Raw genomic sequence first — 127,085 nt, forward strand, 5'->3', positions numbered from 1 at the left:
CCCTTGCTCGTGGCCGGTCAATCGTCCAGGCAAGGCCGACGGCCGATCGGGTGAGGCTAGCCCCCGCCGGATCGGGTGCGGCCGATGGCTATTGAGGGCAACCTCCTCAATGGTCGCCTGGGCAAGGTGAGCCCTCGCCCAATTTGGCGAAGAATGTGAAATTGCTTGGCTAGCCAAATGGACAAAGAATGTGAAATTGTTGAAATGCATAACACTTTTAACATTCGCAAATTCGAGACTAATTTGTACAAAAAGACATGTTGTGCTCTCTTGTCGACTTGACCCAAATCGTCCATCAATAATTCAACCCAACCGTCGGCTCCCATTTTTTCGGGTCTATCTAGAATTTCCAGCTAGCAATAACGACCCAAGAAACATTATTTTCGCCCCTCTGAAATTTCTAAAATGCGACTATGTGGATAAATTTTTTACAGAAAAAGTAACAAAAAAAAAAGAGAGGAATTTCGCCAGTCGAAATTCGTTGTTTTCATTTGGGAGAGGAAAAAAAGAAGAAGGAAAAGTCAAAAACAGACATATGTCGGTGAAGAGGATTTTCCTAAATTGAGTACTTTATAGCTGACGACCGGAAATAATAATTTAATGCGAGACGAAGACGTGCGTGTTGTTTTCCCACTACTGCTCCTACGTGCGGCCGCCTCTCCGGTTTGATTCGATAAAAAATACTAAATAGTATCTCGTTCGTCACCGGTCAATTAATGACGTCATATCTCCATATGCTTTGCCTACTATTATAAAGCTTGTTAGCGACGGATCATAATTTGTTTTATTGAGAAAACCCGCGAATATTGGGTAAGGTATAAGTCGATAGATGTCATTCTCATGAATTCGCAATTCATTGGATTAATAACTCTTTTTAAATCGATTAGGAGGTCATTAAGTGCTACCACATTTAATGAGGAAAGTTGTCCTAAAAATCATAAATTCTATTGCGCTTTTATCAATTCAATCGTAAACTTTTTAATTGTGCTAATTGAGTCCTAAGTAATTTCATGCTTTACCAATTGAGCCAATCCGGCCAAATTTGGTCAGATATCACCGACATGAACACCGGCTGTTTTACATGGCACGACCGACACTAATGTAAATAATTTTTTAATAATTTGTTTCAATTTTCAATTTATTTAGTTTATATATATTTTTAATCTTTTATCTTTCTTTTTCTTTTTTCTTTTTTTTGTTTTTTTACGTGGCCGACAAAGGCAGCAAAGCTCTCACCCCGATCCCAAATTTGGTAAAGGCGATAGCGGGCGAGACCATGGCGAGGTTGAGAAATAATACGCAATCCCTTTGTCGGTGGGATTCTTTGGTCATTGCTTTCCTTTCACCTCATGCACTATCCATCATCAATTCATGTTCGATCCTAGGAAATAATAGCTTGCATCAACCGGTGAGTATGAGATTTCAACATAAAAATCAAAAGGAGCTCTTAGTCCATAACAACAAACAAGGGCTATAGCGAGGCCGGTGGGTAAGGAGAACAGCCATAATTAATGTCACATTATGAAGACTACTCTTTGGATACTCGTTAAGCAACCAGATAAAATAAAGTTTTACTATATGGAGTAGACTATTCCTGTCATGCCACGTGTAATTAATGATTCAAAACATTTCACGCTCAGTATCCTAAACAACTACCAACTTAACAGCTTAAATCATTAAGAGAGGATATCTACCGTACCCACATAAAATAAAATCAAACCATGAGTCATTTGAAATGTGATAATTAAGCTTCACAAGTTCACAGCTCCGGGTAAGACGCCAATATAAAGCATACACATTTAGGCTTCGCTTGTTTCACGAAAAATGAATAATCTAAAAAAGTAATTTACAAAAAATGATTGCTTTAATTAATTAGTTAATGGTAATTATTTTCATTATCGGGAAAAAATAATTATATTTTTTGAAATCAACGGACTTTCACGCCTAACTATTCTTTCTTTGCACACACCTAAAAGATAAGAAGAGGATTTCAACCCCTTAAACAAAAATATGTAAAGGAAAAAGGAATGACTTTTTGGCTCTGTATATTTCGAATGAACGATTTGAGGAATATTTTCTTAATAATGATCATTTGCATCGCATAAAAAATTGAACAAGCGAAAAAGATAAAATTTATCGTCTAAGAATATATTGAGACATTAATTATTTTCCATGATAAAAATATTTTTCGGTGACTAATTATTTCAATCGAATACGAGATATCATTTTGAAAAAAAAATATATTTTAAATTGTTTTATGTTCCACGAAATAAAAAATTCAAAGAAACCCTCAAAATTGGAGATTGACCCTCCAGTTTGTCAACAGGAAAAAAGAATTCATCCTCTTACGTGGCGCCAGGAGATTGGCTGGGGAGAGACAAAGGTCAAACACAAACCGGTGTCGGCGGTGGAATTGATGGGTCAGATCTCGGATTTCTAGAGAAGAAAACCAAGGGAAGGGAAGAAACTTACCACACCCCTCTTGCAGAGGGACAGCTAAGCAAAGACACCTGCGCGGTGGAGTTTATTTAAGCTTTCAGCTATGGTCGACGACTGAGAGAGAGATCGATCTCAGTTCCATTCCATTGCATGTTCATGCACGTCCTTCGTCTTTCTTAGCCTTCTCCTTCTCCTTCTCCTTCTCCTTCTTCTCTCTCTCTCTATCTCTTTCCCCTTCTGTTGCGAGATCTTGAAAATTTACAGGCCGAGAGGTGAAGAGGATTCGGAGGGAGGTGCGGTTTCATTCTCTCTCTCTCTCTCTCCCCATCTGACTGTTCTGTTCTGTTCTGTTCTGCTGTCTCTTTTTCCGCCGTACTTCCTGCGTCGTGCCTGACATCTGCGGTTACGTGATTTCCGTTTATGTCCTTCTCATCGTCACTTCATCGATTCCCGCGTCCCTCGCGGTCACATTCGCTGGTGGGTTAACTGTCAGATCTGATCATCGATGAACGAGCAGAATCGAGAGATTGCCCAACGAGTTAGAACGTAGTTTAACATAGTCAGAACGCATTGTTCCGGCAAAGTTTAGCGACTGGGGAGACATTGTCGAATTCGTGAATAGCCAGGATTAGCTTGTCGTACAGCAGCATTGGATCGCATCGCATTTGGTTTCTCCAATTGGATTGCATTTCTGTCTTTTTTCGGTATTGTTTTCCTTTGCTTTTCTTTCCTTTTATGTTCATTTGTAGTTGTCTCCGCTAATTTCTCACCTTCCTGCTAAAGCTTTGTTGAATTCCGGGTGTGTTTGATGGGGATGGCTTGGAACTATGTGCCCTTTTTTATTTTACTGCTTTTTTTTGCCTTGATTGATGGGCTTCAATGAGGTCATTTACCCACTGATGTTCAGGGAGATAATGAACTATTTAGTCGACAAGGACCATTTGGAGTTGCGTGATGGCATCAAACTTTTCTCGAGTTTCAAGCAATGATTGAATTGGACAGCGAATTTCCGTATTCATTTCTCTTTCGCTTTTCATTATTAGTGTGGGAACAAGGACAAAAGGAAAAGGGTTGATAGGAACATAAATAACGGTACTGAAATGGAAAGTAACATCTCTTGTTAGGTGCTCTCTCAGACTTTGTAAGCACAGTCTTTTCTACTTCTTTCTTTTTGCAGTGTGTTGAGTGATCGATGATGTTACTTGTAAGATCTGCCGTGAAACGCGCGTTTTCTCTGGTTTCTTGATGTCCTTTTCTCTGGCTGGATGCTGCACACTTGAAATTTTTGCACATCAGATAACGATTGGATAGTGTCTGGAATCTATGCTGGCAAAATTGCGGCTTCGAATCCTGCACTGCTATTTTAGAAACTTGAACTAGTTCCAGTTGTTTAATGTCTAGTTTACGAATGATCTGTTACTGATAGTCGAATTTATGTCAGCTGCATCCAGTTTCAAACAGTAACATTCAGAGAAGAAGCTGAATCTCTTTTGGCTGGAAGCCTGTACCGAACTAAGACCGAGATTATATAGAAGAAAGTGCTCAGCTTGTCTCATAAAGGGTGCATTTAGTATAGAGTAGGATAAAGCATGTGAATTGAGATTCTATTTGAATCATACAAGTAATGTTGCAATTGTGCAGGTAATTTTTAGAAATTTGTGGCCATGAAGTACAAGGATAAGGATGGGAAACCATGGATGCAATCTGATAAGAAGGCTAGGGTTGTTCCCTTGACGATTTTGCTCGTCATGCTATGTGGTTTTTCCTTTTATTTAGGGGGAATTTTCTGTTCCGGGAAGGACAGATTTGAGTCCGTTGACGTGAAAGATGTTGCGAAATCAGTCTCAGATCCCGAGGAATCAATGAGTTCCCCTCTGCAGATTAAATCTGTTTCATTCCCTGAATGCAGCAGTGACTACCAAGATTATACTCCGTGCACCGATCCAAGGGTATCAATTAGTCTTTGCATCATGGTGATATTTTTTCGAATTGTTTCCTCGTCACATCGATAGCTTATGATATATATTCTGCAGAGGTGGAAGAAGTACGGCACTCATCGCCTTACTTTCATGGAACGCCACTGCCCTCCAATTTTTGAAAGGAAGGAGTGTTTGGTTCCACCACCAGATGGTTACAAGCCACCCATCAGATGGCCGAAGAGCAGGGATCAGTGTTGGTACAGGTACTGCGATTTTCCACTCTGCGCTTTGGGTAGGAAATTATTGGTTGAAATGTGAACCTGGATTGTCTAATTTTTCTCTTTGGATATTCCTGAAGAAATGTACCATACGACTGGATCAACAAGCAAAAATCCAACCAGAACTGGCTGAGGAAACAAGGGGACAAGTTCTTATTTCCTGGAGGTGGAACTATGTTCCCGAGGGGTGTCAGTGCATATGTTGACTTGATGCAAGATCTGATCCCCGAAATGACAGACGGGACCATCCGCACTGCCATAGATACTGGGTGTGGGGTAAGCCTGCACTGTTTTTCTTGTTTCAATGTGGAATAAGTTGGTAATTGGTGGATCATCCTTATTGACTATTCGAGTACAAGAATCTTTCAGTTCTGTACCATAAGAGAAATTATTTCCTAAATTGTGGTTCCTCAGAGATTGTGTCCTTGATTATACATATGGTAGACTGCTATTCTGGTTCTGTTTAGCTTAATATATATGGTTGTCATTTCTAGGTTGCAAGCTGGGGAGGCGATCTGTTAGATCGTGGTATTCTTACCATTTCTCTTGCGCCAAGAGATAATCATGAAGCTCAAGTCCAGTTCGCATTGGAACGTGGAATTCCAGCTATACTCGGCATCATATCTACTCAACGTCTTCCTTTCCCTTCAAACTCATTTGATATGGCTCATTGCTCAAGATGCCTTATTCCATGGACAGAATTCGGTATACTCCATATCTTAGATTGCATTTCGGAATGTATAGCTTGAGAGTACTTCCCCTTTTGTTGAGCCTCAGCCATAGAATCAGTGAATTGTTAGGAAGCGTGATTGCTAGCTTACACCACTAAACCCAACTTTGGACTGCAAGCTTAAAAACTTCATATCCAGATGCCAAGCATCCTTTAACTCAATGTGTTAATTGTTGCTGCATTTCTGACCATCATGAGAACTCAGGTGGAATTTACCTCCTAGAAGTGCACCGAATACTACGTCCAGGAGGATTCTGGGTCCTGTCCGGTCCACCTGTCAACTATGAACACAGATGGAGAGGATGGAACACGACAGTGGAAGAGCAGAAATCAGATTATGATAAATTGCAGGATTTGCTGTCTTCGATGTGCTTCAAATTGTACAGCAAAAAGGACGACATTGCTGTGTGGCAGAAATCTTCCGACAACACTTGTTACAATAAGCTTGCCAATCCTGATGCATACCCTCCAAAATGCGATGATAGCCTTGAGCCAGATGCAGCTTGGTACACTCCACTTCGAACTTGTGCCGTGGTCCCAAACCCAAAGCTAAAGAAGTCAGATCTGGAATCGTTACCTAAATGGCCTGACAGGTTGCGGGTTGCACCGGAACGGGTTTCAGACGTTCATGGCCTGAGCAGTAGCAATAATTTTAAGCATGATGATAGTAAATGGAAGGTGCGGGTGAAGCATTACAAGAAGTTGCTTCCGTCTATTGGCACCGACAAGATAAGAAATGTCATGGACATGAATGCTGCCAATGGAGGTTTTGCGGCGGCTCTGATTGATTATCCGTTGTGGGTCATGAATGTGGTCTCATCATATTCAGCAAACACGCTTGCTGTGGTTTATGATCGAGGGCTTATTGGAACTTACCATGACTGGTATGTTCTGAAGCTGAGACGTTCTTTGCAACCCATACATAAAATGCATATTAATTATCTAGCATTAACCGGTTTTGTGTTTTATTTGACAGGTGTGAATCCTTTTCAACATACCCTCGAACCTATGATCTTCTTCACCTTGATGGTCTTTTTACTGCAGAAAGCCACAGGTATGCCTTCCTTGGAGATTTTTTCTTTTGGAAATCAATAAATTCCGTTGTTCATCGCTTAACCAGGCTAATCGGCCATAATCACAACAGTTTAACCTATCAGCATTTAATATGGTCTGCATAATATGATGAACAAGTGATCTGTAGGGTCTTGTCATTGCACAGTCTTGAGAGTCTGTCAAACGTTGCGACATTTAACTCGAGATGACATATCTCTTGCTGCCGAAGCTATGTAGAGAACTGATGAGCACCGTTTCTATTTTATGCGCTTACACTGCATACTTCTGCAGATGTGAGATGAAGTATGTGCTTCTGGAGATGGATCGGATCCTGCGTCCAGACGGTTATGCGATCATCCGGGAATCCAGCTACTTTGTGGACGGTATTGCGACACTAGCGAAGGGAATGAGATGGATTTGCCGCGAAGAAGACACTGAATATGGAGTCGAGAAAGAGAAACTACTAATATGCCATAAGAAACTCTGGTATTCATCTGACTCCAATTCAAGGTAAAAGAACAACAAAAAAAAGAAGGCATTATGAAGTTTGATTTGAAGCAAATTGGCAATACTTCAAAGGAGGGCCTGAGAGTTCTCTCAAGGTTAAAAGTGTTGAGGATTTGATTCAATGCCACACACAGTACACAGCATACAGAGATTTAGATTATTCTTCTCACCAGTGAAGAACCCTTAACAAGTCAAATTTTAAAGTCCAATAATAGTCAACAAATCAATATTGTGATTTTGTTAATCTGTAGTTGGCCCTTTAATATGGGAAATATGTTTAAGAGGAATTTCGGCTTGTATTCTTCGTCTTCTCTTTTTGTCCTACTAATTTTGCTCCCTTTCTATTTTGCCGTCCTTTGGTTTGCCGGCAGACAAATTACCGTCCGAAATCGGAGGATGTTGTGTAAAAGGTTGAGAAAATTCAACCTAATATAGCTTGTATTGTTCCAGTTCCAACCAGTCATTAATTGATATTTATATTCTTTCATGACTATGCTTATGTTCAGTGCTGCATGTCCATTTTGTTCATGTCTAAAGGCAGGTTCTAGTGTCTAGGGTCATACAACCATGTACTTTGTGGAACTATACCGTGTACCCTAATCTAATATTTATTCACGACCCTCTTTTTTTTATGAATGTATCACATTTAGATGCGGGAAAAATTTAAATAATTGGCAATTTCCAACCTTTTTAGAAGATGCGTGAAAACTTTAAATGATTGGCAATTTCCATCCTTATTAGAAAAATCAATTCTTAGCGGGCTCGGATATGTTCCACGTAAACCAATGATGTGTTGTCTTGAATGCTTAACGTGTTAATAACTTGGATTGGGACAATTTTAATTTGATTAAATTTTTTTGAAAAATATACAGGGTACCTGAAACTTGTGAAACTGATAAATGTCAAGTCTCAAGCGAGCATCCAATTTCCAAGAGCCTGTAGATTAGGTCTAGGTTTTAGAAACCTAGAACCAATAGGATACATGCCATGTTCCAATAATTAGAACGGATAGGGTTGGTTCCAAGATAGGCAATATGGATATTTTCCATAGATAGATTCCAGAGAAGGGGAGCGAGCTCCCTCAAGTCTATCATTCAATGGTAAATCCATCAAACGGGTGGGTCTAATCGGATCGAAAATGATATAACCCAAATTGATCCATTTTCACACAATATATATCTAGCGACTCATACCCGATCATATTACTTAAAAACTTTCAAATTTAACTTATTTTAGGAAAAATTATTTATTATAATTTCTTAAAAAATTATATTGCTGAAATACTATGAACAATTTTTTGTAATTAAAAAAAATGATTTTTTATATGTTATCATATTTTCTTTTTTTTCTTCTAAGTCCGACAAAGGTCGCTTGCCGACCTTGTTCGTCACGTAAGTGTCTCGGCCCTCGCTGGATTTTGTATAGAAAGAATTTCATAGAGACTCCCTGATTACGTGAGAAGAGAGAGGCTAACAACCGTCGGATCAAGTCATGAGACTCGATCTCCGCTACTGGATAGTGAGAATCTCTCTACTGTAAGATTGTTAGGCGAGAGTGGGTCTCCACCGTTAGATTAGTATGTAACAATAAAACTCTACCGTTAAATGAGAGGGGAGATCAACGGTGCAGTTAGAGTGATTCTTACTAAATAGGGATGCCATGTCCCTCATTTGTATTGGACTATATTTGAGCAAAAAAATCATCTCTCTCCAAGAACTCTCTGTAAACACTCTTCAATTTTGATTAGGTTTACCCTTTTTCTCGATTGATAAGATGAAATAGAGCGCAAGTGGCCCATTGCTCGTGATTTTTTAAGCTTACTGTGTGAAGTACCCATTCTCACTACCAACCAGCAAAGCCAAAATCTCGAAGCAACAAACTCAATGTTTCTAACAGCAGTGCGGATAAGGTAACAAATATCAGGTTCACAATTGTTCTGTCTTTATAGTCAACCGAAAAGTGATGGCGCTGCAGTGAACCAACAAGCTGTGCACTCCTACTAACCCCGCAGCCTACGACATCACATGAAACCATCTCTGTGATAAAAGCGAAACTGAAGAGATGCCACACGAAACCAATACAGTGATCAATGAAATTGAACGATGGCCAACTCCGGTCGAGCCATGTCCATCTCGGCTCTTTCAAAATATAATTCGGGAGGGTCATCAACTTTGTTAATGTCGCCGTCAGGTATTCAATTCATATTTTAATCAAGAAACGAAAAATGGTTTGACTTGATTTACGATTGAATAGAAGCAGAAATCTGGGGCATTTTACTTTCTTGGCTGCTGGTGACACCATTAGTGATGAGCTAAGCAGTTTACTACTCTAGGTGCACTAAAGCAGCTTAAGTTTTGTATAATATAGATTTGAGGTTGACCGGTATATGCCCCTAGTGAAACCGATAACCTCTATCACCACACACTTCGTTGTAAGAAAGCTAATGGCAAATCGACAATAAGCTCTGGCAGTTAAGATACACGTCCAGGAGAGAGAACACGCCAAAATAAAGCGAGCACAGTCGATTCACATATTTATATAACCAAAGAAGCATTTGGTCAAATCATCAAACTCACGGTGTAAAGCTATCGAAACATTTTAGTTATTTGGACACCATCTACTTGAACATCATAAAGAGAGCTAACCATCTTATCCTGTGACTTTCCGCGAAAAGGCACGGCCAGGTGGAATCTTGTTTGGCTTACTTCGAAACATGTCGCCAGGCTCACCACGCCATCCTCCGGCCTTCATAGGGTGCGGCACTCGCGGTATGGCAGAATCCTTTCGGGAACTTAGTGACATGTTTGCCATCTTCTGTGCTGCGCCAGCAACAGCACTCGCTGTTCCACCCTTATTTATAGAGGCTGGCAATTCATACAGCAGCCAAAGTCAAGACTCAAGAAACACCGGTTTATGACAAGGCAACCTCACATCCATGTCATCATATTGGACATACAACACCATGCATTTATTAGATTAACGATGAATATTGGAGATACAACACAGCATTCTCAGTAGCATGTGCGCCTGAATTGACAAAGCTTATGCGCACTCCTTAATGGACTCGCAAATGAAATAAAACAAGCAAGAGAAACCAAGCTTGCTTCTGAAAAATGCATGATAAGTGGAAGACACACAGAAGGAAAGGGCACCAAGAAAAATACTTACATGGGCTGTTCTTCCCTGGTGGGCGATATTTCTGTTGTTTGATGAAGGTACTTGATGACTTGTTATGATTTGCATCCTTCTAAAAAAAGAAAGTAAAAGATGCTCAGATCCAAGTACAAATGAATCCGATTGGCCAATAATCTTAGGACAACGTATTTTTTAATATCCTAATTTTATACATGTATCCTGTGTGTGTGCGCAAGCGGGCAGAGAGAGAGAGAGAGAGAGAGCATGGTTCAAAATTTACTTAAATGCAATGAATGAACAAGTGGCGCTACTTCTCTATAATTTCAGTTATCAGGCCTAGCTAATTGAAGCAAGTCTGAATGGTCTCTTGAAGGGTACTTGTACACGTGTAAACTGGAAGGACATGCAGGACCGATGAACAAATCCCACACATGAAACTTCAAAAGAGACTCAAAGCATTTTATCATCTCTTTAAGACTGCCTTTCCATTTAAAGCCACCCCACTATGAGCAACTCCTGTCTTAAACCTGATTCTACATAAAAATCAAAACACAGGTAAGAGACTCGTACCTCACTGCCCATGTTTAGCTTCCTTTCTACACCTGCAATAACAAAGGGAATGAAGTTAAATATGTTTTGTATCAAATCTAACTTAAAACAGATGTGCATATTCATCTGCATCCATAATTGTCAATTTATTAGGAGCAACTATTCACAGAACATGCCTCCATGCCTCCAGGTAATCAACTTTAGATCTGTCCTTTATAGTTAAATATTAAACAATTACCTGGATGGAAAGGAAAAATAGATGACATGCCAGCAGGTAAAAAGAGTTGTACGTGACTCGAACAAGAGTCTTACATCATCATGGCAGGTGCTTGAATTAACAAGGATACTATCAGGTCCTACCACTCGAACATTCGCTAACAATGCCAAGCATCAAGCTAAGCATTTACAGCTATGAGATTTTAGGTAATATGCCAAATACACATGAACCTCTTGAGGCACTACTACCTAGTGGAACAACTATACGGAAGGCGAATTGCAGCTTTAAATTTGTTTCAAGTTCGTCTTGTGTCAATAAATCCCATAATTCAGTAACTACCTCACAAAACTTCATTTCAACTCCCGAAAATACGAAAAGTTTCCCTTTACAACTTGAAATCATTTCTTGTATAAGTTCTAGTTTTTACCCTAATCTCCCGCATAAACACTTATCATAGGGCCGTGAATCCAGAAAACCACAAAGATCGGCAAAGAACCAATGATGATCTAGGTGGGAGAATGCAATTTCTTTAAAGCTTCATATATTTCAAAATCATAGCATTAACATACTGTTATCTCCTGAGCCTGAATCAACACATAATATCATATACAGGTTAACTGAAGTTGCTATACTCTATCTCATTGTCACATTTTTGTCAAGAGGGCTAAGAATGATTGACAATATTACGCAACCTTTGTTGACAGGCTGCTGTTTTGGCGATGAAAGGTTGCCTGAGAGCTTTGAACTGGCTACAGCAGCTGTTCTTCTAGTATTTTGCAACTGCAAAGGTGCTCTAGCGCCAACTGTGCCCATACAAGTGAATAACTCATGTATGATGACAAAAGAAATCCAAGGAGATTTTTCTTCTCATGTCCAGTAAAAGGATATTAAGACTAATAAAGAGAACCTGAAGGAGGGGTTCTTGGAGCAGTTGCTTTCACACGAAGAGACGGTGGAACATAAAAGCAACTCTGGCACAGACACGAGTACAGTACACGTTACAAAGAAGCCACAAGTCCAAAGATTGAAAGTAATAAAACTTTTCTGAAACTTTCTGAAGGAAAGAAAGGGGACAATATAGTCACCTGAAAGAAAGGAAGCTGCAATGCTTCAGCTGCCGTCGGCCTCTTGCAGGGATCCCATGAACAAAGTGACTGTCAATGAAACGAAAGCACATTAAAGTAAATAGCAAACTAGATCAGTGAGCAGTAAGGCTGCAAACTGGGTTCTCCCCATAAAATGCAAGCTGAAGCATCAACCATCGAACTTCAGCTATAAAAGGCCATAATGCATTTCCGTAGTTTACAATTCACTTACCTTTATAAGACTAATAGCATGTTCACTTGCAGATGGTATCGCCACAGAAAGATCAACACCAGAAAACTGCATCACAAAACTAATTCCATCTTGTAAACGCACACTAGAGAATATAAGTATAGAAGGAAGCAGTAATCTAAAAAACTTATTACCTGGGGGAACTGATAATTAATGGCCTTTGCAAGATGAAGGCCTTCTGCCCAAGAGTCTGGGGCAGGACTACCTAATACACTGCATATTTTGTATATCTCATCTGCTTCACTGAATGCATCACAGGTGAAGTGTTAATTACTTGTGCACTCAATACCAACCAGCGAGCAACATCTAAGAGAAAGCAGTCGAGAAAGCTACAAAGCATACTAAAAAACAATTAAGTTACGAGCTCCACATAAACTGTAACGAGGCAAGCAGAAAATTTTCAGAGCAGAATAAATTCAATTGCGCAGTTTTAAGAGGAAAGACCTACACCAGGACATATACCTGCTGCCTGGAAAAAGTGGACGCAGGTTGAACATTTCAGCCATTATAGCACCCATAGCCCACATATCTACATGAGCAAAGCAAAAAGAAAAGTTTGTTGCTGATTATAAATCATGTCTTTAAATAATCCAAGTAGACAGTTACACTGTCATGACAACTCACCAACTTTAGGACCATACGTAAATGACTGAAGCAAGACTTCCGGCGCTCGATACCTGTAATTCATTTCATTGTTTTTTGTGTCAAGACAACACAGCAGATAACAAAAAGAATACTGATGATTGCTGAAATAATTTGAATTCTAATACGAGAGTACATTTCACCCACCAGCGTGTTGAGACGTATTCAGTGTATGGTGGCCGCGAATTTATTTCACGAGCAAGGCCAAAATCAGCTATTTTAATCGTTTCTTTCGTAACCAGCAAATTTTCTGAGAGAGAGAGAGAGAGAGAGAGAGAGAGAGATTCAAACCTAAAAGCATAGGGAAACTGAAAGATAAGAAAAGAGGAGAAATTATGCTATGGGCCAGACATGTGCAATTTCATATAAAAACCCATTGCAGGTCATGATGATAGATGCACCAGACTTGTATGTGCACTGGAAATACAACAGAACACACAAAGGTAATTCAGCAAGCATCTCCCACAGAAGGGGTGGAAGAGAGGGGGAGGGGGTACATTTTAGATGTAAGCCCAAATCCCAAAAAATTGTATAATAGACTCAGTAGACAACGTAGTGAAGCAACTCTTACTGAGATGCAACTAATAGCTACAAAAAATTATCCTAAAAAATTAGGCAAAGAACTATACAAGAAAGAAAAGCAAAAAGGAGAACTATTTATGAAAGAAAAGCAGATGATTCCAAACTCGATTGTAAAGGTAACTCCCTATGTACTGGCGAGTGGTAAAGAGGGATTCAACAACTAAAAGAAAGATTGATTCTTTGGGATCCTTCCTTTCTTCAAACGGAACGTTCTCATGGTTCGGCAATCTAGCTCTGGAGCTGATGTGGAATGTTTAGGGTTGGTAAAAGGTGTATTACTTTATGTTAAATAATACAAACATAAGAAAACCTCTTTTGACATAATGGTTGAGCCCGCAAGATTATGCTGGTCTATATGTGTTTAGCTTTCCTCAGTGTGATTTACTGCCTATGTCCTGAATCCTTGCGAGTTACATATGAGCTATTGCCGCCAATAATCCCACATTAATGAGTTTTTCCCTACAAAAGAAAAAAGAATAACGTGCCTAGCTACTGAGCGATAGCACAGAATCATCAAGCTAACAATTCTACAGAACATCTAGAGAGCGTCTCCTGAAGTCAGAACACATGGCAAATCCTGAATATATGCTGATGAGAAGGCGACTAACATCTATCGACAGCACTAAAATACCAGGTACTCAAGTCGATTCTACTCAAAGAAAGGTACAAATAGAATAACAACTAGAAAGGGAGAGGTTCAGGGAACCAGTAATTAAATATCTAAAACTAGACTAATTTAATTTCTCCAAGAAGAATAGCCACCATCCTTCGTTTGGTCATAAACTATGTGCTTTTTTCTAATCATTACGAAGCCGATACTGAATCAAACATTAAATTATGCCCTAAACTCAAGGTTTGTTACCTGGTTTAAGGTCACGGTGGAAGTACCCGCGCTGATGCATGTATGTAAGACCTTGAAATACTTGAAAGCACCAATTTCTGATTTCTGCTTCAGAAAATAATTTTTCTCTGTCTTTCATGAGCTGGTACAAGTTGAACTCCTGAAGCAGGCACAAATAGTGAGCAATTATCTCGCAATTATACCCAAAGTAGGACAAGCACTCGCTCGATGAGAAGAAACACAAAAGTGTACCATGTACTCAAACACGAAATACAAGATATCATTTTCCCGGATGACTTCCTTAAGCTTCACGATGTTTGGATGGTTTAACTTCCTCAATGACTGACATAAAAAAGAAACTTCAATAAATAACGGCATAGAAACACTGGATGATTAGGTTAAAAGACAAATACTATGCTGTAACACCTTCACTTCTCTCAAATTTATGCACTCCTCCCACGAGTAATATTTCTTCTTCATTTTCTTAACTGCAACCTGCATAAAGAATGGTGTGCTATACTGATTAGATAGCAGATCTCCAAACTACAACTGCTATCAAAACGTACACTGCAAACACACTTACAACTTCACCAGACAGCTTATTTATAGCTCGCCAAACACTTCCAAATGTTCCATCACCAACTTCTTTTATTAATTTGTACCTACAGCAACAGAAAACCAATCAGACAATCCACATATACAAGCATGCAAAGAATGAACTGCATGGAGTTGAAATTACCTCTCCATTCTTTCAGAAGCAAAGCAACCGAAATAGATTGAGGCTCTTTCTTTATTCCAGAAGACCAAAATAAAACTAATGTCCCAGGAAGTATAACAATTACAAGCAGATGACTCTTAGTTAACTGTATATACTACGAATAAATGCCGTTGCTCATCTAGCTGAATCTACCGCTCATATTGGAAGGCACAAGCTGCGATTGTGCCACCTGACGTATTCTGTCAGACAGATTTCCCAGCTTTATTAATTATTGAACTGAAGGCGTGATACCCGTGACAATGCAAAGGCAGAAAAGGACAGACACCTTCGAACATGCTGAACCGATTACACCCAACTAAAAGGATTGCCTCTCAATTCAGGGATACTGCATCTGGAAGTAGTATCCAAGATTCAACTACAGCAAGAGCTATCTCATCCACACGACTCCTTTGCAGATGTCCAACGATGAGTATCTGGTCAACCAAACCATCCTGCACTATATAAGGACTATCTTCTGTTCTAATGCAACAACTTCCAGTAAAGTTGCCCACAAGCAGATATTGATTGTTAGGTGCCGCATTCAGCCCTGTAAAGAAGAAATGGTGTTACAAATGAAAAATGAGCACAGAATCCTACGAGGATATCAAATTAATATTTAGAATACAGAAGTGTCATGACATTCACCTTCCACGACTTCTCTCAGAAATTTTCACATGAAGCTGAAATGGAAAAGCACCGTCCAATTTAAAGTTAGTTAGAGAATCTTTTCAGTCAGCACAACGGAAAAACAAGAAGAGCCGCTTACCTGGTACAATGCACTGATGATTCGCCTCCTATGCTATAAAAACCTCGCATTATTCCTCTTCCACTATTCATCCAAAAAGCTGACAACTATGTGCAATTCACAAAGGAAACCTGAAGAAAATCTCCAAGCACAAAAAACCGCCAATCAAGCATTTCCTGGAAAGAGAGTATCCAACACTTTGGGCGATTCAACCAAAACCGCAGCTGCTCCATATCTTATGAAACAAACACTGTTTCCAATCCTAATTGACTGTAACCTGACAAATAGATTACAATGTCAGACCTTGAACCAAAGAAGTGAGACACATATTGTTCAATCAAGCAAGGTTGCGTGATCTGTGGCAATAACACAATAGGCAAACAAGTACAAGCATAGAGAAGCTGATTCTCATGAAAGGAAAATCTAAAACAAGCTGATGCTCCTGCAAATTTTCAATTATGTACCTAAATATTGACCCAAAACTGATGAAACAAGATCCTCTTTTCCTAAGCATATTGACAACTTGTGGATACGTCCCATTATGTTAAACAAGGACAAAAAAAGAAACAGCGATCATAAACCATACTAGAAATTGGCATCCTATAGATTGCCTAGTCCCATGATTTGTTAAACAAGTCACCATCCAATTCTGAAGCAAAAGATACATGATGATAATGACAACAAAAAGATGTGCACAAAAACCCGATGAAATTTCAAATGCTACCAACCAGTTCCAAATATCACGGGTTAAAGAAACTATTCTGGATTATTTCACAACAAAAAAGCTACTCTATAACAACAAAAAGATGTACAAAAACCCAATCCAATTCCAAATGCCACCAATCATTTCCAAATATCACAGGTTAAAGAAGCTGTTCTGGATCATTTCACAACAAAAAAACTCCTCTACTAGTTCTCTTTGATTGTTAAAAAGAAAGGTATTATCAGCATATACAAAGCCATTAGGAACTAACGACATGTTAGAAGACTATATTGAGTTGGAACGAAAAATGAGGGAGTTGAACTTGAGGAGAATGAATTGAAGATAGAGAAAGCTGCCTTTTCTTTTGTTGCCTGGGAGAGACTAAATTTGGAAATGAAGAAAATGTGAGAGGAGTGCTCAAATTGTTTGGAATACAAAGCAAATGGACCAAATGAAGTTTTGTTAGATGAAATAAGAATTGAGGACAACTACTTATGGGAAAAAGAGTGTAGCGTAAACTTGTAGGTTCAATTTAGTATTCTCAAAAGCAATCTTCCCAAGTTTGGAATACTGAGATTTGTGGGTCGAAAAAATGAATTAGGTGGGTCCCCAATGCAAATAATCCATCCTCATTTTCCTCCCTCCACTGTTCTCTGTTCCTGAACAAGGTAAAATGTAATTATCACTATTTTCGTGTAAGATCTCTTTCAACTTTCCCAAACATAGCCTCAAAGTATCATGACCAGTAATATCATACAGAAACCCGAGTAGTAATACCATATGGAAACCTGAAGTATGAAATTTACTCTTTTAACAAAGAAGAAAGAAGTATACAAACACAGAGGCAAAACATGAGAACAGAACATGGAATTGTCACATTAAATAAATTTGAATCCAAGTTCTGTTTAGCACAAGGAATTCTCTGCCTGCTAATTAATCAGCCTCCGTCTAGTAAGAACCTCAAACGCATCAAAAAAGACTGCTCTGATAGAATTTTTCTCTCATATTTTTCTACCTCATGAATTCCCAGAAAGGTTTCCCATTTTTGCGAGATAGTGCATGATGATCTAAAAGCTTCCCATGTAGGCATGGGCTGAACTTCACGGGCTACAAGATTGGCAACTGCATCTTATCTTAAGCAGCAAGAACATAAAAATTCTCAAGCACTGAAACTCTCGGTAGAAAGGATGAATAGTAATTGCACCTCTTACTAAAAAAATTCTACTCTCCATCAAACACAAAAGATTCCTTCTTGGAGCCAATCAAGTTAAGGAACGCAATCGAACCAACCAACTCGACAGAATTTGACTTGTGGAACTTGACTCCGACAGTACCCAGCTGGAGGCCAATCAAGCTTGAGTTTTCAAGCCAAGCTCGATGAGGTAAAGCACGGGAGACTCCCCAGCTTGGCTCGATGATCCGAAATTAGATCTTCTAAACAAATCTAGTAGATTTCTTTATTTTTACAACAAAGAGTACATTTAACATAGTATGATCCAACAATAAGTTAAAATTGTCTCTCAAATTCTATTCCCTTGCGAAGCACGGAGAGTCATAACTTGTTAGCGTATGCAGTCTTGTGTTGGATTGGACTCAACTGAAACTCCAGCTCAAGCTCTCAAGGTGCAGTCAACTACTTAATCATGCTCGCAAATCACTCAAAGCAATATAAAGTTGCTCGAGTATTCAGCAAGTCGAGCTCTACTTTCAATTGATTTTTCCCCTTAATAATCACTTAAAAGGGAGGAAAAGCACAAAAAGGAGAAACATACAAACAGATAGAAACCAAAAGCAAATGCAGCTGATTAAAATTACGGAGTACAAGCCCACAAAATACGGTGACGGCACCACACTAAAGAGATCGGACAGAGCATTTAACGATTGGCCCAAATCCAAAAGCCAAAGAAGATAAACCGATTTCACTTCACATCAAAACCATCAGGAATAGAAAATTTCGAGGGCATTATAGCAAAGCCATTGATCTCAACCGCCAAATTCCTCATAAACGACTAGCAAGCCACCAAAGCAGACCTCGACCCAATAGCTCGACATTAGCGAAAATCTCGTCATACGAATCGCCATAAACCGAACCCTAGACAACAGTAGGTCCTTTCCAACACCAACCCGCACGAACGAAACGACATCCGGATCCGATCCAATCCGAACCGATCTCGCCGGATCTAACAAGAAATGCGCTCAATCATCCAAAAACCAGACCTCAAAAGCACGGAGATCCAGCGATCCATCACAACACGCACATTTCCACAAGGTGCGATCGCATGGACAGAGAGAGACAGAGAGACAGAGAGAGAGAGAGACCTGAGAGCCAAACGGCATGAATGAGCGTCGCCGAGGACGGGAAGATAGAGAGAGAAAAAGAGAGAGAGAGAGGGCTTCCTTCTCCGCCACTCGAGGAATTTTTCGGGGAGGTATTCCGCCGTCTGGTCTTCCTCTCCGATCTTGGCCTGCGTCCGGGAACACGAGGCCCCGCTTCGTTGGTGGGCGTGCGTTTATATAGCCCACGTTGTTTTTTTTTTTTTTTTGAAGTTTTTTCGGGTACTGATTGGGACCGGTGGAGGAGCGGAACCATGATGCCCTTAATCATTTTGGCATTTATTCGGTACCCGTGCCGGTGCCTAAAGTAAAAAGCAAGATATCGAACCTTGATTCCAGGCCGATATCGCTGGATCAAAAAGAAAGGAATAATTTAATTACTGCATAAGATCCAACGGTCAACAATTTTTCACATATGCATTTAAAGGATTCCGTCCGTCGAGGAGTAGCCTTTAAAGGCTTGTTAAAAAGACCGTTTAAGGTAAGATTGCAAAACTACTTTAATTGGTGGTATGTATAATCAACACTTGGAAAGGATATCTTTTTGTTAGAATCGAGCTGGTATTTCGACATATTAGGATATGTACAGTAAGTGCTTCGAGAAGATCATGGAAACAAGAACGGTTTTTTTTTATTTTTAATTATTATGTCACTGTCGATGATGGTGGCAGAAAATTCTAGGTAAATCACTTTTCCTATTAAGTTTTGATAGGTCTATTGTTTTATTAAATTTATGAACTATTTAATGGATGTTAATGACGATTATTTTTCTAAAGGGAGTGATAGCCAGATAAGAGAAGGAGATATTTCCATAATTTCTTATAGAGAGAAGATGAGTGAGTTGATTGCGACATGTTATGGGAATCGTTCTTGATTTATCTTTGTGAATTAATTGCACCCTTTTAGTTCTCGAACCACATGCCATTTGTATTACGAGGTGATTTCGAAATTCACAATGTAAAACCATTTGAAAATGCCATTTGTATTACGAGGTGGGTAGCTTTTTTTGTAAGTCTTTGTGTAGACTTATCTTACTTGGTACCCTTCTTTTCTACTCTTGAGTACAATGTGTCTTATCTTACTTGGTAGAGATCGTCGGTTGCGATTTACCATGCCACATAATAAATCAGTTTTATTGATTTGTATTAACATTCGAACGGGGTAAAATGAAATTCAGTGGTCGACTGATCAATGGTTGAACGGTGATGATCAGAGGTGGGTCATCCATCGCGTGGCTACTTGGCAGCTTGTTAGGAGCCCCTGACCTAATTTGTCATGTTTTGCTTTGGTACCAAATCCGGACCACTCGTCATGGATTCTTCGTAGGCTTTCATGATGGTTGAGCCCAAAATCATTGACCCCCAATAATACCAACAATCCCACTTTAAGTTTTTGCTTTTTTTGGATCAAATGCCACTCTTGTTAGTATGTTGTTTATTGAGATAACACTTTCTTTTGGATATTTATTCTGCTAGAAATGCGTTTTAAAGTTGATAAAGTCACTTATCGAGTTTAATTTGGACAGGTGATGACATTTGAAAATGTACGGTATTGTCTTTTAAACTCGAATCCCGAGACAAAATGTAAGAATAGATAAATAAATATATCTATGTAGGGAGACATGTAATGGGATTTTTATTTTCGAAATGCCTTTCTCAACTATAGTGTTTCCTGGCATCCAACCAAATAATTGCTAGAAAGGGCAAATTCCAATTGTTGTTGTGTCACCATCTTAATGATGTTATGCATCCTTTGAACTTAAGGATTGTGCAGGCTGTGGGTTACCACCCCCGCAGTAATTAGCCAACTTATAGATCGATCCTAGATATTTATCGCACTTAAGTTGATGTGGGATCGATCTTGATTTCAATTTAATGCTACTCCTTTAGTAGGGCCTTCAAATGAGTCGAATCGAGTTGAAAATTATCAGACTCAAATTGGCCCATTTAACCAATTTTGGCCCAATTATATACAATATACATTTAATTACTCATGCCCAACCTAATTTATCCTTGTGTAAAAACTTAAAAAAATTGTGAGCATTTCACGCGAGCTTGACGCGGTACTAACTGCATCGTTACCTTGCAAGGCCTATCTAAGAATTTATTTGCACAGGGTACAAGTGTTGATGACAAAACACGGCGACCGCAGCAGAGTCCCGAGGATTTTTTAGACACTGCGACGTAGGACTTGGACAACGGCCGCGAGGTCGAATTCCAACAAAAAGAGCGAGAGCGAGTGGGATAGAGCGGGAGGCGAAGTTAAGGTGAGAATGAAGCGAAATGGTCACAGATGCCATGAAGGAGAGAAGGAGTGGTGCAGAAGACGGAAGCTGAGGCCACTGCAACGGTAGCTCGGCCGTCGCTCTCCGGAAATTCTGTCGACGGGGGAGAAGAGACTAGCCATAGCAAGTTAAAATGGGCTAGGCGTGTTTGCTTTTAAACTTTACTCTTTTGATTACATGGGCTGAAAGTTGGGTTTTGAGCAAATCCATTTATTCTGAAATTTTGTTTTCATAACCTGTTATGGTCCACTAGCAAATCTGAGTTGGCCCATTTGTCACATACATTTATAATGTATTAAAACATGGGTTAGTGACCCATTTTAACAGATCTTTTCCTTAGTGATCGCATTAGCATCTACTTATGGGGAGCTTCAGCAAAATACCTGCGATGTCATTTTTGAAATCCCTCGAATTTTCGATTAATGTGAGAAGACGAAGTCATTTTTATGCAAGAAATGCAGATCCGTTCTCAATTTCGAATAATCATTTTTGTGCTCCCTCGAAAGGTATTTTCATGCTCACTACGGACTTCATCGCGTTTCAATATATGTCCAACATTAACATTCCGGAGATAACACAGCATATACAGATGCATCCCCAGGGCCTATCATTGCTAGGACTGTCAAAATGGGCAGAGACTCATTTCTTAACCCCTATTCATGTAATAAGTTGTTATATGGATTTAGATTGATAGAGCATGAAATAATATAGGTATTAAATTGGTTCACAATTGGTGCTTGCTCGCTCCGTACTCTCGTCTTAGTTTAGGTATGAGTTTTTCTAAATATGGTTAAATATCAAAGTGTTTTATCAATATGAGTCGGGTCATGTATGGATCACTAGATTTGTATTGAATGAAAATTGGTCATATTTTCGATCCGACTTACCTATCTTATTGGTATAATTCATTGCACGATGCCTCGTGATATATGAAGTAAAACGAGTCCCTTCCCTTCTATTTCGCGTACTTCGAACTTGATGTGATCTCTTGGTGAATATACAGTTGTGCAGATCATTGAGTTGTGCTGGAATATTTCGTGAGAAGGTAATGTCATGTTTGCCACTTATTGTGAAATCTAGTTAATACATGTCATGTCATGCGTTTCTCACCGGGGGCATACTTATTGGCTGCGCTTATGCATTTTGCACGTGTACGTCGTTATTGTCATTTACTTATATGTGGCCTGAAATTGGCCAGTATTATAGTCTAAGATATGGGGATAAAAATACTAAAAAGTGTCAAAAATTTTATAAGGCGCTCACTTCGGTATTAAAATTTTCACAATGTTAGACGACGACGGCGTCGTTGTTGCTTTTGCCATAGCGTTGTTTCTCCTCCTATGCTTCTTCTTCTTCTTTGCCATTTTTCTTCCGTCTCGGCGGCATCGACGCTTACCTGGGTAAAAGGAGTCGGATCAAATTACTCTAGAAAATCGAAACCGATGAAAAAAAAATCGTAAATTGAGGTGAGCTGAAATGAACGAGGCTTGCATCTTTAATTCGGAGAGGATCTCGGACTTGAGGAAATTGGCCACTCTCATCTTCGTTTTCCAAAGTCGACATGGAGGAGGGTCTTCCGATTTGGGAGCGATCGGGCCGCAATTTTACCACGCCGGCAGTTAGTCCGATCGATTGAAGTCCCCACCGAGATTCGGTGCTAGCGGATTCCCGCGGTTTTGGAGGGGAAGAGTACGGTATTGGGGGAAAATCCGAAATAGGGTTTCGAATTTGGGAAAATCACATTAAGATTTCAAAATTGGACAAAAAATTGTAGATGGCGTCGTTTAGGGGTACATATGCTGATTGGACAAGCTGTCAAGCCACGTTGACCGGAGAAACTCATAAAATATGGCCATGTCGGATTTTCGGCGATTCAAATCAGAGTTGACACCGAAGTGATTATTTTTTTAAGTGGCACTTAAACAATTGGGAAAAAAAAATTGGAACTAAAGTGCACCGTACGAAATATTTAGCACTTTTAGTGTCCTTAGATGCAAGTTTTGTCCTTTAAGGCTCCGTTTATGTAGCGAAAAAATTGACATTTCTAAAAGTGTTTTTTAAAAGCTCATTTAAAAAAAAAACAATATTACGAGATGTTTGGACAAAATATGAAAATGAATTGAAAATTATTTTCCGTCACTTGAAAAAAAAATTATTTCCCTAAATAGACATGCACTATTTTTTTGGCGTTAGTGACTTAGACACAACAACCGGGGAAGTGAGTCCACATAAGTCAAGCTCCAAACGTAAGGGCAGGTGCTCAAACTTGGGACCTCAATGCCTAGGCCCGATTCATGGAGGCTGGGCTTGAGTCCGCATATGCCGAGCCCAAGACTCTAGTGCTCATGCCCAAGCCTAAGTCCATCGAGGCGGGGCCTAGGTGCGAGGCCCAAGACCCCAATGCTCGGGCTCGAATGGACCATGTGTTCGAGTTCGGGTACTAGACCAAGCCTCTGTGAACCCGAGCCTAAGCGCTTGGGAGTCGAGCATGGGCATCGGTGTTAGGGACTCGGGCCTAAGCGCATGGGAGTTGAGCATGGGCACCAGTGTCGATGGATTCTAGCCGAGCATTGTCGTTTTGTGCCCAACCTTCGTGGACCTTAGGCCTAGGTGCTAGGCGCAGTTACTAGGGTCTCAAGCCCGATCTCTATGGACTCGAGCATGGGCACCAAGATCTTGGCCATAACCTCTGTGGATTTGGGCCTAAGCGTCGAGGAACTAAGCACGAGCACCGAGGTCCCGAGCCTTGTCTCTTCATACCTATGCCTAGCCTCGATGGACACAACCCCGGCCTTTAGACCCAAGCCCGTTGCCAAGGTTTCGGGAATGGGAGTTGGAGATCTCAAGCATAGAGTCTCCGATCAAAGTAACAATGTTTCGTCATATTTCGAAATTTTTAAAAGAGGAAATCATTTTTCCAAACTTAAGTACAGGTGAAAATGGTGTAAATCGGTTAATACATCATAGTTGGCTCATGAAAATTATTTGAAGAGAAAAGTGCATAAATGTGAAGCCAAAAATAGCTTACCTTCACCTTACCAAAAAAAAAAATAAAAAAATAGCTTACCTTCAAAAGATAGTATAGATAGTATAAGGGTATGACAAAAAAAAAAAACAATAATAACATAAGGGCAACTTGGGAAAGTTTAAAGTTGAGTCAAAAGGACTCTTTGGCTAAAATATAAAAATAGATAGACGAAAAGAGAATTCCAAAAAATGAAAGAGATAATCAGTTAAATTACGCACTTCACCATGCAAAGAAAGGCGGAACCTCTAATGCTTTCAGAATACTCTTAAATTCACCGGCACGAGTCACATCAAATTTAGATCCTGTTTGGTTCAGCATTTGGTCAAGGGACTTTGAGAAAATGCAAATACCTTTGGGCTAAAGGCCTTTTTCAAAATGCAAGTAGTGTTTGGTAAAATGTATTTTAAAAATACATTTGGAAAGTAACTTTGACGTAAATGTTGTTTGGTGAAAAATAAACTTTGTAAAATATTTTTTCTTTTTGAAAAAAGGCAGCTGCGGCGGCAATCGGCGGCTACCGGGGGAGGCTAATGGGCGGCGGTGGCAAGCGAAGGTGACAAAATTAAAATAAAAAAAATTAATTGCATTTCGTTAAAGTCTTTTAGCCCAAAGTACCTAGATGTACTTTGAGCTAAAGGACTTTGGAGAGCATTTGAGATGCAATTGCATCTCCCCAAAGTGAGCCAAAAAATGAATTAAATATCATTTGCATTTGGCCAATGGACTTTAGAGCCATGATGCTCATTTGTAATGCTGAATCAAATAGGGCCTTAATCTCCCCATCACTTTCCATTGCTCTTGTTAGAGCAGCCATTAAATGGCATAAAGACATATCAAGTGCTAATATTTATGTACGACTCTCACTTTGATACTAATATTTTTTTTAGATCACTTAAGCATTAAATCTAGTGCCAACGGCGAGAAATTCCGACGACTTCACCGGAAATGACACTTAAATAATCATTTTTTAAAAAATTGGCACGTAAACAATCCAAAAAACTATCACTTTAGTACAAAATCGGAGAAATTAGAGCCCCGATGCTCATTTGTAATCTTGAATCAAACATGGCCTTAATCTCCCCATCACTTTCCATTGCTCTTGTTAGAGCAGCCATTAAATGGCATAAAGACATATCAAGTGCTAATATTTATGTACGGCTCTCACTTTAATACTAATATTTTTTTTAGATCACTTAAGCATTAAATCTAGTGCCAACGGCGAGAAATTCCAACGACTTCACCGGAAATGACACTTAAATAATCATTTTTTAAAAAATTGGCACGTAAACAATCCAAAAAACTATCACTTTAGTACAAAATCGGAGAAAAGAGATTACTATAATGCCAATAAAGAGAAATTCCGGCGACCTCACCGGAGTTGATACTTAAATAATCGTTTTTCAAAAAAATTAGCACTTAAGTTATTGAAAAAAAAAAATGGCACTAAAGTGAGCGTCGTATACAAATATTGACACTTAATATGTCCTTTTGCGGACATTAAACGTACCGGTTCTATATGGTCAATACAAACTAACTTGTAGATCCTCTTCATCTTTCCATTGTGACCGTCCGAATTTTCAATTGGATTAACGCAAAAAATGACCCAAAATTTTGGCGTCGCTCAATTGAGAACTTAGCATATTATTTTGGCCAATTGAGGATTTTAAAATCTCCCTTAATCCAGTTCGAGCTCACTACCCCGTTTGGATTCGGGTGTTCAACATCCGGGGCGCCTCATGTGAAATATTTAGCCATTTGCCATGTGTCATTTCTGATACTTGATTCCACCAACGTCGAGCTCGAAATGTGATGATGACTTCACTTAAGACCTTAAATCTCCGATTAATCACAGTAAATCTTAACTTCTCAATTGACCATCGATGTACATCGAAAAACCTTTTTTGAGTCTTGCGCGCCGTCCGAAATGCCGAAATCTCAAGGACTCGAGATTATCTCAATTTTTGTAGTTTTTGAAGGCATCATCTTCCATCACCAGGTCCCTATTTTTTAGGGGTGAGCATGATTCAGTAGTAGAACCGAGAACCCGGAATCGAAACATGTAGGATTCGATCTGGTTCCGGGTTCATGGTAGGCTCCATGTTTCAAAAATTGAGAAATCCATTCCAACGGGTAGGTTTTAGGTTCCACTACCTAGAACCCGAAACCCGGACCTTAAATCTTGAAATAAATTTTTATATTTTTCTTGGTATATATTTTTGCATGATCCTATAATTTCTATGGCATCTAATGATGAGTGTATAATCTGGAACCAAACAAAATTTTAGGTTTCGGGTTTCAAAAAATGATAAACGTGTTCAAATGGATTGGTTTCAAGTTCTAAATGTAATCTCTACTGAAACTAAAACCACTCACCTTTAATTTCTCTTAGATATTATAGCGTTTACTCTTATTTTGCTTAACTAAAAATGAAAAAATAAAATAAAATAAAATAAAATAAATTGATAGGTTCTCGAGTATTCTGGAACCGACCCTAGAACTTGTAACAAGGTAGGTTCAGGGTTCCAAGGTATGACAAGTAGGTTTCATGTTCTAAAAAATGAGGAACTTGTTCTGACGGGTAGGTTTCAAGTTCAAGGTAGAATCCGTAAGGAATCCGGAATCGCTCACATGTACTATTTTTCAATCAATTTGTTGAAAAAAGGAATTTAAGAGAAAAGAAAGAATTTAATATCGAAGTGAAAACATAAACCTAGAAATCTTCACACAATCAACAAATTTGATTGGTGTCGACGCTCGAAGAAGTCGGCGGTGGTCAAGAGTTAGGAATGCGAAACAAATGATTCTGGCCACTGCGCTCTGCTAAAACCCAGCAGCCGCGGCCAGATCCGACGCTCTCCTTCTCCAGTCTGATCACCATATCTCCAAATGAGAGGAGCCATTGGAAGAAGGCTCCCTAACTCCTTCACCCCCTCCTCCTCCCGACACTCCCTCCTTCCCTTCTCCACCTCCTCCCCCTTCGGCGGCGGCGGAGGAAGAGGACGTGGCCGTGGAAGTGGCGCCGACGGCGGCCCATCGCGCTTCGACTCCACTCCCGGGACACCCGCTTCTGGCGAGGCACCCGAAGCCGCCGAGCCCCCGTCGCCTCAGCCCCAGCACCATCCTCCTTCGTCTGGGCTCGGCCGCGGCCGGGGCAAGCCGCTCCCTTCGTCTCCGATCCTCCCCTCGTTCAACGCCGTCGTGTCGTCCATCGGCCGCGGCCGAGCCTCGTCGGCTTCGCCCCCTCCGCCGCCGGATTCGGCCGTTCCCGGGAAGCCCATCTTCTTCCGGAAGGAAGATGGTCCTCCCCAGTGGGACCCCCCAAAACCTAGGTCACCTTCTGAGTTTGCTGGGGCGGCAGGCGGCGGACGTGGTGCCAGCGATCTCCCTTCCAGTATAAGGTCGGTTCTACAGGGTGCCGGCCGCGGGAAGCCTGTGCCGAAGCCGGGCCCTCAATCCCCACCAGTGCAGGAAGAGAACCGGCACGTCCGCGCACGACCGCCCTCGCCCCCACCCCCGCGGATGGGTCGGGAGGAGGCTGAGAGGAGGGCTTCAGGTGTCACAATTATGTCGTCCTCATGATTTGGTGATGACAAAACCTGTAGTTGTTAATTGGTTGCTAACTTGTGTTTGGCAACTTCAGGCAGAGGAGACCGTGGTGGTCGCAGTGGAGGCAGAGCCGGCCGAGGCAGAGGGAGAGGGTTCCGGGCCGGCCGAGGCAGGGGCAGCTTCGGTGGAAGGGGATTTTTGGGGGACCGAGCAGAGAGAGGGCAGTTCCAGAGGGACTCCGACGAGGGCCATGGAGCTGGGCTTTATCTCGGGGACAATGCGGATGGAGAGAATCTGGCCAAGAGAATTGGGGCTGAGAACATGAACAAGTTGGTCGAGGCCTTTGAAGAAATGAGCGAGAGAGTGCTGCCTTCCCCAGCTCATGACATCTATTTGGATGCTTTGCATACCAATCTGTTGGTCTGTCACTTCTCCTTGCCCTATAGTTTCTCTGTTCTTGAATGCATTTTCTAATGCAGAACACATATAACAATCCAGCTACATGTGCGCGTGGAAATTTATTGTTATTAGAATGTTTGTGGCGGAAGTCTGCTATATGTGTTCACAAGAATTACGAGCAATTTGTAGGGAACTGTAACTGAACTTGACATTATTCATAAGTCCTACCCTTCTTTTTCTGGATTTCAGATTGAGTGTGAGCCAGAATACTTAATGCATGAATTCAGTACGAACCCGGATATTGATGAGAAGCCGCCTATTCCTCTTAGAGATGCTCTCGAGAAGATGAAGCCATTCTTGATGTTATATGAGGGAATTCAGAGTCAAGAAGAGTGGGAGGTAATGCTGTTCTCCTTGTAATAGATATTTCTAAGTTGTGTTGTCCATTATTGATGTTTGGGGCTGTTAGAGATTGGGACGGGGATATAGGCTTGTGCTTTTGGTGATAAAGTTAGCTGTAAGATGCTTCAAGATGTGGGATCTGCTTGTAACAAGTATGATAACAATGTATTGGAATGCATGGTCAGATTGTCTTCGTTATGTTTTATTCAAACTGGTAATTGCATGCAGAGACTAAGGATTGACTTGATACGTTGTTTCAAAACCCTGCATTATATTATCTACCTGCTGTCTGCATCCTTCTCTTCCTCATCGGTACCTATTTGCACAGCTCTCAATGCTCTGAGAAAGGAAATGACTTAGAAATTCATTGGCATCCTCATTTTCTTTTTCTCTTACTTGTTTGTAGGAAGTCATGAAGGAATTAATGGAAAGAGTTCCATTGATAAAGGAGATCGTCGATTACTACAGTGGACCTGACAGGGTAACGGCCAAGCAACAGCAAGAAGAGTTAGAAAGAGTGGCCAAAACTCTTCCCCAGAGTGCTCCTAGTTCTGTGAAACGGTTTACTGATCGGGCTGTTCGCTCTCTCCAGGTCAGTGCTTTGCCATTGATCATAATTCTATTTATGTTGCTGTACTGTGGTGATTACCTTCTTGAATGAGTAGCCTTTTTCCATTTTGTCAAGAATATTTTGCTTGTTAGCAAGGGAAATCATAGAGATGTTTTGTAAATCTCCTGAGCTTTGGGGTTATTGCCGATGTGTCCCTGAATTTCCGACCGTTTCACATTACCCCGTGAACTTTCATTTTGTGCAGCATTTAACCCCTGTCAATTTTTCTGCTTTTTCCAAAGATATAAATGTACTTTTCTAACGCTGTGTGCGATGGTCTTACATGATAGATTGAGTCAAGAATAAGAATAGAAGAAAATTAGATGAGAACAGAAGAGTTCATAGAGTAGAGTTGAGAAGAGAATTAGCTTGTAGCTATTTCATTCATCAGGTTGCGGAAAACAGAAAGCCAAAGACAAGTATATAGGTTCATTGAGCATAGATCCCGAACTCCTCTATTCTTACATCAAAGTTGTCCTGAAATGAAAATGTGAGTAATGGACCGAGAGAACTGCCAATGGACTGTAATAACAACAATAAGTGAAGATAGTATGTGTTGGGCTATCTTTCCTTAAGCAATAAGTGACCCAAGTCAAACTAGTCCCGTTATAGTCCCATCCTCTTCTATGCAACCTCGAGGCTCAATCTGTCTTTAGTCTTCTTATGCTTTTCTTTGCACGTGACAATAACACAAATGGTCAATAAACTTTAGCTAAATGAGAAATGTGATCCTTGAAACTTTTAATTTGTTCAATGTGGTCCGTGAAACTTTTAATTTGTTTGATGCGGTCCATGAACTTTTGGTACATGTTCAATTCAGTCACTGGACTATATGAAAATATTTAATGTTATTCCTGAACTTGAATTGGTGGAAGACTAACATTGGATTTTTTCACATAGTCTAGGAACTAGATTGGGACCACATTGAACAAATTAAAAGTTCAAGTATCACATTGCACATTATGATAAAATTCGGGAATCATATTGCACATTTGGCCAAAGTTTATGGACCATTTGTAATTATCTCTTCCTTGCACAGCACATTAAGACCTCTACACTGTGTCAAGAGTCCAAAACTAGTTCAATGTGCCTTCTAAAGTGATTCGACTTGGTGCTTTCTGCTATTAAGAATTTGTTTGACATATTTTGGTTGCATATTGGAACAGTTGGAACTTTGATAGTTGTTTCAACTTGTATGCCCGTGCATTGTGCTAGGCAATGTCAGCACTGATGACAAAGAAAAATGTTTTTGATAGATGCGACGTTCGCCAACAAAATGCATGAAATCGAAACAACTCTGCATGATGTGCAACCAAAGAGATTCGTTGTTCCTGACCTTGCTTTAGGTGTCATGGAGAATTGTTATTCTCCCAATTACTATTTTTCTTCTGGAAGAGAACTTCTGAAATGTGCGAAAAAAGCATATTTTCAGAAACTGAGTTAGGTGAAAAGTTGATCGCAATGGAGATAGCTATTAAAGAGACCATATATTGGATGAATTGAAAATGGATTTCTTGGTTTCTGTCTCCAGTCTTCATGTATGAGACACTAGTTCTTCAAAGATGTCAGACGTCTCTGTATTTCCTTCGGACTTTCTTTAATTTTTTACTTTGTTTAGATGGGCTCTTAATTGGTCTAGATTTTCTTTTTCCCGTTTTGCTGGTGCTCTCGAACCTTTAGACCCGTAGAACTAACCCCCACCCCACCAATTACCACCAGGCCCACTCTCGTAAGGTCTTGATTGTGATCTAATTGAAGACTGCAAGTTCCTCACTAGTCTTTTCTTCATATGTGTGAAAATCAATTTGACAAAGATGATGATGTATAGACATCAGATGGTGCACCTTCATGACGATAGACTCCTACAAAGGTCCTTCATGATCTCTAAAGAAGAAAGTGTTACGAGCTATATTTGTAAAGGACATGTATCCCGGCACACTTGGCTTATGAGGAGATATGGAGGAATGCTTAATGAGTTTTCAATCAATAGACTTTAGCCAAAATACAGTGTTGTGATGTGCCTCTATGACCTGGTGATGGATGAACTCACTCGGCAGTGAATATTGTTCCTTTTGTTCTTCTTTGGGATGATGTTGTCTTTGGATAAGACTGAAATAAATAGAAGATTAAGTCGCGTTAGGAATTTGAAATTATTAATTCCTCTACTCAAGATGAAAGTTGAGAAACTAGATGCCACCAGAAATAGGCAAGAATAAAGTAACTGTGAAATTGGGGTAAGACACTAGTATTTCAGCAGTCTAGTATCCCTAGTTCATCAACAGATAGAGATGGAAGGTAATGGTTAGCTTGGGTTAGATATTAAGTTGAGGGACAGATAATGGAGACATGCCAATAATTATGATTTTCTCATAAGACTAATGGAAAGTGTATCAAAATTTAAAAGGGACAATATGATTACATCTTTTTTTCGTCTTCTGAGGGCAAGTAAAATGTTCAGGGTTTTCTCACTGAGGCCAAAATCTTATGAGTTCCGAGTTCTAATTGGAATTTGCGGAACCCCACACTCAATAAAAAGTCTTTCTTGGATTTCCCAATGCCTTGAACTCCAAAAGGCCCTATTGGAGACATAGCGTACAGGGAAGGAGAGCACACTAGCTCGGCACTGCTGGATGCTTTTTGGTCAAAGAGAAAGTAAGAATACGGGGAGCATCCTCTGAAGAATAATGAGTGATTGGGAAAATTTGCCGTCACTACATTTTCAATGATTTGAGGGGAGCGTTTTGAATTTTTTGGGCATGTAAACAATGACCGGCAGGATTTTCTGGTAAGGATGCGACTGTCTGGTGGAGATCCAAATGAAAAGAAGAAGAAATTCTAAATGCATACATTGAAATACTAATCTTACGGAGCATGTGGTTCTTTAAGGTGTAAATTGGTGCTTATGCAGTGCAGTCTGTAGTGTTGTATCTGTCCATCCGACGCATTGTTCTACTCACATTGGCACTGCTCCTGAAACTGGCTAACTGGTCCTACCAAGAACCAAGCATTGGGCCATTTCAGTTTTTTCACCATCTGAGCAGTCTCTTGGTTGAAAATGGATTGACAGTTTTGACTACTATTAGCTCTAATGGTATCATAACGGAAGGACTTCAATGATATTCAATCCTAAATACAACCTGAAATGTGGGCCTGGATCTGAATGTCACTGAGACTATCGTTTGGATCTTATGCATTTTACGAATTAAGATTTTTTAGGTTGGCTGCGCGATTGTCGGGATCTAGAATGTACACTAAATGTACATTTTCATAATGTACAGTGCATAGTCACGGATGCCCCTATTTGACTGTGTGGTTCATGATTCTCGAAATAGAAGTTGCTTGCTGTTTTAGGTGAAAGGAAAGCACCGTTGAGTAGGGGAATGATTGAGGCAGTCCGAAGCTTGTATGAAGAGTTAGCATTTGGTTCCTCCTATGTTATTTTCATGTGTCAACTGTAATCATGTGTGCTGTATGTTGGCAAGTCAAAAAAGTTCTATTACACTGGAAACATTATCTGAATGTCCGTGCACACGCATTTTCACTTGAAGGTTTTAAAATGTTACATGCAACGGTCTTTTTCTTTTGATGATGATCGTCCGAAATGCAGAGTAATCCTGGGTGGGGATTCGACAAGAAATGCCAGTTCATGGATAAGCTGGTGGGGGAGGTTTCTCAGCAGTACAAGTGAGACTCAAGAATATACTGAGGCTTTTTCGCTGTGCTTGATTTCTGTCACCGAGTTGCACCAGTGCGAGTTCTTAGTCAAAGTCGGGCTAAAAGCTAGATTTCATAGTGAGGATTTCTTTAATTTTGGATTTGTTATATGGGTTAACTTTATTTCACTGTTTTCAAGTTTAGACCAAGGTTTAGGTTAATAATAGCTGCAGTGTGGCCTTTTGAAGTGAACTCCTTGTGATTTCTGGAAATGAACCGTGTTATGTTGCAAGGCGCGAAAAATCATGCTCGCAGTCCCATTTTGTAGGGTCGGCGCTGTACCAAGTCTTTGATGGCAATTATGGACCCATGAGATGGCTTTCCCGCACCGCTAGCACAGGGGCTCTTCCAATGTATGCGTGGATAAAGGAGTCGAGGTATTTACCAAAGGGGATTCAATATCCGGTCGATGCAATTCAGAGGAGAAACCGGCTTTCGCAAGTACTGAGAAATTGCAAATGGCCAGGGTATTATTTTGTACGCTGCACGGCATGGCACGGCAGGATACGACAGTCCGGTCCAAGTGGAGCAAGACATCATTTTACATGTCAATTTGTCAAAGATTGTAGCATTCGGATAAATGCCAATCTGCTCGAGTCTGCAGCATTCAAATGATCAAAGAAGATGGCACGTACAAAGGCCGTAAGACGAAACAAAATTCATGGAAAAGAACAAAAGAATCAGAACTTCCGATGCTGGCAACAAATATGAATACCAATATCACTAATTCTGTAGCATCCCGAGTTACATTCATCCGCTGAAAACCCGCCCCCGGCAAGAGAGAAAATGGCGGTCCGACTCTACAACCGTCGTCCCTGGATCGATGAAGAAGGCAGAACCATGATCATAACTCTCAAGAAATATACCGAATGAAAGAATTTTAAATTTTTGTGAGACTACTTCCGATCTGATCCGCTCCGCCTGTATTTCATCTTCGACTGCAACTAACTATAGAAACTGTGTAGAAGGGGAAAAAAAAGGTTACTGGATTTCATAGGTATTGAGCTTGTATTCTTTCTCTGTTTTCTTCCCACCACGTCTTCGCACGAACTTCCCCGAACTGTTCGCGGCTGCATAGGGCGTAAAGCGAGACATCAACTATTGTTACCACCACCGAATAATCGCAAACAAGAATAGGATGAAGCTATGCCGTTTAGCCATTTCGATGGCACTAACAGTCCGGGACATGAAATTAGTTAAGATTGCAGTAAAAGAGAAAATCAGCGCTGTCATGAATTTCTTGTTACCTGAATCGTACCCGCCGCAGTTCCCTAGTTCCGTCCACAAGCTGCCTAATGGTAATGTACACACCGGGCTCGTCCTCCTCGATCCACTCGGTCTCCACTTCGCTAGCATTGCTGTAGGAAACCGATGCCTCGTCCCTGGATGAGGTCGTGGTGCGAGACGCCTCCATGTAGGCCATCTCACCCTTCCCGCCAGCTGCTGCCGACCCGTGAGCGCTGGACCCCGCGTGGTAGTGGCGACCACCTAGATCGGATGGCTCGGATGGCGGGAAGTACCCTTTACTGCCCGTGGGTTTCTGGTGACTCCTCGGCGTCCACTCTCGGGTTGCAGTCGGAAGCATCGGGCTTTCCCTCGCAGATCCTATCCTCGAGTATGATGAATCTCTCTGAAACTGAGAAAATTGATCTCTTAGAGATGAAGGACAAATATTTTCAATGTAGAAGCGAATTGAGTAGGAGTCGCAACTCTTCTTCATGCTAGTACCTCGTCCTCAGATCGCGCCGGAGTGTTAAGAGCTTGCCGGTTGAATCTCTGGACGTTGTAGAGCTCCATGATCCGGTCATAGTTCTCCGCCCACCATCGCTGCGCTTGCCACTTGTCGAACATGTCACGACTAGAAAAATTTTGAAATCCATGACAACGTTAGTCTCCATTTTCAGCAAAGATCACCAGTAGTTTTCGTACTCGATAAAACAAATTTGAAGACCGTGTTCTGAGAGAATGAGTCCCAATTCTAACCCAAGCAAAACATCAACAACTGAAGCTTAAGAATTGCCCTGCCCATCCATACCTGAAGCGGATTCGCTTTAGATCGTTCCCGCCATTAGGCAGCGACTCGAACGTTATGTGTACACCGGGCTCGACCTGCGCCATCCATTCCTTGGACTCCTCTTCCTCCAACACCACGTCAATAGACTGCGCCGAGACGGATGCTCCTCCTGGAGTGCGGTCTCCACCGAATCCCACAGGGATTCTCGAGTCCATCCTCGAGGTGGGATGGCGGCCGGGACCTGTGAAATCCCAAGCGGGCGTCGAGCTGGAGCTCCCGGCTCCCATGAACGGATACGGGACACCCTCCGAGACCGTGTCGAAGTCTGAAAAACGCCGATCGCCCTTCTTGTAGCTGGGCGAGCCCGTGCAAGGCTTGCACTGACGATAAGCCCCGGAGAACTTCAACGCCATATCCTTAATCTGCAGAACGCCGACCACATCAGAGGGACGTACGCTGCGAAATTTAGCCATTTGATCCGACATGAACATGACCCTCGATTGTTGTTTGGTCGACTAATTTGACTGTCAAATAGTGACATGGAAGTGAATCTCGTTCTTGCTTCATTTTGGCGTTTATATGGACAAGAATTCTGATGTGGGTCACAAGAAAGAATAATGGGGAATTGTACAAAATCCGTCACCGCTTTTGTCGGGCCAAGTGCAGTCCATGCTTTGACCAACATGTTTGAATACACAATCATAATCAAAATGGTTTTTTTATTATCACCCACGATAAATTTTCTGGAAAAGAGTTAGTGGGTGAATGGAATCATTACAAGATTCTGTTCCGGCAATTCAGGATTCGATTTGCACTAAGAAAAAATTGAAAGCGTCGGAGACAGACAGCATCGAATAAGAAAAGGAGATTCCGCAAAGTGACATATGCTTCTCGGATCGTCATCGAATCATAATTTAGTACTCCAGATTTCGTTAACAGCGCGACTATTGCAGAGCTGAGGTTGAGTTGTCTTCTTCCTTTTTTCAAATTTTAGTTTTGACAACGAAATCCACAAAGCAGTATTTCTAGATTAACGTCTACTCAGACTCGATTTACGGCATTCACAAAGACATTGAGAGACTCATCACAAGACCATAGAAACACAATGAATTGGAATGAAAGCTTGACACATGAAGGATCGAATATGATGTTTGCCTAACATCAAAATGTTGCGGAAAGAAAGACTTCTCCATCATCCTTTTTCTCCAATCGAAATATTTTCATTAGAGACTATAATCTTACGATGTGGCTCAATCCCATGATACAAGTACATGGTATGAAGAAAAGGGAACAAAAGGACTAGCGGAATTCAAATTAAAACTGAAGTCGAACGGCGCAGGCAAAAGGGCTAGTTGGTACGTGACTATAGTACTAAATTATCAACACACACCAAAAAAAAAAAAAAAAAAAAGACTGTGGACGTGACGATAATAACATGTCAGCTGTACAAAAAGGAATTGGACAGTGTACCACACTCCTACAAGATCTACCAACGACCTAAATTGAATGCAATTTCACCAGCTTTGACATTTGCACGTGTGAGGTAACAACAAAACACCAAATAATGCACTAAGTCAGAGTATACACGTAGCCATGCAAGATGCCAAACAGCGGGCCCCACATGCACCAGCCCCTTTAATGAGGCCAAAAAAAGAAAAAAGAAAATTCATCAAGTGTACCAAAATGTGACACAGTCTCCGTAGCGAAATAAATTTATATTAGATACCGACGTTCGTATCGATGCGTAATGTGGTTTAAATGATTTTTCGTAATACGATCGCGAGAAAGGTAAATTATTGTTTTTTTTACGGGGATTAGAAAACGGCCTATTTTTTTAAATGGACATGATACTAATTATATTTTCATGAAAGAGGACAAAAAAGGAAAAAAAAAGGGAAAACAAGTATAAAATCTGCATTGAATACAGAGGGAGAGGGAAGAAAGAAACCTGCGTGGTCAGGCTTTTGACGGCTTCTTTGGAATTCGGGGTGCCGCTCCCACGCGCCGCCGCCCCTCCGCCCTCTTCGCCGCCGTCGTCCGCCTTCGTGCAGGCTATGCACGTGAACATCCTCGCTCGCTTTCGCACAATCAATGACCTCCTGCATGTTTTTTCATTTATTTCGATCAGCTCTCCTTTTTCTTTTGCTCCCCCCCGCTTAAAAAGAAGAGAGCTTTTTTCTCTCTTTTCGCAGTAGCCAAGGCATGGGATTGGTGAGGAGATTTAATGGGTCGCCAAAAGCAGCAAGGAACTGTAATTAGAGCGTACGAAAACTTGCTCTGTTCGAGGAATTTGATGGTACTTTAAAGGAAAAAAGATCGCAGCTGAGCTATGTACGATAATGCCCCTTTCAAGTTCATAGTGAACATCAAAGTCTTGTCTTATGCGCGCTCTTTTTGACGAGACTCGTGAGAACATTCTCATTATCAGATCGATAAACAGAGGCAAAACCCAATCCACCAAGTTTGAACAGGAAAGTATAATTTAAAACTCGAATGAAAAGTAAAAATGAAATTGACAAAAGGGGGTAATCTGAAAAGGTAAACTAATCAATTTGTTTGAATCTATCATATTTCGCGACAATCTCCCGGTTAAATTGACCAGATTGCAAAGAGAATGAACTGGGGGGGGGACAAAATGAGAAATTGAGAAGAAAATTGGGGGGGTGGATCAAAGGGGAACTGTGGAATTCAAAGGGCTGGTATGATCAAGGGGAACAGATGGGCAATGGACAAAGTGTAAAGGGGGAGGAGAGGGAACAAAAGGAAAGATTCAAAGGGGGGGGACAAAATGAGAAATTGAGAAGAAAATTGGGGGGTGGATCAAAGGGGAACTGTGGAATTCAAAGGGCTGGTATGATCAAGGGGAACAGATGGGCAATGGACAAAGTGTAAAGGGGGAGGAGAGGGAACAAAAAGGAAAAGATTACTCGGGATCAGAGAAGGGGACTACGAAAATGTTCTTTTTTTATTTATTTATAAAGAAACAGAATTAGCTGGTCAATAATTGAATGAGAAAAGGCCAAAAAAATAAAAAAATAAAAAAAGTGACTCATTAAGAGAGAGAGAGAGAGAGAGAGAGAGAGAGAGGTGCGTGCGTGCTTTTGTTTTAATTGAAGAGACACCCCAATGAAAAAGAACCGAGCAGATGGAGAGAGAGGCTGTGTTAGGAGAGCCGAAGTTTCTGACAAAGCCAATGAAAGAATAAGGAAAAAGCGAGATTTTTATTAATAAAGATTTGATTTTGATTCTTTTATTGAATCGGCCGCTTCTTTATTTTTCTGCTTCCCCTCTTTCCACAAATGAACACAAATCTCAGCCCTCCAAGGAATTGCAAAAGCGACAGATAAGACAGAGAGAGAGAGAGAAAGAGGGACATGAAAACAGGGGAAGAAGAGAGAGACGGAGAGAAGAGACGATAGAATCTCTTTTTCGTGTGGGGGGCGTGGGGGGGTTTATGGATGGACCAGCGAAAAGAAAATTAGAATTTTAAAGAAATAGAACAAAAAAAAGAAGGGAAAAATATTTGTATGGGGCGCAACAGAGAACTCAATGCGTGGGCTTGGTGTGTCGAGGACCGAAAGCAACCCATGAATACAGAGGAAAGACACGGTGAGGGAAGGAAATGTCCGAATCGTTATCATTTGTAAGATGAAATGCAACACACAACGTGGGCAAAAAAACAGCGTGAGCAACATCCCAGTTTCATATTGTCTGGTTTATACATTTTTATTTTATTTTATTTTATTTTGTAGATAGCAGAAAAGAAAGGGATTGCATCATTCACTGTTCGAAAATGACTCACCGAAGCTAACGGCAGCTGTTCCTGTCCTTTTCTGAGTCTCTCGCTTCTTTTCTCCTTTCTTCCTCTTCTTTTTCCCTTTTCCGCTCTCTCTCTCTCTCTCTCTCTCTCTCTCGCCCGCTCGCTTCAATGGATCCGAATTTTGGAAGCTGAAAACAGAACCGAAGCATGAAGGTTGAAGTATTCCACAATCAGTAAACAAGCTCTCTCTCTCTCTCTCTCTCTCTCTCTCTCTCTCTCTCTCTCGCACGCTCGTCCAACAGCCGAAAAGAAACACAAAAGCAAATCGCAAGTGAAGTAAAATCGTACTCTCTTTCGAATCGGGGACATGTGAAAATGAATACTGAAGCAGTTCAAATCACGAAATGGGTCTGAATCAAAATCGACAAAAGACACAAAAGAGCACATTATGGTAAACCCCCGTTTTGGAGTGCCAAAACAGAGCAAGCGACTCATTACCTTCAGCAGCACACTTGGGAGCCCTTCTTCTTTGTCTTCTTCGTCTTCTTAGTCTCCTCTCAAATGAAAGATTCAAAAACAACTTCAAAGTCCGAGCGGGATCACCGCAAAGAAAACCCCCCCTCCCCGTGGCCACACACGTAGTGGGCAATCGAAATCACCTCCGACACTCTCAGTCTTCCACAAGCACCCAAGAAACAGACCAACCCAACTTCGGAGTCCGAACGAACCAAAATCGCGCCCGATGGAATAACGAAGTCAAAATAAGACAAATATCCCAGAGCGAGATGCGGGACGTTTGTTTTTTCTGGATTTCGAACGAGCGAAAAAGGAAATAAATTTCCCTCGTTTTTGTTTTTGGAAGCTCTGGATTTCTCGAGAAGAGAATCCTTTTAAAAAACGAAAAAAGAAGAAGAAATCATCGCAGACTGAGAGTCTGAGACGCAGAGAGAGAGAGAGGGAGAGAATGAGAACAAATCGGGGAGGATAGAATTTATACAATCCAGGGGACGGGGGCCCGACGGCGTCGTATCAATCGCCGTCCAATCCGACGGAAAAGCTCACGCCAGTGGGGAAGTGCTGAGACGGAATGGGGACGGCACAGTCATCGGTCTTGGACGAGGCGGACAGGGAGGGTCCACATGTCGAGGCGATGTTTTGGTGAAAGGCGATCTCTTACGTGTGCGGGAAGTAGATGACATGGCGCTCTCCGATTGCGTCCTGCGTGACCTGGCGGAGGAAACGGACGGCTGTGATTGGCTCCCGGAGTTTGATGGTTCGTGGGTTTGACCCGACCAGGAACAATCCCATCAAGTTTTTTTTTTTTTTTCGCAGGACACGGATTTATTTGCTCTGGTAGGTGAAGCTTTTTAAAGGGGGAATGTTGGGATATGTTTGCAATTGTATACTCAGAAAGTTGGAATTAAATGTGTACTCGCATCAAGTGCAGTTGAAGAAATTTGAACTTTAACTTTAATCAATATTTATAGGGTCACCTTCACGAACGAGCCCATAATTCCTTTCTCATAAAGGGGGGCAAACTTAAATTTTTAGGTTGAATTCGTAACAAATACAATATGAGAAAGCGATTTTGTGAACTTCTCGATTACTCTAGCCATTCCGAAAATTGAACGCGCCCTAGATAATATATGTAGTTTAAGCTCTTGCAGAACAATACACCCCATAAAAAGGCTTGTTTGACAGAATTATACCCTTCAAATAGGTAGGTCTAGTCGAAAATGATCTAACTCAAATGGACTTATTTAATATGTTCCGATTAGGGCGTGACCCGACCAAATCGAGAATTGGTTGAACTTGGTTTGGTTTTCGGGGCTCCGGTCCTGTTTTTGGTTCGATAAAGTTAGAACAGATTTCAATCGGTTTGGTTCTTGGTTTCAGGGGGACCGAACCGCCCGGACTAGATCGAATAATATTTAATCATAAATTTAAATCTAAAATGTTTAGGATGCTTAGTATGAATTTCGGGTTTTGTGATGACGCGATGCAATTAATAATAGGTGGTTTGATGTATTTGTCGTTAACAAAAAAAATCTAATGACAAATCACAAAAAAAAAAAAAAAAACGACCGGTCCGATTCCCAGTCCTTGAAATCGGGAACCGATCATCCCGGCTCCAAGGTGAGACTCGATTGGAACATATCACCCTTAGTTCTAACCTATTTTTATGCAAATGCAAATCCAATGATCCATTCCCATACTCAACCCACACCTAGCCCAACTCATATTCCTAGACACTTCTATATTTAACCCAATTTAAGAAAACTCATACCCCAAAAATGAGGTGAGAGTATGAGCGTGGCATCGAGTGAGGGCGAGAGAGAATGATGAGATAGTCATTAAAGTGAGTTGGGTCTATAAAAGTACCACATTCACGACCCATTTATGATCCACTTACCTTCCTTATTATATTTAACCCAATTTATGTCCCATTTGTTGGATATAGCTAATCCATATAACAAACCAATCCATTAAACATGGATTTATGATTCGTTTTGATATGTATGGATAGAGTTAACACAAAACTATCTATCAAGAGAAGAAAAAGAATGAAATCAAGTAAATATGAAATCCGGAGTACATGGCTGGCAAATGGGCATCTACATGCTATGTAATGTGTGGCAGAATGTGGTGGCCAACCCATTTCAATTCCTTCTTGGCAGAGAGAAACACACTGGCAGAATTTAAGGAACATCATTGGGGCCACCCACCTTTTTTAGCCATTACTATCACATGATATATTTGTCGAATATCTATTTATTTTTTGTTCTCGTTTGGCGGAATATCTCATGGATGGAACTCCACAGATTCTCCTAGCAGCAGAATATATCTTGCTTTCTAGACGAAGCCCTAGACCAGAAGATTTCGTTTACTTGACATGCAACACAAGGAAGGAACTTATATCGTATCTCGAGGCTAGTCTGGTGCTTACTTAGTCAGGTAATCTTCATTATTCAAAACAAATTAAAAAAAAAAAGAAAAAACAATGGAGAGATTTGGAATGTGGTATGTTATGTATATAATGATGAGAATTCATAGATCGAAAGCGAAAAATTAAACATATGTTCATTGTTGAAGGACTAGATGGGAAAGCGATTTAATCATTTATTAGAAAGTGATAGTGTTCTTATAACCCGTGAGGAGAAAAATAATATCTAAGCTCTTTCTCTCTTTTTTCTCGTTGTTTCTTTGCCAAACTATCATGTAAACTTGGAAAGATAAGGAAATGATCACCCCCATTAGACGATTGTTGCAGGGATACTTCTTTAACTTTTCTTTAGCCTTGAAAGAATCGGAGAGAATTTATCACAAGTGGATGGAAAATTCAATGTCTACATTGTTGAGTATATCTTAGAATTCTTTTTTGGGTATTCGACTCACATTGAGCTGACACCCCAAGCCCCGTATGGAGCAGTGCAAATATTGTTTTGCTCAAGTTATTAGATTTTAAGAAGAAGAGGCAGAAATAATCTTAAGATTTTATGAGCCATATTTTGTAATCCTTGAATTTTCATAGTGGGCTTTTCCATGATATTAAGTTTCTGCATAGACCATTACATACATAAAAACACCTTAATAGCCTCGATTTTGATGATTGCGATTCTCTTGTCCGCATAATTGGCGGTTGGCGTGACTTTGTGGCATTTAGAGAGATGACCAATACAAAACCAGTACAAAATGCAATAGAATGATGGACTACCTAACATGATTGGGGATTCGTATTAGTCGAATTGGTTCCATTCGTTGATCAGTTTTCTTCCCCCTCTCATCAAATATAGATCTCAATCAACCAAATAGACTTGCTTGCGAAAATGGGTCTATCCAGAAATAACCCTAAGATTGGTGGGTCGATGATCAACTTATATTAAACTAACGAAGAAAAAGATGCCATGGCTCGTGGCCCGTAAGTACGTAGCAATTAAGGAACTGAATTTTTGCATGCATGTGGCATTACGTGGTAAAGCTAACCCTAGCTAGCTAAGCTACAAATCCTCTCTCTCTTTTTTTTTCCAGCCTAAATCGATAAGGCCATGCAAATGAAGGATCGTTAATCTCTGTGCAACTTTTTAGCTGTCCTTTTGCTTACTCTTTTGATTAGAGTTGTTTTCCAACATGCTTTTGCTTTGGGACAAAATCTTTGGTAGGTTCTCCCAACTACGATACTCCCATCTCTTCTCTCTCTCCTAACAAATCATTTCATCGCTCGCATGGCAAAACACGTCGATGTTCAAAATGCGAGCAAAAAAGAAAAATAGGAATGTTATCGAATGTTCAGAAAACGTTTAGTGATACATATATTTCGTTTGAACTTTACGTATTCAATATAAATTAAGCTCGTCCTATCCATATCGATCATGAGCCTTACGCTTAATTTTCGCCGATTTCCACCCGAATTCACTAATGTATTTCTCAACTCTCATGTGATTCATCTTCTTTTTCACGAAAAAGAAAGCTTGCAGACTCTCCTTTATGGTCAAGAGCACAGAAACTCCGAAAGCAAAGAGGAACACATAGAAACTCTCCATGATGCCTGGCAAAGTACTGCTTTCTGCCAACCCCAGAATGTAAACTTGCATTACTTCAGCAGACAATGATCATGTCCCAAGTGCATACCGAAATTCAAATGCAAAACTATCCACAACGGAAGAAACGCTTACACAGCACACTGAGTAACCAAGACCATGTTCCGCACCCGACCAGTCTCCTTCCCAAAAAAAAAAAGAAAATTTTCTCCTGTCATGTTTTATTTTCCTTAGTTCTGACGTCAATAATGTGAGAAGCACATGGAATGGTCCAATACAAGGATAAAGAGAGCGAGATTATTAGGGAATATAGAAGGCGGAAGAAGAGGAAAAGTTTGACACGAGCCTCTGAGGAGAAGGACCACCGCTCCTTTAAAGAATTATACCAGATTTGATGTCCAAGAATTCGTGCATGCAACATGGTTGGTAAGACTGACTGAATGGTCCAATCCGACTGCACGGGTGACCACCAACTATCCCCTACCCCCACAGGCGAGCGTGATGGAATGGAATCAACAAGACAAAGCCGATCTGTCACAAATCCCATTTGGATTGGATTTTGTACCCCCCAGATTCCCAAATCTCATCAATCAAAAAAACATTAATTTGCCACACACACAGTGGAGAGAGAGAGAGAGAGAGAGAGAGATTTTATTGTTATTTATAATCTTGAAAAGCTATTGTCCAATCCATTTTGGTTTTTAATGTTGAGTTTAGAATTGTTGGTAAAACTAAAATCACAGGCTTAAGAAATAGAAATGATGTGTGTATACAGAGGCTCAAGACATGCCAAAAGAGGAGGTCTGAACGACCTCACATTCCTAGGACCTGGCTTACATATCCAAGCAATGCAGGGCTAGTCCCTGTCTAAATGTCTCCTTTTTCTTTCACAAGTTTCTAAATTATGCCAAAAATTTAATGTTAACAGTGATGTTAAACTTACGGGCTTAGGGGACCGTCCCATTACACATCAGTCAAACCATCAAAAGGAATACTGGTGTGCAACTACCACCTGCTGGCTCTTTAATTATGGTTTGTACTTATAAATCACTTCACAAAAGTCTCTCGTCCAATATAGATTTTGAGGTATCATGAATAAAATTGAATAATGCAATCTACTATCATATCACTAGGTCCGCCCGATACAAGAAAAACGGTCGAAAGTTAGAAAAACAAGTCCAGTTCGGCTTTGATTTGCATAGCAAATGCACACTTGACATGTACACACTCGATCATAAAATAGATTTTCAAAAGCATGATCAATTTTGTGAATTGGGCCATGAGAATAATCGATGAATGTCGGGTAAATCAATATTGATTTATCTCTCTTTTCTGAGTAATGTAGGGCAAAATAAGTTCTTGCGCCAACGGTTGGTCGTATGAGCTCAATGTTCCCACTTTTGTCTTCTATTCCAAGAAAAACAACTCCATGCGCTTAAATTTTACCTTTTCTCTCCCCACTTTTTTCCCTCCATTGGCGCGACGCTCTCACCAGACTAAGAAGAAAGAGAGGCAACCCCCAGACAGTGGGTATGGCATTGGTCAGAGAGCTCAGAGATAACATTAGTACGGTAACCAGACAGATTAGCCCGTTACTACCGGCTATGACCGGTGACTAAACGAGGGGGGTCGGCCTTGGGCAGTGCGGAGTTCCTCAGAGAGATGTTGCAGGTTGTTGTGGGTTGTCAGTGAACCAAGCGATACCCAAATCGGCTTTGGCCAAAGAGATATCATCGTGGGCAAGCCAAGCCCTTCCCCCTTGGTCGTGCTTGTGTACTGCTTTTAGTAACTTTAAACCACGCACACACCCTGCTTGCTTTATTCCTGGGGCTAACCTGGCTTTAAGCAAAGAATGGTTGGGCAAAACAATTCAAGTTCCCCCACTCCCTTTCTCTCTCTAGAATCGCCATGTGTGAGGGGGATGGGGGAAGCAGAGCTTTAGCAAAAAGAGGGTTTTGTCATATAAGATCTTCTTAACCAAGAAAAGCACAGTCAAGGTCCAAAGCAATTCCCAACCCCCCTCCTCCACTCTGTTCTCCCCTGATTTCTGTTCCTTTTTGTATTTTTATTGGGTTGCCCCTCTTTTTGGTTGATGAGATGATTCACGGGCATAACACCCAATAATTCAAACGCAGACTTCTTTTTTTTACTGCATTTGTAACACCTCTTTAGGCGATGTGGCAAAGAGCAAAAGAACCATTTCCGAAAGAGCTCTTTTGTCATAATTTATGACACATTATGAGCTGTAAGATATGCAGTGCCATAATGCTGTCTTTGGGTCGATTTCTTTCTCTCTTTTTTGGCTTATTGGGATGAAAAGAAAAGGGTCATTTATAATTTATTGTCTAGAGCAGTTGTTTGTTATTTAAGGGAGAACAGATCATGATTGCATCTTAGCATCAACGGGGATAGTTTGGTACTTAATGGCCAGACAAAGCATTTAACCTTAGTGCAGTACTTGGTTTTGATTGTTTGTCAATCATAGTCCTGAAGAAGATGACAAAAGTTGTTTTGGAGGGAGGTTGGTTTTTGTCTGTTGGGGGGGCCTCAGGTCCAAGTTAGAGAAACCACACACACTCTCTAAAATTTGGGATTTTGGTTGCCTGTTGGCCAAGAAGCATTTAAACAAGTCTAATCCACCAAATGGTGGATTAGACTTGTTTAAACGTTGGGAATGTTCTGTTCTGTCATAAAATAATGACGGGCGACTTTAAAAAAGTGATTAAAAAGTCATTCAGCAGCAATCAACCCTCTCCGAAGGTTGGCCCCCACTCCCCAGGACCAAAAAATAAATAAATAAATAAATAAAAATAAAAGAGAAAATAAAAGGAATCCTCTTCAAAGGAAAGGAGATCTAATCTCAATCCCCAAGTCCTTCAACCTTTCCCCATTTCCAAGGTTGGATTGCCCACCTTTTCTTCATTACACTTGCTTCTTTTGATTTCTTGTTCCAGATTTTGTCTTAAGGTGGATTAAAAAAAAAAAAAAAAAACAGGACACCCAGTTCTTACCCGTGTTAAAAGAAGAGACCAGGTGTGTTCTTGCATGCAATCCAAGCTTCTTCCTTTTTTTTCCCCCAACAACACAGCCGTACCACATCTTTATACGTTTGGATGGAATCAAGCTGCTGCCATACGTGAAAACATCACTCATTGTTTTCTTCTCCTTCTTGTTGTTCAAATTAAAGGACTTTTTGTCAACATCTTATTCGTGCAAGAGTGCTTTAAAGCATTACCTAAGTGGATCCCTGTCGGCCGTAACACAAACACAAATAAATACAAATTGGAAAGGATGGCAATGATCACAAACCATGAATTTTAAATCTTTTCTTTTTCTTTCTTTTTTTTAATGAATTCGTCGTAACTCATAAGTTTAGCAACTAACAACAGCAAAAAACGTCTATAAGCAACAGGAATTAGAGAAAACAAAAGGGGCAGTCAAACTCAAAACCTCAAAACTTTTGTCTGCCAAATTCCGAACGTCTCTAATTGTGGATCAATGGAGCGAATCATACATGTAATGGGTTGAAGTGTGTTTTCAAAACAAACAATAGAGTGCTTTTATTTCATCCGCATAGGATGGAGAGGAAAGTGTGAAATGCTTTATTAGTTAGAAGGCTTTTTTATAGTCTTTTGTGTTAAATATGTCTTGAATTTTATATACCCGGTCCGGTTTATCACTTGACCCGACATATTTTTTGTGCGGCCCAAAAAGTGGAGGAAAATTTGAGATTTGGTTCGTGACTCGAACGGATTTGCATGGGGGTTTGGGGGCAACGCCCGAGAAAAAATTTTGGGCCCTATTTTGTACTATGGCTAGGGTTTCTTTGCTATTGGGTATTGAGGATTTTCCTTATGTGAAAGACTAGTGAGCCGTGTGCTTTTATTCGGTCGACAAGACCGACTTCCGTAATCTGTACTCTCTTTGATCATAGTGGAATTTCGTTTTGCCTCACCCGTGGACGTAGATCACCTTGATCGAACCACGTAAATCATTGTGTTCTGTGTTCGCTTTCGCATTTTGTTTCAACATTTCAAATAGGGAAATAGACAAATGGGTTAAACTCTACTAGGCTTGCTTGCAAGTGCGCGATTATTAGGTGCACTTATCACTAATAAGCAATTATATATTTTTATTTTTCAAAATTATAATAATTTAATTGTAATGTACTAGCGAAGCAGTGCGATTGTTCATCAAGGAGTTGTGGCTATTTTTATTAATATAATTTCAAATTTTTATTTTTGCTTAATGGTCATTCGGCATTCTCACAAACTTTGCAAGGTTGCATTTTTTTCAGACATGACTATTTTCGGACATGAAGTGTATGCTTTTGAAATTGATAGTTTTTAGATACGGGAGGTTGTATTCTTTTCGGACCTGAAAAGTTGTGATATTTTCGGAATAATATGTCTATTCACAAAAGCTTTCCCTAGCGAGAATAGCGGATATCAATTCTGATATTTCTCCATTATCTCTCAAGGGAAATAATTAGAGAAGTATGCTGTATTTCTTTAAGAAAAACAAAAAATGAAAGTTGTAGTAGTTAACAATGAGCAAAATCGCTATATATTTCTATTCTCGCTAGAGACGTTATTGTACCTTGGAGGATATTTGCCAAAAATCATTAGTAACGTTGTGGGTCAATTAAATCATTGAAAAGAGTGTTATCACGCCTCAAAGTCTAATTCCTTTTTATCCCATTCTTGATGGTGTTTTCTAACATAATTTACATAGGCATTATGTAAAATAAATTCCATAAGCTAGGAGGATCCATGTAATATCACATGTGTTTCAATTAAACTTAAACATTGATCACTCGACCCAGTTTGGTGCAGTGGGTATTGTTTGAGCAATTTACATGACCCAAATCATTTTTGGTCCCTTATCTGCTTCTGGATCAACGCACCTGAGTACAACCAATAGAGTACATGTGACTTGTGTTTGAGAAATTCCACGTCGGAGCATTTCCTATGGTGTATAACAGTAATTGACCCATAATTTGTTAGTTTAAACTTTTAAGTGAAGATGTGTCCAACTAAATATGTTGACGAGCTCGAACTTAAGCTCCCTCTTTCCGATCTCCTCGGGTGACGGTAGTATGCTTCTGCTACAAGCTCCCTACCAAATTGGTATTAGTACTCAAATCTGTTCCCCTCACATGTGAGTGAAAAATTACTAAAATAAACGTGTGAGTTGTATTAAAAAAATCTCACATCAACGACTTAGTGTGCAATTAATATATATCTTAGTTGGTTCATAATTGGGGGTCTAACTGGATATGTTGATTGGATCAAACTTGAGCTCACTCTTGGTGATCTCCTTAGGTAAATATCGGGCTTCTACTACACATTTCAACTTAACTGGTTGGGTCCACGACTTCATTTGCTCTCCCGATTCCTCCCATACCTTTAGCGACTCAACAATATTCACCTGCCGTGAGTGGTAGCCCATTTGAAGAGCTTGTAAGTAAGCTCTCACAATGAGCACTCTATTCCATTAACTTGACAATCACATGAAACTATTGTAGCGGCAAACCACAATAAGGTTTATCAAACTTATATAGCATCAAATCTTAGCATTGCACGCATGGCAACACTTCTGCTTCTAAGCAGAAGTTGATTTTTTCACTTTTGCTCCATAAGTTAATTTAAGATCGGAGAAATGCATTTGATAACATGAAAAAATTTCTATTTCTGGAATAGAAATTCGTTTGGTAACGGTTAAAATTTCTACTTTTGAAATATTATTAATACAAAATCTTATGTGGAAAATTATTGATCTTAATCTAAAATGCATGTTATTCGAGAAAAGTGAAATGTAAATACTGATGGATATATGTATAATTTGTCATTTAATTATTTTATGCAAATGGGGATCAATTTTATGGGAAAAATTCTATTAATAAAAATGATAGCCGATCTGATATATCCGGGCTAAAAGCACGGGTAGTTCCAGTGCTTTCTGACCAATGCCTCTCGCGTGATTTATGTCGCAATGGGCATAGTATATAAAATTTCTTCGTATCTAAACCGTATCCAGTTCAAAGGTGTATCATGATACATTTAGTAAACTATACCATTGGATGAATTGGTTTATGACAATCAACAATGCTTTCGAACAATTGGTTTGGTACGTGTTGAGAACTTAAAGAGAAATTTACAAGCGAGTGTATATGAAAATAACATCCACATACCCTGCATAGTGCTTTGAAGGATGTGAAGAACATCGACAAAGAGAAAAATACACCCATTTTGCCTTCTCAACATCAAATTTCCTTACTTTCAAGAGACTGAGAAACATGATAGATAACTTGAGAAATTCAAAGACGACAACAACAATAGTATAATTGTCTTTGTGGGATTGCTCAGTTCTTTTAAAATATTTACGGGATGCCATTTAACCAACTTGAGTAAATTCCCAATCCACTTTGCCATGATTGTGTTTTTGCGGAATGTTATTTAACCAAATCATGAAACATTTATTTCTTATAATTCATTAAAAAAAGGATACTGCTAAAATACTTTCATGCAATATGAAAATCTAGTGAAAATTTATTATAATTTTTTCATATTTTAAAACATATATTTTTTGAAAAATTTATTTTTTATTTTAAAAATAATAATTTTTTATTTAATGGCCGGAGGAGACCGCCGAGTGCGGACAGCGATCATTGGCGACAGTAGACGATGGTCACCAACGGTGGATTATCTATTTCTGATTTTAACTTATGGAGAGAGGTAACTTTTTTTTTACTTGAAAGTTGCGTAACTAAACGGATTTTTACTTCAAAAGTTGCGTTATCAAACTGATTTATGCTCCAAAAGCATTCTTAGAGCATAAATTTTGGTTCAGAAATATTACCATGCGTGCCCTATACTTGCATTTTTACTAGAGAAGGAAGAGAGCTTCGGCAGAGATATGACAAGTAAATTTTTTTGTACCTCTTTATCTGGTCAACCATAGTCCATGGATTTGATCAAGAGGACACCGAAGCTATAAATATCGCTCTTCTCATTCCGCATTCCACAAGGCAGACAAGACAAGATCTAGACATACCGAATATTCCCATCAGTGGGATTGTAATGTGACTTTCTCGTGATCCCAACAACTTAGCCACCAAAGTAAGACACCTTGGAATTGAATTCATCACCCATCAAAATGTTGCATAAATTCCGAGGCCACACAATTATGCCACTAAATTATATAAGCCACCGATCAAAGCCGAAATGAGTGGTTTAAATATAGAATTACTTACCTTTTACAATATGAGATCGAATCAGTGTTATTTTTAATCCACCAACGCAAGTCTTTTATTATTGTAACTTTTTTTTTCGGCACTCATTGAATTTCTTCTTTGTAAACCCATGACTGTGTATATCAACTTTTGTTGCATTGTACAATTTTGTTTTTCCAAGTTGCTCCTTTGGGATCTAATCATGAATCTAATCTCTACTTTTAAAGTATCACACACGATGGAATGAAATTCACCACATTATAAAATTTGAATTTAATTGTCACTCTAGTCCTCTCTTGCAACCACAGCAGGCATCCAATAACATTATTCAAGAAACTGAATTACTGACAGACCTTACACGAAAAGAAAGAAAGAAAGAAAGAAAAGTAACACATCATGAGCTAACACACCTAGAGTCTAAAGGGCTCGGAAGAGGGTTGGGAAGTTGGTATGACTGCCCGGCCGACCTAAATCCAACATCAATCAGTGTTTGGCACATTGTTCGGAGAGTTTGCTTGCTAGCGATCATAAAGAGCTCAACCGTTTGAGGTAGCCGCGATCGCGCGGCAACGTGTAAAGGATCTCATCTACTCTAGAGTATGGAGAATGAACATTTGCATTACTTGGATTAATGGAACTATCTCGTTCAAAGCCATTTCAGCAGTATCATGCATTACCGTAGCATCTTCCAGTTCGTTCCACCTGAAAACGAAGAAGATAGATTTGTAAATAAAGAAGATAAACATGAGAGCAAAAAAAGAAAAGAAAAGAATATTTTGGACTATAGATTTGTACATACTCACTTGTGTTGCTATTTTCTTACGGTAGCCTGATGTTCATTGCCCGCTGCCTAGAATGCGTTGTTGGCCTCTTGAAGGCATGCATCCAAAGACATGGCTAATGGTGCTTTTTGTTTTCGTGGTTGAAGAGATGGGTGGAGTGTATAGGTTGTCAGAATGAGTGATAAATTATTTAAATAGAGACTTTTGTTTTCAGTTTTGAAGAGCGCGGCAACCTCCTCATGGTTGCTGGCATCTAGGCCGGTAAAAGAAACCAAAGTGTTGGCGCTGTAGAGAATCACCACATTCCCACGTTCATTGTCCAATGTGTAGGAAGTTCATAAACATATTTTTAATTTAACTTTATTTAATTGGTATTTTTTTAATATACATATATACATACATACATACTTACATACATACATACAAATGATAATTTCTGTTTATTTGCTTGTGGGAGGTGGTGACAGGTGAGAAATTCAACAAAAAAAAAATCTATAAAGAGTAGAGAAAAAGGATGAATTTGGGTTTGTATCAATTTGGGGGACTAAATACAAACATAAAAATGAGGGAGAGAGCTCCCCTATTTATATAAGAAGTCTCTCAATGACTCATGTTGATCAACTCTACATCTAATGGTTGAGGTTGCGTATCCCCATCCAACAACTACCGGCATTAAATGGAGAATTCTAGAATACGGTACATTTACCATATCGTCCACCCCTAAGAATATCCTAAAGGATTCAAGAAAATCATAGAGTCCAAGACACTTCAAGTCTTGTGGTTCACCCGAGCCATGTGGTCAATCGGCTGGCTCATGAGACTCCGACTCGTGACACCAGTGGACGTGAGCCTCTTTATTTTTGTAATGATTTGTTCATTGAGGTTAAATCTAGAAACTCTATGAGAAGAACTAAGGCGCCTAGCTAGGTACATTAGCACAAGCCGGACTAAATCGCTTGTTGGGAAATTATTAGAATGAGATTTCATAATAGATGCTACGATTCTTCGTGACCCCGACTAAGCCCTTCGAATTCGTCAACAGTTTGCGTAACTTACTACAGGTTCACTAGCCAAGGATGTACGGTGAAGAAGCGAGTCGAGAGATGGTTCCAAGACCCCTCGATCAAGGTCACAATATACGAAGGCCAACATAATCATCACAGCCCGGCAACTCTTCATGCTTTGTAATTGTATTTATTTATGACATATTGTTGTGCTTATATTTTTTAGTGGGAAAATTGCCTAAAAAATCCTAAATCTATTACATTTTTATCAATTCAATCATAAACTTTTTAATTTTGTTAATTGAGTCTAGACCTTTTCACGTTTTGCCAATTGAGTCCATTTTACCAATTTTGACAAGAATTCGCTGATGTAGATGCCGGCCGTCCCACGTGGCATGGCCGGCGCTGATGTGGGATTTATTTATTATTTTCCTTTTTCTTTTCTTTCTTTTCTTTTCCTTTTTGGTTCAAAGAGCTGGTGAGGTCATTGACCACTGGCTGAGGGCCAGCGACCTCCACCAATCCCTAGGCAAGGGCTACGGCCCCTCGCCGATCTACCTTAGACATGCATATATTTGTTGCATGCTCTTACCATGAAAATGCATTGTTTTTCCGAGTATTATGTCATATGAGAGAATGATTATTCCATCTTTGATCCAACTCATACGAAATGTTTGTTCACTTGATTACGCAAACAAATCATTCGGAAGTTGCATGCGCAACGATGAGGTAATAATAATCTTCACCGTAGTCGCACAAAAGTTTATTCGACCACGGCGTAAGCTCGTGTTATGCATGCATACTTATAAATGGCAGCTCGATTTCAAAATTTATGGTATGAATAACTTTAGCCCCGGCTAAAAAAATGCATTTGAGACACCTTGAGACCGAGTAATTACGGGCGATCCGGGCCAACAAACAAACGCACTTTCCTCACCTCATGATCCCACTCGGATCATCGCCCGGTGATGGTCAATCCCGCGTCGACAACACACGACCTAACAGCCGCAATTATGAGTCCTCTGTATACCCAAAATAATGCACCTAAGAATTTCTCCATACATAGCAATAAGCGACAGCAAAAGAGAACGGGGACCACGTATCCGGATGTCTAATAAGAGAGAGGGTAAGGAAGCAGTAGCAGTAAAAGACGTAGCAAGCGTGCAACTTTCAGCAGCTTTTCGTATAATGAAGCAGTAATGCATCGCTTTTGATTCGCTACTCAGTTTCCATCCTAGTATCTACTCTGCGGAAAAAGCACAGTGGAAACCAAAAGATTTCCAAGAGAAGAACACAATGGGCCAAAAAGCAAAAAATGTGAAAGAGACTAGAAACTTAGATCAGGATAGTTACTTGGTGACGCTAACATTACACACAAAAAAAAGAGGAGCAAAGCAAAAGACCTTAGCCTCCAGGCAAAACTACCTCTTTAACTCCCTACTTTTTCCCAGACCTACCTCCCCAGAGAGACTGCCAAAACACGGGCCAATTCTTCTGGGCCTCATTCCATCCCAAGAGAGAGCCTTCCCTGAGAGGGTCCCAACTGGAGGACACAATGCCATAGCTCACGCCCAGAAGAGCTGACCCAAAGAAGAAGAAGGATACAATGAAAGGCACCCAAGTGGGCACATCAATCTTGAGCCCCACCTTGAGGTAGTAGAAGAATGGAAAGAACAAGAGCCCGATGAAGAGCGGGGCTCCGACTGAGATCGCCATCCGGTTCATCATCCTGTTGGTCACTACTTCGGGTATTACACCTTGGTCTCTCGCGTCCTCTTGATCATTATCTTCATCGTCCTCATCCTCGTCCTCGTCACTATCGTATTCTCTGTTTGGTTTCTTCGTCTTTTTGGTTTTCTTCGGAGAGGGTCCGAAGCCCTTTGGGCTCCTCAAGGCGGCGTGTAAACGTGGTGCGTGGGAGTGATTTCCTCTTGAGGACAGCTTTTCGAAGGAACCTGGGAATTGACATGTTTGTTTGTCCATCTTTAGTCCTTCGTCCCAGCGGTTGGTTATTAGGAGAGTGCAAGGTTTCTGAATCGCATTGAATTGTTCACGGCAACCATCAATCTGCAACAGCAAATAGCCATAGCCAAGCGTTTGCCGGACCATGTAGAGTTCAATCATGGATTCGTCGGTATCAATCAATCAAAACAGTTAGCATTCAGGGTTTGAACCATGTTTCTAAATGACCAGATTGATACTCCACATGACAAACTAGGAAGCACTGACATAATTGAAAGACCGTGGCAGAGTTCTAAGGCAGAACGTGGAAGTGATTTTCATCAGTATGAACACTAGTTTTTTCAATGAAAAGTTTCACAACATGACCCATAGTCCCTGGAGATAAAATGTTAACAATGGGCCCGATGCAGAGGAACTAAGTCTCAATTACGGGCGTGTTTATTTCGGAGGAAACTTCACTGCAAAAGGAAAATGCTTTCCATGGAAATTATTTTTAAGGAAAATATTTTCCCTAAATGTTTTTCCGATTTATTCATTTTGTTTATTTTAAGCATTAATAATTTCCATTGATCGTAAATGATTTTCCATTAACTAATCATTTTCAGCAAAGCAAACCAAACATGCAAAAGCTTAGAAAACTAATTCGCGAAAAATTCTTTCATTCAAACAAGCACATTCTAAAGCATGACGGATGTCACGAGTCGCGGGTGTTGTATATGTGAATGTTTGACAACTCACACCTGGTGTATGGAAATGTATGCAATATGTTCCCACTGATTCGATGTTTAAATACAGTTATTCTCTCGTGTGATTGATCTACTACATCAAAGAAGAAACCGAGAAAAAAATGAAGTGAAATATCCCCATAGACAGTTACTGGCAGATTAAAAATAATTACCCTTAGCTAGCAGTGCCAAACCACACGTTGGAGGATGATAGGGTACAAAGCGAACCATAAAGAGGGACTGGTGTTGATCATTAAGAAAGTCAGTTGAACTTGAATACTAAGAAAGTCAGGCTCTAAGAGAGAGTCAGGGAGGGGGAGTTTGAGAACAACAACCAAGACCGCGATCCCAAATATGGAGACTCGAACGATTTCTTTCAGTTCCTTTGCTCGACACATCCAGTTAACACCTGCAATAGCTGTGTGGGGATTCTCGGGGCAAGTAGATAAAATCTCTTTTGGTCTCTCTCTCTCTCTCTCTCTTTTTACCTTCGAAATTGAAGAGTTTCGCTGGAAGTTAAGAGAGAGAGAGAGAGAGAGAGAGAAAGAGAAAGAGAGAGAGGCTTTTGAGTACCTTCGCTGCCCAGCAAATAGAAGTGGAAGCCATTTGACGTGCTTCTTGGATTCTCTTCCTGATGAGAATTCTTCACCAATCCTCCGATTGCTCCTTGAGAGAGAGAGAGAGAGAGAGAGAGGAAGATAAGGTAAGAGATTTTCAGCTGCTTTCGACATGGGCCTGGAAGCTTCTGTGCTTAATTGTGTACCCAAACCCAATCTGGCCCAATCGACACTCATATATTGTGTTACTATATGATAAAGCAATCCTCTTTTTTCAGTTAAGAGATTATTTTTCTTTCTTTTTCTCCTGGAACGTCTTAAGAAAGCCACCTTTGATTTTTCAGGAGTCGAAGTTCCTTCCTCGGCCCAAAAAAGGCCAAAAAAATAAAAAAATGTAATCTTAATCGCCTTGGGTTTCCATGTATTCCTTCCTAGGGTCAAAACTGAAGTCAGCATCGAAGAGACCAACTCTCATGGATTTACAGTCCCCCCCTAACATCAAGTCCGCGCCTGGTCAATCTATATCCCACAAAAAAACCGGCACTGGTTCGGTTGCTCAACAATCTAGGACGCGTGAGAAATCTCAATGGGCGAAGTTTGCTCTCGGTATTTGTATCTACCAAATACCAGCCAAATCACCCCTCGTTAACCAACGAGGAGGATTCCATTCCAGTGCTGCAATTCGCTCCATGCGTCCTGTCCTGCATTTGTCTCTAGAAGCAATGCACAGAGATCGGGTTTCGCTCGTTATGACACGAGTGCATCGACAGAGATGCTAAATATGTCAAATCAAGAAATGGGCCCTGTTTAAGAAGATTCAACATGTGGATTGCTGGTGAGTCGAAAGCAGGTACAAGCTCCAGCTTTGCTATGTATGCTAATGCTGTGCAATAGAGTTGTTCAAAGCAATTCACTCAAGAAGGCGTCAGTGAGTGGGTAGAGGATGGACTTCACCAAAGCGAATGGCGTTGATGAGTATCAACTAACTGGTGGAAACTCCAAGATGGTTGCGGAGGACATCAATGGCTTTATCAAAGGACTGCGAAAGCTCCGGGATGGATGTTTTGCACACTGAAAGCAGAGAAAATGTTAGTTCCTCCCTTAAATTGTATAATGCACTCCACAATGGCCACATAAATATAACTAGCAAATCTATCATCAGTGTTGAATCTATTCCTGTACATTATATGTCATTACAAATTGGACTAGAAGCCTCACATATGCAGGAAAAACATGTTACCATGCGTTGAACAGGTAACCGAGCCATACAAGCTCTACAGAAAACCAAAACCATGAATACAGCTTGAATCCTCTTGAGTATTTTGCAAACTACACAATGGGGGGACTGAGCTATGAATTTCAATGTTTGAGCCTCGAGGGATCATTCTTAACGGATTCAGATGATGACACAAACTAAGTCTTTTCTGCATGAGCATATCAGATCTTGCTTTAGATAAGCAACATAAGGATGGTTTTCCAAAGTAAAAGGAAATCTAAGAGACAGGTCCCGGGATGATCATACCGTGAGATGTGCTGGTTTGAGCATCTTCCATGACTTCCGCGAACGTCACCTGAAGAGAACCATTTGTTTGCACATTTAGTTATGAAACGATATCAAGAAACTTCTGGATAAGATTGGATTGGAGTTGCTGTAGCATTATCAGTACCTTCATAGCTTTTCGACTTTCATACATCTGCCCACATATCTTCTTATACTCCTTGTCCACTTCATCCGTGACTTGTTGAATTGCCTGGGCATGCATCTGTCGCATTCAATATGTAACACAATATAAAGTGGCAAAATCAATCAATTAGCTTTCTGGCATAGTTCAGTACGACAAGAAGACAGAAGAATTTATGGAATTACGGTCTCGAAGAGCGTCCTTCCAACTGATAGAAAGATAAACCAAGCAGGTAACACAACTCTTTCAGGATCATTAACACATCAACATTTGATCTTTTTTCAATTTTTATGTGTGATAAAATTAACATTGGTCACTACTGAACTTCATAAACACAACTGAAAGTAATTCGTAAATTCATGGTTGAGACCACTAAGCCAAAGCAGCCGAATAAGCCAACAACTGGATCCATTTGCCTAAAGGAAGTAAATGATACGATCAGTTGACGCATTTCCTCGATTCATGATAGTCAAATTGTACAAGAGAAATGCTGGACTGCCTCAAAGAGTTTGCCTACAATGCATCCATAACAGATTTGACGACAGTTCACTCAAAAGATTTGCATCCGAATGAAAATCATGCTCGGACATAATCAGATCTTATTTCTTAGGAACATACTCACTATGACTACAAAAGTTAGGCCAATATTGACGACTGTGATAGGAAGTAGAAATAGACAACAACAGACCTAAGGATGAATCACGAGTTACTAAAAGAGGTCCTAATTCGCATCATCCAATAGAAAATCCCTAATCACAGCTAAATGTATGCCTGGTTTGCATAATACATCTGATTTGCTCCATTGATGCATCATGTCGAGGATTTTCAACTTACTCTTAACCAGAGCTCATCAAGCATCAAGCAACTGCTATTTACTAAACTTAATTCCTGCACTAAAATAATCGGAACCGCAGAAAGGAAATAACCTTGGAGCGCTTGTGGAGGTGGGAGTGAGAGGCTTCGACTTCCTTGGAGATCCCGGAATGCGAGCGATTGAGGCGGCGCTTGAGATCGTCGAGCTGAGAGGAAGCAAAGTCCTTGAGATCGCCGATCGAGGTCAGGCTCTTGCTCGCCGGAGACGGAGTCGGGCCGGAGGCGTTGTCGCCGTTGATTCTGCTGTGGTGGCGGCCTCTGGTTTTGGACTTCCGCAACGATCCGGTGGCGATGATGTTGAAGATGGATTGCAGAGAGTCGCGAGGTAGCGGCAGCAAAGGCATCGGTGACGGCGACGCTTTCTGCTTGCGGGACGATGATCGCTTCCTCATCGCGACTGATCGACGGATCGCCGTCTCTCTCTGTCCCGTCCCACCGAGGAGTGGGGCTGTTTACTGGCGGGCTTTTCAAAAACATCGAGAAAGATGTTTTATACTCGGATTTATAATTCCATCTTTATTTCGGTTTGAAATCCGGAGTTTACAGTTGCACTCGTATAGAAATATTTATAGTTTCATTATAATTTCCATTGGTCATTCATAGTCTACACACGTATGATCACATTTTTTTCTTTTCTTTTTCCAATTATTATTTAATGACTCGAGTAAATATACGCCTTGGCCTTTTATTCTCAATAATCTTGAGTAAATATACGCCTTTTTCGATTATTAATTCATGCCCTTTTCCCAAATGACTTTACTAATATAACAGTTTTTTGGTGATTTTGAGAATAGCAACATGTTACGGGTCACAAATTCTTAAAAAAATGGACCCCACAATATTTATTAATTATTTTTTATTTAATTTTTGAGGCTCACAAATTCTGTTAATTTCAGTAGATAAAAAATTGTCAGAAAATTGTCAGCATATTTCTTTCTCAAATTGTGGCAATAAATAAAAAAATATACTCATTCTAGCATTTCTAATGGCTATGAAAAGTCAAATAATGATATCACTATTGTTCTAAATTTCTCAACTTTTACCTTTTTAAATCTCTATTTGAATCCTCAACATAGGCTCCATTAATTACTTTTATCTTTTTAAACAATATTTTAATGATAGACTTCATATATTTTTTCATTTTTTTAACCATTGTTTCAACTTTTTTTTTCCTTGAGTGAATATAAGTGACCGTGACAGAAAGCTTTGAAGGATCCGAATTCATTGATCGAACAAGAATAACAAAAAAGCAACAAATTACTGAATTTAATCCAAGTTAAGTATGCAAGTGTGCGTTATTCATAACCAAAAAATGGGCTCTACTTAACATGAGATTAGCGATACTGGACCCTAGCTCGACTTGATATCGAAACCTTTATGTTGTCCCAATTCTTAACCACCTCTTCTCGTGATTGTAAATATTATGCACATGGCACATTACTTAAACCTCGCCTCATGTAAGGCGATCTGCTATGATGCAAGAGAAGATGTAGAGGCAATTATGTCGATAAGTTAACAAGAACACATGAAGAGGGAGTGCGGGAATTTGAACTGGCGACCGATTTGCCTTGACTCCAAAATTCTAAATCATTAGGAAACCAGCTAAGTAATATATACGAGGTATATGTGCATATGAATGTTTATTACTCAACACCAATCAAGCCTCTTTGAAGAGTTCCAATCAACAATTAAAGTTTGAATATGGAACTTTTTTTTTTTACATGAACCTAAATATATGATTAGTTTAGCATGAGTATTTCATGATAATTTGACTCTCATCATATGAAAAAAAAAAAAACTCCATATCTATGCTAAATTAAGTAAAGCACTTATTAAGAGCAGACAAAAGGTAAATTTCATTCATCATTCGAAATTACGATTACTCAATTTAAAGTTTAAAATATCAGCATTAGCACAAAATTGTGTTGTAAGCATTTTTTATTCAAGCAAACATGGAGCATATTTCCTTTGCTTTTTGTCCATCTTGAAAAAGAAAGATTTGGGGCCGCATCGGGCGATGGGTTGAATTGAAGGGACTATAGTAGCGTGCGGCACTGCACGCGACCGTCCAGCGCGTAGCGTACATACACGGATACACCATCGCTTCATCTTCAGCACCTATCATTGCCTGTGGCAGCGCCAAAGTTGCTTGAAAGTAACTCCAAAATCCAACCAAACGAAGGAAAGTCTCGTCGATGGTGGGAAGACGGAGCATTCAAAAACGACGCACCGTCTAGACCGCCCAATCCCTCTCCATCGCGCATTCCCATCGTCATTAACTCCTTCGACTGCAGAAACCAATGACACGCGACCCATCCGCTTTATATACAACGCAACCAGGACCACGCTCGTCGTCTCCTCTCGCATGCATTCATTCCGCTTCAGAAAAGCCTAAACGAAACGCAGAGAGAGAGAGAGAGACAGAGAGAGACAGAGCACTCTGACGACGATGGAGAGGGTGGTTCAGGCGCTCGTGGAAGGCGTCGTTAGTACGATGAGGAAGGTGGTCTCGGGTATGACGACGTTCTGCCGGAGCGAGAGCGTTCTTTCCTTGGCGGAGGAAATCGCCAAACGGCTGGTCGTCCTTGGACGTGAGGTTCTTCTCTTCGGAGCTTTGAAACGTTTCCTTGGTATGCCTTTTTTGCCTTGTTTTTTTCTTCTTTCTCCCCTTGCTGTTTTTAGGGTTTATTCATCATGCATGGCATTTTCGCAACCCACTGATTTTTCATGCGTTTGTTTTTGGTAGGTGGAAGTGAAGCGATAGCTTCCGTCGCCATTATTGTTCTTGAGATTATCTTCAGCTTAAGACCCTGGAAAAAGGACTAAGGGGAAGAGATGATGGTACTGCTTGACGGGAGGGAACTGCTAAATTTTCTTTTTCTTTTTAACTTTTTTTTTTGGGGTGACTTTGTTTCAGGCTTTATTGTTTTTATCCCGTGGGGTTCGTACTGAATGTTTTTGTTATATTGTCTTTACCAATGTAAGATAGCTTTGCCCTACTTAATGACATGTTCACCATCGAAACATAGAAAGATCGAACCAAAAAAAAACAAAAGAAGGGAAGAAGTTAAAGCCCATCCTAGGAAGGAGTGGATGATTTATTTGCATCTCTAATTATTCAAAAGGTATAACCAAACGCATCTATTTCATTCTCGAAACCCATCTAAACAAATCAAATGTGTGATATGATTTCCCACCGCACTCTTCAAACTAGATTCGGAAGCCTGATCTATCGTGGATCATCTATGACTTCAAACGAGCTTTCATCGACTTTAATTAGAACAAGATCATTGATACGAATTCAAACTCGATAGTTTCGTAACTCATTCAAGTGGCGCCCTCATTTTTAGGAATAACGTTCAAATCAAATTTTCATTTCACGCAAAATTCACGTCCCACTAACGCTTTTTAATTTTCCTTTTATCAGCAAATGACCAAACGGAGGTACCTGATTATTAGGCGGGACTCGATATGAACCGATACATCACTTGATCATCTCTATGCCCTTGTGCTGTGGGCCCATGTACGTGGATAAGGTCTGGGCCCAACCACGATAAAGCCCAGGCCCATGTAGGATTAATTCGAATATGACATTAATTGCGGAAAATCATATTTTATACGATCATGGAATATTTTATCCATTTCCTGTGAGCAGTGGCCATTCCAGACTTTCAACTCCGTTCCTTCGCGTGCATCGGGCGGCAGTACTTCACTGAAGCGCTTCCAAGAAGACACGCCCTCGACGGTAATCGCGATGTGTTTACGGATTAATGTTCTGTAATGTGGCGCTCAGTAAGTAAGTCTCTGATTCCGGTTCACGTCTATCTTTTAAGCGCATCATGTTCGTGTCGTCCACATTTGATTCTTTCTCGTTCGACTTCGCTTCCCTGATGCTTGAATTCGAATCAATGGTGCTTCGGGCGCGGTTCAGTTTCGCCATGGATGGCCTTTTGTGGGTTCCTGTCGATGAATAATAAGGATTCAGTTGGTTTCTCAGCTGCATGTTTGAACTGATTGGTAATATCTTAGCGCATTTTGCATCGAGAGGGGTGGTGAAAGGGTGAGGACGATGATGATTCTAAAATCTGGGAGGAGGATCGACGTTCAGTTCAAGGATGGTGGGTTCCATTGTCATAGGGAGTTTTTGTGAATGAAAGAGCTTGTCCGGCCTCATAACTTGTTGGTTATCACAGAATCTGTCTTAAGCATTTTTGCCGTTCATTAGTTTCGAAGGGTTCTTTTTGAATCCAGTCCTACTAGAAGTTCTTTCTTTTAAAAGCATTGAGCGGGACATCTTTCTTTGTGGAAAAGTTCGGTTGAGGACATAGTTCAGCATTTGCGAGCTGAAGATAGGTGCTTTTGGACTTTGGAGCATATTTACAATGTCTGCAAAAACTGCCTCAGTCTTGCTCGTCAAGTTTGCTTAGTATAAGAGAAATACAGGAGTCCAATTGCAGTTCGGCGAATATTTTTTATCGACCTTTCTTATCCTTTGTGCTTAGCATCCAGTGGAAAGAAAGACCCTATGGAAATATGAGACCTGACATTTGCTGTCTCAATATGTAACACAAAGTTGTTCAACCTGTCAAGCAATTGCCATCTCACCTTAATGCTGTTTTGGTAGCGAGTTCTCACGAAAGTAAATCATTTTTACTCGCAGGTAGGAATGATCATTAAAGGGTTGTTGAGAAGATATGAAAGATGGAACCCTGTGCATCCAACTTTTGGAGCCTTTTCGGGCATGGGATTTGGTTTAGGATGTGGTGTTGGATGGGGTCCTGGTTTTGGCCCTGAGGTGATTGGCTATGTCGGAGCTGGCTGTGGTGTTGGGTTTAGCGTGGGCTTCACTGTGGCTGGCTTTGGCATCGGTCTTCCTGCCAATTACCTCTTTGAAGTTCCGCACAATGGTACAGTTTTTTCAAATTGGAAATGCTATCGTGCGCATTGGTTAACCTCTAATATTCGGGTTATGTGACTAAAGTGGTGGCTGTGGCGTGAATGTTAAATGTTGAAGCGTTTCGCTTGTCTTGAACTTCTGATTTTTAATGCTTAATTCAGTGTCAAGGAAATGTCCAGAAAATGGTGGTTTTCTCACTTCGGTATCTGATACTTTGTTATTGCTCCATTTGTACAGTAGTTACGGCAGTTAGAAGTACTGCTTCAGAGTTCGGCCAATTTGGTGGTCTCATTTCAAGGAAAAGCATTGCCGGGGGTGGCTGGAATATTGCACCACACATCTCGGTCTTCCATACAGAAGCTGACAGAAAGCTGTCTAGCTTTAGGAGAAAACATTTTCTTCAACCAACATCCAACTTGTTTGACCTGAATTTTCCGTTACAATCTGGGGATGTCTGGAAATGTCTCGGAGCATTTGGCAGTCGACTCGTTCATCCTCGTAAGGGTATGTATAAAAGATGGCATTCTTGTAGCTTATCAAGATCGAGGCGTGTGCTCCTTAACTACTTCAATATCTCGCAGTGTCGCACCTTGGCAAATTATTTGTCAACTATCTGCCGTTCTATTGCTTTCCTTGGCTTGCAGTTCTATATTTCTCATTCATTTCCTACTTTTCCTATGGCAAGTCTAACTGTGGCAAGTTGTACACAAGAAGTGCTTTTGGTTAAATCATCGATCGCACTCATAAACAGCAGTTTCCTAGCTGTTTTGTTGAATTGAACTGCATTCGGGTATGAATGTGCAGCTGATGTCGGAAAACAGGGTTGACAGTTCACCAGTCGACAAAAAGGAATTTGATCTAACTGGCTGCCTTGCATTACGGGAGGCGGGTGGATACGTAAGCAAAATGTAAAGAAACTGATTCCAATGCAAGGAATAACTGCTTGGGTTTTTGACATTACGAGACTTGCTAAGTGTTAACTAAAACTACTATGCTGTGGACAGATCTGACTTGCTAAGTGTTAACTACAACTACTATGCTGTGGACAGATCTAACATTAAACAACTTGACCTTTATCATCCTTTTCACAATTTTTGAGGTGGTTAGAAGATTACATAGTGATTCGTGTATGTCACCTGCAGGTTCGAAGGATTGATATCCTAGAGATCTCCCAGCAGAAAATCATACATACCGTGGAAATGGTTAGCATCTAAAGTGCAAGTGACTTCTCTCATTTTGCGTTACAGATTAATGGATCAACTTCTTTTCCCTTTTTATCAGATGGTCCAAACAACGATCTACTTTTGCCACCTTGTTTTCGAATTTCTTAGAAAATCAGTATTATTTGATTGGTATAGTCAAAACAAGTATGAGACAGGCTAAATCGAGTAGCACCCGTTTTCCTTTAAGGATCTAATTGTTCCTGTTGCAGCATAAGTTATTTCAATGGCTGAGATGCATAAACATAATCCTGGTTGATGATGGATGGGAAAAAAAGAGATTAATTATCGTCTTCTACTCTATTGTAGGCTCACGGTCACAGACAATTCATTTTAGTATACTCTGAAGTACATGTTAGTGGGTGACAACTGAAGCGAAGAGCAGCAGCAAGATTGTATGTGTTAGCTAGTGGAATTGCAGAAAATTTGGAAGGCAAAGCTTTGGTCGAGCTTTCTAGTATGCACATCCTTGAGATTAAATGGATCGATGGGAGACAAGAAACGGTAGAAGAGGAACGGCGATACTAATTGGTAGTCGTCGATAAATTTGAAAGGATGAGACACCTTGACCTTTGTTGCAGGTGCTATATTAAAGCCATTTATCCAAACCACCTCTTTTGAGGCAGGATAGTAGCTCCATGAAGTAAAGCCAGCCTTATTGAGTAATGAACTTTGTGAATCTCTCTCTGCCAATTGAACTCGGTAAGGATTGGGTGAAATCAAAGTATTTAGGTTGATTCCACAATTTTTCTTGTTGTCGGCTTCTTCTTGGAAGGGTTATTAACTCTAAACAAGTTGCCATCGACTAAGACATGAAGATCGATAATGAGATTGAGCTGAGAATAGTCCGTGTAGCCAGCCTGCATTGTGAAACTGTGATATACCGCATGGAAGACGGTAAGCAATTGTTGATTGAGGGTGGCATGTCGGGAAAAACACCTTGGATCTAAATACCTGAATTGTTGAGGATTGATTTTCATGCGAATCATTGAACCGTTTCCACATAATTCTTGAGGATTAGGATGATTCTTCATACGTTCAGCTTCCCCCCTCCTCCGTCGCCTCCGTCGCCTAGAGCCTTGAATTGCGCGACCGAGGCGACATCTTCCTACTCCCTCGAATTGAGCAAAACCAATGGGAGTAGATTTCCAAACTCCCAACACTAGAGAGTGCGCCGTTATTGCACGGATATTAAGATTCGAAATCCATCTATGCCCTTGTGAAGGCAGTCGCATTCGACCATCCAGCTCTAATAATCCGACCAATTCGAAAGATGTGTTAGTGGACATAGTCAAATTCTCAAAGACAACTCGAAGTAGCGACTTAGAACCAGCAGGAGACTACCAAACAGCTAACTTCTCGAAAAGCCTAAGTGACCTTCCCATCATGAATAGTGATATCTGTACGCAAAATGTCCACGATATCGTGATTTAACTCTCCATCCATAAACCACAAATGGCGCAAAATTGCACATTCGAAATACCATTCATTTATCAATACGTTTGTCAATACGTTACCCATCAGCATAGAACAAAGTCGCCTGTGGCACAAAATCTCCGTTCTCACACAAGGTCTAGACAACTTCTCATGTTTTCATTACTGGAAGTTCTAAAACATTTCCAGACACATACACGCAGCATGCATGCAGGTTTATTATCCTTCTATGAGCAAAGGACATTAACGCCGGATTTCCCAAGTGCACAAACTAACAGAGAAAGTCCTCATAACCCCATACCTTTTGCTATTATAAGGTCCAGGCGGAATGGTGCTTCGTACGACGCCATTACGGTCATTAGACAAAGAAACCAAATATGTCAAGATAAGCTACATGTTCATTCATAATACAACAGCACCATCAAAGTGCAACATCGTTAATATCAAAGATTCCCAAATTTATCAGCTCTTGTTGTACTGGAAGTATGAAATCTCCAGTCTGCGCAAGACACATGGTTTATTCCAGGGACGCTACTTGAGCGCGAAATTAACTTCTAAAAGATCGGTACAACATTGTTGATGAGACATCATTGTCAGAGCTGAACAACATTAAAATACACATCTTATCTGAACCAAGCAGGAGTTGCTGAGATACCATTCCAACATTTTGAGGGCGGCACATAGTTGCAGAAAAAGGATCTGGACAGAATGTGAATTCGGTTATAATTATTCTTCTCTACCTTGAACTGCTCATCGAATAGTTAAGAAAAAGTAGATGAAGAGATGGCCAGAAAAAGATATTAAGTAACAAATGAAAGTGGACTTACAAATAGGCAATTATGCATCCCTTCTCGACAAATCTGAGAGATTGCTGCCTGAGTACCCTGATGGATGCGACTGAGCAGAGGAGAAAGAAACCATGTCAGACCTTTGACCATCAAAGAAGAACCTCCTCTCTCTGGTCTCTGACCAGTCATCAAAGAAGAGCTGAACCGGTTGCTGCTCTTGCTTCACTGGACCAGGTGAGCTGAAATCCATGCCAAAGAAATGATGTTGTTTCTGTTGCTTTGATGTCGCATCAGAAGGCAAGCGGCCGAATTCTTGCAGAGGAGAGCTGTTCCCTGTTTCTGATAAGAGGTCGGCAGGTGCTTGAGATGCTGCATGATGGGTGTCTAAAAGAGAGTTCATCTTTATAGTCCCAGGCGCTCCCATCATGGATTTGCGTGCATCTCCTCCAGGCTTGAGTTCACTTTCAATGTGAAAAAAAAAGTACATGATTAGTGGCTTTTAGAAGCAACAGATTGGCATAGAAAGATTAACTGACATTTGAAGGGGCTCGCTATGTGTTCTGTACGCATAGACTTAAAGAAATACATGCAAAGAAATGAACAGAAGAGCAATAGTGACTGCATCCGTGACAAAAACAGAATAATGATCAGGGGAAATAATGAAGAACAATGAAACACGAAAGAAATTTACACCTAAAATAGGAAGAAATAACGAAGAGATCTCATCTAAAATTTGGTCCTTGTCACTTTCTAAGGTGGTAGATAGAAGAACCGCTCAATATTGATCCACAATTATATGCAGAAAAAAGGCACACGATAATCTCTGTGGATTGTGTCATGTTTGTGCCACAGACAGCAGGCTCCACAATCGTGTTATGTTTGAATGTCATATCACTTGATTGGTCTTGTATTCCAATCATGGTAATCATGTAGCCATAAATGTTAATTACTACAAGAGATTTTCTTAGATATATTAACGCAAACAAATGGAAGTACATCTTCACCAAAAAAAAAAAAAAACAAATGGAAGTACAATAACCCACCAAACCACCTCCATTCTTTGGAGGCTTTGATAGAGAGAAGGCTATCATCAGGAGGTGCTATTCTTAAAACAGTAAAGTAGAACCATACTCTTGTTTCATAGCCATTTATTATCTAGATATGGTACTTGGCTAAATATTTGGTATCCATTTTGTAACAATGATTTTCTTTTTTTAACTTATTCAAAAGATAATCCATTTCAGATCCGCTGGGTAATGGCATGCTTCGTGGAAAGAAACATAGTAACTCCACTCCTGATACACCCTGATTTAGGATAAGCAAGGAGTGAACTGCTGCCGTAATTCCACTTTCTTTGATCTACTAAGAAGAATGCCAAGTTTAACTATTAGTTATCAAGGGATCTAAAAGTTGAGAATCCGAGCACCTGAATGAAGCGATGTTCCCCCTAGCAAACCGGAACCCCAAATAGGAATGCCGTGTAGAAAAATTACATGGAATTGCCATGACATTCAAGTCCATGCTTAACTATACAGAGAAAGCTTCCAAAGACATTTACACAAATCATTCGTCCTGAGACCAGATTATCCCTCCTGCTCTCAATAAAACCCGAGGAAGCTCAAAAGAGCTCAAAAGGTCACCCTAAATTACTTTGTTTTGAACATGGAACAGCGTACCTGTACTTGTTCAAATTCCCATATGGTGAAGTCTCCACCTGCAACTGCGAGAGGCCACTTCCAAAGCACAAGTTCACAGGATTACAAAGGGACTGTGAAGGCAGATTCTGGAAGCTTCTGCCACCACTAGAGCTCCCGGTAGCAACGTCTAATGTGGCGGTTGACAGAGTCTGAGAGACAGTTTGTGATTCCACAGGCTTTCTTGAACGGTAGCGGCCACGGTTCATGTGCCGCTCACAGTACTTAGAGTCAGGGTGTGCATCTTTAGAGCACCTCCACTTCTTACCATCTGTCCTTCGACATCTACCTGGTTCAGGGTCTATTTTCTTCCCATAGAAGGAGTAATAACCAACTGCAACATCGACAATTGTAAATAGCATGGCAATCGACCAGAAAAACAGTCCCAGAAAAGAGTGAGCAGGTCATTCAAGCAAAGTCACGTGATGGTGCGAGCTGGAAATGACTGCCTTCACAGTTACTGTCTTCTAAACTCTGATTACTTCACTATATGCCCCAAGGTAAAATATATATACACCATCTAACTATTAATCACACATCCAGCATGATGGACGTAACAGGAAAATCTTGTTAATAATTTAGGCGAGATAGGGAAAAACTGAAAAGGAAAGTTCTGACCCCCAAAAGGGGCAATCCCCTACACAAAGTTGTCGTCAAAACTTAACTTCAAGAGTTGATGGGCTTTTGCTATAAAGCTTAGAACTTTGCGTGTTATACCATCTGCCACAACAGTCATATTAACTCATAAACCAATTGAAAGACGTGAAGCTGATTACCGAAAAAGCAAAGTCATGTAAGGAAAACACATCAGATATGAGTTCCTCCTTGCAAATACAAAGGATGAAAACCCATTTGGAATTAAATCCCGAAGCATGATGGAAACTGGAAAGAAATTCTTCCGGTAATTTGTTGCCGGATGATCGTGTACCCAACTAAAGCACGAAAATCAGCATCAAAATTTGCGTTTCACATTCCCACCATCATTTTGGATATATATGAGCAAACATCAGAACTCACGTATAAAGGTTTAAACATACTCAGCCAACATACCACATAAACAGACTAGAAAAACAAAAATGTCCAAAAAAAATGTCAAGGAAAGGTTAAAATTAGCTTACAGCTGGGGTAATGAAGTAACCTAGCAGACATGGACTCCAAGCTTCGGTGGATGGGGGCGAGAAGATCAGGAGGCACAGTACGTCCCGCCTTCAGGTACTTGAAGATGAGGGCTTGGTGCTCCAGCTCCTGCCACTGGGCCGCCGTGAACGGCGGCCATCCCCCTCCTCCTCCTCCTCCTCCTACTCCGCCGCCGCCTCCGCCGACAGACGCGTCGCCGCTCATGTCACCACCGTTCAACGCCCCTTTCAGCCTTTCGACTTAGATCTTCCGACTCAGCTCAGCCCTCTTCAAGATTTCAAAAGGCCCCTTCTTCTTCCTTCGCTTCCTCCTCTGGGTCTCCTCAAGTCACTGTTCAAATCCAAAAGGAAGAAAAGAAAAGGAGCAAACTTTAGTGGCGAGAGTGTGACCCATTTAGCGTCTATTTATGCTGGGTATGAGCGAGAGCTAGAGAGATAGAGGCGAAGGGTTGCTTGCTGTTGCTATGCTTACCTTGGAGGTGGAGAGAGAGGAAGGAGGGTTCGGTGGCCATGTTTGGGAATTTAGGAGGACAGTGCGGTTCCATCGTCTCGAGTTTCTTGTCTTCCTCTTCCTATTTTCTTTTTCCCCTTTTTTATTTGTCATTACAATTGAATTTGTCTTTCACCAGGTGATAAAAACAAAAGAAATGGGGCTTTTAATGGGCTTTGCCTGCCTGCCTCCCTCCTCCTCCTGCTCAACGATGAGCTGTACGTTGAGTCAATTTATATTTCAAATTAATATTCCAAGGGAATTTATTTTTCCTTGCAATTTTTGTTTTACTTTAATTTTTTTTTACTTTAAATTAATCGATTTACGAAAAATATCTTTGATGGATTGAAAATAATTAGATTAGTGAAAAATGACTTCTGCTTCTAGGAAAAAGATAACCACTTTCTTTAAACAACCCAACAAATGTATTCTTAGACTCCATTTGTTTCGCATATTTGAAATTTTTTTTTGCTAAAGGTAATTGCTTGAACTAATTAGTTAATAAAAATATTTTCATTATCAACGATGATTAATATCTAAATATTTTTCGTACGCGATAAATATATTTTTCGCTCATTTTTTAAAGAGATACAAGCAATATTTTTTAAAAAACTATTTTTCAAATCGTTCATTGTTTTCAAAAAAAAAAAAAAATTTGCACCCTCAATTTGTTTGAAGAATTTCTCTCAAGATAATTGGACAAACATTTCTCGCGAATAAATTGAGCTTGTAAAATCAAGTCCTTAAATATCACACATCACGGGCGTCTTCCGAAACTATATAAACAAGCAGAGTCTCGTGAGGCATTCGCATAGAACAGCAAGATCTTATGCCTCGAAAGGGTGGGATCCCACCTCACGTTGAATCCTACTCAACGGTGGTAAGTACAGATTTTTTTTTGCCATTTACTAAATTGGTCTTCTTATTTTTACTTTATTGCAACCAAGTCCGCTATTTTTTCTGAATTTACGCGCTTTGGTCCTCTAAGTTTTATGTTATGCAATAAAATCCTTTCACTTTCTTGATTTATGCAATCACGTGTGCTTGGTGCCAATGAGCATCATATATCATATTCTGTTACACAAGTAATGCCGTGTTTTGACCAAAAAAAAAAAAAAGAGGTAATGCCGTGTCATTTCTTAAATTGACATTCAGTTAAAGTGGTTGATCGAATGATTTGGTTGAACTAGTCATCGAAGTTAGAGAATTTAATTGCATCAAAAAATATTTAGAGGTTCAATTCGTATGAATCTGGAAAGCTAAAGATCTCGATTAAATAAAATAAAAGTCGGGAGATCGAATTGCACATACGTCGAAACTCGATATTAAATCCGTGCTTAACTTTTAACGATAATATGATTTAACAAAATGGAAAGCTTATAGCAAAGAAGGAGAATCCGTGTGAAATCCCCACCCCAGTCAAACTCCCAAGTCATGCAGATTATCAGACAATTTTACCAGACCGGCCTTGCAGGCCTGTTTACAGCAAAAAAAAAAAAAAATGTTTTTCTTAGGAACATCCCAAAGAAAAGGAATAAATAAATTAATTAAGACAAGCAATAATACAATAGAAATTAAAAAAAAAAAAGAAAAGAAAAAGAGAAATAGAGAGGGGGAACAGAACAAACAATCATGAGAAGCTCCAAAAGTCAAAATCCTTATTCAGTCTCGTAATTACGCCAGTAAGTGGCCACCTGAAGGGCAAAAGACACAACTCTCTCTCTCTCTCTCTCTCTCTCTTCCCTTTGAGCACACGCAGAGAGGGAAGCCATGAGCCTCTTCGGGCTGGGAAGGTCAGTGACCTGTCATCTCGGGATTTTGATCTCAATTTCGTGCCTTGCTCAAGGCTTTCCGCGAATTCCTTACTTTGCTGCGATTCACGAATTGGAAAGATTGCGTCCGTTCTGATCGGATCCGTTCCGCTTTCCGCTTACCGAGCGCTAGTCCCCGAACAGATGGAATCGGGTGTTTCGTTGGTCGTTTTGGCCGTAATCGCGGAATCTAGGTTCTTGATTCGCGAGAGTACGTAGCTTTCGCCATGTCCGGTCAGCCCCCCGCGTCGCGAACGGGATCGAACTGGGTCGAGCTGTGCAGGTGCGCATGCGTATGTGTAGTGTTTGGAGGTAGTTTTGTTGTTGCCAGTTGGTTGAGTTGGGGTGCTCGCGGCTTGAGGATGTTACGACTGTGCAGTGAATGATGAGATAAGTGGGTTATCTCAGTTGGATCAGTCCATTTTAGTGAACGTGTATGGTCAATGGGCTGGCGAGGGTAGATTGTTTTGTTGATAGCTCTGTCTTTTTCTGTAGATCATTCATCATCGTATAATCTAGAAAGAATTTTCTTCAGTGGCTGCATGGCATTGTTCTCAATTCTGAAAAGCGGTGGCATCTTGTCCCTCCATTTAGCAACGTCCCCATTGCGAAGGAGCGGGTGTAATGCTAATGAGCATTCATTCTTGATTCACCCTTTTTTTCAGTGAATTTAGTGAACTTCTTTTGGTTTGGATGGAGTAAGAGTCTTGCCTTCTAGGTAGTGTCCAGTATGACTAAGCATTCCTTCTTAATATGATCGTTCGAGGGATATGTTTTCGCGAGTAGTGTCTTGCTTCTTGTTTGTTATGCGAATTCCTTATCTTCTCTGCCTGGTTTCCACTCCTTCTAGTACTATTTGCCTGACCAACAAATTCTTTCCTTGCAAAATGGCTCACGTCTTAGATACCTTTTGGAGGTCCTTTGTTTTCCACTTTAAAGTACTAAATGGAGCAAGTTTACTAAGCATTCCTTCTCATATGATCATTTCAGCTAGATGTTTTCCGGGGTATTGTGTTGTTTCTTGTTTGTTATGTGAATTCCTTATCTTCTCTTGTCATTATTTTCTCCTTCTAGTACTATTGACCTGGCAATTGTTTACATGCAAACGGCGCAAACTTTGGATGCCTTTTGGACGTCCTGTATTTTCAGCTTTGCAAACATAAAGTACCAAATGGTGTTCAGCTTGCTTGAGTTATTAGGACCTGCTGGAATTGAAAAGCATCAAGTTGTTGTCAATAGGAAATTGTTAAAACCACACAATAAGAGTACTTGAACCCTTGTGATTTGTATGTACACGGTATTATGGCAAGCATTTATCACATTACTACTTTTTACGAGATTATTAAGACTGGACGTGATTTTCAGGCTATTGGAGGATTTCAAAAGTTGCGATGTTGATGATCTAGCCAATAAGTTCGATATGATTGTACAATCTCAATATATACTTGTCCTCTAGCGATATCTTTTAGATTATAGCTAAGTGTAATCTCTTGTTACCTTCCAAATAAATTGTCAACAATTTCCTACCTTATAAGCTTGAAGAATTTCCATTAGGAAGAGCAGCTTTCTTTCTCTACATTTAAGTCAGTTCACTTTTACTTAATCTCTGTCTAACGTGAGCTTGATCTTGCAGTTGATCTTTTTTTCTTTACAGTTTGTATATTGATTGATCAGGATCTCAATAATCAACAAATAAAAATGGAGAAGTTCATGGAAAAAAAAAACCGTCTTATCATTGGTTCTCTTTGTTTGCACATGCTGGACTCATCCTAGAGGAAGTAATTTACAAGTTGAACTTTTCATTGAATAATGTTTTTGAGATTTATATTTGACAACGACAAAAGAATAAAGATTAATCATAAACAGGTGGAAGATTTTTCAAGTCCCGTACGTCAACTTTACCATAGTGCACAGTAATTATGATACCGCCAATTGATTAAACAATACCACCACTTTTGCACGGTACTCTACATCTTGAGGAGGCCTTTGTAGGCAATGGAGAATGGAAACTTTGGATGGCTAGGAAATTCTCAAAATCTTTTCTATGTTAGCTCCTGTCAAATAGTTCAGATGCATGATTGTGTTTACAATTTCTTCTATGTCTATTCACTCGGAGTTGACCGGCCATCAAATTCTGGAGAGGATGTTAACATTACCCATTAATGCATGCTTTTATCTTTGCATCCTCTTTCTAGATTATAGTCCACACAGCGCCGGACATAGATAAGACTTGTCAATATTGGTGTCCATGTGGAGCTTGAATACTTTTAATAAGTAGGTTTTGATAGTTCTTAAGGAACCAAAGGCAAACCACCACTTTATTTGTGGTAAAGTAGTCAGTTCGAATCAGTCTTGCCTGTTGGAATTTTAGATGCTATTGTATTACTTTACTCTGGGAAATGAAATTTATCTTGCTTCCACTAGTGTACTTTATTAAGCTGCTCTTTTTCTTGTGGAACCGGTGTTCTTGATATTTTGGTGAGAAGATGTAGTTGGTGATATTGGCTCATGTCAAATTTGGTAGGATTGTAAGAGGACATGTAATATGCACACCTTAGATATTTGAATTATGCATGACTCATGTTCATGTGGGTCTTCCTTATAAATTGACAGTATTGATAGACTGAGGGATTAATAGTTGTTGAGTTTTGGAGAAAGAAAATTTTCTTGTTTCCCTTATGCTATGATTTGGAGATGAGAGAAAGGGGCAAATGAAACTTAAGTGGAAAATTTTGATAATTTTAAAATTTTTACCTGAAGGAAAATGACGGAAAATATAAATTTTAGGCATTTGCCATCCTGATTTTCATCTCCTCCCTTTCCCAAACATAGCATTAGTATTTACAGTAGATAAGTACTTATTTTGTTTGGAAGCATTAAGATGGTTGAAAGCATATGTGATTTGATTGAATCTGCCCACGTTATAGTGGGTTCAGGAATTGGTACAACAAGAGATGGAATATATGAATCCCCATAAAGCATGAGAAATGATGAAATGGAATATAGTCCATGACTCCATTTGGTGACTCTAGTGTGTGCGATAATGCTTAGTTGAGGATATTGTGGCAAGTTAGCTTTTTATTAGTGGTGTTAGGGCTCTAATAAAAATTCTGGACTCAAAAAGATAAGAATCCTTAGATTATTTTAGTATCATAGTTGTGTCTGAAACATTCTGAATCCATCAGAGTTCGACAATCGATAAATCTTTGGGGGTCTTTCTAACTTAACACATCTGAACCTCAAACGTGCCGGTGTAGTCCTTTCTGAAACAACTGTAGGATGTTTGGCCATGTTTTGCTGTTTGTTTTGGATCATTGTTTTACACTTAAATTGTGGTTCTTTGGATATTTGCTCTAATAGGCCTTATCAAATTATCAAGTGTCTTGTAACTGCTGACATAGTGAAATAATTGTTTGAAGGACATGTTATTATATATTTTTATGAAATTGGACTTTGAAAAGAGTTTTCTTATGTAAGGCTTTGATAGAGATAAGGTTTTCCATGTGTCCAACATTAAATGTGTTAACCTTAGCAGAGGAAGGGAAATTATTAATAGGAGACTGTCAGGAAAAGGATTATCTTTTTCTCCATGAATGATTCTAGTGCTTGGATTAGATAAACTCTGGTGCCTCTAAGTGGTTCGTGGAATGTTTTGAAAGTAAATTTACTAGGGTATTAAGGTCAAGCGTTAGAAAGATGGGCCAAGTGTCAAGTTTGTGCGATATGCGTGATTAGTTTCTGTATACTACTTTTTTCGTTACCCCTAATTTGGCATCAGTTTTACATGTCATTTCTGTACTGTAGAAATCATTGTTTATATGTTTTCTTTTTCTTGTTTTCCCTTCAAATACTTCCTCTATACCTAGAATACTTTGTACTTTAAAATCGATTTGTGCCTTGCTAACGTAAGGCTTCACAGAAATCAAAGAACATTCCGGCCTAAAAAGAGTGCGCCCTCAGGGAGTAAGGTTGGTTCCATTTGTTTACGCATCCTTCTGGTCATTTCTTAGCTGATAACTGCCCCTCTTTTCCCTATTTCTTTGCGACTCTTATAATTTCTGTCTTCACTTTGAGGAGCATCTACAAAAATTTTAAAAGCATATTTTTGCATATTACTCCATTTATGTGCTTGTGACAAGGTCACTATTCTTGTTTCTCTATGGTTTTTCGAGTGACATGGATGAAGATGAACAGAGGAGTAGGCTTTGCATGTTATGACCTTAAGATTATTTCAGTTAGTAAGAATGTTGCTGAAAATTATCATCAGGTAATTTTTAGTGCAAGTCTAGCAGCTAAGGCGGGCTGGGGCGACCACCAGCCCCCTGGGTTGTCGGACCTGATCATCACCACATAATGATATAACATCCAAAATTTGGAGCATTGTCCTTTGCATTTTAGTAATCAAAATGTCATCACCTCATAATAAGCTATATTGAATCGAGGATTTATGGACATTTTTACATTTTAATAACATTGTTGTTGATGGTCAATGCTCCTTTCCGGAGATGAACTACTACATGTTGGACTGCATGTCAGCTTCTACTATAGGAACTTCTACTCATTATCCAGGAATGGGAAAGACAGAAAATCAACATGAATTTAGCAGAAAAGGAACTGGATTTTCGAGTAGTAGGGAAGTATGAATTATGTATAACTTGACAGGGTGGAAAGTGGAAGACCATAATTTTTTTTAGTTATTAACCTAATAATTTTGCACATAACCCACTTGTCAAGTATGTATCTGGTCCTTGTTAGATGAGGTGCCAAACATCTAGTAAATGGATGTATTTAATATCAACTAAGAAGGATACATGACTAGCACATGCATTGTAAATGTGCAACTCATTTAGTACCGCTGGACTTTCTCTTTTGGACTATTTGTGAATTTTTTCTTGTAGTTTCAAATGGTGCTCTTTGATTGTTTTTGTAGTTAAAAATGGTTTTTCTTGCTGCAATTGATGGTCTTACCTACAAACCTGTGGCTTAACATTTTTAAGCCCCAGAGATCGTTTTTAAAATGTGCTAAAAGTGATTTTTTAGCATGGAAATAAGTTGAGGGATGTGTGAATCCTTACACTCAAAAGGACTGAAAAGTAGGGCGTGTCTGTTTCAGGGAAAGGTGTTCTCTCCGAATTAGTTGTCCAGATTTTCACCCGTTTGGTTCCCCGGAAAATGACTAGTTCATGAACAAAATTAGGAAAATGAATTCCCTAATCTGAAGAGGTAAAAATATTTTTTGGAATTGCTCCTATTTAAGTTTTTTAATACTTTAATATCTTAATATTACATTTTAATATTACTTTCTTTTCTTTTTCTTTTTTTTCCTTTCCTCCCTCACTGCTACTGCAGGCAGTGGCCACCAGCGAGCCGTGGGCTCGTTGGTGGCTGCCGCAGCTGGTGGCTGTGGAAGAAGAAAGGAGAAGAAAAGGAAAAAAAATAAAAAAAATAGTAAATCGAAAATAAAAAAATAATCTAAAAATTCGAATTTTTTTTTGCCTTAGATAAAGTTATGAGATTGAAATCATTTTTCAAATGAAACCCTAACATCGGAAAATGTTTTCAGTAACATATCACCAAATAAAGAAAAACAAATCGTTTTCCGAGAAAATGATTTCTCGAAAATCATTTTCCGGAAAATGAATTCCTGGAAAACGTTTTCAGTGAACAAGCACACCCGTGGAGGAGATAAGGATGTATGAATGCTTTTGTTGAAGCTTTCAGAGAAATGATTGCTAATATGGTATTTCAGGAGTTTCTTGTTCATCACAACTTAGATTGTGGAAAATGAATTATAGCAGCTTATCTGTTTTCCAACGAAGAAGGTCAATTGTCGTTTTCCTAGTTTAGCTTTAAGAGAAATGATTGCTAATAGGGTATTTCATGAGTTTCTCGGTCATCACAACTTAGAATATGAAAAATGAATTGTAGCAGCTTATCTGTTTTCCAATGAAGGTGGTCTGGTTTCCTAGTTTAGTTAATGGACCAGAATAGACGTGTAACACTTATAATACAGAGTGACCATTGATACCTTCTCTTTCTGGTTTCTCTGGTGTTTGTATATAAACAGCTGTGGTTGCTCTGCAATCTCTCATCTGATTTTTTTTTTTTTGGCACAATGCAGGGGGCGCAACTTAGGAAGCATATTGATGCCACTCTTGGGAGTGGAAACCTGAGGGAAGCAGTGAGACTTCCTCCTGGAGAAGATCTGAATGAATGGCTTGCTGTCAACAGTGTGTTTCTTTTCTAACCTAATTTTGCTCTCTCTTCACATGCGCACGTGCCTATGTCCGTGTGGGGGCACACATATGTGTGCACTTGCACTAGGATTATTATGTTCATGCAGCTAAACTTCTCAGCAATTAATTTTCTCTTAAGGATCTAAGCTAAATGAGCTGGTTGTGTGTTTCAATTTCAGCTGTGGATTTCTTCAACCAGGTGAATCTGCTCTATGGTACCCTGACAGAGTTTTGTACTCCTGAAAACTGTCCTACTATGACTGCAGGACCCAAGTAAGTTACCGTAAATGGTCTTTTCTTGCTTTATCTGCATTTGTTCAGCTGTGAAAAACATAACAAGGCTAGCAGCTCTGGGTGTGCCTCAGCAAGTCATGATTCTTAACCATATTCTGACAAATTCGGAAAATCCTTGTTTCGTATTTCTCATTATCTGTCTATTGTGTGGATGTGTTAAGAGTTTGAGCATCATGTGTTAGTGCTTTTAGGGGACTCAGGAAAAAGAAACTTCCTTTGCATGTAGTGTTATTGATTGGATATTTCACAATTCTCTGATATTAGATAACCCTAATGGACATTGTAAACATTATGCGACTTCCATGTTATGGGCAGATACTGATTGATGTTGCTAGTGGTGATGTGGCTTTTATTTTGCCGTTATTTTTAGTTTAAGACTTTGCAGATGAAGCCAGGCATATATTGATAAGCATTTTCACAGGTACGAGTATAGGTGGGCTGATGGTGTACAAATCAAGAAGCCAATCGAGGTTTCAGCTCCAAAATATGTTGAATATCTGATGGATTGGATTGAAGCACAGCTAGATGATGAATCCATTTTTCCTCAGAAGCTTGGTAATTCTTATCCTCACAGTTTCCCCTCAGTTTTAATTGGTTCTTACAGAAGTTGGAAATGTTGCAGTTTAAAGGAAAAGAACTTTGTTGATGTCTCTCGCATATTATTCACTTTGCTTTCTTCTTCATAATTCTTCACAGGTGCCCCATTTCCTCCTAACTTCAAGGAGGTGGTGAAGACAATTTTCAAGCGGCTGTTCCGTGTGTATGCCCATATATATCATTCGCATTTTCAGAAAATTGTTAGCCTTAAGGAGGAGGCCCACCTTAACACTTGCTTCAAACATTTTATCTTGTTCACCTGTGTAAGTTCCTTTCACATATAGAATACTGCTCACTTCTGTGGCGTCATAAAGAATTTGGTTTGGATGTCTCTGCATGGTGTCCATATACTCCATAGCCCAGTCAAATCTGATTCGCATCTCTGATTGTGGGACTTTGCATTTTAGGATAAAATAACTTGTTGAAATGGGGAAGGTACAGTTTAGGTACGCTGGGAGCATAAGGAAAGTACTACCAGCATAGGACAAAGGAGTAAGGAAACGAAAAAACTAAATAAAGAACGAGACAGCACTAGGCACTGGATAACTTTGGAACTGATCGCTCGATGACAGCATTGAGCATCCAGCTTGGGTTTGCAGGGATTTAGGCATTAGCTGATACATCCTTTCTTTATATGATGGCAACTATCTTTTAGAAGTTAGTTTCCATTGTAGAATGTCTACTTTAATGGGCCCTCTGTTCTCCTCATTGCATGCTAATGCCACATTGAATTTGTAAACAAAATCTAATCTCTCTAAGGACAAGAAAAGTTTTGAGAAAATGGCTTAATAAGGGAACATTGTTGAAAATTTTGGTAGTAGATTAGTTTCATTCATGAAAATCTAGCGTTTCCATATGTGGAGCCATGCTGTATTGTGGACTTCAAGGTCCTTACAATGTTTGGTTCGAAGACATAGAAGTGGTAAATATGTGGTTTAGAGAATTAGGTTTACGTGATCTAGTATCGCTCTCTCTTCTCCTAAGGAGTGACAAGTTCAATTGACTGCAGTGAGTTATTCTTTTACAGCTTACTATATATGTGATACATTAGGAATAGCTTGTAATTGATAGTTGCATGTTAGTCTAACACCTCATCTAATGTTTGTGGTCTAATTGACACAATGGAGGAGAAGAGTAATATATTGAAGTTACAATTGTGATTTTGTTGATCCTGGGGGTCTACATAACTAGGAAATTGGGTCCATAGGAAACAGTACTTATTAAGCCAGTGAAACGGTTAGCTGTGATCCTATTCAACATGAGAGATTCCATATAGATTCCATATGAACTTTTTGGTGCTCTATATTTTGCTTGTTTATCTGTTTGCTTTTTACTATTTCGGCTTATGCAAAATCTGCACAGTTTGCCCCTAGCCCTCTATTTGCCTTTTTCATAACCCTTGGAGGATCATATTAGGTGAGCATTGCTATTACTATATTTTGGGAAATGGACCTGCCATTTTCTTTGCATCTGATCTTGGAGACTTGTGAGCTAGGGTTTCCATGTGCCTGCATGGACTATGAGACGGGGTTTCATGATTGTTTGACTGCTTGAATACTGAATAATAAATATGGCCTTCTGTGATGGTGCTTCCTTGAGGAAGTGAAACTCATTTGGCTCTCAATTTAGCGTGAAAATAAGTCTATAGTTCGGCTGCACAGCATCCTGTCGAATAGTTAACGTGTATTGTGATGCAAAACAGCGGAAAGTATCCTGAAGATAATGGTACTGTTACTTGTGCAGGAATTTGGGCTGATTGACAAGAAGGAGCTGGCTCCACTTCAAGAGCTGATAGACTCCATAATTGTTCCATATTGAATACACTCTGCCGCCCAATGACAAAGTAGAACTAGGCTTTAGATGAATAAGAACAAACTGCTGCTTGGCTCTTGATCTTTACCGCAAGTGCTGTATTTTGTGTTATTATTTAATTACCGTCATGGGTTGTCTGCTGTAAGTTGTGCCCAGTTAAAATTGTGGAACTACAGTGACTTTTAATCTTTAACAGAGCATCACATTCTGATGTAGATATCTGAGAACAATCTAGACGTGGAGCTCTTAAGGGAACCAACAAAGCAAATGGAAATGTGGTGATGCTCTGTATTTAGTATTGATCCTGAACTGCCTAAAAGAAGTGTTGTTACTGAACTCCTTATTTGTAATTTATTGATCATGTCGGACGTCTGCCGTGTCAAATGTTGTAATTCTATGGTAAGATTGTGCGGGCAGGAGACAGGTGCATAAGTTGCATTTCTCAGAGTTGCTTCCGGCAATGCTCTAGTCTCAAGGAAACAGCAAATCCTGCAACCAACACTTAGCTCTATTAGAAAAGTTCAGGTTTAGCTATAGATCAGAACTTGGTATAATGACATAGTACAACTCCGAATTTCTCTCACCAAATTGTCAGTTCTTCAAACATGAGTTTTTCTAGAGTTTGCGTATTAATATATGACTAATTGATTAATGCTTAAGCTCAATTCTTCATTCAGCTCTTGTAAAGGGCGCTACTTAAGAAAGGGCTTATTGTGGTGGCATGCCCGGACATGAATCGTGAGGATTGGGTGGAGGTTTTTTGTGCCCAGATCTTAGACAACAGGCTCGGAATGCTAGAGTTCTTGACTTTCTCGAGTTTGAGGGTCGGTTAAAAAAGAAAAAAAAAGAAAGAAAAAGAATGGAAAGAAAAAACAAACTAATAAATATAAAATCAAAAGAATACTCAATTCATATTAAAAATTATCCATTTCAACATTGGTTACGTCATGTAGGACGGTCGGTGTCCATGTTAGCGATTTTTGATCAATATTGGCTGGATGTATTGAATTGGTACAAATATAAAAGATTTAAGACTCATTCGACCAAAAAAAAAAAAAAAGTTTAAGACCGAACTGATATAATTACAATAGGTTTAGAATTTTTTTGGTAATTTTCTCAAAATAGAGTGCGATACGTCGAGGGAGAGTGTTCACACTTGCGGTATAAGTTTCAAGCTTAACATGTGAATCAACAAATTGGCAGTTGTATTACTATTTCTGCTGTTTATCCTTCTAACCCATTCCATTTTTGTCCCCTCAATCCGCCAGTAATACATGGATGTGGGCATATGGCAATGCCGTCCGGATGATAAGCACGACACCTTCAGAATTACTACGCAATTCTGAAAGGCTCCCTGTTAACAATGAGGCCTCCTTCGAATACGTTCCGTGACATAGATGGATAGTTAGAGGAAATAATTCGAAGAAAATTTACCAACTTCAACAAAACAATCTGCCGAGCAGATAGATCTTTGGAGGTCTTCCGAGAGCTTCGATAAAAAAAATTCTACTATTCTCTTGTAGTTTGTCTATATGGACGCGCAATTTCGATCAATATACACTACAAAATCTGCAGGAGCCATCCAAATGCCCCCTTATTCCTCTGACGCACTACAAATGAATAAACTACAAAAAGTCAAAAAAGGCTACGGAATTTGCACTTTGTGTGCTCTGTCTAGTCCTCTTGGGATACATGCAAGCTCCTAGGCTCGGAATGCCCAAACTGTCTAGCTGCAAAGCCGTAACAACCAACCACCAGAGCCAGCACGCCGAGGACGAGGCTGAAAAGCTGGAAGTTGGCAAGATACTCACCACGAGCCTCGCTTTCCACCGAGTTGCACACAATGTTGCTGCCCTTGAGCTGGCAACCATTGGGCATCGAGGGTCCGTATAGGGTGAAGGCTGTCTGGTAGAACCAGAGTCCTTGCAATGTTATAGCTATGCCGCTGCAGAGATCGACTGGGAAACTGGTCGGTAGGAGGGCCCCGGCAATGGTGGAAGCGACGCAAAGTCCTATAAGCAGGACAAGGAGGAGGTGATAATAACCCTCCAGGCCCTTGTGCGTCGTGGAGTGGAAGTAGAATAGGAGGTACTCCGCGCAGAATGCCGTGGTGGCAATCAAGCACAGCGCTCCTTCTGGTAAAGGAAGGAAGCTGCAATTGCAGAAAGATTGGCAACAGCAAAAGTCAAAAATTCTGGATTGCTCAGCAAAAAAATGTGGGAGGTAAAGCATCCAAAACTCAAGAGTCTGTTAACTATAACACTCAAAGCAGAGGAACAGTTGGTCACGTGTATGTATGCTGATGCAATAGTATTACTAGCGATGCTTCTGAAGTTTCTGCAGCACCACAATACAGCAAACTCACTGGTAAGCTTCAGGAGTAATCCTTTAGCAATTGACAACTAACCAGCTAAAGGCATCTGAAGATTTACTATAAGTTACAACTCCACATCGAGTAAACAACAAGCCATGAACTCGCCATGCACTAATAGTACTCATAGGTAATCCCAACACAAAAAGTTTAGATTTTTTTCTTAAAAATAAATTCTTAAGATGTAGAATCATATGATTACTGCAACCTGAGATTTTCCTTAACCCTACCAAAGGAAAAATTTACTAAGGATACTCAAAGTAGACCCTGTCCCTAAATGGATAGGTCAAGTGGCATTAGAGCACCAATATCAAGTTTCTAAAATGGTCAAGCTGTGTTAGACAGAAAATGCTGCAAAGCTGGATTATTTCGGCATAAAAGAGTGAAACATAAACCTCTTATCTTGTCAAATTCATGCAGACGCTTGCTCTAAATATTCTATTGTCAACGGGTAGTAACAATCTGATGATTCCCAAGTGAAAGAGGATTTGTCATAAAACTAGTCCATGAAGAAAGTGTAAAAGATACTTCCAGCATTTTCACAGCAATCTGGATTGTGCAATGTTGACAGTTTTCAGCCAAAGCCTACCCAGAAAAAAAAAAAAAAACCAAAATAAGTAGGAAAAAAATAAGAAACTTTGTTGTGAAGCCTCATTTTAGAAGCCAAGCAATTCCCTAATCTCAAGATGATGGTGAATTGCAACTACAATTCAATATCATCCCTGATGAGCACTTGCCATTCATTGGTTATTAGGAGCATCCCAGAAATGTCAGAGGGCTTGAAGCTTGGAACTTGGAATTACAATGTTGAGTGAAAGAAACCTACAGTGAATAATCTCAAGGAGGTAGTGTTATCTTTCTTCTTCATAAGCTACAGGTGAGAAGGGAAAAAAGGATCACCCCAGCCAAGTGGACCAACTCTTGGCCTGAACAATGAAACAATGTTCATAAAGGACTAAGGGTCATCAGCTACATTAGGAGTAGTTTGTAAATGTTGAAGGTTCATTCTAATAGACCATTAATTCTCATAGAGACACTGATTAATGTCCTAAAGCTAAAAACACTAACCTCTCGGCTCAGACTGAGAGCAAGAGCATTAAAAGGCTTTGGTTTTTGCCTACTCAAATCAAACAGATTATCATTCGATCAGAACTATTCTCTCTACTCTAATCTTCCTTACTCCTGAACTAAGACTTTAAAACAAAATAGAGGAAAAGGCCAGATCCCGTCTGGTTAATGGAAACATATGGACTCACTCTGTGAATTACAGTAATGCATCTCTTAAATACCATATATAAATTTGTCAAGGCAATGCCGTGAACTTTATGAGCTTATTCCTTTATGCAAATGAAAGTTCTTAAGTCATCATACAACCCGAAAGGGAGATTAACACAATCTATCCAAAGTTTAAGAAAAATAAGAGAACACACTCTATCCACAGTAGTGATACAAAAGTACCCAAAGATGGCAAAACTCTAAAGCGACCAGCGCGCAGAAAGCATAAAGACGAAAAGAGTATATCATGCATATGATGGAAATAAAAAATCACTATGCCTTAAAATTCCTGCTTCAACTGATTCAATTTTCCAATTGATACTCTACACCATATTGAGAACATCAAGAGACTTGAGTTTTATTATTCAGACGATGAAATATTCATCAAGAATTAGGTTCCTTCTTCTCCCTAGGGTCCTCTAAGTAGAGTAATAAATGACACTAAAAAATCAAATTGTGTATTTCAGGGAACCACACATCTGTTATTTAGATGTTCCTCCAGGACAGATGCTGAGCATTGTACCGCATTATTGACCAAAACTGGCTCTAAACTGTTACCCAGTTACAAATTGTGTGGGCTCAGCAGCGCTTACATTTGTTCAGCATTAAGGCATCAACAGAAACCACTTGATAGCTCCATATCAGAAAGGCTTCTAAAAAGTTCTACCGTGCATATGACACCACCACCCAGAACAAACATAAAGAGAAAAAGAAAGCATAAAAGACCTGTTGAGAGTAATGGGCCAGGAACCAACCTGGTTTTCTCTGAGAGCAGAGCTACGAGCCCAAAGATGAAGAACATGAGGAGCATTCCCGAATGCTCAAAATCATTCATGTGTGCTGGGTTCAAGACTCCATTAACAAACAACTTGAGGTGGGGAGAATAGAGAAGCTCAATACACAAATCAATGAAAGCACCGACTGTAATGACATATAGCTCCAAGTGTTTCAGCCTCCCCTCGAATCCAGGCACCGGGTTCCACACCCGGACCCGGAAGGCCTTTGGGTTTGACACTTGCCTAAACACACAACTCCACACATGCCACAAACCGACCACAAGGAAGAGAGTCCCCGGAAGAGCATGACCCTTGAAAGAACCCATAACTTGCTGTTATCTACAAACACAAACTATCCACCTTCCTGTTTATCTGAATTGAATCTGTGATGAGCAATCAAGCAAGCCGCCTTTAAAGTTGACAGCCCTCCAAATGGATGACACTACGCTGAAGGATAGAAGCAGTTTCTTCAAATTCTTTCCTGCTGAATCAACTGGAGGCTTCTGGGTCAAAAGTAAGATATTCAGAGAAAACGTGTTAAACTCCTGTAGCAGTTGTCAATGGTTTTGACTTTTTTGGCTTCTTTGTCAAAATGAAGCTAATCCAATCGGCAAAACAAGAAAATTACTCTATTTCAAGCAATTATTGCATCAAGATGGACCTTATTCTTCACTCGACAAACAAAATAGAACTATTTCTAACTATAATCAGCTGGAGTTCTTCAATCGTCCGACTACAATAACTACCACTAGTGCTAACACTGGAAATCAACGAAGATCCAAACTGCTAATTGCAACTCTGAATCTCTGTCTCTGTATTGATATTTCCCAAAAAAAAAAAAAAAAAGAGAGGCAAGAACCCCAAAGAGAAAACAATGGGCTGTTACAAAGTCAAATTGCTCAAACACGACCAGAACTTTTAGTAAAAGAAAAACGGGTACTTTCCAACCCGCACCTTTAAGTCAATTCGTTCTTTTTTCTTTATCGCTCTTCTTCGTTTAAAAGCTGAAACTTGCACCTATAACCTCCGACCCGGAGAGATTAGCAGGACTCAAGTTACTGATCCATACCCATTTAATTTTCTTCTTCGATGAATCTGAGCGAAGAATAACAAGAAGACGACATTATCTTATCTTTCTTGCTTTTTTTCTGAGAGAGCGGTGAGCACAAAGCAGAGTGCGAGTCAACGACGCATATGTTCCCGAGATATCTCGGCGTTGACGGGGTATTGTATAGAGCAGAGAGTTGAAAAAAAAACAAAGAAAGGAAGAGAGGAAGCGAAAAGAGATTATACATGGACAATGAGAAGGAACGTACTTGCAGTATCAGAGACGTGATTGGAGTAGTTGCAGTTCTCGAAGCGCCGTTCGTTTTCCTCCTCAAAAAAGCCTTCGATCGTCTTATGATTACGACCCGAAAAGCCCCGCCATCATCACCTCCGAATCACAAGAGCCGGCAAAAACGAATCACAGAGAACAAAAAGAGAAAAAGAAGAAGTTTCAGAGAGAGAGAGAGAGTATAATAATGGCGGCACTGGTGGTGGTGGGGATCTGGTCCTTGTTCGGAACGAGGAAAAGGAAGCAAAAGAAATATGGACATGGGTTTTTGCTTATTTTTCCATGTGTTGCTTAGTGTTTTTCTTTTTCTTGTAAAAAAAAAAAAAGTTAATATCACGAAAAATTCTAAATTGATATACCTGTGACAAATTTATCCAAAATTATTCTTTTGATCATAAAAAATTTCAAACTTATACATTTGTGATAAATTTACCCCAAACCGATATACCTTTATCACCCTCCATTAATTTTCGTTAAATTTAACTATCAAATTCTTGAGTTAGATGTCACATAACGGTTTGTGGATGTACCAATTTAGCGATTTTACCCTCTGTTGGTCACATATATATTAATTTGAGATTTTTTTTTATGGCCACAAGTGTGTCGGTTGGGGTTTTTCATGGTTAAAAAAAATTAGTTTAGGGTAAATTTGTTATAGGTGTATCAATATATGATTTTTGATGGTAAAAAATATAGGTTGGGATAAATTTGCCATATCTATATTAGTTTGGGATTTTTCGTGATTAAAATAATGATTTAGAGTAAATTTATCACAAATTTACCAGTTTGAGATTTTTCGTGGTATTAATAAAAAAAAATCATTTGACTTACAAATAATATAGGCTAAGCCCATTTGATTTATATAATTAATGATTGATAAGTATGAGGCTTTGTAGGATCGCTATTAATTATTTTTAAAAGCCTGTTAGATAAATGGATCGTTCATTATTTAAATGTTTTGATGATACCTTAGAAATAATATTTCTTTGGAAATGATTTTTTTTTTTTTTGGGCCAAATTTTGGAAATGATTGAAAAAATTGGAAATGAGAAGAAACCGAATAATAATGAGAAAATGAGAGGATCTCTAGAAGTTTGACTTGATTGGAGATGTTGTTTAATGTCACAGATGGTGGGCCCCGTCGTTGGTGATGCCCGTCGGATTAGTCGGTTTTTGGCCTCTTTCTTTATTGTTGTAGGTAAGCGGACTGCTCCGCGTTTAGGTCGAAAATGACATGCGGTAAGGACCAACACAGTCGCGGGGTTTTGTCCTCCTCTCGGAGACCTCCACAAAACATAATATTCAATGACCCAATTAGTTAGTTGAATTTTAGCATAATATATAATTTGGCCTAGAAAGCGTCGACACTCTTCGATAATCTTGGATATGCGATCGACACGTGATCAACGATTCATAACTCTAGTAACTCACAAGTCCAGCATCTCGACACGCTATTTTGACACGCACGAGATCAATTTTAATCATTTTCAATAAATTATAGGTCAAAATATAAATTTATATGTACTTAAGCCATACACGTGGCGTGTCGTGTCGCCTGTTGGTGCTATTTAAAATGTGATATTTGAACTTTAGCTCAACATACAATATGATCCCTAAGCTTTTAATTTATTCAATGCGATTCCTAAACTTTTGGTTCATGTTTAATCTAGTTTCCAAACTACTTGAAAATGTTTATTGTTGTCCACGAACTTGAATTATTAAAAGGATAATACTGAATATTTGCATATAATTTAGGGACTAAAATAAACATGTACTAAAAATTTAGTGACTATATGAAAAAATTTAAAATGTAAAGACGACATTATATATTGGGCTGAAGTTCAAAAGCCATCACATATTGCTTCCTTAATCGAGTCTCTAGTTGGCGGATCATGGGCGGCGGACATCATTCACGTGCGTACTTAACTAACGTGGATTATAGCTTGTACGTACAGCACACTAACAAAAAACAAAGTCGATTGTATGAAGCTTTCTTCCATAAAAGACAGGAGGAAAACACCGCTAGAGTATGGAATGGAATGGAATTTAGCTACGAGACAGCAAGAGATCTGTCGCGAGGCAAATTGTCTGCTTACACGTCGTCGTATTGGGCGGGTGTTGTCGTGTTCCCTGGTTAGGTGACACGTGGCGAGGCATGGATGCTAAGCATCGTCCAGCCTCTCGTTCTAAGGTGGAGGAAGTAGTGTGATCTGTAGGGATCATGAACTCAATCAATCCAATAATAAGAATCTGAGGCGCATGTGATTCGAGTAGATAGGGAACATGGATTGTGATTATTCCCAGTGAAGTAATTATGCACTGATTTGAGTCTCTGAAAGAGCATCTTTTCACGTGTTGATATGGTTCTTAATCTTCAACATATCGAACAGAACTGGCCACAATAATAGTTATTGCCAGGAGAACAACACATTAAAAGGTTAAAGCGCGTACTTTATAAATTATTTCTTGAACCATGTTAGAAATCGACGCGAGGCACTTCTTGTGAATTGTCTTCTGTCACAATCCAGAGGTTAAAGAGCAGAACGGTGGGCTGCAGTCTCTCATCCCTTCTTTAGTTCCACTGTTGGCTGTTGATTTTGTCCAATTAGCACTTTAACTATTTCCCACACCCTTGAATCAGTCCCTCCTGCCTCTTGAGTGGCTTTTCCTTTAAGTTGTTCCTCCAATCTCCTGGTCTCGTAATACCAATATGTTCCCAATGCTAGTTGTTAATTACAACCTGAAAAGTCACGAATAAGTATATATTCTGAAGAATAGAATTGCCTGGCTGATCCTCACGCAGAAAACCGACACAGTTAACATAACATTTTGGGGAGGCCTCAATAGAATCTCTCACGTGTTTTCACATCAACCAAAGTGGTAGAAACAAGTCTTCAACTAACAGTTATTCACTGAACCTACCCAAAAACAATGAGATGGATAGTCACATGACTTAAGATGGGAGGCTACAGCACAAAATCTTTGATCTTGGGAGCTTATATTTAGTTATTCTTTGTTAATCCTTAGCAAGGTCTAATGACATCCAATATACTTATCCAACAATTTTTTTTTGGCTAAACATTCATCCTACGTCTGAACAGCCTAGACAACAATTCTGCAAGTGAACATATTTGCTTCTTAACAAATATATGCACCCATTTATGCACACATGAATCGTGCGGGACATGAAATAGGTATTAGATTCAAACAGCTCAATTTGACTATGTCCATTAACAAGTTTTGAAAGCCCAAAACTTCAGCACAATAACAACACTGCTCCAAGGTCAACCTCAAACATCACAACTATAGATCCACTCTCTTCAATTTGACGAAGAACTACATTCATCAAGCATCAAGTGTCAACATGATAGCAACATCCAATCAGACAATCTAGTTTACAAAGTCCATCCCAGTTACTAATCAATCCAAGACTATCTTCAACATCAACTTTACACTGATAATAACCCCAAAACCTATATTCAAACTATTATATTTCTTGGCAAAAAGATCAACAGAGATAAAGAAAAGATGCAGATCATTTCTCAAAGCCCAAGCAATTCATCCACCATTGGATCCTGTTTTGAGTACTCCTCCCCACGATCCTTGTCGGACGCATGCTATACTACAAAACAAATGTCTTCCACTTTGGACTAACCTAAAGAACCATAACAAGATAGCTGTCCTATAACCAAACCATCTCCATATCTGGGCCTCCTTCCTTTTGGTACATGGAGAAAAAGTGATAAGTCGAGGTTAACAGTGATCTCTTCATTTTTAGATGTTATACTTCCTCTGCTTGAATAGCAGCTTTTGTTATTTATCTCTTCCCATATCTCTTTAGCCAAGTCTATACGTACAGCTGACAAAACTATGTACTGATGCCTCACTTCTGGCATCATTCTGTAAGTTTCATCCATGTATAGCTTCAAGAAACATACCATATCCAGATACCTCGGACATACTGTCGAAACGTGCCATTCTACGAGGTCAGATTCCTACAGCAAGCCACAAACTCTAATTTCAAGGGCACTAGCAATTCATAAGGTTCCAAGGATTGTCATTTCTTCTTGAACTTGCCAAGTATACTCTAAGAGATGCATTCTTCAAGAAACGTCGATTAGAATTATGTTCAAGAAATTCACGAGAACTAAGGTCGACAGCTCCTATGACGACAGAATAGGACAACAGAACAACAAAAAAGGTCATCAACAAGGGAAAAGATATAGGTCTCATATGCTAATGCATGGCTACATCTTAAAAAGCAAAAAATAGATTGAAGCACTACTAGCATTCAGTATCAAACAGAGAAAATTATGTAAGAAATTAGAGAATCACTAACTTTGATGTGAAGGAATGTGGACAATGGTCTATTTCCAGAAGCTCTCACCAGCAAGTATCAAACCAAAGCAGCATCCATTGCAGTAACAAGCCCAGCATGTATTCCTTCACAGGCTGCAGATTGCAGCAGAGGATCGACCTGATACTACTGATCAAGTACTAGTCACTCGGACACTCACTTTTCCGGCATTCGTGCCGAACCACACCATGACCATATCAGCCTGCAGCTGGTTTGCTCTAATACATCAACACCTGAGTCATTGGCTTCGCTATCAGGTTTAGCCTCCCCAGCATCTCTCCATTGCCATCGTATGGCTTGGAAATCATCTAGGATGATAACCTGAATTTAAGCTTGATGACAACGAAAATCTGCACCATAGAACATGTTTCGTACATGTAATGACCATGAAATCGACATGTTTACTTGTTGACTAGATTACCAAATCTCCAACATGTAGGACTCTCATTATCTAATTAGCCTCAACCCAGCTGCAAGCGGTGTCTTTAGATATCCCTCTTGCCTTCATTAACTCCCTCAGTTGAGTTACACTGTCCCATTTTCCTGCATGTGCCAATGTATTAGACAAAGCGACATATGCCCCGGGCCGACCCTTGGCATTCAACTTAAATAGTTCGTTGGCAGCTACACTTGCCATCTCAATATCAGCATGCAACCTACATGAACTAAGCAAAGCGGCCCAAACATCAGAGTTGGGCTTTTCAGGCATTTTCATCACAAACTCCCATGCCCAGTTCAAACTCCCTGCACGTCCTAAGAGATCAACCATGCAGGCATAATGCTCCATACCCGGTTTCAGTGTGTAATCTCTCTCCATGCTCAAGAAAATCTCATGGCCCTTAGCTACTAAGCCAGCATGGGCACAAGCAGAGAGTGCACTGAGGAATGTCACGGAATTGGGCTCAATTCGCTGTTCACGCATTGCACCGAAAAGATCAAGAGCTTTATGGGGGTCTCCGTTCTTTCCATATCCATCTATCATGGAAGACCATGTAAAGACATTCCGGTTAGGCATACATTCAAATAATGTGCATGCATCCTCAAGTTTCCCGCATTTGGAATACATGTCTATAAGAGCACTGCCCATTTTTACATCCAGGACATGACCAGTTTTTACTAGTTGACTTTGGATTTGTTGACCGACTTCATATGCTGCCATTATGGAACAGGACCCGATTACACTGGCAAAAGTAGATAGATTAGGCCGAAATTCCAACCTTTGCATCTCAATGTAAATCTCAAGAGATCTCTTTGCAAATTCACTCGACTTGCTGTAACCTTCAATCATGGCATTGAAAACCACGACATCTTTCTCAATCGTCTTCCTGAATATCTCTTCTGCATCCTCAAAAGACCCTTGATTCATATATCCAGTAATCATTGAGGTTGAACATATGACATTCTGTTCCAGCATCATATCGAACACAGCCCTAGCATAATCAACCCTTTCATGCTTAACATATGAGTCAACCAGCGCCGTATAAAGAACATCATCCGGTTCAGTGTCTAGTCTCAATATCTGGGCATGAACGACCCCGGTTATTTTACAAGGCAAGTCCACATCCTGGGCCTGAGTAGACGCCTTCAAGATCATGGAAAAAGTATACCCATCAGGCCTCTCGCCAACAGAAACCATTCTGCGTATCAATTCGAAAGACTCTCCAACTTTCCGTTGTCTGACGCACCCGCCAATCATGTAATTAAACGCGGAAAGAGTTCGCTGCGGCATTTCATCGAACACCGCGCGAGCATAACTGAGGCAGCCGCTTTTCAGATGCAGTATGAGAAGCTTGATGGAGATGTTAGTGTTGGGATTCAATCCGGTTTTGAGGATGTAGGCATGGATCTTTTGGCCGGGAGAAGGATTGTCGGAGTTGATATAGTGTTGCAGGGCCGAGGGCAGAGAGTCCGGAGACGTATGGGAGAGCAGTTCTCGTGTTGGCGGGAAAAATTTGGTCTTTTCAGCCAAGGAGCGAGAGTAAGATCTTGATGAGAAAACCAGCAACCTGAGAGAGGACGATCCGCCATTTCTCATGATACCATTTGAGAGCGGGCAATACAGTGTCAGCCGGAGTATCAGAAATGACGCAGCAAAGCAACGGAAGCGTTCGAATTTTTGGCGATTGGAGCGACGTCACTGTGATTCTCGCTCAAGCAAAATCAAAGATTTGCAAAATATTTTTTTTAAATAATTATTTGTATAGCTTAAAATATTAATTATTATGATTAATAATTTATATATAAATATTTTTATTTCTAATGAAAATATTTTTCGTTTATTTATTTTTATACGAGATATAAATGATCATTATAAAAATAATTACAAATTTTTTATTTTTTTACGAAACAAGCCGAGCCTAAAAAGTGTTGCCGTTGTTCGCAAGTTGTTCTTAACGATTATGTGAAAATTATATGCAATCATTTATCCATAAAAATTCTTCAACCAAGAAGCAATTTATTTTATTTGTTGTTTTTTTGGCTCCTATGCATTGGCATTCTATTAACTCATCAATTAAAATATCAGAGGAAGAAAAGTTCACAAGGGGAAAGTACATTTGTCCTCATTAACAAGGCCTAATTTCATGAATTTTGCTGATGTGATATACTTGTTAAGCACTTTAATAAGGAGGACTTACAATTCCTATGTGATGCTCTTTCTTGTGTTGTATGTGACTTATATGGGCACATTTCACTGAGCAATGCCTTTTACATGATTGTTAATATCACATGTTTGGTATTCCGAATTGGCCTATGTCTCGGCGTAACTACATTTACAACGTGCTTTTAATTTGAAAATGAGTGAAAATGTGTTGATTTTGAATTGAAATCATGTTGTGTCGACTTCAAAATTTTTTCGGTAAATTACTCACATATTGTCGGAGGTTACCCGAAGAGACAAGCTCATTAAGAGACTTGAGGAGCTCGAGCCAATCCATGATTAATTGCATTTTCTTAATTAACAACTTCACGAAAGGGTAAATTCGCTAACGTTCAATTAAAGTTAATTACCAAGAAAAAAACAAAAACTAGAAGTTGTTACGTGTTCAATCGAATGATTGGACCGATTAGCTCGCCCACCCAATCCTATTTTCAGCACAATCCTGATTAATAGTGCATTTGGGCACGACAAGCTTTGCTAATCCTTCTTTTCAGGCGGGTGAGTTTGTCGAAGCAATATCGCCCTTCAACTTAACATATAATTCTACGATTTTTGAATAGATCTGGGGAGTGAGGCAATAAACTTGTTAAGCTTCATCATAAAAAGTTTTGTATATTTCATAGCACTGATTTTTTTTTTTTTCCAATTATGGACGATCGACATACATGTATATGTGCGTGTGTTGAATCGTGTGCATCTTTTGTCGCGTGAATTGAGATCTATATAAAAATCTATCTTATTGAGATCGCTATCACTTTTGAAGAGAACCAAGAAGTCGAAAGGGGTTTCTAGGTCTCCATCTTCAATTTTCGATTTCTCCAGGAAGTTGGAGAGAGAGAGAGAGAGAGAGAGGAGTGCTCGAGATACTGAAAAAAATGAAAAGAGTTTGAGAGATCTACGACTGCCCTTCTGTAACTCCATTGAGTTTTCCCTTTCTGCAGCTCCATTGGAGAGAGAGAGAGACGGGTTGAAAAAGGCTTTTAGGGTCGTCCATAAGGAAGATTGCTCAGTGGCCATGAAGAGGATGCCCAGAAATTGGGTGGCCGGGGCTATATCGGTGTCCTCCTGCAGGAGTCTCTATAAGGCAAAAATACTTCTTTTGTGGCATAGCAACAAAGACTCTCCCATCTCTCTCTCTCTCTCTCTCTCTCTCTCTCTCTCTCTCTCTCTCTCTCTCTCTCTCTCTCTCTCTCTCCCTTTGACAGCATTAAGAAAGCACCATCAATACACTTTCATGTCTCTCCCTTCCCCACCTCCCCCAATAAAGACTCTACACATGAGTAACGAAGGCAATGGAACTTTGACCGAGAGAGGAGGGAGATGGACAACCAACTATCGCACGAAGCAAAGAAAGCAAACCTCCAATAGGATCCATCGAGCGAGGGTTTGTGTGTATGTTAATGCCCCGATTCTGCTCTTATTTCAAACAAAGGCTTGAAATGTCCTTCTTTTCTTAAATAAAAGTTTGAAGTGACTATATTAGTCTCAAATAAGGCCCCTTTTACTATTTTTGATTTTTTTCCCTTTTTCTTCCTTTTCTTTCTTTGTTTTCTTGTTCTTTTTCATCGGTGGTTGGCGTGTGCCGGATACCGACCACCGGATACTGGCCACCGACGACCCTCCCCCTAGGCGAGGCAACGATGAGGGCGGAACTCATCGACCACGAGCGACGTTCGGCCCTTGTCGGATATGGGAAAGCGTCGCCTCACCCGGGCATAGCCGAGCCCTTGCCGGCCCTTGCCAATGGCTCCTTCAAAAGAAAAATAAAAAAAGAAAATGAGAAGAAAATTAAAAAAAAAAAATTAAAAGTTAAAAATGGTTGGGAGGCTCTTATTGAAAATGGTCACTTCTGACCCTTATTGGAAATAAAATTTATATCGGGCCTTATTTGAGAAAATCCCCCGATGTGCCAAGCCGAAACTTGGATCATCGACGAGATCGCACCCCTCATTTTCGATATGCTTCAATTGGTACCGTTAAACTCCTTTACTTCTTGCGATTTCGATCTCACGGTGTTGCTTTTTCATCTGCAGTCTCTCTCATTTCGATTAGTGAGGATTTTGTTCCCCCTCCCATATGCCCCGATTTTTTTGACAATTCATGTGCACACTATAGTCTTATGGGTATTGTTCTTTCAAGGGTTAATACCATGGAAAATCTTAAATTGGTATACTAGTGACAAATTTATTCCAAACTATTTTTTTGATTACGAAAAATCCCAAACCGGTATACTAGTGACAAATTTATCCCAAACTATTTTTTTGATCACGAAAAATCTCAAACTGGTACACTTGTGACAAATTTACCACAAACTATAGTCTTATGTTTTTTCCTTCATTGTATTGAGGTCACACGTAACAATTCTTTCATAGATTTTCGAATTTTCTCGATTAAATAAGTTATAAGAATTATAATGCAATAGCCACCTGACTGGACCTTGAACATAAAGCAGGGGACCATTTGCTGTCCTCTAGCCCGAGACAGAGACATTCGATAAAATCACAAGAAATGCCACAACCGCACATGGCATGAGATGGAAATAATCGTCGAGGAGCGAGCAAGTTGCTGTGGAAATCCAAAAAAATGTGGCGTTATGTAAGGGATTGTAGCATCACTCCTTGCATGATCATGCCGATATGACACAACATTACAAAATTATGAGGTACAAGAAGTGTCAAGTGTTTTAAAATGGTTGGTTCCTTAACCAACTGCTTTAATAAGGAGACACGACCCAGTCGCTTACAAGTAATGTGGAAGAGTTCCAAACTGGACCAACTGATTATAAAATAGTTTGGGGTAAATTTATCATAAGTGTACCAGTTTGGAGTTTTTCGTGATTAAAAAAATAGTTTGAGGTAAATTTGTCATAGATGTACCGGTTTGAAATTTTTCGTGGTATTAACCCTTCTTTCAATGACTAGTTGTTTTTAGCAATTTCTTAGCAATTTGCATTCCTTATCAGGTTTCATAGAAGTGGTTAAGCCACAATTTCCTGGCATCTTCAAATACTGCTAAGAGGTTAGCACCGTCTTTGTAAAGAATGATTTAGAATATGGGAGTTTGAAATCCAGATAATGAGATAATGTCGTTTTTTTTATAACGAATCTTTATTTTGTTTTGCCTTTGATCATATTATCATATTGGATCGAATAAGATTGCGTAATGTAAAAGAAGATTGAGTAATCTAATAAAAACTTTCGTGGGCGAATATTTAATCTTTCAATATCTATTTTAGTTGTAGGGTTAGCTCATGAATTCTCAGAATAAATGAATTGGATACAAATTTTGTCCTAATCAACCGACTTTATCGAGAAAGATTACTTTTTTTAAGGCCAATAAGTTGAGAGCGAGATTTCGAATCAACTTATTGGTCTTATGGTATATCTCACTATAGAGAATGATAATAGCGGAGCTAATAGTTACTTTCTCTTCAGGTTACTGCAAGAATTTGTTGAAAGACATGGAGACGGATCGGAAGTAGTATACTCTTTATCTGGATGGTTAAAGGACAATCCATCAAGTTTCCATGTCAAACTTGTTTCTTGGCCTGAACTTGCTGGTCAGATTTTACTTTGCGTTGCTTATTGCCTAGCACTTCTATTATTCTTTTTTTCCTTAAATAACCAAATGGAGTTTCTCTGATTGTTCTTTTTTTTTTTTTTTATGTCTCAAGGAGCTAAAATGTGCAATTACGGATTCTTATTTTGAACAATTCTAACTAAAAAACTTCCTTTCAGATTTTTTTGAAGAAAGAGAGTTTGTTTGCAGTTTTTTTTTTTCCCACGACATGGATCAGTGCTGGTAGGTTTGGAGAGACCACTAGATATGTAGGTTTTAATAATTCTTTAGGGGCTACAAGCATTAGGAAATGAGTTTCTCCATATGAGATTATCCATTATGTCATGTCAAAATAATGTTGCTGATGAGGACGCTTGAGTTCAACCATTTATTAGGATATTGCCATGCAGACAGATTGCTGCCTTGAATTGAGATTTGAACAGTCCCACTCGCAACGTGGATGCATGCAACTTGGTTTATGGATAGAACTTTCAAATTGAATGGGGATCTTGTTGATACATTCCCTCCCCTGCTACATATTCAATATCTATTCTTAGATTATTTCATGGTTTGATTAAACAAAACACAAGCATAAGGTATATTTACTTTGCTTGATGTGTGCAGAAGCCAGGGAAGAATTTGATGGTAAATGCTCAGTTCATGTCTATAGTGTGCAAACTTGCATCCCCAAGGATCAGGCGGCTCTTTCGAATGCTGAATATGTGCAGGCAGAAGAGTTTTTTAGCCAGAGTGCAAACACTGAGAATTGTCTGAGAGGTAACAGGTACGTTGCCTTGGTTCAGCTTTCTGAGTATCTATGTGCATGCAGGTGTCATTGAACATAGAATTTTGACGAGGACTAACCATGATGACTTCTCTACATGATTTTTCAGGTTGTGTACGGTAGCAAATCCCTTTATTACGAAGTGCAGAGAGTGAATTATTTGATTTGGGAGCTCCCAAGCTGAATGGCGCCAGGGCCTCAGGACCATCAAATACTGTCCATCAAAAGTTACCCCCAGCACAACAGAGAAAGAATGAACAGACAAGCCAAAACAAGTTGGAACAATCAGTTGATGTGTTTAATGATGCATAAAACGAAGGTAATGGTGCAGGAGTTCATGATCAACCCACCAAACTGCCTGCGGACAAAGAAAAAGTTGCTAACTTGCCTGTGAGTAAAAAGTTGGGCCAGAATGGTAAGAACTCTTCCACAGCTGGGGGTTCTCTGGCAAATCTATGGGGTCGTGCTTCACCCACAACAAAATCAAGTGGTGGCGTAGCAGAAATTAGCAGCACCGCTCCAAGTTCCACCGGTTGTTTCTATAACCACCAGTCTCTTTCGAAAGTTGGCTTCAATCCTGTGAAGTCTTGTAAAACTATTCTTTATAAGGAATATTACAGAGTTCCCTCTGTTAATGAAAAATATCTCTTCATCAGTTAGTGCAGAAGCCCAAATTTGTGCACATGAGGAAGCAGAATTGGACAGCGATGATGAGGGTCTGGATGTCAATCTTAAGAGACGCACCAAGCCTGAAGGCAGTAGAAAAAGAAGAGTTGTATTTGATTTCTCAGATGAACATGACGAAAATGAAGATGGAGTCAATTCGGCATCACCTGATTTTCCAAAAGCCCTGTCTATCCTAGCTTCAAAAGAGAGAAGTGTTGGATACTAAATCCTATCAATCTAAAATCAAATTTGCAGAAACATGCCCAATTCATCAGTTGTATCACTGATCAGAACGAGTATATCACAAGGACATACCATAATTGCCACAAACTAGATGCCCCTTTGCGATCTCGAGAGTTCCTTCATACGGGTAATCGTCTCTATTTACTGTGTGATGAATAGAGATGATGCAATTTTAAGTTTATTATTTAAGTGATAATTGAGAGATCAAGCTTAAAATACTTATGCTGCCTTAACAGAATGTTAAGATGATGACTTATTATTTATAATGTCCGGAAGTGAAATAACCCGGATATTTCACTTTATACGTCTTTTTACCGGATGAGAGTTATGATGGAAATTTTTTGCTGGAGTTCTTACGTGAACTGAAGTTAGACATTGAGTGTGTCTAACCTATCACTTGTACGGTATTAAATAGAAAGACATACGCTCCATGTGGAAGGAGAAAATACCGTAATACGTATTTCATATTACGTATGCATAAACCGACCAATGAGAGTAGGTAAAAGTTCAGATATTAACTTTTCTAAGTCGTGTGAGACTCTCGAGGATAAGAATTCCTCAATTGGTGCCCTCACGACTCTTCATTATTTTCGAGATTTCTATTTAGTGTTCGTTATCTTAAAGTATTGCTTGTAGTCATGAAATTAATTCTATCTACGGAGACACTTCTAGAAAAGTGAGCTGAACCGAGATTAAGAGGTCTAATGGAGGAGGAAGATCGATTTAGAGTTTTAAGTCACATTATAGATTATATTCACAAACCGGTCAGTTATGATTATTTAGTATGATCATAATTGTGAATATAACGTATCATACTTAAATGAGATATATATGTGTGTGTGTGAGTGATCGATCTATAGCACAGCATAAAAAAAATTCACCATTGATTATCTTCGCGAAGGGCTAATACCACGAAAAAACCCCAAACTGGTACATTTGTAACAAATTTACCTCAAACTATTTTTTTAATCACGAAAAACTCCAAGCTGGTATACTTGTGACAAATTTACCCCAAACCGGTACACTTATGATAAATTTACCCCAAACTATTTTATAATCAGTCGGTCCGGTTTGGAACTCTTCCACATTACTTGTAAGCGATCGGGTCGTGTCTCCTTATTAAAGCAGTTGGTTAAGGAGCCAACCATTTTAAAATACCCGACACTTCTTGTACCTCATAATTTTGTAATGTTGTGTCGTATCGGCATGATCATGCAAGGAGTGATGCTACAATCCCTTACATAACGCCACATTTTTTTGGATTTCCACAGCAACTTGCTCGCTCCTCGACGATTATTTCCATCTCATGCCATGTGCGGTTGTGGCATTTCTTGTGATTTTATCGAATGTCTCCGTCTCGGGCTAGAGGACAGCAAATGGTCCCCTGCTTTATGTTCAAGGTCCAGTCAGGTGGCTATTGCATTATAATTCTTATCACTTATTTAATCGAGAAAATTCGAAAATCTATGAAAGAATTGTTACGTGTGACCTCAGTACAATGAAGGAAAAAACATAAGACTATAGTTTTGGGTAAATTTGTCACAAGTGTACCAATTTGGGATTTTTCGTGATCAAAAAAATAGTTTGGGATAAATTTGTCACTAGTGTACCGGTTTAGGATTTTCCATGGTATTAACCTTTGAAAGAACAATACCCATAAGACTATAGTGTGCACATGAATTGTCAAAAAAATCAAGGCATATTGGAGGGGGAACAAAATCCTTACTAATCGAAATGAGAGAGACTGCAGACGAAAAAGCAACACTATGAGATCGAAATTGAAAGAAGGAAAGGAGTTTAACGATACCAATTGAAGCATATCGAAAACGAGGGGTGCGATCTTGTCGATGATCCAAGTTTCGGCTTGGCACATCGGGGGATTTTCTCAAATAAGGCTCGATATAAATTTTATTTCCAATAAGGGTTGGAAGTGACTGTTTTTAGTAAGAGCCTCCCACCCATTTTTAACTTTTAATTAATTAATTATTTTTTTAATTTTCTTCTCATTTTATTTTATTTTATTTTTTTCTTTGAAGGAGCCATTGGCAAGGGTCGGTAAGGGCTCGGCCGCGCATGGGTGAGGCGATGCTTTCCCATATCCAACAAGGGCCGAACCTCACTCATGGTTAGTGAGTTCAGCCCTCATCGTTGCCTCGCCTAGGGGGAGGGTCGTCGGTGGCCAGTATCCGGTGGTCGGTATTTGGCACACGCCAGCCACCGGTGAAAAAGAACAAGAAAACAAAGAAAGAAAATGGAAGAAAAAGGGAAAAAAATCAAAATAGTAAAAGGGGCCTTATTTGAGACTAATATAGTCACTTCAAACTTTTATTTAAGAAAAGAAGGATATTTCAAGCCTTTGTTTGAAATAAGAGCAGAATCGGGGCATTAACATACACACAAACTCTCGCTCGATGGATCCTATTGGAGGTTTGCTTTCTTTGCTTCGTGCGATACGGTTGGTTGTCCATCTCCCTCCTCTCTCGGTCAAAGTTCCATTGCTTTCGTCAAACACACGGCGAAACGTGTATGGATCGCTTCCATCATTTCTTTCGCGGTGCGGTCAATTGGCAGACTACTCTTTAAATGTTCTTGTATGGATTGCTTCATTGATAACAAGCAGATCCTGTTGCTCTTTCCCCAAGTGGCAAAACGTGTCATCTCAATTGCTGTACTGGTCTCAATGAGATTAGCTGGCTTATCTTCATAAAGAGCCACATGAACATCCGCCAGCTCCATAGCAAACAGAAAATCCTCTTTCCATTTCTTAAAATTTGAACCATGAAGAACCTCAATCGTAATGGAGTTGCCGTTCACGGAGAAGGTAACTGGAAAAACAAGCAATGTAAATAATCAGCATCAAGTGAGTACTTTGTAACTTAAAAAACCTTATAAGTACACAACTAGAGAGTTACATGTACCATCATACAATCACCTTTGGGTAGATTGTATAACGTGTAGTTGTAAACTCTCCACATGTCAACGGTCATCGGAATATATTCCAATCTTCGTGCAATATAATCTATAATGTGACTTAAAACTCTAAATCGATCTTCCTCTTCCTCCTCCATTCACAGTTTCTAGAAGTGTCTCTTTAGATAGAATTAATTTCATGACTATAAGCAATACTCTAAGATAACGAACATTAAATAGAAATCTCGAGAATAATGAAGAGTCGTGAGGGCACCAATTGAGGAATTCTTATCCTTGAGAGTTTCACACGGCTTAAAAAAGTTAATATCTGAACTTTTGCCTACTCTCATTGGTCGGTTTATGCATACGTAATATGAAATACGTATTACGGTATTTTAGAATAATTTAATAAAAAGGTGAAAGACTTCGGGGGGCGGGGGAATACGTTCTAAAAAAAATAGTGAAAAAAAAAAAAAAAAAAAAAAAATTAAAAAAAATGAAAAAATAAAAGGAAAAGGAAAAAAGAAAAAATTTCTCCTTCCACATATGGAGCGTATGTCTTTCTATTTAATACCGTATAGGTGATAGGTTAGACACACTCATTGTCTAACTTCAGTTCACATAACAACTCCGGCAAAAAATTTCCATCAAAACTCTCATTTGGTAATAAAGACGGATAAAGTGAAATATGTGGGTTATTTCACTTCCGGACATTATAAATAATAAGTCATCATCTTAACATTCTGTTAAGGCAGCATAAATATTTTAAGCTTGATCTCTCAATTATCACTTAAATAATAAGCTTAAAATTGCATCATCTCTATTCATCACACGGTAAATAGAGACGATTACCCGTGTGAGTGGGCTAATTTTTCATTTGTCCGACATACCTTCTCAATATAATGTACCAAGCATTAACATGCATAAATATCAAATATACTTATAGACATCCATATTAATAAAGAACATCATCAACTGTGAACATTTAGGGGAAAATACAAATATTCAATATATCAACCTCTACGAGTCCTAGAGTCTTTACATGACTTAAGAAAACATCTCTAGGAATTGGCTTTGTCATAGGATTTGTTAACATTCTGTGCATAGATATATATTGTAGGTTCACATCCTTTCGTGCTACCATGTCCTTAACATAGTTATACTTAATGTCTATATGTTTGGTCTTGCATTAGAATTTAGGATCCTTAGTGCAAGCCATTGCTGCTTGACTATCACAATAAACCATTACAAGATTTGCATCATCTCTAGTAACACCTAAATGATATAAAAATCTTTTAAGCCAAATACCTTCATGTGCTGTCATTGATAATGCTACGAACTCTGCTCCATGGTAGACAAGGTTATACACTATTGTTTCTTACTACTCCACGATATGGTGCCATTGTTCGGTAAGAATACATTTCCAGAAGTGGATTTCTTCTCATCCAAATCTCCTCCCCGGTCAGCATCGGTATAGCCCTTAAGGTGCATATCACTTCCTTGATATATCAACGAGTAACCAGTAGTTGCTTTCGGATACCTCGGGGTTCTTTTAACGACAGTCCAATGTGCTTGACTTGGATTGGATTGGTATCTACTCACAAATCAATTGCATAACAAATATCAGGTCTTGTATACATCATAGCATACATTAAGCTTTCAATGGCACTTGGCATAAGGAATGTTTTTCATTTGTTTTTGCTCTTGCGGAGTCTTAGGACACATTCTACAACTCAAATCTTCACCTTTTGCAATAAGAGTATCAATGGTTTTGCTATCTTGCATATGAAATCGTTCGAGGACTTTATTAATATATGTCTCTTGCGAAAGAGATAACAACTTTTTTGAATGATCTCTCGAAATCTTAACTTCGAAAATGTATGCAGCTTCACCCATATCTTTCATTTCAAATTTGAAGATAACCAACTTTTTATTGTCTTGACAAACCCCATATTGCTTCTGGCAATCAATATATCATCAACATGTAATGATAAAATTACAAAATAACCTTTGGACCTTTTGATATGCACGCAATTATCTTCATTAATCATGTCTAAGTCATATACCACTATGACATTATGAAAGTATATATATCATTTCCTTGAAGACTACTTAAGGCCATATATCGATCTCAGAAGTCGACATACTTTATATTCTTGGCCTTTATTAACACCTAACGGGTTGTTCCATGTAGATCTCTTCTTCTAATTCTCCATTGAGAAAAGCAATTTTTACATCCATATGATGTAATTCAAGATCCAAGCTAGCCACTATTGCTAGAATAAGGCGAATTGAGGTGAATCTTATTACGGGAGAAAAAGTATCTTCATAGTCAATTCTTTCCCGTTGGTTATACCCCTTTGCTACAAAGCGAGCCTTATAACTATCAATCGAGCCATCAGCCTTACGCTTTATTTTGAGAACCCATTCGTTCCCAATAGCTCTACCCCCGGAAGATCGACCGGTTCCCAAACTTGGTTTGATTTCATTGACTCTATCTCTTCTTCCATTGCTTTCATCCACTTTTCCTTATCATGGTAAGATAGAGCCTCATTTATATTCCTTGGTTCATCCTCTTCCAATGGAGCGATCATGAAAGTTTTCCCTTCAATTTCAAAGCGTCGACGGGGAATGCTTTTGCGACCTGCTCGCCATAGAGAAGATTGTACCAAGGGTACTTCGTTCTCCATTAATCTCCCACTCGAATCAAATAATGGTATCGTTTCATCAAGTGGTTGCAATTGAGACTCGTTCATACTCAACTCCTCACTTCTCATATTGCTCCCACTTGGATCATTATATCCAACTGTCCCATTATCCCGATCTAAGGTCTCAAATAGGGAGTAATCTTAACCTATTTTGCCCTTTTTCGAAATTCATTCTCTAAGAATGTGACATCTCAAGATTCAAATTCGATCACACTTCCACTTTCTTGCTCTCCTATGAACACATACCCTTTTGAGCGTTTTGAGTGTTTTATGAAGACTCTTTTTCTCTCTTGGTCCCAATTTTCCATATTTATGAGTGGACTTATAAGTATAGGCAGCACAACCCCAGGATTTAAGAAAGTTCAAATCAAGTTTTCAACTTGTCCACAACTCATATGGGGTGGAAGGGACTGATTTTGAAGGCACACGATTAAGTACATAGACGGCGGTTAACAAAGCATCACCCCAAAAGGTGAAAGACAAATTGGCTTGTGCCATGATAAACCTAACCATGTCCATTAGGGTTCTATTTCTTCTCGCTACAACATCATTTTGATGCGGAGTATATGGAATAGACAATTGTCTTTCTATTCCCTTTTCCTTACACAAATTTCTGAACTCATCGGATAAGTATTCACTAGACGTGGCCGGTTCTCGGTTTAGGAACCGGCGGTTCCGGTTCCTACAAAAGGTGGAATCGGAGGTTCCGAACCGGTTCCGGTTCCATTTTTTAAATTTAATTTTAAAATAATAAATAATGAAATAAACATAATAAGTTATAAATTATAATCAAATTGTACATTGTAATAAAATTTGGGGAAAAAAGAGAGAGAGGAGGAATGGGCTTGAACTTAATGAATTATCATTAAGCGCTTACATATCTTCTTGAGGATAGAAGAATCAAAGCCCATGTAGTTCTTTTACATTTGATAACCCCAACTTACCTCATCGTCAATCGTCGATACCCATTGTGGTACCCGTGCCGGTGGTATCTCCACAATCATCACTAAAGAATTCGTGTTCTCGATCCAGCTCTTGGTGTCGAAATCTAGCCTTTGTCCAATCGTCGACACAAGCTTGAGCTTCCACAAACTCCGGACTTAATCTTGAACGGCGAGAGTCCAAAACTAATCCTCTAGTGTTAAATGCTTGTTCAAATGCAACTGTTGAAGAAGGGGTTGCTAATATCTAGCGAGCGATGAGGGCAAGAACTGGGTAATCGATTGAGTGACTCTTCCACCACTTTAGGATTTGGAAATTTGTACTGTGTTCGGCATCATGAAACTCAAATTGAGTGGTTAAATATTTTTCTAATTTAGAAATACTACTTGTTGTAACTTTTTATTTTTTTGTCTACTCTTGAGCATATTGTACCCTCTACTAAGTGAACCACTAGCTTCGCTTTGTGAGGCAATATATTGTAAAGATTTACAATCACTTAAACTATATCTACTACAAAATTCTCCATATAATACTACTATAGATTCTTTAACCTCTTCTTGTATATTTGAAATATCTATTGCATCTTCCAAATGTAAACAATCATAATAATAAAAATTCAGATAATCTAGTAAACTATCTAATTTAATACGTTGATAAAAAAATACCAACTAAATAGACAAGAGGAATTTTGAAATAATAATGCAACCATTTTTTTCGCATTACTAAAATAGTCCGAGCTAATTCAGTATCTTTTTTATATTCACTAAAAATATCACCAATATTAACACAATCTATTAAAAATAAATATGTAATAGGACAATAAATACCAGATAAAGTATTAGTAGCATCATTACAAATTTTCAAAAATTCTATTTTTTTTTTACAAACATCCCAATGTTGCGGAAGTAAAGTAATTTCTAGAATATTTTGGGAAAAAAACATACATAATAATCAAAAATTTGACGAAACAACTCGTAGGTAGAATTCCAAAGAGTCGGAATATCTTTTGGAAACCTTTTTGCCCTTCTCCCATGTTGTTTAGAAAATTTTCCCCATGCTTTCGTAAAATGGACACGACTCCATAAAAATTTAATTGCACCCTTTATTGGGGCGAGAAAAGTCTTAAGAGTTCGTAAACCATCTTGTACACATAAATTTAAAATATGGCAAATACATCTAATGTGAAAAAATTGTTCGCCAAAAGAGAGTTTACAAATATTTTTAAATCGGGAATGGAAGCGGTATTTGCGGCGACATTATCAAAACCAATTGAAAATACTTTATTTATCAAATTATATTCTTCTAAAACTTACCTAATTATTCTATAAATATTATGAGCTGAATGCTTTTAATAAAAAACTCAAAATGCAATAAGTCTTTTTTGAATGGTCAAGTCGTCACATATCCAATGACATGTGACACCCATATAAGAATGAATTTGCCAATGATCATTCCAAATACCGCTACCTAAATGCACACGTCCATTGAATTCCGTAAAAAATTTTGCCAAAGATTTTTTTTTGTATTTTATAAAGATGCAAAACTTCGCATTTAAGAGTAGTTTTGGAATAGTTGGTGCTTGCGGAACCAACCAGTATTTATCAAATATTTCAAATTAAAATTTTCACCAGCGTTAAACGGAGCATGATCAAGGGCAATATATTCAGCTAATGTTTGTTTATAAAGTACATCGGTGTAACGGAATAAAGGCTGAGTATTAAGATTAGCGTACTCGAAAATTTGTTGTTGCCTAGTGTCGATCCTCGCTTACGTTGGATGTTTCTTCGTCAGATGCCGACGGAATGTTCCGTAGTCGTCTCTTTTGGTAAATTTGTATGTTTGCAAACAATATCTACAATTTATATTATACTTACCTTCGCTTTCATCATAAACCTTGTCGAAGTGCAGCCACAAATCGGATATACTCTCTTGGCCCTTTCGTTCCGGCTCATTTGCCTTCGATGTTTCTTCGATACCGGTAGGAGGATGAATACTTTCTTGTATTGTGACGTGTTTGACGTTCGGAATGGGAACCACATTGATATTATCATCGTCGTTTTCCCAATATGTATATTCACGAGGATCATATCTAGGAATAGGATACTCAGAATCTCCCATCGCCATCTTGGCTTTTCTAGTATTTCTGCTTCCACTTGCCATTTTTGAGAAAATTGATCGGAAATCCGATTGAGAGAATTGAGCAGATTGAGAGAATTGGAGAGAATTGAGAGGATTGTTGAGAGGATTTGTGAGAAAAATGAAAGAGGGAAGATAGGTATTTATAGAAAAGGAGAGGGTTATTTAACTTAAAAAAAAATTGGGGGGCTTAAATTTGGCCGTTGCAATTTGCAATGGCTTGAGGAGCCGTTGGGGGGGGGAAGGGGAAGAGCCCCCCCTTTTATTTATTATTTTCTTAGGGGTCGGAACCTGCGGTTTCGAGCCAATTTCGACAATTGTGAAACCGGAACCGGCCCTTGAAGGGCCAATTCCGGTTCCGGGTTGGAACCGTGGGCTCGGTCAACGGGCCGGTTCCGAGCCAGTCAATGAGCCGGTTCCGGGCCCTCGGTTTCGAATGGCCACGTCTAGTATTCACGACCTCGATCAAATCTCAATGCTTTTGTTTTCTTATCTAATTGATTTTCCATTAAGGTCATATATTTCTCAAAGCAACTTAATGCTTCGGATTTATGAGAAATCAAATAAACATATTTGAATCGAGTGTAATCAAATATGAAAGTGATAAAGTATACAACCCCATGCCTTGCCCTTACATTCATTGGGCCATAGATGTCAGCATGAAGTAATTGCAATGGAAATCCATCTCTTGTTTCTTTGCCAAATGGTTTTCGAGTTATTTTTACCACTAGGCAATGCTTATAAGTGGGCAATTCAACTTTCTCAATATTGCCCATTAATCCCTCTTTGGCTAATTTGTTAATACATTGTTGGCTAATATGACCAAGCCTAGCATGCCACACGTTCACATCATTATCACTAGAATGGGAAGATGTAAACAGCTAATAACAAACATTCACATTAGTGTTTTTAACATCCAACACAATAAAGCTATCAACAAAATAACTTGAACCATAGAAAGTTGTACCCAATAACAAATCCACACCATTGTCATGAAAATTCATACAGAAATTGAGTTTGATTAAAACCAACACAGAGACAAGATTCCGACGAATCTCTGGAGCATATAGGACATCGTGCGGGAACAAAGTACGACCACCGCGCATGATAAGTTAACATGTGTCAATTCCTTTAACTTCCACTCTAGAGTTATTCTCCACATAGATCCACTTTGCTCTACGTGAAATTCGTCGAAATTCCACAAAAGTATTTCTATTTCTTGCTACATGGTCTATGGCGCTTGAGTCTATAGTCCACAAAGAATGAGATTCAATTAGAAATATAGAACTTGATACATAACTAACACTTTTAAGTGTATTAAGGGTTTCTACTTTCTTGGGCTTGCCACAGTAGCAAGCGAAATGACCCTTTTTGCCACAATTATAACATTTCACCCTTGAAATGTTTTTCTTAAAAGGACGCTTCCCTTTTCCATGCTTATCAAACTTTGATTTCTTACCGGATGGTTCCGCTCCTTTACTTTTCCTCTTCATGAACTTGCTAAGATGCTTACGCTTGGAGCCCAAAGCTCCATGTGAGCTAGAGCCCATAAAATACACATCAAATTGTATTTTAGCCGCCGGAAGGCGATCCTCCTCCAGCTCATTCTCATTGTGGGTTAGGTTAATTTTCATGTGCTACCGGTTATGGGGCAAAGAGCGGATCACTGCCTACACTTGTTGTTCATCAGATAATGTGTGACCTGCATCCTTCAGTTCACTAATCATGTTCAACATTTTTCTCAAATGCTTCTTCATATTATGCCCATGTAGCATCTTATATGTGTCAAATCTAATTGTAAGATGTCTCACCTTGGTGACCGAAGTCTGCCCAAATCTAGCCTTTACTACGTCCCACATATCTTTTGCATTCTCATGCTACCCGAACTCTCGCATGATATCATTATCCATGCTGCTCAACAACGTAATGCGGGCAGTTGAGTTCTTTTTCTTCCAAGCAATGAAGACTTCATTATCCCTCCTGTGTTGTGCAGTAGTTCCATCCTTTAGCTCTTCTAGCACATACTGGATTTTCATATTCCAGATCTCATAATTTTCACCATTTAACTTCTCGCCCTTATTGAGCTCGACCACAATATTCTTTGAAGCCGTTGCCATTGTATCTGAATATGAAGTAAATTAGACATTTTGTACAAATTATTAAAGTCTATTTGAATGCAACAAATGCATGATATTAATGCATTTTAATTGTATTAATATATAGTTTCATAATAGACCCTAGAATCAATAGTTCACTAAGTTCCCCATTATCTTCTAGGAATTCTAATTTAAAACTAACATCAATACAATTATTCAACTATGTTCATCATAAAGTTACCAAAACTTATGAATACTCCCACGCAAATATATAACAAATATATATATCATTGCATTAAATAAGCAAATTCCAATTTCAAAACAGAACATCAATTCAACAAAAATAAGTTCCTAAAAGTTTCCTATACATACATAGGAATAAAACTATCAAAAGAAAGGTTTAAATATAATTACGTGTTATCACCCTATTTTTGGTTTGAAGATTGACCCATGTAACCTCCCTCGTACAAGGAAGAGATTCCTCGATGTCTCTAAGAGGATTTTCGATTAAATTACGAACTCATATCGACACCTTTAGAAAACCCCTTTGAGGACCTTTGGTTTTACACCATGGCGCATTCTACCTGCGTCAAGACCCATTCATTTCAAGCGACGACGTCTTTGTTGTGTCAATCCTTATGAATTCGTGCAAAAAATGTAGCACGAACTTTTTGTATGTGATGTGATCAAGCCATGTACGAGTGATCAATTCATGCCACTCCTCGGGCATGTAGTTCCTCGGTGCATAAAACGCATCATCCGGGGTCACTTCTTGTCCATCCCAAATGATCCCTTAGATCTTGTTGTTGACTGTTTTCACATGGGTTATAATGTTACAAACATTATTCCATCGATAATTGCCCAATGCCTCAATTTTCACATCAAGGGCTCGTCTTTGTTTAGGTCTCCGTGGCCTTGAAGGTGTTTTTGCATTTCGCACCTTCCATTTTTTCCTAGGTCCCGACCTCAATGACATTGTTCTTGCAACGAATGCAGAACAAAGTGGATTACTAAAATCAATCAATTATGTAATAATTATGAACATATCATAACCAAGGATACCCAAATTAAATACCATATAAGCCACTCTAGATTGAACGACCGTTTTTTTTTTTTTGTCAACGGTCAATGGTCAACGGGTCGGATCTCGAGTTGGGTCCAGGCCGGGTTATAGTTGGGTCACGGGTTGAGTTCAACTAATAACAAAACCGGATCTAGAACGTCCTGAACCGAGTTTAGGAAAAATCTCAAATAGGGTTGGAATAGTTTAAACCGAGCTCAAGATAAGGAAAAGCTGGAAACCGAGCACCCCGCACGCGCCACGCACGTGGGTGCGTGAGGCCCACGCTTGTCAGACCCCTTCGGCACGTGCGATGCATATAGGTTGCTACGGTGGCGAGCCACCCCTCAAATTGCTCGTCTCGTCGATATGAACACAATGGTATATTCAAAACTAACTTTTGTTGAACAAAAATTGACGAAAAAACGACCAAACGTTGCTGCCTCGAGGGAGTCTGCCATGTGGCGGCGCGTGGCGCGAGTACGACTGCTCCCGGCATTGCCTTGTGATGGGCGACCACTCAAAATTTTCGTTTCCTCGAGCCCATTCTAATGGTATATTCAAAAAAATATTTTTGTTTCATAGAACATAAATAATTCCTAATGAACAAGAACGACGTAATTAGGGTTTTCTCTCTCTAAAAAACTATTAAATAGGAAAACAATCAGGAAACAAGAAATTCGACTACGATACCAATGTTGGATACTAAATCCTATCAATCTAAAATCAAATTAGCGAAAACATGCCCAATTCACCACTTGTATCGCTGATCAGAATGAGTATATCACGAGGACATACCGTAATCACCACGGACTAGATGCCCCTTTGCGATCTCAAGAGTTCATTCGTGTCGAACGCGATTCAACAGTGAGGAGGAGAGTGTGTCGTTGTTCTTCTCTATTCTCTTGAATGTGACAGATCACAAGTGAAAAGGGGGAGAGCATATATTTATGTCTCCGAAGAGACGTGACTTTTCATGTTTGAATTAGTAGATAACTCACTACAAAAAAACACGGATTTAGCCACGAACTATTTGCGGCGAAAAAATTTCGTCGCTAATTTGCGACGAATATAGCGACAAAATACATATTCGTCGCTATTTGCGCTTGAATTAGCGACGCAACCGATCGTCGCTCATTAGCGACACATTTAGCGACTACACAAAAAGTCGTCGCTAATTTGAGACGAAATTAGTCACGAAACATTGTTCGTCGCTAATTTGCAACGAAATTAGCCACGAAAAAAATTTCGTCGGTAAATTGCAACGAAATTAGCCACGAAACCAATTTCGTAAGCTAAATTGCAACGAAAATAGCCACAAAAAATGTCGTCGCATATTAGCAACGAAAACGGCCATGAAAATATTATTCGTCGTTATCATTTTGCGACAAAAATATTATTACGTCGCTATTACTTTGCGACGAAAATATTATTCGTCGCCAATTAGCGACGCAATTCTACGTTTGGTCGCTAATTTGCGACGAATATATGTTTTCGTCGCAAAATATTTTCTTAAATGTTAGCGACGAAGTGTTATTTGCGTCGCAAAATTAGCACTATTAATAAAAAAATTTAAATTAGCGACAAAGAAGTGTTTCCGTCGCTAATTTAGCGGCGAATAATATATTCGTTTGCTAAATTAGCGACGAACGGGTTACTGTCGCTAATTGTCTTCTTTAACATTAGCGATGAAAATTGTTGTTCGTCGGTAATGTGCGACGGACATTGGTTTCGTCGCTAAAGCCACCGACAGTTTTCGTACTCCAATTTCAAATTGCGTCGGCACCACATATTTTTCGTCGCGAAATTCGTGGCTGAGTAAAAGTTCACCCTTTAATACGACATTACCTTCTCTCTCTGCACTCCTCTTTTGCCCGCTCTCTTCTCTCTTCTTCCTTCTGTTTTGCGTTCCGTCTTCTCTCCCTTCTATTTTTATTTGTGCCTTATGGTAATCGTAGAATTAATTTTGTTTTTATTTCACTATTTTCTTCTACCAATTGCCATAAGCTACATGAATCTTAACTAATTTTCCTTTTTTCAGGTACATGTCCACTTGAAAGTCTCGTAATCCAGGTGAACCTTGCAATTTTTATCAAATTGATCACTTTCTCCTACAAAAAATACAATCAGATACTTGGGTAAGTCTTATTGACAATGTAACTTTTTTTTTTCAATTTGAAAGTAAAGTTGAGCTCGTGAATCAAAATAAGTTATGCTATATGTGTAAAAAATTGTAGTAATGCACAATTAGCGACAATATTTGTGCCATTATTCCGTTGGATTGTTCATATAGGGTTGCGGTGAATTTCGTCGGTGGTTGGGGAGGATGCGGTGTAATTAGCGGCGAAAACAAGACATTCGTCGCTAATTAGCGATGAAAATTATAATTTCGTCGCTAATTAGCGACGAAAAAATACATTCGTACGCTAATTAGCGACTATAAAAGGACTTTACGTCGCTAATTAGCGAGAATGCATTTTTTTGTCGCTAATTAGCGACGAATGTATTTTTTTCGTCGCTAATTAGCGACGAATGAATTTTTTTGTCGCTAATTAGCGACGAATGAATTTTTTGTCGCTAATTAGCGACGAATGAATTTTTTCGTCGCTAATTAGCGCGAAATTCCACTTTGTCGCTAAGTAGAATAAATTACATCCGCCTATTTCACCATTTTCTTCTATCAATTGCCATAAGCTTCATGAATCTTATGTAATTTTTTTTAAGGTACATGTCCATTTCAAGGACTAGCAATCCAAGTGAACATTGCAATTCTTATCAAATTGATCATCTTGTACTATAAATATTTCAGTGAAATACTTGGGTAAGTCTTCTTCGGATGGTATATTTTTTTTTCCCCTTAAGTAATTATTGCGTCACGGATAGAATTTTAATTTTCACGATTTTATGGTTTTAATTAAGAATATTAAATTGTAGATGTGATATTTTTAATATTTGATGAGATTTTTTAATATTTATACGGGACACAATGCAAAGAGACGGGGCTTGGATGTATAATAAGAATTTACGGGCGACGAGGATTGGTGATGAGTTTTGTCTTGGGTTGGAACAGTTTTTGGAATTTGCTAGTAGTAAATTTGAGTTCATGGATGGAAATAAGTTAAGATGTCCGTGTAAAAAGTGCGGTAATAGTAAATTTCATGTGTGTGACAAAGTTAGAGAACATCTTTGTAGATTTGGGTTCCTCCGAACTATTATAATTGGACTTGCCATGGTGAACCATTTATATCTGATGAAGAATATCAAAGAAGTGATCAATTCTCGGTTAGGGAAGAATGTAGCTACTATAACCAATTGAACCCATATCGGAGGATGGTGATTGATGTAGCTGGTCAAAATTTCGTGTCGGAATCGAACCATGCGAGTACTAGTTTTGCTCCTACATTTGAACAAATAGGTACTAACTATGCATCACAATTGGAAGAAGCGGGAGTAACGAGGTTTTGATGAGAATGTGCCCAACGAAACTTTTACATCTAATCGGTTCTGGGAAGTGTTGAAAGCGCGAGATGAACCTTTATGGGCGGTTGTGATAACCACTCTAAGTTATCGGTGTTTGCAAGATTGTTAAACATCAAGGCGAGCATAATGTGTCCGAGAATTGCTTCAACTCTTTTGTTGCGTAATGCGGGAAGCAATGCCTCGCGATAACATCATGCCAAGTGATTTTTACGACATGAAGAAGCTAGTGGATAACTTAGGTCTTCCGGTTGTAAGGATTGATGTATGTAGTAGGGGTTGTATGTTATATTGGAGAAACGATGAAAATGTCGAATCTTGCAAATTTTGTGGCCAAGAGGTACAAGATTAGCGGGAGGCAGGGTCGTAATAAGAAGCGTAGACCATGCAAGCAATTGTTTTATCTGCCTTTAATCCCCAGGGTTGCAAAGGCTTTATGCGTCTGAAGCCACTGCTGAACACATGACTTGGCATGCAAATCATGAAACAGAGGAGGGTCTGATGTGTCATCCTTCAGATGCGGAGGCATGGAAACGGTTTGATAAAACATACCCGAATTTGCGATGGAGCCTCGAAATATCGGGTTAGGTCTTTGTGCCGATGGATTTGCCCCATTTGGAAAATCGGGGAAAAAGTTATTCATGTTGGCCGGTTATCTTAACTCCGTACAATCTTCCACCTGGTATGTGCATGAAGACACCTTACATGTTTTTGACATTGATCGTGCCTGGCCCGCAAAATCCGAAAAAGTTGATAGATGTTTATATGCAACCATTGATTGCGGAGTTACGGCTATGGGATGAAGGTATTCTTACGTATGATGTTTCTTGATCAAACATTTGTAATGAAGGCTGCACTTCTTTGGACGATAAATGACTTTCCGGCTTATGGGATGTTATCCGGATGGAGTACTTGGTATTTTAGGATGTCCGATTTGTATGGAGAGATCAAAGTCATTCGATTAAAACACGGTAAAAGGCCGGCTATTTTGGTGTCATGAGACAATTTTTGCCCATAAATCATACATTTCGAAGGAATAAGAAAGAGTTTATCAAGAATAAGATTGAAAGAACACCCCCACCATTGAGGTTGACCGGTGATCAAATTTGGGAGCGAGTTCATGACTTTCCAACTGTTGTTGAAAACCCCCATGGCACAACTATTGCGTATGGAAGCACACATAAGTGGACTAAGCGCGGTATATTTTGGGATCTACCATATTGGAAGACCCATGTTGTTCGTCATAATCTTGATCTCATGCACATAGAGAAGAATGTTTTCGAGAATGTCATAAATACCGTGATGGATGTCCTTTGGAAAAACGAAAGACAACTTGAATGCAAGAAAAGATATGAGAGTTATTTGTGATCGGCCGGCACTAGATGTGGATGCAAGCAGCGGGGGACCAAAACCAAAAGCGGTTTACACATTGAACAGGGGAGCGGAGACGGGTTGTTTGTCAATGGTTGAAATCCATACGATTTCCGGATGGATACGCTTGAACCTCGAGAGATGTGTTGATTTGAATGAATGCAAGGTAACGGGTTTGAAGAGCCATGATTGCCACATATTTATGGAAAGACTACTTCCAATAGCTTTCAAGGAACTTCTACCAAATTTTGTATGGGGCGCCATCACGGAGTTAAGTAATTTTCTTCATGATATTTGCTCGACGGTGTTAAAAGCATCACACATGGAGAAGTTGGAGAGAGATATTCCAATCATTCTTTGCAACTTAGAAAGAATATTTCCTCCATCGTTCTTTGATTCAATGGAGCATCTCTTAGTTCACTTGCCTTATGAGGCCAAAGTTGCGAGTCTGTCCAATTTCGATGGATGTATCCATTTGAGAGGTAAAATATATTTTTAATAAATTTGAAATTACTTTATCACTTATTATGTTCGATAAACTTTTTCCCATTGCAACTAGGTTTTTATATCATTTGAAGAAAAAAGTGAAGAACAAGGCATGTGTTGAAGCTTCAATTTGTAATGCATATATTGTGGAAGAAGTGACAACATTTGCATCATATTATTTTGAGCCGCACGTGCGGTGCAAGAGGCGGAAAGCGGGAAGAAATGATGAAGGGCCCATTGATCCCAATTGCAAATCGTTCTCTATTTTCAATTATCTTGGTAGACCAAGTGGCGCATGTAAGTTTCGTAATTTAAGCGACGAAGAATGGCGAGCGGCGCATACATATATTTTGTGAACTGTCCGAAGTGGAGCCATACTTCGAGTAAGTGTACTTTTGCAAATATATTTATTATGTGTCAATCGTTCGCTAATATATAAATGGTATTTGTTAATAGGATTTTCCAAACTTCAATGTATGGACTACCATCAAATGAGTTTGAACGTTTGTGCGATGAAGAATTTGCGGCTTGGTTTCAAACATATGTAAGTTGCCTATGGATGAAAAGCAAGTTATTAATATTTCATAAAACATTAATTAAATAAATATTATTGACTTTGCATGTGTGACTTCGGGTTCACGATAATCGTGATCAAGTCGAAGAGCAAGGATTGCTATATCATCCGTCATGGGGTCCACAAAGAAAGGTACGAACTTGGCCGGCATATTTCATAAACGGGTACAATTTTCACACACGGAGTATGGAATGGGAAAAGCCACAATGAATAGTGGTGTGTGTGTTCGGTCATCCAATGGTGGCAATGCGAAAGATGATTTTTATGGCTTGTTGGATGAAATCATAGAAATAGAGTACCCTGGACCATTAATGCGGGTTGTGTTATTGAAGTGCATGTGGTTTGACCCCATCGGAGGAATGAAGGTGCATACGAAGTTTAATTTGGTTGAAATAAATCACAAGAAAAGGTATATGAAATATGAACCATTTGTCTTGGCACAACAAGCAATTCAAGTATATTACGCATCGTATCCTAGTTTGAAGCGCGACAAAGCTGATTGGTGGGCTGTATGTAAAACGAAAGCACGAAGAAAAATCGAGGAACCTGGAAGGATACGGCGTATCAACAAGATGAAGTTTGTAACACCGTTCAAGTTGAGGAATACAATATTCCGACTTTACGAGATCCATGTGGAGCGGTGATAGATGTAGACCCAATTGAAATTCGTGAATCAAATGTAGAAAGTGATGAAGAATCCGATTTCGTGACGGAGGATGACGATGATGCTCATGAAGAAGACGAAGACGAAGGCGAAGATGAAGATCAAGACGAAGATGAATGTGAAGATGAAGATGATGACGAAGACGAAGATTGAGATCTTTGACACTTTTAACTAATTTTGTGTAATTATTATTATTACAAATTTCGGTTTGTTATTTTCTTGTTAATATTATTATATATTTTTATTGTTATGATGTGGAAGACAATTGCTTGTGCGTATTAAAAAAGAGGTAAAAATCCGTCGCCTCAAAGCAATAAAACAACAAACTAAAATTTGTGTTACGTCGTTCATTAGCGACGAAAATCGATCGGAAGGTCCTGAATTAGACCAATGAAATTCTGTCGCCATAATAATAACTAAAAAGCACTTATGAATTGATCTAATCCTTTAATAATTTAAATTTTTCTTTATTGAGTAATAACTTAATCCTTCAATAAAATGCCCTTTTGTGAAAATACCAATAGATATTTCAACCTATTCTTTTTTATGACAAAAAAAAATTATACACTAGTTACGGAATCTTTGCCCATTATCGCTAATTAGTGACGACTGATTTTTGTCGCTAATTAGCGCCCTATAATTTTTCGTCGCTAATTAGCGGCGAATATAATGTTTCGTCGCTAATTAGCGACAATATAAGTCTTTAAGTCGCTAATTAGCGAGATTAATTTTTGTCGCTAATTAGCGACGACTTAATTTTGCCGCTAATTGGCGACGACCTTTTCTTCGTCGCTAATTAGTGCGAACTTTTTTGTAGTCGCTAATTAGCGGCGACTTTAATGTTTCGTCGCTAATTAGCGACGATATTTTATTTCGTCGCTAATTAGCGACAACAATTTTTCGTCGCTAATTAGCGACGACCTCGATATTTTGTCGCTAATTAGCGGCGACTTATTTTTGGTCGCTAATTAACGACGACCTTAGTGTTTCGTCGCTAATTAGCGATGAACTTAGTATTTGTCGCTAATTGGCGACGACCTTTTTTCGTCGCTAATTAGCGGCGAACTTATTTTTTAGGCGCTAATTAGCGGCGACTTTAATGTTTCGTCGCTAATTAGCGACGACTTAAGTTTTGTCGCTAAAGTCGCTAATTAGCGACGAGTCACTAATTAGCGACGACCTTTTTTTCGTCGCTAATTAGCGACGACCTTATTTTTGCGTCGCTAATTAGCGACGACTTTAGTTTTTGTCGCTAATTAGCGACGACTTTAGTTTTTCGTAGCTAATTAGCGACGAATTTAATTTTTCGTCGCCATCGCTAAACTCTTCTCGCGACGACCTTTTGGGACTTTTTTGCTTTCTCGCTTTATTCCCTCCTCATTGCTTTCTTTGTTTGACCGGACTCCCGTGCGACCCACCTCCTTCGACCACTCGCCTCCACCACCACCCTTCGTCTGTCCCGTCTCCGGCCGGGCCTCACCGCAAGCCGAGCTCGCGCGAGCCGCAACAGGTGTGCGTCCCGGATCTGCTCTCCCTCTCTCTCTGCTCTCTTGTCTCACTAGTTTGTGCGATGATTTTGTGTTCTATCACATAGAGTTGGTCTCGGTTACTTTTGACACGGTGCAAGACTCTTGCATCTCTCTCGGCTCGTCCATCTCGTGGTGATTTTTGTCGGGTCTTTGTGGGTGCTGTTGTCGGCCCCTCTCGGTTCTCGGTGATTTTCTAGGGTTTTAGCGAGTGCCCTCCAGCCCAACTCGTGGGGTTCACCGATCAGGTAATTTGTTGCCTCTGTCCAATTTTTTTTTTTTTTGGGTTGCACTTCATATCGGCTATATAGGCTCACATGAAGTCGGTCTTTCTTTAAAGAATGTTTGATTGGGTTTGAAAGGAATCGTAACCTTATTGGAATATTAGGCGCTTTTGGGCACTTACTCATCAATGCATTTTAGTTGTTTGGTGAATTGCTTAGCGGAACCTCTGTCAACGTAGCTTCGATTTGTTATTTGTGGCTGTGTGCTTGCCCACTTCTCTAATTAATCTTGAGGAGTGTCGGTAGTTAGAAAACAATGTTTGTTTCTTTCGGGTGTCATGGTCGCTAGGATCAAAGTGGCTGCATTTATTTGCTAGAAAGTGTCTACGTAGTAAATTGTGGAAGCAAGCATTTTTCCAACCTGTGCACTAATAGTGTTCTAGTGCATGGAGTTGATGCCTCTCGACATGATTTTGTGTTCTATCACATAGTAAAGTGACTTCGGTCTGCGATGATTTTGTGTTCTATCACATAGAGTAAAGTCATGATTTTGCCCGATCGTACCTTATAATTTCGGTGGAAAGGATGATAATTGTTCTTATTTCGTTCGGGAGGCGAGTCTATTTTTAATCTCACCGGTTGGTAGGTATCCATTAACATCTATTTATTTTTCTTCTCAAACCTATAAGGTTGTTCCTTTTTATATTTGATCTAGTAAGGACTTTTGTTCTGCACCGGTTTAGGAGTACCAACTATGGACGGAAAGTCGAATTCAACTGTTGTAAATAGTACTCGAGTGGAAGACTCTAGTTGAGCCTTACCAATGGCAATAGAGCGACGAGCACGGGGAAGTTTCTGTTTGTATTTGACAAATTGTGAAGTTCTGGGTGTTCTATTGGAAAATACAGTAAAAGTTTATTATCTAATTTTGCTACATGTCGGTTTTCATATGACTCGATTTGGACAAGTATAATAGAAATCTCAACAGAAATTTGGTGTGGCGACTGAATTTACTCTGTTATGGATAGAAAACCAATGCGGGAAAGGCCGTAGTATTGAACTTCGCACTAGATGATTTTGTGTTCTATCACATAGAGTAAAGTCATGATTTTGCCTTGTTTTGCTTTCCCCTTATCTAAGTGTAGATTGCACAGGTCGTGAGCGAGGATGATTGATAAAATTTTTGCTGTTATAGTTCTCCAATTTCAGCATAGCAAACAAAATGATGCGGATGCATTTGTTGATGCCTAGACTTTCTCGTAGCTGCGACTTGAGTCAACGGTGACACGTGAAATGGCGATGTCAGTTATTGTGTTATTATTATCCATTTCGTTAACTAGGTTGACTTGTGTTATTATTATCCATTTATCGGAGGCAACCATTGATTCTTTCGATTTCTCAAGTTTCTCACGTGCTCTCCGAACAAAAATGGTAAGCTTTATGATGTAGGTTATTATGTTTCCCTAACACATGTTCATATTGGAGCAGTGATATTTGTCTAACATTCTTATTTGTCAGTATAATAGACGTGGAGTTCGCATGCGTGGTGCAGTTTCACAAATAAGACCGGCAGCCCCTTCCCATTCGCTTGCCCCTTCGCAGCAATCTTCCCCTTCCCTTTCATCTCATCCTCAACCACTACATGCTGACCCTGAAGAGCATTTTAGGGGACCACCTGGCACATCCGAACTGAATGTACTTCGGTTCCATCTGCCTCGGCTCCACCCTCTTCGGTGGAACTCTCGAATGATGAGGACAACATAGTTGAAGAAGATAGCCGGCGTGTCATATGCCCACATGGAGATTCGTAAGTGCTTCATTTTTTTGAAGTAAATGTAATATTTAGGGATGAGTTTCGTTTGGGTTGTACATATGGGTGTGAAATGAATTGTCCTTTGTTTGGATTTGAAGAAGCTACGTATGTCGTGCGGGAACTTAATAAAATAGTGAATAACTATTGGAGGGGCCGTGGATTTGTTATAGTAGCGCTCCAAGAGAAGTAAAAGATTTGTGGTGGAGCGAGTTCAAGGTAAGTTTTGTACTTCAATTTTCTCACAAACTAAGTTCGGGGTAAATAAAGCTAGTTATTTTTCTATTGATTACGGCGGAAATTTAGTTGGGATGAATTGCAAGAGAATGAAGTTAGAAGAATTTTTAAGAAGAAAGGCTGGTGATCACATACGCAATGTGTTGAATAAAGCGAAGACAAAAATGTGAAGCCGGACTTTTATTTTGGTGATGATTGGACTGAAATAACAAGAAGTTGGGAAGTTGAAAAAAATAAGCAAAGGAGTGAACAAAATGCCAAGAATCGAGCTTCTAGTTCTAGTGAAGGGTCTTATGTCTGCGACATATCTTGGAGGCTCCATCAACATTGGGGAGCATAGAAAAGAATGGTAAGTTTGGTAAACATGTTGTAAGTTAATTTAATTCAATTACTCATTTATGTTTCAATTTTGTAGGCACATGAATTGGGGACGGAACCGACGTATGTAGCTACATTCGAACGCACATTTCAAAAGAAAGATAAGACATGGATTGGCGACCGAGCCAAATCTGTTAAGGTATGTAAGGTTATACTTTTGTCTTAATGGAAATTACAATGAAAACCATGAATGCTTTCAATATTTATAGCGGTTACATATATGAAGTTATTATATTTTCATATCTATTTCGTTCATGTAGGAAAAATATGACGAGCTTTTAATCACTACGGCTGGTGTCGGCGATGATGGGGCTGCATCCGAGCCCGGTGACAATATGGCATTATGGGTGGAGGCGTCGGGTGGGGTGAAGAGAGGAAAAATATTTGGGTTGGGGTCCTTGTCAAGGGTATATACGGGAAAGGCTGCTGGAAGTTCATCCTCCAATGCGGCTGTTTCAAGGAGGACATGACTCGAGGAGGAAATGACACAAGCAAGAGCATCGAGACATTTACTTGCGAGAAGGATGAAGAAATGAAAGTGGTCAAAGAACAAATGTCACAACAAATGTCACAAAAGGATGAGCAAATCGGTTCTCTTGAGTCAAATGCAATTGGTCTTGCGACACCTCAACCTAAATCAAGATCAAGTTCCTCCTGCACCTCCGACTCAGCAAATAGGTGATGGACACAATGATGGGCAACACAATGAGGACGAGATTGCTGATGATGATGATGATGATTTAATTAGGCGTCTCATTGGTTAAAAAAGAGCCCTTCGCAGCTTCTTTTTGTTTGGCAGTCAGGTTAGTATTTTTGTGAGCTTATTTGTTATATGGCCAGGAGAGAAGTGCTGAAACGAATCCTGACAATCTGCTGAATCTAGGTTCAAGAGGCAACCACAAATGGTTATAACCGTATCAATATGTTGAATTCAGGAAGGATACTTCAAACGAATACTGACAATCTGCTGCTTATGGTATTGTACTGATTCAAATGATGCTTTCTAAAGAAAAAATTATGCTTTCTAAAGTTCCCATTACTAAAGATGTTCTGAAAGTCATGCAATTGTTTCAGGTCAGTTACTGTGAAAATGATGACGTCTCCTGCAGCTTGTTCATTTCGGAGAACAATTTGATTCCAATAATTGCAGAAATACGTGCAACAATTGCCTGAAGATCAAAAGTTTTGTTTGTGTTCGATGTGACTGAGATTTCAAAGCAATTGGTTTGAATGCTTACTATTTGTCTTTTTCAGTTGCTTTTGCTCTAATCTCTTACGAGGTAAGATTTTTGTATTGCTCATATTCAAATGTGGAATTATTGTTGCGTAGGTTGAGTTGGTGAAGTTAACAGGGGTGCAGTTTCTTCAGCTCACCTATTACAAGTTTACATGGGTTCTTTAAGTCTATGTATGTTGAGAAAGTAACTTAGATGTTTTCCTTTGATCATCCCGTTCTTTGTCCACTTGATTCTTAAATTAGAGTGTTAAATCAGGTCAAAAAGCATCGACATGACAAGCTGAATTTGCATGGCGCTGGGAAACATCTATCAAAGGGAGAAGCTTCTCGTGTGCTGCGGCATGTTGGTATTGAAGATTTACTCGTTGAAGATGTTAGGAAAAGTGACCTTTATGGATCTTTGTCATCAATACTGAAGGTAAATATTGGTCCTATGACTCTGTGTGGACACGAAATTCATTATTAATCATTGAGTTGAGAAGAAAATTTCCCTCCCTCCTTTTGGATGCTTGCTTTTCGCTTTGAGACGAGAAACTATGTTCCTTTGTTGATCTCTGTTCAGGTGAATGAATCCAAGGCTTACAATCTTTGCTCTGGGAGACAATCTATCATACTGAGGTTTGTCATTTATTTTGCTGTTCTTTAGTTGCTGATGATATGGGCATCCCTTCATTGAACCAAGAAATTTTCTGTTTTCATTGTCGAAAATTTATCATCAGCATCTCATGGAGCTTATTAACCATGTGCCCCCTTATATATCTGCTATTCTACTCTGAGAGGGTGTTGAATTGATTTGTTAGGAACCTTTTTGTTCCATAATTTTAGCTTGAATAGCACTCATGTCTTAGAGACACGAACTGTGGGTTTGGAGCTTCGTGTGTTGAAAGAGACTAATGATTCCTCTTCTAGGCTTTTCGCTTAATAGGAGAGAGAAACAAAAGGGCATTTCGGAAGGCTTGAATCCTCTTGGGATTCTTTAAAGGATAATGAGCGGTATGCTCTTCACTTTTGGTATAGCAGGAAATTTCAGTTTCATACATAAATTTTTTTTGTGGTCAGATACATCAAATTTGTTGAAAATTTCAGAATTGTGCATAATTTTGAATATGAGTGGCTTCTACCGGAAGCCGTTCTGTATCAGGCAGTACACCTTGGTACCTTTTCAAGAAAAGTACTTGAAGCTTTAGGATCACTCAGGCAAGGTTGGATCACTCTGTGTTGTCAAACGTATTGTTGCTAATATTGCTCATACTTGTCCCATAACAAACCTATGAACTGACTGCTGGTGGGTTTGCACTCTTTTGAGTACCTATATATGTTAGGAGATTTAGCCACAAGATGCCACCATCCATAATATTTGTTTGATCTTTTTTTAGATGTTGATGTCTGTGTCTTTTAATGTGTTACATTTGACGAAAATATAGCAAAGCAACTTATGCTTGACTGTAGTGCCACTGTACTTTGCAGATTTCCTTGCTTTGCAAAGATGTATAAGTCCAGCAAATCTGATGTGACTCTTGCCAAAGCATTGTTGACTTCTGCGAAATTAAGTCCTCAAATAGACAGTCCTGCTGAACCTCAAGCTCAAGGAGATTTGGTAGGGAGTATATGCATAGGCACACGTCTATAGGTTGTCCATTCTCCTAAGAACAAGATGAGGTTGGTTATCTCTCTTGACCGCTTGTGGAACTTCTTGTATTTCAAATCCTGTCAGCGAAATTATACACTTCATTGCTTATGGTTCGGACTATTCTTGTTAAGGAAGCTGGGAATGGGGTCATGGCATATCACATAAGTGGGTGAGCTGATCTTATTCATGACTTAATTCTGAATTTTTTTTGGGTGGTCAAAACAATGGGAGGGCCAGTTCTTACGTGTATTTGTACCAATTGTACATTCTTGGTGTTTTATATATAGTTTTCCTCCTTTCTCATTTTAGTATAATATTTACATCTTATTACTTACTTAATGAATGTTAACTATAAATTCTATAAATTAATTTTGCTTTTAATTAGATTTAAAATTGAAAATAAAATAAATTATTTTATCGTACAATTACAAATTATAAAAGTTCGTTGTGAAATTCGTGCCCGATCTCGCTAATTTAATCGCTAAATTATTGTAAAATTCATCAACGCGGTCGTCCCTAAAAGGAAACAGCATTCGCGGTAAAAAAATTCGTCACTAATTGCTTTTCGTCGCAAATGCGGTCGGTAAAATTCGTCACCAAGTTAAGTTAGCGACGATATTGGTTTCCGTCCCAAATTAACGACGAAATGTCCCACGAATTATTTATCGCACGTTAGCGACGAATGTCGGTTTTGTAGCAAATTAGCGACGACATATAGCGCTTTCCGTCGCAAAATCATGCCGGTGATTTAGCGGCGACATAATTTTCGTCGCAAATTTCGTCACAAATGAGGAGTTTTGTCACGAACATATTAGTCGCAAATTAGCGACAATTATGTTTCGTGCCAAAATCCGTTGCTAATTTTCCACGAATGTTGTGATGAATACATTCGTGGCAAATTAGTTACGCATTTTGCCACGAACCAAATTAGTCGCTAATTCACCAACAATTATGCCATGAAATTTTTCGTCACAAATTAGAGGCGATTTTGGCGTCGAAACTATTTACGTCGCTAATTTGCGGCGATTTTGGCAACGAAAGTATTTGTCGCTAATTTGCGACGATTTTGGAACGAACGTGTTTCGTCGCTAATTTGCGGCAATTTTGCGACGAAAATTTATTACGTCGCTAATTAGCGACGATTTACACAATTTTTTGTCGCTAAAGTTTGCGCGGAATTAGCGACGAAAAATTTTTCGTCGCAATTGTTGTCGGAAATTTTTTTAGCGGCGAATTTTCCCCATTTTTTCGTCGCAAAGTTTGTCGCTAAAGTCCTCTTTTTTTGTAGTGACTGCTTAGGCGCACACCGTAAGACCCATATACCATCAAGAAGACGTGCGAGGAAGATAAAAATGGACTTTGATGAAGTTAAAGTGAGTGAGAAAGAAACCCACCAGCCACCAAAGCAAGATGTTTCTGCCATCATCAGAGGCATGGACATCGCGATGCGCTCTTTACGGAGCCAAAATCATGTTTGCTCCAAGGATGTAAATAGTGAAGTGACAATTGCTCCGCTTATGTTTTGAAAACTATCTGTATGGTAGCTATAAGGATTTTTCTTGGTTGCGACCCCGATTAAGTTTGTGATGTAGTTGCTTAAAACAATAATTTTCCGACAAACTTCAGGGTTTGCCCACATATCTTTGGGAAGCTGAACATTACTAGAGGGTTAGTTGTTGCACTTGACACTGTAGCAATTTGTCCTATAATGTGAGCATAGGAAAGCTTTTGGCGTCATTTGTATCAGTAAACTTAATTGTAGAGCATTGTATAGTTTGCCCCAACATCCGTCCCTAGTGATAGGCATCACGTACTTTGTTTTTTTTCTGTTGTTTATATCAAGGAGATATAGTAGTGAGTAATTTTATCTTAAAGACCGAAATACACCACAAAGGCCACTTACAAGCCAAGTAGGCTTTACCTGCACATCTTGAGTTCTTTTATTTATGTTACCTATCAGTAATAAGTGTGCTCAGTTTTTTCTCTTCATGTTCTTGTGTGCATCTTATTTGCAGTAACCAAAGTGGTTTGGGAGGGTGGGGAAGAATTGAAGAAGGCAGACGGTACCACAACTGACAAACCTAATGATGACAGAGCTGCTGACGCCACGAGCAGGTTTCTTCTTCTTCGACTCTTTTTCGTTCTCTTGTGATAACTGCTTTGGTCCAGGACTTGATCATTGGGATAGGTCCCGTTAGTGATATGGGTCGGTCCCGTGAGTTGGGTTCATCCCGCTCGATAAAAATTATAAAGAGGCTAATCATGTGTGGATCATTTGGGTGCGAAACTGCATTGCATTGCAGGAATTTTGAGTATAACAGGTTAGCGAATCACGAGTATGTTCATGCGTATGCGATTCATGGTTATGGTAGAAGTCACACGTGGTAGTTGTAGGGTTCATAGTACGGTTTGTCTTCTGATTGCCTAGCTTGATTTGATGATTGGTAGATAGTATACTCGTTTGGTTGGATGTTAATTTTCTGAGTTGTTACTCACCCCATGTGGTTACATATATCTTTCAGACTAATAGCGGTGGAGGTCGCCAGTGGATCTTGACGTGAGAGGATGACTGTATAGGCAGTTTATTGAGTTGATGGCACGGTAGTTCCTTTTTGTTGGTGTCGTGCAGTGTAGATAGTGGTTGTATTGATATAGGAGGGCGATGGTGGTTGTAGAATAAGGAGGATCTGCCTTTTGTTGCTCCCAGCTGACACCTTTTGAAAATGGTTAACGTAACTAATTGGTTACCTATATGTATGGTTGGTTTTCAGACCATATCAAGTGTCTTTATTGTGTGTTTATATGATATGAATGCTGGACAGGTACAAGTTAGATGAACCTGTTATGGCCATGCCCTTTAAGCGCGCACGTTATTTGCACATGTATGTTTATTTTTTACTTACTTGGATTGGTTTCAATTTTAATTTTCGCATGCGCCATACTATAAATAATAACAGATAAAAGCAGAGCATGGTGGGGCGAGCCTTGCCCGATATGGGTAAGGGCCTGTAGGCCCTCGCGTATCGTCGGCCAGGGTCGCCGGCCACTAGCCGAGGCTTGGTGACCCCGACCGACCCTCGCCATCCCTTTCAGCGATGGTGGGGGGTGGCGGCGGGAAGGCCTAGTGAGGGCTGATTTTTTTTAAAAAAAAGAAATTTAGTTTACTTTACTTTAATTAATATTTATATACAAAATCAAACTTGGACAAAAATGATGTCATTTTGGACTTATCTTTCTTGTTTCACCCACGTCGGCGTCAAGTAGGAGAGAGAAAGTAATAAAAAAAAATGCCACGTCCGCATTTT

At 39.4% G+C, this 127,085-nt stretch overlaps 12 protein-coding genes and 1 long non-coding RNA gene across 33 annotated transcripts; 5 read left to right on the forward strand and 8 right to left on the reverse strand.

Moving 5' to 3' along the window:
- Positions 1–2,494: 2,494 nt before the first annotated feature.
- On the forward strand, positions 2,495–7,419 carry LOC115744387 (probable methyltransferase PMT21). Of its 5 annotated transcripts, none has more exons than XM_030679529.2 (8): positions 2,495–2,732; positions 4,081–4,388; positions 4,473–4,621; positions 4,717–4,912; positions 5,131–5,341; positions 5,572–6,250; positions 6,343–6,420; positions 6,711–7,419. In XM_030679529.2, exons 2-8 carry the CDS (start codon positions 4,104–4,106, stop codon positions 6,931–6,933), a joined length of 1,821 nt encoding a protein of 606 aa, XP_030535389.1. In that variant the 5' UTR covers positions 2,495–2,732; positions 4,081–4,103; the 3' UTR covers positions 6,934–7,419. The 5 variants fall into 5 exon arrangements, with proteins under 5 accessions (XP_030535389.1, XP_030535391.1, XP_030535392.1 ...); XM_030679531.2 differs by lacking the exon at positions 2,495–2,732 and adding an exon at positions 2,822–3,143; XM_030679532.2 differs by lacking the exon at positions 2,495–2,732 and adding an exon at positions 3,330–3,440.
- A 2,014-nt stretch (positions 7,420–9,433) lies between these two features.
- On the reverse strand, positions 9,434–18,929 carry LOC115744385 (cyclin-dependent kinase F-4). Of its 2 annotated transcripts, none has more exons than XM_030679526.2 (19): positions 18,752–18,929; positions 15,751–16,006; positions 15,630–15,664; positions 14,967–15,531; positions 14,811–14,889; positions 14,654–14,722; positions 14,480–14,569; positions 14,249–14,387; positions 12,952–13,054; positions 12,787–12,839; positions 12,625–12,691; positions 12,297–12,405; positions 12,145–12,210; positions 11,913–11,981; positions 11,735–11,798; positions 11,520–11,630; positions 10,632–10,663; positions 10,095–10,170; positions 9,434–9,790 (listed from the first exon to the last, which is right to left on the reverse strand). In XM_030679526.2, the coding sequence occupies exons 4-19, from the start codon at positions 14,972–14,974 to the stop codon at positions 9,576–9,578; spliced, it is 1,350 nt and encodes a 449-aa protein (XP_030535386.1). In that variant the 5' UTR covers positions 14,975–15,531; positions 15,630–15,664; positions 15,751–16,006; positions 18,752–18,929; the 3' UTR covers positions 9,434–9,575. The 2 variants fall into 2 exon arrangements, with proteins under 2 accessions (XP_030535386.1, XP_030535385.1); XM_030679525.2 differs by having other exon boundaries at positions 10,095–10,173; positions 18,752–18,928.
- Positions 18,930–26,825: 7,896 nt separating this feature from the next.
- On the forward strand, positions 26,826–33,007 carry LOC115744416 (translation initiation factor IF-2). The gene is made up of 5 exons (XM_030679587.2): positions 26,826–27,631; positions 27,719–28,044; positions 28,273–28,422; positions 28,832–29,017; positions 32,643–33,007. The coding sequence occupies exons 1-5, from the start codon at positions 26,965–26,967 to the stop codon at positions 32,721–32,723; spliced, it is 1,410 nt and encodes a 469-aa protein (XP_030535447.1). The 5' UTR covers positions 26,826–26,964; the 3' UTR covers positions 32,724–33,007.
- A 635-nt stretch (positions 33,008–33,642) lies between these two features.
- LOC115744417 (protein BREVIS RADIX) lies at positions 33,643–38,640 on the reverse strand. Of its 3 annotated transcripts, none has more exons than XM_030679589.2 (6): positions 38,566–38,640; positions 36,712–36,862; positions 34,785–35,185; positions 34,478–34,607; positions 33,997–34,385; positions 33,643–33,819 (listed from the first exon to the last, which is right to left on the reverse strand). In XM_030679589.2, the coding sequence occupies exons 2-6, from the start codon at positions 36,829–36,831 to the stop codon at positions 33,741–33,743; spliced, it is 1,119 nt and encodes a 372-aa protein (XP_030535449.1). In that variant the 5' UTR covers positions 36,832–36,862; positions 38,566–38,640; the 3' UTR covers positions 33,643–33,740. The 3 variants fall into 3 exon arrangements, with proteins under 3 accessions (XP_030535449.1, XP_048141803.1, XP_030535450.1); XM_048285846.1 differs by lacking the exon at positions 38,566–38,640 and adding an exon at positions 37,222–37,236; XM_030679590.2 differs by lacking the exon at positions 38,566–38,640 and having other exon boundaries at positions 33,997–34,379; positions 36,712–37,215.
- A 14,746-nt stretch (positions 38,641–53,386) lies between these two features.
- LOC115744407 (protein PAM68, chloroplastic) lies at positions 53,387–55,503 on the reverse strand. 2 transcript variants are annotated; one of them, XM_030679570.2, is made up of 2 exons: positions 55,342–55,503; positions 53,387–54,148 (listed from the first exon to the last, which is right to left on the reverse strand). In XM_030679570.2, exons 1-2 carry the CDS (start codon positions 55,372–55,374, stop codon positions 53,519–53,521), a joined length of 663 nt encoding a protein of 220 aa, XP_030535430.1. In that variant the 5' UTR covers positions 55,375–55,503; the 3' UTR covers positions 53,387–53,518. The 2 variants fall into 2 exon arrangements, with proteins under 2 accessions (XP_030535430.1, XP_048141145.1); XM_048285188.1 differs by having other exon boundaries at positions 53,387–54,217; positions 55,339–55,473.
- A 467-nt stretch (positions 55,504–55,970) lies between these two features.
- LOC115744408 lies at positions 55,971–58,346 on the reverse strand. The gene is made up of 4 exons (XM_030679571.2): positions 57,934–58,346; positions 56,993–57,088; positions 56,848–56,896; positions 55,971–56,396 (listed from the first exon to the last, which is right to left on the reverse strand). The coding sequence occupies exons 1-4, from the start codon at positions 58,270–58,272 to the stop codon at positions 56,308–56,310; spliced, it is 573 nt and encodes a 190-aa protein (XP_030535431.2). The 5' UTR covers positions 58,273–58,346; the 3' UTR covers positions 55,971–56,307.
- Positions 58,347–61,510: 3,164 nt separating this feature from the next.
- Positions 61,511–64,742, forward strand: LOC115744406 (cadmium-induced protein AS8). 7 transcript variants are annotated; one of them, XM_030679569.2, is made up of 5 exons: positions 61,515–61,662; positions 62,541–62,787; positions 63,015–63,281; positions 63,920–63,979; positions 64,307–64,742. In XM_030679569.2, exons 1-4 carry the CDS (start codon positions 61,651–61,653, stop codon positions 63,931–63,933), a joined length of 540 nt encoding a protein of 179 aa, XP_030535429.2. In that variant the 5' UTR covers positions 61,515–61,650; the 3' UTR covers positions 63,934–63,979; positions 64,307–64,742. The 7 variants fall into 7 exon arrangements, with proteins under 7 accessions (XP_048141720.1, XP_048141719.1, XP_030535427.2 ...); XM_048285763.1 differs by lacking the exons at positions 63,920–63,979; positions 64,307–64,742 and adding an exon at positions 63,582–63,754 and having other exon boundaries at positions 61,511–61,676; XM_048285762.1 differs by lacking the exons at positions 63,920–63,979; positions 64,307–64,742 and adding an exon at positions 63,582–63,754 and having other exon boundaries at positions 61,511–61,662; positions 63,018–63,281.
- Positions 64,743–65,789: 1,047 nt separating this feature from the next.
- LOC115744448 (growth-regulating factor 4-like) lies at positions 65,790–69,647 on the reverse strand. The gene is made up of 5 exons (XM_030679632.2): positions 69,522–69,647; positions 69,032–69,380; positions 67,896–68,247; positions 66,259–66,680; positions 65,790–66,130 (listed from the first exon to the last, which is right to left on the reverse strand). Exons 2-4 carry the CDS (start codon positions 69,252–69,254, stop codon positions 66,269–66,271), a joined length of 987 nt encoding a protein of 328 aa, XP_030535492.1. The 5' UTR covers positions 69,255–69,380; positions 69,522–69,647; the 3' UTR covers positions 65,790–66,130; positions 66,259–66,268.
- A 1,553-nt stretch (positions 69,648–71,200) lies between these two features.
- Positions 71,201–80,673, forward strand: LOC115744388 (MOB kinase activator-like 1A). Its single transcript, XM_030679534.2, has 7 exons — positions 71,201–71,332; positions 75,270–75,318; positions 77,472–77,580; positions 77,766–77,859; positions 78,302–78,435; positions 78,577–78,740; positions 80,221–80,673. The coding sequence occupies exons 1-7, from the start codon at positions 71,310–71,312 to the stop codon at positions 80,293–80,295; spliced, it is 648 nt and encodes a 215-aa protein (XP_030535394.1). The 5' UTR covers positions 71,201–71,309; the 3' UTR covers positions 80,296–80,673.
- A 1,031-nt stretch (positions 80,674–81,704) lies between these two features.
- Positions 81,705–86,270, reverse strand: LOC115744429 (transmembrane protein 45B). The gene is made up of 3 exons (XM_030679606.2): positions 86,028–86,270; positions 84,691–85,214; positions 81,705–82,441 (listed from the first exon to the last, which is right to left on the reverse strand). The coding sequence occupies exons 2-3, from the start codon at positions 85,035–85,037 to the stop codon at positions 81,964–81,966; spliced, it is 825 nt and encodes a 274-aa protein (XP_030535466.2). The 5' UTR covers positions 85,038–85,214; positions 86,028–86,270; the 3' UTR covers positions 81,705–81,963.
- Positions 86,271–88,399: 2,129 nt separating this feature from the next.
- On the reverse strand, positions 88,400–92,547 carry LOC115744453 (pentatricopeptide repeat-containing protein At1g28690, mitochondrial). 7 transcript variants are annotated; one of them, XR_007199795.1, is made up of 2 exons: positions 90,387–92,547; positions 88,400–88,787 (listed from the first exon to the last, which is right to left on the reverse strand). XR_007199795.1 is itself a non-coding variant. In XM_048285770.1 (2 exons), exon 1 carries the CDS (start codon positions 92,437–92,439, stop codon positions 90,856–90,858), a length of 1,584 nt encoding a protein of 527 aa, XP_048141727.1. In that variant the 5' UTR covers positions 92,440–92,547; the 3' UTR covers positions 89,389–90,622; positions 90,810–90,855. The 7 variants fall into 7 exon arrangements, 4 of the variants coding, with proteins under 4 accessions (XP_048141727.1, XP_048141728.1, XP_048141726.1 ...); XR_007199797.1 differs by lacking the exon at positions 88,400–88,787 and adding an exon at positions 89,389–90,008 and having other exon boundaries at positions 90,435–92,547; XR_007199796.1 differs by lacking the exon at positions 88,400–88,787 and adding an exon at positions 89,389–90,008.
- A 5,038-nt stretch (positions 92,548–97,585) lies between these two features.
- LOC125316608 lies at positions 97,586–98,216 on the forward strand. The gene is made up of 2 exons (XR_007199741.1): positions 97,586–97,937; positions 98,062–98,216. It is a non-coding gene; the product is annotated as an uncharacterized LOC125316608 (long non-coding RNA).
- Positions 98,217–100,798: 2,582 nt separating this feature from the next.
- LOC125316652 lies at positions 100,799–101,301 on the reverse strand. Its single transcript, XM_048285509.1, has 2 exons — positions 101,247–101,301; positions 100,799–101,139 (listed from the first exon to the last, which is right to left on the reverse strand). The coding sequence occupies exons 1-2, from the start codon at positions 101,299–101,301 to the stop codon at positions 100,799–100,801; spliced, it is 396 nt and encodes a 131-aa protein (XP_048141466.1).
- Between the last annotated feature and the right edge of the window lie 25,784 nt (positions 101,302–127,085).

Source organism: Rhodamnia argentea, chromosome 9, assembly GCF_020921035.1.
Source record: "Rhodamnia argentea isolate NSW1041297 chromosome 9, ASM2092103v1, whole genome shotgun sequence".
NCBI lineage: Eukaryota > Viridiplantae > Streptophyta > Magnoliopsida > Myrtales > Myrtaceae > Rhodamnia > Rhodamnia argentea.

What these genes read in the sequence shown, in the direction of transcription:
- LOC115744387 (XM_030679529.2), top strand. Translation starts at nt 4,104, where the DNA reads ATGAAGTACAAGGATAAGGATGGGAAACCATGGATGCAATCTGATAAG. An exon ending in CCATAGATACTGGGTGTGGG is followed by an intron (nt 4,913 to 5,130) that starts GTAAGCCTGCAC and finishes TGTCATTTCTAG; the next exon opens with GTTGCAAGCTGGGGAGGCGA. An exon ending in TTTACTGCAGAAAGCCACAG is followed by an intron (nt 6,421 to 6,710) that starts GTATGCCTTCCT and finishes ATACTTCTGCAG; the next exon opens with ATGTGAGATGAAGTATGTGC.
- LOC115744385 (XM_030679525.2), bottom strand. An exon ending in TACGTATGGTCCTAAAGTTG is followed by an intron (nt 12,692 to 12,786) that starts GTGAGTTGTCAT and finishes TTGCTCATGTAG; the next exon opens with ATATGTGGGCTATGGGTGCT. An exon ending in TGCAGCTTCCTTTCTTTCAG is followed by an intron (nt 11,799 to 11,912) that starts GTGACTATATTG and finishes TGTCTGTGCCAG; the next exon opens with AGTTGCTTTTATGTTCCACC.
- LOC115744416 (XM_030679587.2), top strand. Translation starts at nt 26,965, where the DNA reads ATGAGAGGAGCCATTGGAAGAAGGCTCCCTAACTCCTTCACCCCCTCC. An exon ending in CTTTGCATACCAATCTGTTG is followed by an intron (nt 28,045 to 28,272) that starts GTCTGTCACTTC and finishes TCTGGATTTCAG; the next exon opens with ATTGAGTGTGAGCCAGAATA. An exon ending in AGAGTCAAGAAGAGTGGGAG is followed by an intron (nt 28,423 to 28,831) that starts GTAATGCTGTTC and finishes ACTTGTTTGTAG; the next exon opens with GAAGTCATGAAGGAATTAAT.
- LOC115744417 (XM_030679589.2), bottom strand. Translation starts at nt 36,831, where the DNA reads ATGTTCACGTGCATAGCCTGCACGAAGGCGGACGACGGCGGCGAAGAG. An exon ending in CGGCGCGATCTGAGGACGAG is followed by an intron (nt 34,386 to 34,477) that starts GTACTAGCATGA and finishes CAATTTTCTCAG; the next exon opens with TTTCAGAGAGATTCATCATA. An exon ending in CTGCGGCGGGTACGATTCAG is followed by an intron (nt 33,820 to 33,996) that starts GTAACAAGAAAT and finishes CGCCCTATGCAG; the next exon opens with CCGCGAACAGTTCGGGGAAG.
- LOC115744407 (XM_048285188.1), bottom strand. Translation starts at nt 55,374, where the DNA reads ATGGCTTCCACTTCTATTTGCTGGGCAGCGAAGGTA. An exon ending in TTTGCTGGGCAGCGAAGGTA is followed by an intron (nt 54,218 to 55,338) that starts CTCAAAAGCCTC and finishes TGATTGATTGAT; the next exon opens with ACCGACGAATCCATGATTGA.
- LOC115744408 (XM_030679571.2), bottom strand. Translation starts at nt 58,272, where the DNA reads ATGAGGAAGCGATCATCGTCCCGCAAGCAGAAAGCGTCGCCGTCACCG. An exon ending in ACCTCCACAAGCGCTCCAAG is followed by an intron (nt 57,089 to 57,933) that starts GTTATTTCCTTT and finishes TGAATGCGACAG; the next exon opens with ATGCATGCCCAGGCAATTCA. An exon ending in TCAAACCAGCACATCTCACG is followed by an intron (nt 56,397 to 56,847) that starts GTATGATCATCC and finishes CTCTGCTTTCAG; the next exon opens with TGTGCAAAACATCCATCCCG.
- LOC115744406 (XM_030679567.2), top strand. An exon ending in CTTTGAAGTTCCGCACAATG is followed by an intron (nt 62,788 to 63,014) that starts GTACAGTTTTTT and finishes CCATTTGTACAG; the next exon opens with TAGTTACGGCAGTTAGAAGT. An exon ending in ACTCGTTCATCCTCGTAAGG is followed by an intron (nt 63,282 to 63,581) that starts GTATGTATAAAA and finishes ATGAATGTGCAG; the next exon opens with CTGATGTCGGAAAACAGGGT.
- LOC115744448 (XM_030679632.2), bottom strand. Translation starts at nt 69,254, where the DNA reads ATGAGCGGCGACGCGTCTGTCGGCGGAGGCGGCGGCGGAGTAGGAGGA. An exon ending in GTTACTTCATTACCCCAGCT is followed by an intron (nt 68,248 to 69,031) that starts GTAAGCTAATTT and finishes TCGATGTTGCAG; the next exon opens with TTGGTTATTACTCCTTCTAT. An exon ending in GGGAATTTGAACAAGTACAG is followed by an intron (nt 66,681 to 67,895) that starts GTACGCTGTTCC and finishes TCACATTGAAAG; the next exon opens with TGAACTCAAGCCTGGAGGAG.
- LOC115744388 (XM_030679534.2), top strand. Translation starts at nt 71,310, where the DNA reads ATGAGCCTCTTCGGGCTGGGAAG. An exon ending in ACTATGACTGCAGGACCCAA is followed by an intron (nt 77,860 to 78,301) that starts GTAAGTTACCGT and finishes GCATTTTCACAG; the next exon opens with GTACGAGTATAGGTGGGCTG. An exon ending in CATTTTTCCTCAGAAGCTTG is followed by an intron (nt 78,436 to 78,576) that starts GTAATTCTTATC and finishes AATTCTTCACAG; the next exon opens with GTGCCCCATTTCCTCCTAAC.
- LOC115744429 (XM_030679606.2), bottom strand. Translation starts at nt 85,037, where the DNA reads ATGGGTTCTTTCAAGGGTCATGCTCTTCCGGGGACTCTCTTCCTTGTG. An exon ending in CTGCTCTCAGAGAAAACCAG is followed by an intron (nt 82,442 to 84,690) that starts GTTGGTTCCTGG and finishes CTGCAATTGCAG; the next exon opens with CTTCCTTCCTTTACCAGAAG.
- LOC115744453 (XM_048285770.1), bottom strand. Translation starts at nt 92,439, where the DNA reads ATGAGAAATGGCGGATCGTCCTCTCTCAGGTTGCTGGTTTTCTCATCA.
- LOC125316652 (XM_048285509.1), bottom strand. Translation starts at nt 101,301, where the DNA reads ATGACCGTTGACATGTGGAGAGTTTACAACTACACGTTATACAATCTA. An exon ending in GTTATACAATCTACCCAAAG is followed by an intron (nt 101,140 to 101,246) that starts GTGATTGTATGA and finishes TTGTTTTTCCAG; the next exon opens with TTACCTTCTCCGTGAACGGC.